At 40.5% G+C, this 125,813-nt stretch overlaps 3 protein-coding genes across 3 annotated transcripts; 2 read left to right on the top strand and 1 right to left on the bottom strand.

The window, feature by feature from the left end:
* Positions 1-1,937: 1,937 nt before the first annotated feature.
* On the bottom strand, positions 1,938-6,419 carry LOC108935334 (regulator of G-protein signaling 4-like). The gene is made up of 5 exons (XM_018753866.2): positions 6,251-6,419; positions 5,752-5,856; positions 4,965-5,026; positions 3,693-3,859; positions 1,938-3,475 (listed from the first exon to the last, which is right to left on the bottom strand). Exons 1-5 carry the CDS (start codon positions 6,292-6,294, stop codon positions 3,227-3,229), a joined length of 627 nt encoding a protein of 208 aa, XP_018609382.1. The 5' UTR covers positions 6,295-6,419; the 3' UTR covers positions 1,938-3,226.
* A 23,190-nt stretch (positions 6,420-29,609) lies between these two features.
* Positions 29,610-103,195, top strand: nos1apa (nitric oxide synthase 1 (neuronal) adaptor protein a). The gene is made up of 11 exons (XM_018754199.2): positions 29,610-30,112; positions 30,593-30,664; positions 64,885-64,977; positions 66,868-66,926; positions 80,465-80,573; positions 83,505-83,646; positions 84,295-84,449; positions 97,791-97,952; positions 100,659-100,824; positions 101,477-102,448; positions 102,645-103,195. The coding sequence occupies exons 1-10, from the start codon at positions 30,008-30,010 to the stop codon at positions 101,908-101,910; spliced, it is 1,497 nt and encodes a 498-aa protein (XP_018609715.2). The 5' UTR covers positions 29,610-30,007; the 3' UTR covers positions 101,911-102,448; positions 102,645-103,195.
* Positions 103,196-108,661: 5,466 nt separating this feature from the next.
* Positions 108,662-115,996, top strand: c6h1orf226 (chromosome 6 C1orf226 homolog). Its single transcript, XM_018754201.2, has 3 exons — positions 108,662-109,209; positions 109,464-109,800; positions 114,079-115,996. The coding sequence occupies exons 1-3, from the start codon at positions 109,179-109,181 to the stop codon at positions 114,593-114,595; spliced, it is 885 nt and encodes a 294-aa protein (XP_018609717.1). The 5' UTR covers positions 108,662-109,178; the 3' UTR covers positions 114,596-115,996.
* Positions 115,997-125,813: the final 9,817 nt, after the last annotated feature.

Raw genomic sequence — 125,813 nt, 5'->3', positions numbered from 1 at the left:
GATCTGAGGATCCCTGAGGATTTGCCTTTATGTGTAAAATTCAACAAAAAAAAAAGGGTAAACTGGCTTTTTGATGTTTTCAGGGCTCCACCCTAGAACCCACCTTAGTCCTTCTCTTTTCTTTGCTTCCTGCACTGTGAGATTCCCAGACACCTGTAACGTGACCCCAACCAACAGCAAACACACAGTCTTCCTGTGGTGGATACAGTTTACACAAGAACAAGGTGTTCTTGGCAGAATAGACACCGAGCGGGTCGGGACAATGGAAATGTCAGAGCCCGAAGAGAGGGAGCGAGGGAAGGGAGAAGAAACAGATGGACCCCGAGACACTGCAAACACAAACACTGTCAGAGAAAGTCTGCACACATTTATTAACCAGCCCAGAAACACTCCACACAACGTCATTAAGACTTCATACTCCTTTTTCCCACGGTCTAAATTTACCTTTTCACTGTACTATTTTTACTGGATAAACAGGATACACATTTTGCATACTTTGCATTGTTATGTATGGCCATTCTTTGCACTGGTATGTTTAGACAACATTATGTCACATTTGCTTATATAAATTGTTAAACACGGCAGAAACAGACAATGTCATTTAGTTTATCTGTGTAATTAAACTCATTTATTAGTGCTGTGTGTTCAAATACTTTTCACTTCATAAAAACCTATTAAGAAGAAATAGTCATTTTTGGCAATAATGGCAAATTTATTCTGGCACATTTTGAATTAAAGGATACTATTAAATGGATACCGAATCAGACTCATCATACCCCTGGATACATTTGACCATACTTGGTTTTAGACAGTTTGCAATGTCTGTTCAAAGAGTTAATTGAAATCACAGTTTGTTCAGTGAATTCAGTTAAGGACAAACCTACAATATTACTCGCACATTGTTTGAAGCCGCTTGTGCCGAACGGGGGGTGCAGCAAGCCGGAGACGAACCCGGCAATACAGGGTGCAGTGCTGTGGGGGGGGGGGCACCCAGGATACAACGCCAGTCCGTCGCAAGGCACCCCAAGCAGGACTCGAACCCCAGACCCACCAGAAAGCAAGACCCGGCCAAGTCTGCTGGGTCTTTTCTGTACTTTGATGGAATAGGCAGGCCTTTTTTCTATAGCTGAGCGATACTTATTTTGTTTTTATCATGTAATGAAAAATTATGAATACAAGAAATTTCCACCCATTCTCACCTCATTCCCAGTAACTCCTTTGCCTAGATATGCACTGGTTTGCCTTACTAATAGGACTTGGATAAAGAACACAGGGCCTACCATACAGCTTTATGTTTCATACACATCCAAGGAATGGAACTGAAGCTATTTCTTTGTGCTACAGAAGCCTATGAGCCTTCATTCCCAGCCACTTATTCTTTCAAATTGAAGTTCTATAGACTTCACTGGCTGTAGCTTCACTGCTCTCTTAGATGTGATGTGTATAAAGGCACTGCTCAAAAAGAGCTAGCACAGACCTATCTATAAGATGGCATGTCAGTAAGATTCCATGGTAGTACAATTTTTGAAAAACCTCTATAATTAGTCCTGCTTTGTTTCTATAAAGGAGTATGGATCATGACAGAAAAATCCACGTTAGCTCAGAAACACACATGATGTTACGGTAGGCATCGCATGCAACATAGTGGTGAAGTAGACAAACCAAACCACATTCAGAAAGAAATAAACTGCAAGCTGCAATTTTATATATACCTTATTTCTTTGTTTTAAACTAAAATAACACTTCTCATATTGACTGGCCCATTGCAGAATCCAAAGAGTTTTATTAAATATCATAGCATCATACCAAAAAAATTGCATAAACACTGGCATTTTTATTATCAATCCATGTATTTCAAAATGTAGAAAATAAAGTTAAATCCTATCAAACGCAAACGAAAGATGAATTATAAATATTAATGTATCCGTCTACCGCCAAGTTTTTATTTCAAATGGTAAATCATAGCAAAGTAAACTGATTATACATAGTATATCACAAGGTGTGTTAAGGAACACACAGCATATACATCTCTAGTGTTTACTTAAGTCAATGTGAGGTTGAAACCTCTACATAATTTGTCTTTTCTATAGTCAGATTTGATATGATAAATGAGACCTATGTGAATAACACTTGAAAGTGAACACGCAAAGAACAGCAGTAGAACATGCATATATTTAGAAATCGGTGACACTGATGTACAAAAGAGACATCTTACAATAGACAGCTTCAGAAGTGAAACTCCAGTTTGCCACCCCAGTTCACTGGTAATACAGCCTGGGGCGACACATGTCAGTATGACAAAGTAATTACATGAAATATGCATTGATTCCCCAGCGTGGTGTATTGACAGTCATTAGCTTACAGTTCACTGGAATAGGAGAACCCGGTGCTTTTGTCCTCCAACATCAGTTCCAGCAAATCACACACTCACTACAGCACGAAAGCCCCTCCTACAGTGCTAATGCTTCCACCTGTAAGAGCACAGCAGTCTCCTCACTCATTTTCCAATTCAGTGCATGTGAGCACAGTCCTGATGTTTACTGTAAACAAAGTTATTTAACGAAAGTCGCAATGGAAGAAGAGGTAGTTCTAGGTCAGTGTGCCCCTCTAATATGTTTTTTATTAGCTTTTAAATAACCTCCAGTAAATAAAATCACCAAAATGCAACCACAGTACTTCATGTTGCACACATAATACAAATAAATAAAAACTTCTCTATCAGTCTTACTGATTATGTACTTAAATAAAGCAGTGAAAGAGCATTCAGGCATAGTAATTATAAATATGTAAATATTAATAAGTGAAATAAATAGTTTTTTAGTCATACATCAAAATACAGCAATACAGTTTTGAGGCAACAATAATTATAAATATGTAAAATAAATTCTGCCTTCAGGTTTAGCATATGAACAAACCTCAAACTTGAAGTGGAAGTGAGCCTAATCTGTTCTGGACTAAGAGCAGTTCTAAGGAGCACAAGCACTGGATAGTGATCTGCGCTCCTCTTTTGCCAGCAATCCAATCAAGTGCGTTAGACCTATGAGGCTCTCGGGGAGAGAAGCCTTCTGCACCAGTAACATTGCTGGGATCTCCAGTCACATAGCCGTAAATGGTCCCGCCGTATCTCTGAAGTGCCCCGCTCATTCTACTTCTACTTTCTGCAGGTTTACCCCTTTACATCAGGCAGTTGAAGACACCCCAGGCTTGTTTTGGTCATGCAGAGACTCTAAGTGCACTGGGGTGGTATTGACCCCAAGTTGCTGGCAGTTCCCTTCTGCCTCTTTTCCAGCCCACAGGCCACACTGCTTCTAGGCTGCTCTGCTACGTCTAGGAACAGCTTGGAACTCAGAAAGCGTCTGTAAGAGTCCTTCTCCATCAGGGTGAAGATCTTCTTCTGGGCTTCATCAAAGCTGAACAGGTTGGGCTCCTTCAGGTTCCTTCTTGTCTCCTCTCTGGTAGCTGAGTCAAGGTTGACCTTAGGAGGATGATCATGTAAACAGATGTTTTAACCAGGTGACTTTGATTCTTTTTCAATAACTTATCAAACATTAAATTTTTGTATCATTTTCACAAGAAGTTAAAATGTTGCTTTGGTGACTTAAGCAACAAATTCAAAACATTAAATTAAAAATGGTGTATGATGGAGCTGTTTTGCATCCCTAGAAATAGCAACTTCGGGGTGGTATAAATACCTCTCGTGGAGAGTCAACATCAACATACTGGTCATAAATCATCTTGGCTTTGGTGGCAAGGTCTTCTTGTGATGTAGTTTTCTTATATTCCTCACATGCCATCCAGAACTCAATGTTCTCCTCACTAAATTCAGATTTCAGGAATGCAGAGAAAGCTATGAGACCAACTGAAAAACAGAAAAAAAGGAGAAAAAGTTAATTCGTCTACTTTTTCTGGTATAAAATTGTCATTGTTGCTATGTTTCCTAGAGTCATGAAACGTCCTGAACAACTCTATTCTTTCTGTTACTAAAGCAGAAAATGATCTTGGTACTGACTCTTCCAAAACATGCTTTTTAAAACACAGTGTAAACATGGAATCCACACGGAGCAATTTCTCGAAAATAGGCAATGGAGAATTTTTGTGGCACATTGTGTAAATCCAGTTTCCCGAAGAGAAAATTGCAATGACTTAGATATATTACTGGAAGTTACATTAGCTCATGTAATTAAGTGATCCCATGAGAGACATCTAGCTGAGAATGTAGAAAAAAAGGAAAATCTTCAAATGGAAACTTCTGTAAAACCTAAAGCCACAGAGAGCTGGAGGTCTGAATATTCTGGAGCTTTAGGCGGCAGTTTGCGTGCATGGGTGCATTTCCCTGTGGACGTGCCTAGGGCTGCTGCTGGACACGTACTGCACATCCCGAACACGAGCAAAGCCAAAGCACAGCGCTGTGAGAACCAGGACCAGTAGAAAACAGCCAAAATACAGCATTTTTACAACCGGAGGCCTTAGTGTGTGATGTCAGTAGCAGGAAAGGCCTGGAGTTGCTTTAGAGAACGTTCCAGAAACACCAAAAGGCTGTTCAGAATCAACAAATTTCCAGCTAATTCAATTAAAGCATAGAGCAAATTAAAACCTGAGAAATATGAATTCTTAAATGTGAAAACCTCTGTACCACAGCTGAACAGTACACCCGAAGAAATTATCTGAGTTTTACGCTTACATAAGTCATCTCTGATATTACATATTTGACATTGTAGAATTTGTCTTAGTTTCCAAGCTTCTGCAATCTGATCAAAATAAAATTATTTTCCAGTGAACATATACAAACCAGAAAACGAAAGAAAAATATTGCTCTGACCTACATAAGAGTTTAGTCAGAACTGAAAGCTTATTAAGCTGTTGTAAGATAACCTCCAAATAAATCACATAACAGAATGATGAGTATGGATAGTTTTGGAGTTAGCAAGATGTACAATTTTTATTAAATATTGTGCATTACTTACTGTTGTCATTCAGCAAGTTGCTCAAAGACTCCTTCCATTTTTTCACATCAGCTGGAGCCTCTCTATCAACAAAAAAAGGGTTTGTGTCAAAGAATTGTCTTGTCATCATTAATTTATACAGTGTGTTCTCTCACTCGAACCTGGTTTTCCAAAGCCTCATGCTGAAAAGACTTCAAGAAAAAAACTGTCTTTTGGATGTCAGCTTTCCAGTTTTGGAACATGTACAGTGCACACAAACCTTGCCCTGATTTCCCTTATCGAGGCTTTTTTTGTCCCCTGAGCCACCTGTTCATGTGTTTGAATATGACAAATGCCATTGACAGTTTATACTGACAGTTTACACTAAAAACCATCAAAGCTGGTCAGCCAGAGATTATAAAGCAATGATGGACTGGTTCTTCTACCCCACACAGAAATTTGTATTCTATTTTTTGCATTAAATTTGAAATGACATTTCCATGCCAAAAATGGAAAACAAAAAGAAATCTTCATGGTTTTTAGCTTATGAATCTATCCATCTATCTACCTATAATCCCAAATGAAACTCAACATTTTATCACACTTGGCAAAAGTAAATCTCATGGTATCTTAGAAACCTTGATGTAAAACTGTCAGTTTATGATAACCCACTTTTAGTTCGGCTTGCTTTGGTAAACCAGTCACAATAACCTTGAGGGACACATTTTAGGAGGGCCATCAAAAAACTAAAAAATGATTGTTATTTACATGAAGATGAATAAGCAAAATTTCTGTTAAAAACTAACTAACCCATTGGTTAACTTCTTACCTCTTCACCAAAGTGTCCCTGTCCTTACTGCTGACTGTTCCTTGGTCAGGGTGCAAGTCAGACTTATGAAGAAGGAACCCAATCCGATGTTTCATGTCTTTTGCACTAGAAAGACAGATACATACATGAGGAATATATACAGAATCGGAATTATACATTTTTAACAACCTTACGATCCGAAATTATACCTTCTTCATTGTCATTCTTGTGAAGTGTAACTTCAGTGGTAAAATCAAATAATTTAAAAAGATAAAATTATCCTAAATGTGGTAAAACTGACTACAAATTTAGTATCATGGGTTTTTAAATAAAAATATAAGCAGAATATTCCATCTTCCAGGAAAAGAATCATTTCAAAACACAACTACAGTACTTCTTCGCAAGAAAGATTCTCTGAATTGTTGGAAGGAATTCATCACTAAAATTGTCCACTTACAAAATACTGTTTGGAGCCTTTTGTAGGGTTTTAGAAGCAGATGAAAAAGACAAGTGCCCATACCTTTTCAAGCATGTTGCAGGTAGAGCCGAGAGCCCCTTACACATTTTGAGTCCGGGTCACTGATCCACAGGGGGAATGCGAGGCTTTGCTGGTGATGTTGGTGCAGTTGGTGCCGCTGGTACTAGTGCTGCAGTCAGTCTGTTGTAGGGTTGTTGAGCACTGGCAAGTGTCTCAGTGTCTAAGCAGAGTACCTTCTTCTCCGGGTGCTTTTATAGTGCAGGAGGGTTCAGAGCAGCCAGCGCAGCCAATCGCATCAGACTTGGCAAAGCGCTGCACTCGGCAACGATGTGTTAATACCAAACGCGTTATCTCTGACTAGTAATGTGCTAAAAGTAAACAAAGGCTATTTTTTTCCAGTAAATTATGTTTACATTTATTCATTTAGCATTTTCTCTAAAGTGACATACATCTCAGAGAAATACAATTTGTGTATTACATTAGGAATAAAGAAATTAAGGTTTATATATAATTTGGTGAATAAAAAAACAGTTACACACTTCAAAGACCATGCTAAAAGACTATTTTAGCATATTAAAAAATAAAGAAATTCTTGAATATTTGATTTGGCCGGGTCTCGCTCTCTGGCGGGTCTGGGGTTCGAGTCCTGCTTGGGGTGCCTTGCAATGGACTGGCGTCCCGTCCTGGGTGTGTCCCGTCCCGCTCCAGCCTTACGCCCTGTGTTGCTGGATTAGACTCCGGCTCTCCGCGACCCCGCTCGGGACAAGCGGCTTCAGCCAATGGGTGTGTGTGTGTGTGTGTGTGTGTGTGTCGAATATTTGACAATCACTCCAGGTAAACCATGAAATTAACAAACAAAAAAGTTTCACATTTTCACAGCCTGATGTAGACCTTTTAAACTGGTGACTTTCTTCTGTAGATGGTTGCAATACTTCTGTCTGATACTTCAATTGCATCTAAAAAACATTTTCTGCTAGGATACAGTTTATGCTCGCAGGTATCAGGCTCCTCTCAAGCAGGAGAGAAGTTTCTAGGAGCCTGTATCCTTAAGTGTAAATGCGGTTCCTTAGCTAGCAAAGTAAAGGTTGAAAGAACATTAGGGAGCTCCTGGACAGCTTTTATTATTTTGCTTCTAATGGATTAGCCCTGGCTTGTGCTGTATAATCTTTCTTGGTCTAATATGGTACTTACTTAAAAGCCAACAATCTGCCTTATTCATAAACATTGATATCTCTGTCCCGTCCTGGGTGTGTCCCCTCCGTCTCTAGCTTTGCGCCCTGTGTTGCCAGGTTAGGCTCTGGTTCACCATGACCCCGCTTGGATCAAGCAGTTTTAGACTGTGTGTGTGTGTGTGTGTGTGTGTGTGTGTGTGATATCTCTGTTTTGTAAATACATATTAAATCACGACAGTTATAGTTTATAGTTTATATATTCATATCCAGTACAGTTTGTATTTGCACATGCTTTTTCTGAAAAAATACAGCTACAAAGAAAGGACGTGCTTGCAGTTGTGATTAAACTGTATAAATATGGTGCTATTGTTTAATCTCAGGGGGGCGCGGTGGCGCAGTGGGTTGGACCAGGTCCCACTCTCCAGTGGGTCTGGGGTTCAAGTCCTGCTTGGGGTGCCTTGCGATGGACTGGCATCCCGTCCTGGGTGTGTCCCCTCCCCCTCCAGCCTTACGCCCTGTGTTGCCGGGTTAGGCTTCGGCTCTCTGCGACTCCGTTTGGGACAAGCGGTTCAGAAAATGTGTGTGTGTGTGTCTTTAATATCAGCTTTTATTTTTGTAACCTACCTGTTTGATTGTCTATTAGTAATTATGCATAATCTTGGTACCCCTTTAATATATGTCCTAATAGATTAATAGGTTCTATGCACTGGTATCCAAAACTTCTCCGGAGTATAATGTGTGGCTACGATGGGTTAACTTTGCTGGTGAAGGCTATATGTCACACTTACCAGCTGCGCAGTCACTGAATGCATCAATCCAGCTCTAGAGGACAGAGTTGTCATAAAACGCACGGTTTGTCTGACCAGAAGATAAAGGAAAGAGAGAAATTTGTAAGACTTAAGTAGAAAGTATGCAATCAAGAATAGAATATTTTTTTCTTGTAAGGCAATAATCTGTTGGCTGTTTGTACATTTTTAAAAAAAAGATTAAAAGGACTGTTGCCAAAATGAACACAGCCCAGTTATCTATATTTGGATAACTATATACAGATCAGAGTTTTATACAGAACAGAGAAGCAAACCAGCCAAGCAGCGTAAAAGCCAAGAAATTGAATCAAGCTGCTAATTAATCATTTTTTTCTAAACTCTGTATCTGGACTGGTATAATATTTTGATCAAAGTGTGCTGCCTCAGCATTGAGTATCTGCATTAAATCATGAAAAACAGAGTACTGATTCTCTGTGTGACAAAGCAGGTTTGTCCTAGTTAGAGGTCAGGAGGAAAATTACTCATTCTTTCCACAGTTAAGCTAAGTTAGTGGGTGCATACACTGACTTGGCTGTATTCTTTATATCATACACATACTCTCAACTCCCCCTGGTAGGTTTATTGTACATGTGTTATGTTGTGTTTCACTAATACATTACTTACCTGCTTTCAAGCCCAGTGGGCTAAAAAGGTTAAGGTGGCATTAAATACTACCTATTCTAGGGTAGCCCATGTTCAGTGGGATGGAAATTGGGAAAATTACTGGGAAAGTTTGTCATGAACTGGTTTTCAGTCATCATTGTATTTTATGAAGAGATATATATTTGGAAGTATCTAATGCAGTAGAACTGGTGGAAGATGAACTGTGGATACACACCAGAAGATTCAGAGGCAACAGTAGCCTGTTTCTTTATTGCATCCAGTTCAAGTTGCCTGCTCCTGATCTGTTTCTATCTCCAATATGCAGAGCTCTAGTTTTTTCAACTCAAGTGCACGCTGATGTGTTTTTTTCTACGCCTCCACCTGAATTCTGCCTAAACAAACCAAGGTGACTGCCAGACACGGAAGAAAAAAAGACCAAAAGACGACAACCGGGTTTTGACCTCAAACCCCGCCTCAGTCAAATCCACATCTGTCTGCTTCACATCCCGGTCCTCCAAAATCTCAGGGGAGCACACAACAGAGTTAACTTCCTCTGCCACTGCAGCATCAGACAACATTCATGACACAATCGCATTTTTTTCCACCAACTTCTCCAAGGCAGCAGCTAGTCACGTTTCAGCAACTGCCTCATAACAGGAATGTCAAAGTGAACCACTATTTTCAACAGATCATCTTTTCGGCATTTGTTATATTGTTCCAGGATAGGAGTATCCAGGAACATCTGTAAGTCAAACAAAGCCATCCTTTCTATGGCAAGCAACAAATTTACAAGAACACACACGCACCGACTTAACCACAACTCAAAGCACAACACCAGACAATTCACAAGAAATAACCAATACACAACAAATACCCAGTGTCCCAGTGTTCCCAACAAGACAACAGAGCACACAAACAGGAGTGTGTGTGGTGAAAGGACAGTTAATCAAAGTGTACAAAAATAAAGATCCAACACTCAAACCTTACATAAGTGGACAGGAAGCAAAAGGTAATCAAAAAGCAAAGAACAACCTAACTAACCCAACCCTTATACACAATCAACTTTCCAATGCCAACCGAAAAATAAAAAAGGAGTCAAAACCCAAAGCAAAGTCTTCCTCCACCTTCCTAACTACACTACTTCTACACTGTCTAAATAACAAAAATGAGCAAACATGTACAAGCAGTATAAAGATGTTGCAAACAAAGAAAGAAGCAATAATATCAAAGTACAAAAAAGAAGGTAAACAGAAAAACCAAGAGCACTATCAAAATCACACTATAACAGTTTTTTAATCAACAAGCAAGTTCCGCAATGGTCTCCAGGAAGTCTTCTGTCAGTATCTGGGAAGTTCTGCCTTTCCTGGTCCAGCAAATCAGGTCCATCACTCCTGGACTGACACTGATGGACAGCTGTGACTCCAAATCCACATCAATGGAGGGGAAAACCAAAATCAAAAACAAAATGAACACAATGAACATAAGTTGGAACGCATGAATATTTTATAATTGTGACTGTACTTCTAGCAACATCACTCACTGAAATACGGCCAGTTCCAGCTAATTTCGAGCAACAAGCTGCATGAATGGGTGTAAAATATACCTATGATAAAAGTATCCCATGAACCATTAACAAAGAACAACTGGTAATAGGGAGACAGTCTTGTTGCTCAAATCAGGGAACATTCTCTTTCAGAGCTGGACAGACAGAAGAACCAACTCAGAAGAAAGACCTAATAACACAGTAAGACGTTGTTGAAAAAAGATAAAGACTGGTACCATACTGCATGTTTATATTACAGGCTTTACCTCCTTTCAGCCTTACCATCACACATCTAGCTCTTCCATGTAGCATGATGCAAATTTAAACTTTATTTCAATGATGACAGGGGGTGCGGTGGCGCAGTGGGTTGGACCGCAGTCCTGCTCTCCGGTGGGTCTGGGGTTCGAGTCCCGCTTGGGGTGCCTTGCGACGGACTGGCGTCCCGTCCTGGGTGTGTCCCCTGCCCCTCCGGCCTTACGCCCTCTGTTACCGGGTAGGCTCCGGTTCCCCCGTGACCCCATATGGGATGAGCGGTTCTGAAAATGTGTGTGTGTGTGTGTGTGTGTGATGACAATCAATTTGAGGTTTACTATCAGCTTTCTGCTTCCTGCTGTCTCCATGAGTCCTACTCCCCATGAAGCATTGACACAGACACATTAACATCTACCTAGTGTGTGTTGCGCTTTGACTTATTACTGCTGCCATCGCAGCAGACATACACATTTGTATGGGTCAAAATCCCCAGTGTCTAACCCAGCAACTCTTCTTTCAGGGTAGCAATAAGAGATTATTCACATGCATTCCAAGTTCACAGCATTTATTTCCCACACAAAAACCAGCAAAGATAAATAAAGTCCAGTCTTTTCTGGTTTCCCTTGCACTTTTTTCTAGAACCACTTGGCACATCTCGTAAATAAGGACGTCCCACCAACAAAGATTTCTACGCTACTCCCTGGCTTTGCCAAGTGTCCATGCTGTTAACCGTTGACATGTACACTTTTGATGTAACTGGATGATGGAATGACATAGGTTTTGTGTCATCTGATGTCAGATCTCAGTATATTCTTAAAATACAACTGTAACAAAGATTGAATATGTTTAAATATTCATAAGTATGACTGGATGTTAAAGTCATGATTTACATTATAATGAAAATAAGCAGCCTTTTTCCACTTATACAGGCTTTTTTTCTTTTTCCCAGTGTTCATTTCAAAAGTTTGAATCACTTTCTACCACTCCTCCTAAGTTGTAGGTGTCCTGAAAATACATTAGGTGAGTCTCGATATTCTTCATTCTGCAGGTATGAAGTCAAGGCTAGAAATAGTCCATGGCCTTTCTGTTTCTGAATGTGGTAACTGTCAACTAGAACCGAGAGGTTTTTTACTTATAAGGATATCTTGATGCAAGTGTGGCTCGTACAACCAGATTTCCAGCACAGTCAGGCAAGCATTGATTTCCCAGAGATATTGACATAACATTTCATGCAAAACATGAACTCTTACACACTGGTATCCTGTGTGTGTGATAGGGTGATATACACGGAAATGAAATACTTCCTTTGTTTTAGTGTAGACCAAGTTTAACATTGTGAGGATCACTTACAGAAATGTAAATATTACCAAAAAAACTGACCCGTTCAAAACATTGTTATTTACGGCGCAATAAAACGTCACATTTGTGATATGAAACTGCTTGAGAGTTCTTGTCCTTCTGTTTCACCACCTAAATGAAAATCTCACTGAATGAGTATTATCAGTGATATTATGTGCTGTATTGCTCTCAAATAACATTGTAAGAAAAAAAACATAAAATGACAGTTCTGTTCTATTTTCCAGCTCCACTTAAATGATTGCCCTGTGTGGTGTTTTTGGAAAATGAGGAATTGCATTGTCACTTGGTTGTCTTCAGTTAAAAAAAACAAGGGGAAAATAAGTCTTAATACATATCTTTAATTTTTCTGAAGAGTTCTTAGAAAGTGCTTTTTATTTTTATCTGTGGTTTTAAAAAATTAACCAGTTAATGGAATTTGCTGTGATTTCACTATTACATCAATGGGTTAAATACTATCCTATTAACGCATTCACTTTTAATTGCATTTTTTCTTTCCTACTGGGAACTTGGCCCAGTGCAATCTCTGACAGTGGAAACATAAAATGACGGAGTGTTTGTTTTCAGAACACAAAGCTTCGACACCCGGAGGTGTTCGTGGATGTGGAGAAATATTTGAATTGCTAGCTGCAATTCTGTGTCCCTCCAGAAAGACAAAACAAACCATAAATTGTTCTATATCTGCTGTTACATACATGACTTTTTAATCTATTTAATAATCAGTCTATAAATCAGTCAGTTCCACTGAAAGTTGTGAAGAGTAATCACTAAAAAAATCAAGGTTATTATTCTTTGCCTTATGTCTCCTTCAGATTTCATGTATTGCATTTTCTTTTGTGTTTTGCTGTTAGGTTTAACCATTTGTTCTATATTCACTTCCTTAGTTTTGCAAGTTTAATATGGTTTCTACTATACACTTCTTCGCTTTACAAATGAATAGCTGTGCAATTTCTCACCTAGAGAAGATTCACTACAAAGAAACAAGTACGAGATGTGGCCAGTTGAGTCAATTGAGAGCCTATTTATGAATACCCCAGAGAATGTGAATTTGGAGAGGGGGTAGTGTGAGATCGGTGGGTCACTTCTTGTTAAATTTTTATTAGTTGTGTTTGCATTATATTTTTCCCCATTTAGCTGATGCCTTTATTCAAAGAAATACAATGTTAAGCTGCTTACAGTTATTTGTATATTTTTAGAGCATGATGTTTTTTACTGGGATAATTCAGGGTATGTACTTTGCTCAAGAGTACTACAGCAGGATGTGTGATTCAAACCTGTGTCCACAGGGAGCAGATCTAACCACTATGCTGCCAGTTTCTCCATGCTTTAAGTACTGCAAAGAAATTTCTTGTTCATTTTATTAATTTTAACCAAAGAGGTACTATGGATTCTATTCATATATCTACTGGAAGTTCACCCAGTATTAGCTGAATGTGTTACAGTGTTTGAAAGAAAGTTTAGTTATGTTCTTTTCAGCAGTACCATGGTACACCAATAAACAGTGAAATTCCATTAGTTAAAAATCTCTTTAAACATTGGAAAAACAATGTTTGAACTCTTATCAACTAAACTGAATACATTTTTTACTTTTAATTTCATTACCGGGGGGTGCGGTGGTGCAGTGGATTGGAGCGGGTCCTGCTCTCCAGTGGGTCTGGGGTTTGAGTCCTGCTTGGGGTGCCTTGTGAGGGACTGGCGTCCTGCCCTGGGTGTGTCCCCTCCCCCTCCAGCCTTACGTCCTGTGTTGCTGGGTTAAGCTCCAGCAACCCATGACCCCGTATGAGACAAGCAGTTTTGGACAATGTGTGTGTGTGTGTGGATACAAAAGTTCCAAGACCAGGTGAAATGATTTCCATTAAGTTCTGTTTTTCCAAAATGAGCAGGACATCCAGTTCTAATTGACTGTATTTCAGTTTTCCCCATCTAAATTTCCCACATTCAAGGTGCTTCCTCTCCTCACACCTCTCTTTTGTACTAGTTCCTGGAATCCTGCACTATTATTCATTCCTATTCCAGATTACAACTGTACTCAGAACTGCACAGATATTTACAGTATATAAATGGAGCTGCCGGTTGCTTATCATAAAGCCGCTTCTGTAATTTGTCATGAGGCTGCACATTGATAAGAGAAGGAAGTGACACATATCCATATACGTAACAGAAATACATGAACACATTTCCCCTTGGGTTAACTGAAAATTCAAGGTTTACTTACTGACTAAATGATTTTAAAAGCACATATAAGACATTATTAGTCAAAAGGCAATACGAAAGGGAGGCTTTTTTCACAAATTTCAATGAATTTGACTTAAACAGTGAAAAAAATATTGAACTTATAACTGGTACACGAGCAGTGTTTTTAACTGGACAAAAAAATGGCAAAATGTGAGATTCATCTATTTAAATGGACTTATCTGTTAGTTATCTGATAATCTTTAACCTCAGAATTTTTCAAACATTTCAACCTCAGAACATTTTCAAATTTTGCAAACATTTCATTTTTCAAAGCTATTAGTACGTAAAAGAAAAACAGCACAGATGTTTAAATGAACCTTCACTTGGCTTTAGAGACAGCCCAACAGAGGAGAGCAGTGTGTGCTGAGGGCTGTGATTGAAATCTGTCTTCATCAACACTATATGATGCAACATGTCATTCTCTGTCTTATTATGGCTATACACACAAATTTCAAGATCACTTCCAACATCATTCATAGAATTAGAGGTCTTTTTTGTGCTTTAAAAATATTACAAATATTAAACACTTTCTTTTATTTTCTTTATTCTATTCTCTATCCTCTATTCAATACATTAATTTTATTATGGGTGGCCACAAACATGACTTCAGAAGGGATGTGGTACCTTTTTCCCCAAGGATACCTTTGTGCAAATCAAGTTATCAGCCACATGTCACTGTGGCCCTGCTTTACCTCAATTTTGAGAACAAAGGCGGTCTGGCTAATTTAGTCAACTAGAGCAAACAATATTCATGAAATTTATCTTTATATCTTCAAATAGACACAAGATTTTCTTTAAATGAGCGGGAGGGAGTTTACAAATGTAATGAGATTCATAGTTGCATATACTCCAATGCTGATATAACTGAGTTCCGTTTCGCTGTTGATTTTCATATCTGAAGCAATTCAAGTAATTTTGCTGTCATGTTTTTACTGTAGGGGCAATTTTATTGATTCATTTTACTGACTGAGCAACTACTCAGTGTAGTTTCTTTTGAAAGGTTTGTTGATGAAAAGGTATGCTTTTTGTGGGATTTCTTTTGTCCATTGACCTTAACATTTCCGTAAGGTAAAATAACAGCAGTCTTTGAATTATTTACTGCAGCATTGCCATGATTTTCATTTATTGTTGCAAAGAAAGAAAATTAAATGTATTGCTTTTCAGGCAGGATATGCCAGAGACTAGTGCATCTGAGCAAATGAGCCTTTTCTAAAGTGTCATGTTCATGAGGCAAAAGAGAGGGAGTGTGTGCAGACGGGACGGTGCTCTCAGCAGCCGCGTTTGGTAGCAGTATTTCTGAACATGAGTGACTACGTGCTGTTTAGCACAGGCGTCCAGATCTGTATCAGGCCAGATGGCACTGAGCGGTTGGCTTTCTTGCTTTCATCTGTCACAAAGTGTTCTGGAGCACAATTTCAGCCCACCAGGTCCACACTCCCGCTAGCCACACCTGGTGATCACAGGCTTATCACAAGGCAGCACGCCTGGCCTTTGAAAACAAAAGGGCTCCAAATGTATTTTCAGTCAGAGGAGTATGGCTGTCAGTCGAAGGCCTTCTTGTTAACCCTACCTGTGAAATGGGTCAAGCATCTGGTACCCCAAGGCCCCACATTACCTTCAAAGACAGCAGTTTCCGGATATTTTTCCTCGGGAACCTTCCTTGTGTTCTGCTATTCAATCAAAGAGCAGAAAAATATTTTCCCCAGTTTAAGTCATGTTGGTTTCTGAGATGTTTTGAGCCTTAAGATAAGGCAGACGTAAGGGCCGAAATGACTGCACGTTTCCAGAAATGTCATTTTGACTATGTTTAATATGGAAATTCATTTTTACCTATTAAAGGTGAAAGGGGCTGTGGGGTCACTTTGGTGGTCCAGCACCTGGACGGTGCAAGAAGAGCATGCGTTCAATCCCAACTCGGTCTGCGAGGAGTTTGCACGTTCCCCCTGTGTTTGCGTGGGTTTTCCTCCCGTAGTCAAAAGACATCTGCGCGGTGCTGTGGCAACCTGACTAAACTTCCCCACTGGGATCAATAAAGTATTATCATAGATTTAGTTTTACTTGAAACCATTGAAAATATCAGGAGCAGTGATGTTTTCAAAACAAAAAAAGGGAATTGGTTGCATCTGGTTTATGTTATTTACAGTAAGCAGATGTTGTCAGCTGCAGAAAAAAGGACCTTAGTAATGCCATAGGAATGCAACTGGATGCTACCTGTTATGTTTTAAACTAGGGACTGATCACTAAACAGACATCAATGTTTACTGGCTACTGGCGACAGCAGTGGACAGAATGCCATCAGACACACTCATACACTAACACGTGGATATAAACAATGAGCAATTCAGAGTCACCAGCTCCCCTGAAACACACATCTTTGAACTCTGGGAGGAAATCCACACGAACACATGGAGAACATTAAAATTACACACAGACAGGTGGATTCATACTGGACTTGAATCCACATCCACAGACCAGGAGATACCTGCTGTGACTCTATATCACCCATGCTGCATGACAACTCCATCTATTTCAAATTATTTCCTGGACTAGATGACACAATGTGGTTGCTGGCTGTTTATATTACATTTATTTATTTAGCAGACACTTTTCTCCAAAGCGATTTCCAATGAACTCCATGTAGTGTTATCAGCCCACACACCTTATTCACCGTGGTGACTTACACTGCTAGATACACTACTTACAATGGGTCACTCATCCATACATCAGTGGAACACACACACACACTCTCTCTCTGTCACTCACACACTATGGGGGACCTGAACAGCATGTCTTTGGATTAATTAAGGAAAGATGTTTTACAGTGGAAACCTTTATAACACATGGTATAATAAAGGTACAATAGGAGCTGCTTCCAGTGAACTTACATTTAGATTTATTAAGCAGATGCTTTACTCCAAAGCAACTTCCAACGAACTCTATGTAGTGTCATCAGCCTAAACCTAGTTCACCATGGTGACTTACACTGCTGGATACACTTGATACACTACTTACACACTCTCTCTGTGTCACTCACACACTATGGGGGATCCTGAACAACATGTCTTTGGACTGTGGGAGGAAACCGGAGCACCCGGAGGAAAGCCACGCAGAAATGGGGAGAACATGCAAACTCCACACAGACTCAGTGGGGGTCGAACCCACGTCCTATCACACCACCGCTGTGCTGCTTTAATTAGGTGAAATTCATTCTCACATGATTTTCTGCTGCTTGTGTCTTTTTGTGCTGCAGTGCTGTTCTCTATGACAGCCACAGCCATCAGTGAAATGCAGGAAAACTTCATATAATGTTTCAATGGCACTATATGGTATTTTACTACATATTGCCAATGCGGCAGTACATTTCTATTTTTATAAAGAAAAAAACTTTTCAGTTCTTTCAGTTGCGATAGAGGATAACCCACATGGACAGTCAATAGCACATAAAAGTACAAAACTTAACAGAAGGCCATACAGTATGTGTAGTATATCTGTAGAGTACAACTAACGGTTACACATTACTGAACAGAGCTTACAGAGATTTGGTTTTTCTTTTCCATACTCTTTTTTTTGTTGTTGTTGTTTTAATGTTTTTCAGCACGTTACTGATGGTTATGTAAGTCTGTCTTTCTTTTACTGCTTGACGTCACTGGTTTACTTATTTCATTAATTTTTTACTTAAAAAATGTCTTGTTAACCTGGATACTTCTCATTTTCCCACTGTATATTTGCTTGACTCAAAGGCACTCTGTTATAGGTCACCTAAAATGCAAACTACTATTCAGCTCCATTAATCCATCAAATGTAGTCATTACAATATATCTGTTTTAATTTCACTATCTTTACCTTTTCTTTCTAATTGTGATCATGATAAAACTTTGTACATATATTCATCCATCTCTCATAATGCGGCATGGTGGCATTGGGTAATGCTGGTGCCTCACAACACCGGAATTGTGTATTTGAACAGGTTTGAATCTAGCTCCAGCTGTGTGGGGTTTGCATGTTCTCCCAATGGCATTGGCAAAACCACTTGTGTACCCTCCCTTTCCATGGAAGCTACAAGGGGTTACTGTGAGTCAAGTTCAACTTGATGGTCCTCACATTACCTAATCATCCACTGTATGCTCTTGGCCAGATGAAAGGTTCAGTTATGCTATGTTTCTTGCAACTGAACACGTACAGAGCTGCAAGTTTTATACATTTTCTAACCAATGCTTACAAGAGCAATGTGCTCCAACTGAATGACTATTTGTCTCCATGACAACCTGGTTTTCTTGACCTCTTAAATTAAAATCTTATATAAGAGATCTTAAATATAGTATTCGAGTGCAGCTCATAGACAGGAAGTCTGTGATCATTTTACAGTGTTTTTACCACTTTAATAGCCTCCTGTAATTTACAGGACAAGGTTCTCATATGCTGTATGTCAGGGGGATATCAGCGCCATCATAGAGTGGAGGAGCAGAAACATTGTCAATAACACACAACAGAGTTATACGCTAATATTAGGCTTGGCTGAACATTGCGAGTGGATGCGTCTTCATTCCTCTTGGTCACGAGGTGGAATCCACTTGTCTACCCAGCTGAAACTTTCAGAAAAGCATTTAATTTGATTTACTTCAGGAAGAGTACAAAACTATAAAAACTAGTTAGAATTATTTAAAATTGGAAGGTATTAAAGTTTTAGATAAACATGCCCATTAATTGTATACATTCATGACCATTGTTCTGACGAAATATTTGTGTGTTCTTCAGAAACAAAAATTGTACTGATTATCAGTTACAAAGATCATGACCAAGATCCAACATGTGCCAAACTGTTATTGGTGACTGGCACAGTAATGAAGATTTCTGAGCACAGATTGCAAGGCTACCTCTTCATTTTTAGTGGAGACTTAAGACAATAGAGAATATTTGTACAACTAAGCTGTTATAGGTAATGGAATGGCTTTAGGGACTATATATGATGCAACACTGGGAAAAAAAATTGATTTTGAAACAAATTAAAATATTTTTGACGACTTTTCAAAAAAAAAAATCTGACCTGTTCACTTCAGAAATGATCAGGTGTTCGGCTTTTCTAGCATTCTTCAACCATTTTCACCCTCAAACAGAAAGTGTTTGAGACATAAAAAAACGGATGAACGTGTCTTTCACCGCAAGAGAACGTCGGTGTTTTCATTCGTTCTTACGTTAGTGACCTTTGAATCGGGAGCTTACACGTTGAGCTATTGGAAAGCAATGGACAGACGTGCTCTGGCTGGTCTGTCTGCACAATGTCACCCAGTGACGCAAACGCGTTCAGTGATGCAAGTCTGGAAACTGTGAAAAAGCACGAAGAGGGTTATGCTGCATAAAAATCTGAACATTTAAAAACCATCAGACCTGTTTATATTTGCTAAGCATGCCATCAGACTATTCGCTTTGTGAAATTATTCATAATTATGTTTAAATGTTTAATATACTTATCTTGTCTATTAAGGCAGTTGTAGCAAATAATTTAAGATTATGTATTTAATATTCTGCCTGAACTAATTTCACCTTTTCGGAATTTTGAATGAGCTTAAATTTCTTTCTTAAGTTAAATGTTTTAAAATTTCCAAATATCTACAACATTAAATATATGTTACACAAGTGAAAGATATCACATCATTGTCACAATACAGACATGGAGGATGGGCAGGGAATGGATCCAAGTGCCAAGTTTTATTATAAGACCAGTGAAGTCATCGTAGGCAGTGTCTGAATCATGGTCAGATATGTGCAGGGTCAAAATTATGGAAGCAGATGTCAGAAGTGGTCGTGGACGAAGCCAGGGCGATACCTAGGTCTCAGAACAAGAGTAAGTGCAAAGCGTGGGTCTCAGGTGTGTATGCTCTTCCGAGGTTCTGCACCTTCGCGGTGGTGGCCCTCTCTTATTTATACAAGACCTAAACTCTGTTCTGGTGTGCTGAAAGTCTTTACATGACCAATAATGCATGCCTCTTCCCAAACCCAGAGGGAGCAGTGTCCATGGGAAAATGAATTGCAGAGATGTGACCTATACGTATGGAATAAAAGATGTAAAAAATTGTTATGTGGCTTCATTAATCATTTAAAAGTGCTTATAAATAGCAAATGTACCTTACTGATAGAAACTCTCAAAGTCACTACACACAGATCATCTGAAACTGCTCGTCCCAAGGGGGGGTCACGGGAGCCAGAGCCTAACCCGGCAACACAGGGCGTAAAGCTGGAGGAGGAGGGGACACACCCAGGACGGGACACCAGTCCACTGTAAGACACCCCAAGCAGGACTCAAACCCCAGGACCCGGTCAAACCAACTGCACCACTGCACCCCCTGAAAGTCACTATAAAACTAGAAATTAGAATTAGCACATTAGCTTGTTATTTGCTCTTTTTGATGAAATAAGCCACATGAGCATAACTAGACTTGGTATAAACGGGTTGGTTTTTACAATGCCATTTAAGCCAATAACAGCAAAATACCATGTGCACTTTACTTAAGGCTGCCAGCCACTTTTCAGACTGATCAGCACCAGCACCACTCCTTGCTGTATTATTTCTTGCAGTGATATTCTATTGCACTCATTCAGAATTCCTGACTGCTGCTGTAAATATTCTTCCAGTGTGTGCAAATAGGCAGGACTATACTGTCACCATGTGGCTTGACGCAGAAAATGTCAAGTAAGACCTAGACACCAGCCATCACTGCCGGAGACGTGTTACAAGTGAAACTGCACATTTTTGTTTAGCAACTTGGTCATGGTAAAAAATACCTTTTTCTTTTTGTGGGACAGCTGGTAGTGTAGTGGTTAGAGCTGCTGTGTTTAGATCCAAAGATTGCAGGTTCAAGCTTCACCTGTGGCTGTAATACCTTTGAGCAAGGTACTAACCCTGAATTTCTCCAGTAAAAATTACCCCCCTGTATAAATGGGTAGGTAGCTGTAACCTTAACATTGTAAGTTGCTTTGGAGAAAAGTGTCACATAAATGTAAGTAAGAAAAGTCTTTAGGGAGCCTAACATACTGGTATACAGAACACAATGATTTTCATGGAGCACTACATATGGTGCTCATATGATCTCAACATATGACTACATTGTCAATATGTTAGAATGCTGAATTTGTTAAGATGTCAGTAAAAATACGGACAACTTTACCTTAGTAAGACATGTAGGTTGTGTTTTTTCTTTGTTTTTAATTATTTTTTTCCTTTATTTTATGCGTTTGATTTCTTTTATAAATATTCAAAAGGATGTTAATGTTCATGCTTATTGTTAACGTTCATAGTCGATATCACACACACTTTCAGAAACACTTGTCCCCTACGGGGTCACGGGGAACCAGAGCCTACCCGGTGACACAGGGCATAAGGCCGGAGGGGGAGGGGACACACCCAGGACGGGACGCCAGTCCGTCGCAAGGCACCCCAAGCGGGACTCGAACCCCAGACCCACCGGAAAGCAGGACTGTGGCCCAACCCACTGCGCCACTGCACCCTAGTCGATATTGTTTTCTTGTAAATTGCACTTATAGTTCAACAAAGGGAGGTTAAGATCGATGCCAAGAGCAAACCTCTTTCTTTGGTTGTGTAATGATTACAAACACTAATAAGTGAACAGTTTGTCCTTGCAAATGTAATGAAGTGATATCTTATTAGATATTTTTTGGGGTATTATTTTAGTTTCTGAACCACATATTAACTTTTCTCACTTAAAATAATAGTGATTCATACGTTAATTTGCCAAAATTCTATTTATTTCCAACACAAACAAATGCACTACACTTATTAGTCGCAGCATAAATGTTGTTTTTAGTGTGTTAAAATCATTTTATCTGCATTGAGCAGTTCACCATATTCAGAGTGAAGAATTAGACGGAGTCTCGGTAGAAGGTTATTTGACTGAATACATCACAACAAAAAATGTGAAAAACATGAAAAACACAAGATATATGAAAAACATAAGATATACAGTCTCTGTTTTTAATTCATTTATTTCATCAGTTCTCCTAAGTCTTCCTTAAGTCCCTTGAAAAGTATTAAATAACAAATGTGCAGGAAGAGGAGCAAAGCACACTTTCACTCTCTATTGTTAACCACTTGTCCAAGTCAGGGTCAAGGTTGTCCAGAGCCTATACAAGAGGCACAGGGTGCCAGGTCACACACAGACTCACTGAAAGAGTAAAGCAAACCATGTACAGTTATTTTTAGGTGACTATTTCCCTCCCCTAAAGAAACTACAGAGGCAGTTCCATCGGCCTGAAACAAATGAAAACTAATGTAGCATCATTCATCTTGACGATGTATGGAAAGCCAAGCAATCCTAAGCTATACCACACACACTGTTCAGTGCTCCCCAAATCAGCTGGAAGTCATAAAATGACTTCACAGTAATTAACACATAATGTTACAAATTTGCAGTACATGCCTTGCTGCCGGCTCAGACGTGGTGCCAGATAGTAATTAATCATCGTCTGCTCCCTCACCGCATCTACAGTGGCTGGATGTCAATAGAGGACCATGGGTTGCAATCCGCAGAACATTTTGGCACCGCAAGACATCATTTATCAACAACCGGGCTGAACTATAACCTTCGTGCATTTATTAATTTTCAGTTTAACCTGGAAATGATATATAGATAGTGTTTTAATGATGACACAGAGTGCAGGATTCCACAGACCCAGAAATCAGGACTGGGCTGCCATAATGAATGGCACAGTTCAGGTACTATTTGTCCAAAATAAAATTCAAAGTGGATCTGGAATCTCAGTAGCGGTTCTCATTATCCTGGTTGATGCTGCGAGTACTCGCCCTGAATTTACATTAATTTGTTTATTCACGAGGGGGCGCAGTGGTGCAGTGGGTTGGACCAGGTCCTGCCCTCTAGTGGGTCTAGGGTTTGATTCCTGCTTGGGGTGCCTTGCGACGGACTGGCGTCCTGTCCTGGGTGTGTCCTCTCCCCCTCCAGCCTTTTGCCCTTTGTTGCTGGGTTAGTCTCTGGCTCCCAGCGACCCTGTATGGGACAAGTGGTTTCAGATGGTGTGTGTGTGTGTGTGTGTTTATTCACTTTGCAGGTTAAAATTAGAGAATTTATTTCATTTGTGGAGTATATGTCCCTCCCCAGACAGGATGCCAGTCTCTAATGAAGGCCACATTGCTGGATCCCACACCATACTGACAGCTTAAGGGACAAGAGCTTGTCATGTTTCCTCTGAAGGTTGTGGTCTGGCCAAGGAGGATTGCATTCTGACATTTTCTGCTTATTTTCTCCTCTGGGAATTTTGTTGGCAATACAATAATATTTTCAGACGGTAGTCAACCAGCAGTCATAGGTGCCAGCATGTACAATGAATTCATAATATTTGCAGGGATTGTGCTGTCAGCTAATGTTTTCAGACTTGTCTCAGTGTTGAGCATTATAAAATAAGTCAAACCTTTTGTCATTTTTCTGAAAAAAAAAAAAAAAAAAAACACAAGAAGCATAGATTTTGAAGTCAGTATTACTGAGCAATGGGGGTGTGGTGGCGCAGTGGGTTGGACCACAGTCCTGCTGTCTGGTGGGTCTGGGGTTCGAGTCCCGCTTGGGGTGCCTTGTGACAGACTGGCGTCCCGTCCTGGGTGTGTCCCCTCCCCCTCCAGCCTTACGCCCTGTGTTGCCGGGTAGGCTCCGGTTCCCCCGCGACCCCATATGGGACAAGCGGTTCTGAAAATGTGTGTGTATTACTGAGCAGAGGTCGTGAGGTGTGAGGTGTGTGAAACACTGGTAGTGCCATAGTCAGTTGTCATCATAGGGATCATGTTATATTTATGCTGTTGCCGAAAACGTACAAACTCAAGCCACTGCATGTAACGTGTCAAGGCAGTGGAAGCACGAACTGAAGCATCTGGTACCAACGTAAACATCCTCATGTTCATCACAGAGACCGAGGTGAAGCAGAGTCTGCCATTCTGCCCTGGGCAGGACCCAACAGTGCCCTTACAGTCACGTAATAAAGCAGCGTTTTTGCCATCCATGATCCATCAACACTTGTCCAGCTTTTTGTAAACCTTATGTAAAGCTCCTTTGGCCTTTCTGACACCACATTTGACAGAAATACAAAAGAAGGGCAAAAAAGATCATAAAAGACCACTCATACTGACATGGACCGTTTGCTCCCCTGCCATGTGGTAGACAGTACCACACCATATGGTCCAAAAACGCAAGGCACACGAACAGTTTCTTTCAACAGGCAATCAGGTATTGAACCGTAAATAATCACCCCACCCCTCAAATAAAGCGTTACTTCCATCTTCAAACAGTATTGCCTTGTTTGCACTTCATGTTTTATATTACCACTCATTTCATATTACATTGACACATATTTATTTAAAATAGCTCTACATATGTCTCAATGACTAAATCTCTACCTTATCCTAAGTACTTCACACTATGTACTCAGTGATATCTCAAAGATCAGTTGCCGGAGTTACCTTGTTTTGTGTGTATTTGCATTGCATCTTTGTAACTCATCTCTTTAGTCATATGTGTGAACTATGTTTACTGCTTGGTGAGGCAATATGCCGATTTATGTTCTATCTGAACCTGCACAAACCGTAACAGTGTCTGATGTACGCTAGTGCATATTGAAATGACACTAAGATTTTTGAAGGCTTTAAACCTCTGATATTTGGACATCTTAACTGGGGCAGTGTGTTTAGGGGTTGTGTTTGGCCCATGCGATGACTAGGCATGAGGTAGCAATGGGCGGTCTTACTGTTTTTGTTACACTTCTTGCCCATATTAACAAAAATAAACACAAGACAGAACAGTCTAAATAAGACATCATGTGGAATGAAATGGGCTTTCATCTAAAAAGCTACAAGGAAAAAAATTTACAAGGACGGAGATAAAAAGTAAAGCAACGACAAACACAAAGATTCAGCAAAATAATCAAAAACCAGTCTCAAAACTCAGGTCAGAATCTGTCACTGGTATTTGTATTCTCTGGTCTCAAATCTCCACCCACAAAAAGTTATCGTTTTCTTTCAAATGGCTTTTCACTGGGATAAATGGGCACGTCTGCTGCTTGTTCCAATGTCTCAGGTTCTCCTCAGGTACAGGAACAGTCTGAGAGATGGTCGTGTGACTTCAGTTCCTTCCTGTCACCTGGGGGAAGAGCACCCAGTCCCCATATAACCGCCAGCGGGGCCAAACGCTGCAGGAGCACCTGGACAGAGTTATGGCTGTTTGGAGAACCCAAGAGCCAGGACATTCACAAGAATAAAGGTATAATAGGAGCTGCTTCCAGTGGACTTACATTTATTAAGCAGATGCTTTTCTCCAAAGCAACTTCCAATGAACTCTATGTAGTGTTATCAGCCCAAACCTAGTTCACCAAGGTGATTTACACTGCTAGATACACTACTTACACTGGGTCACTCATCCACACATCAGTCAAACACACACTCTCTGTGTCACTCACACACTATGGGGGAACCTGAAGAGCATGTCTTTGGACTGTGGGAGGAAACCAGAGCACCCAGAGGAAACCCACACAGACATGGGAAGAACCCACATCCTCTCACACCACCCAGGAGCTGTGAGACAGTAGCACTACTCGCTGTGCCACCATGCCAACTTAGAGATCACAGGCTCAGATTCCACCTTCTGCTGTATGTGGCACCTTTGAGCACGGTACCTACCCTGAATTGCTCCAGTTAACATTCTTTTGCTATATAAATGGGTAAAACGGTGTAGCTCACTTTGGGGAGTAGCATCAGCTACATGTAAATGCATAAACTTGTTGTCTCAAAGCATGGTTCATTGGGAACAAAGCGTGAAGAGAGTGCAACCTAAATACAGTTAAATTAAAAGTGTGCATGTGCAGTAATGGATGCAATAGCACAAATGAGAGCTATATCCTGAAGCTGACATTTAACAATGAGTCATCTTGAACCAGATGTGCAGCACTGCAAGAGAAATGTAATTACTACCAATATCTACATATTCATTTATTCTTTTTTTAAAAATTACACTTATTGCCTACTGTCCTCTGTGTCACATATTACTGTACACGAGTTGACACTGACATATTTAAAAATCAAGACCAAAAATGTCACTTAGGGGATCAAGTAAATTTGTTTAGAAAGTATTCGAAATGCTTTTAAGCTCTTGCATACTGATGTTTGTCATAAAAACAGCTGAATTCATATTTGTTGCCGTGTAAAAAATGTTAGGTTCCAATCTAAATGTTTGAAGCAGAAATGCTTGCTGTAGTAAAAAGCTTTGGCACGCGATATCTAAACTTTAAACGTATACAAGCTATTTTTAAATGGTGCCGTTTTCTTCTGGTCAAAGAAAAAATGCAATTGCAAATAAAGCCCATATACAATATAATGTCTACAGGAATATTGGACAGTAGAGCTACCATGTTTCTAAAAGAAGATCAAAATGTATAACATTTTTGCACTGCTTACAGTATATTGTCTATACGGTTATCAGAGAGATGGCGCATTTGTGAAATGTGATTATTTTGTTTATTAATCATGTCTTTCTCAAGAATAAAAAATGTTTCTGAAATGTCATAAATTCATGTGTTTAAGAAAAGATTTGTCCTGTACAATGACTGGTTAAATATATGTACTTTTTGATATAACATTTGTGCCATCTCGATTTCAGTACAGGAATACTTGATTAAAGATGCATACATAATTTACATAAAATCTTGAGGGGAACATTTAATGCTTCTTCCTGTGTCATGAGCCTGTAAACACTTTGACTTCACCGGGAGGTAAATCTGATGTGTGCAGAAGCTTACTATACTCAGAAAGGTATCATTATTAATTTAAATGGAATGCTTCTGTTCTTGCTCTTTCAAAGTGCCATGGCGCTGTCTTACGGTTTTACTGCTGACCCATTGATATCCACCTACTGAATCTAGGTAGAGTATACTGCATTTAATGGTACAAAGAATTAACTTTAGCAATAGGGTAAAAGTGATGGAGGTATCTTTAGCATATCTGACAACCACATTTATGGGGTGGCATGGTGGAGCAATGGGTTATGGTGCTGCTTCACAGCAGCTCCTGAGCTGTGGGATTGGGCATGGGTGGCTCAGTCTGATGCAGGTTACATATTTGTCAATATGGGTTTCTTCCCACAGCCAAAAGATTTGTGTTTCTGGTGAACTGTTGGCTCTAAATTGCCGTTAACATGTGTATGTTTCAGTAACTGAATGTGTGTGATTGCCCTGAGATGGACTGGCATCTTGTCCAGGGTGCACTCTGCCTCGCACCCTATGATTCCAGGATAGGCTCTGAACCCCAATGACCCTCAGCTGGACAAGAGATTACTGATAATGGATGGATATTTACTTTTCTTCCTTTTTTAGAATTAATGCGCTTGCACTGGCATTTCAAAGGTGAATGTCAAGTCAAGGTCAAAGTCAAAGTCAACTTTGTCACTCCCTCAATATGTTTAGGACATACACAGGAGTGAAATAGTGTTTCTTCTGGACCACGGTGTGAACGTAGACAACACATACTATTGCTATTATAAAAATTTACAATAATATGCTACAAAAGTAAAAACACTTTGGGAATAAAGTGCAGTTCAGTAAATAGAAATTTAAACAGATTTTACAGGGGATGGTGCAAAACAAGTAAGGTTTTTTGTGCAATAACTGTTTTGTAGATATGAGCAGTACTGTGACCTAATATAGGTCCATATACAGTAGAATGTATTTAATAAATACAGCAGCCGTAGTTGGTATGAGCAGGGACTGAAGAGAGGTCTCAGCAGAAACTGCCATTGGCATAACAAAGACATTCTGTGCAGTCCATATTAAAAGTGGCTTGTGTCATTCCGGAAGGGGAGTGTGGGTGCGGAGGTCGAACGTGTGCCATTGTGAATGTAAAATACAGATAAGGATATTGGAGATGGCCATTTTCATCCAGAAAAACAGATAATGGAGTGCTCTTTGGGATGGAGCTGGCAATGTACAGCAGTAACCAACAAAGCAAACTGGGAATCAGTAGAAAGCCGGCTAAAGGCATTTTGTACCCTTTTCATTTCACCAGGGCTTACAAAAAAAGGAAAACATGAACATATTCGTTGGTGTTAATGGATTTGATTGGTGTTTATTGGTACTCTCTTGGTCTCCGCTGAATTGTGTCCCCTTTTGCTCGTCATGTAATGGTTAGCAGTCTACAGCATTACTCTGAAAGCGTGGAGGTGGACAGCTGTCATCTAATACGCCTGTACTCTGTTTTGGTGGGTTATATTAATTTTAGAGAGGCGAAAGTTTTGTTTGTGTTTTTTTGGCTGTCTCACCTGCCTGTGTGCCGCTGGTGTTTCACACCTGAGCCATCAATCCCGACAGATTTTTTTTGCTCCACGGCAGAAATGGTTTTTAATAATTATCACGTCATACACCATAAATTCTTCTGAAATGCTCCTTCCCGATATATGTACGGGAAGCAAGCGGATAATGGTTTCATGATTATTTTTTAGTTCTTCTTTTCATAGTCCAGCTATGCGACAACTATTTTTGCTGCTCAGTTTTTTTTTTTTTTTTCCCCTCTGGATACCTTCCTTTACAAAGCCCTATGCTATGCAGTAGTAAATTTACATTTACATTTATTCACTTAGACTTTTTTCTCCAAAGCGACTTCCAATGAACTCTGTGGTGTTATCCACCCACACACCTTATTCACCAAGGTGACTTACAACACTGCTAGATACATTGCTTGATTTTAAAATAAATAAGTAATAAATTTAAAATTTCCATAAAGTTTCCATCCTTTAAAATTGAATGAAAAACAATGCAGCATCCACTGTTCATCATGTTAACCTTTTTAAAGCTTGGTAGAAAATTTCCATAAGTTGTTTTGCTTTTCAGATAATTGTTGGCTGCTAGTGTTTCCTTGGTGTGTAGCATAGTGCTGCCGTTGAACATAAATTATACAGCATAGCTGTTTTTCTCACGACACTTTTTGATGAGACTTTTAATGACGTTGTGAACTTTTGTGTGTGTGTGTTTTTTTCTCGATTTAGGTTTATTTAAGATGCGGTTGTGCGGCTTTTATTTTTGTTGTTATTTACACATGAATTTGTAAGTTATTCTGCTTCAGGACTCTGGCACAAATAGTAACTGTCGCTTTTGCCAGAAATTCGATATTACGAATAGGAGCGTTCGGACGTCGAATAAAAACTCATGCGTTATTCTTTCCGGTTTTTTTCACAAGAAAACTGGGGACGGTGGACGAGTTGCGGAGAATGTTTCCCGCCTCGGTACCGCTAGGTGCCACACTACGCTTCCACGAGTTCAAAGTCAGTTAAAATCAATGAGGAAAAGCGAGGTGTTTCTCTCCGCCCACATATTGATGACGTAACTCCGATCCAATGAAAACAGGTGGAATTCCGCGATCCAGCCAATCACGCTCAGTTCCCGAATTGTCCAAGTCTGCTTCTCAGCCATGGCGCTGCGGTGAATTGGGAGAGGGAAGAAACAGAGGGAAAGAAACGTAACTGCGGCTTTCGTGTTTATTTCGGTTTGTTCGACAACAGAGCGGCAGGTCTTCTCAAGAATCCGGGGAATCTACGGACGTCACGCAGGGAAAAACCGCACTAACGAAGGTGAAACTGGCGCGCGTGTGGTTAGGCGGTGTGTTTTGTAACTTGCTGCTAAGTTGCGTCGCGTCCGTAACCTGCGGGATGGAGCCGCGCTGACCTTCTGGTGGAATCGCACATGCTGCACCACCGGAGCCCTCCGGGAGTTGCCTTTTCCCCCCCCACACCGCCCTAGAAGTTTCAAGTACCATTCGTAAGCGCCGGTCTTCGCGGACACCATGCCGGGGAAAACTAAATACAATTTAGTTGACGATGGGCACGACTTGAGGATTCCTTTGCACAACGAGGAAGCGTTCCAGCATGGGATTAATTTCGAGGCGAAGGTAACCCTTCTTCGTTCTTGTTCTTCCCCGGGTCTCACGCACTCTCTCTCACACACACACACACACACACACTGCTGCAGCGGTTTGCACAGACACCACCAGTACCACCGTCACTTCAGTAAAGCCGAGTTTGCGTCTTGTTCGAGACTGAGTCCCGTACGTCGACGACGTTACCCTCCTTTTCTTCTGTAGCTCAGTGGGTTACAAAGTCCACCTGTACTGTGTGTGTACGGCGGTACCTTTCTTCTCTTTAAAATTCTCTTCTAATAACTGCACACCTTAGCATTTCTTAAACTGGGCTCCTTTGATTTTTAAATCAGTGCAGTCCAACTAATAAATTGAACCCTCACTGAAACACTTTGTGACAAGTGGCCCAGGAGGGTTTTTTTTTTTTTTTTTTTTTTTTTTTTAAATTGAGGAGAGGGGGTAAATCTGCAAACACCCTACTCCCCCCTAGTGTGTTTTATTTTCTCCTGTTAGTACATAGGTAGCCTGGACGTGGCCCGACCGAACAGCAGAGTGGAGATCGTGGCGGCCATGAGGAGGATTCGGGTGAGTAAGTGAGCGAGTTGTCATCCCGCTGTGGGCGATGGCCGGAAAATCCAAAAGGACCAGGCCCGTGATCCCACTTCTGACACCAAAACTGATGCGTGGGGACGGGATTCCTGTCCGGATGGGGGTATTTGTCGTGTCTTCAGTGTGGAGCCCTGAGCTCCCTAGAGATGATGTCGTCGTCGTTCTTTAGCCGGCTCCATTGTCTAAGGTATTTTACTGGGTTTCCTTTAGCCAAGATTTACGAGAAAAGCATTGTCTCTGAGATGACGGGTGCCGGCTTGAGCGAAGTAGGTTGAACAGCATAGTGTGGTTTTTTTTTTTTTTTTTTTTCCCCCTTCCTTTTCCTCCCCCTAAACACTTTGGTGGAGAGAAGTTTTGCGAATAAAAAAAAAAATCCGGTGGCTACAGATAGCTTTGTTATGTTAGAAATTGTCATTCCCCTCTATGTATGAAGATTTACATTTACATTGGGTATGCCGTGTTTGTGTTGTACCTTTCCTTTTTATATTAATGTTAGTCTATCGGTAAACCTACATTCTGGATTTCTTTGGCTGAAATTTCCCTGATGACACAATGGTAACTTTTTAATATACTGCTGTCATATGTGAGTACTGACTTTGTCACATTTCCACAGTGCCATGCAACACATTTTTCTAGCAAATTGAGCGTTTATCCCTCATTTCTCTGGTTTACTTGGCACAATAAGTAGCCTAATTATACTACTTTCGTCCAAAATTCAGCACTGAAATAGGCATTTACTTCAAGCATAAATGACCGCTGTTTGACAGTTGCTAAGAAACTGAAGGTGGGTAATGACCCCTGTTTAGTATTCTTATGAGACTGTGCTTATGGTCAGGTTTGTGTAATGTTCTCCGTATGATCTGATGAGATGAGTCCGGCGTAATGCTGTGCATAATTCCCATTTTAATGTCTTCATCAGCAAGTAACTTAGTGCAAATTTAAAAGTTTTATGTGCTGTATAAAGCCAGGTTGACTAAGAACAGTGCTCTAGCTTACCATCTCTGTCCAATTACAGGCCTTCTCTTTGATCCGCCATGCACAAGGTCTTGCAGAAGCACTCGTTCAGACAGCTTGTCTCCGCAGTTCAGGCACAGAGCATCTTATTACAGGGCCTGATTTTCCCACAGAATATTGGCTCTTCTGTGAAAGGTGTGTTTTCACTTTCCGGTGAGTGAGAAAGATTGAGACTTGGATTTTTTCATTCCCTTCCGTTTTTGGTCTGCAAAAGCCTTTGTGGGGTTTTTGGGATTTTGGTTTCAGATGTTGATTGTGGACAATAATAATGTAACGTTAGACACGATGATGAGACGCTTGGAGAGCCCTTGTTGGTGGCCTATGCCCCCGGAGGGGTGGAAGGTGTTGATGATGATGAGATGTGATATTTGGCAGTTCAAAACAGAAACACGAACAGATAATGATTTGACACATGAAATAACTGTATTTGTGTTTCCTCTATTCTGTTTATTTCCCTCTGGGTCAGTCTACAGTTCCAGCCCTTCAGTACTTTACTAAGAGTGAAATAATGCTTCTTCCACTTTTGCTCTAGTACCCTTGAAAGGCACTTGCCCTGAACTGCTGCAGTACAAAATTGCCAGCTGTATAAAATGCATTAAATACTGTAAGTGGCTTCATGCAAGCATTGTGTAAGCATGAAATAATAAAATACTGATTTCATGCGTCTGAAATAATGTGAAAGTAGTGACTTTTAGTAATACTGGTAGACAAGTTTCTAGAAATAGAGGTTGAGTCTGGATAGAAAATGATCCAAAATATAAGGCAGGTATGACCACCTTTCTCATGGTGCATCAGCAGGTTTAAGCAAATACATTTTAATCAGTATGTGATTTATGCCTGAAACAGCAGAGGAAGGTGGCTTACTTTAAATTAATATACTTGTAAGAAGAAAACATAGTACTCATCGTGGCTCTGTAAGACAAGGCTTAGTCAGCCTTTTTGAGTGTAATTAGTAGGGTGTGAAGACACATTTTTAAGTTCTCGTGCTTAGATCCAAGCACCAAAGACACACTAAGCCAGGTTCCCCAGCAGACACAAGTCTTTTAAACATTTTGACACTCAGCTGGAACCTTAAACAAGTGTTTCCCTCCAAACTTTTTAAATTGTGTGCTGTTACACCTTAAAATTGGAAACCAGCAGAATGGTTTTCCACCTTTCACCCTCCAACACACATTGGCATTTCATGCAGAGCATTTTTGTTCAGCACCAATTTTTTCTCCCCAAAAATGAGACTTGCATTTTTCATTTACACAAGTAAACACTCTGAAGCTCCCAGTTTTATTCCAAACATGGAATTGAAGTCTGGGCTTTGGCAGGGACATTCCAGAATGCTAACCTTGTTTTTAACTTATTCTTTTGTAGTTTCAAAATGGGCAGGAGGTACAGTAATGGATAAGGAATCAGACTTGTAACTTGAAGGCTGCTGGTTTAAGTTTCGTTTCCTCCGTAGCTATACCCTTGAACATGACACTTATCCCCATTATCCGCTCCGCTCATTCCTGAAAATAGGATGAGTATCAATTAATATCAATAATTACTTCATCCATTTTTTTTATGTGGGGAAAAATTCAAATTCCTTCTCCAATGGGAAGCTTTTTCTTTAATTGTGACTGTGAAAGCTGCAAGCTTTTTTTTTTTTATTTTTAATTGCACATGCACTGTCGTAGCAAAGCACTTCTAAAAAGCTTTCTTGCCATTCTGATGGAATGGCGGTAAGAACACTGAATTTCCTTGAACTTTTACCTTCTACTCGAAACTGGAAATAAATGCAGAAATAAAGATTTATATTTGCTATATTTTATGGTTTGCTGGGCCTGTAGGGTAATGTAGAGCTTTTCACAGATTTTGTTTATAAAGCATCTAGTGTATATAAATAATTTCATAAACTTGCTGTAATAGTGTTTGCGAGCTGCTTGGCCAAGACAAAGGCTATACGTCACATTTAGATAAGCTAATTAGAAAATGAAAGTACAATGGTGTAAAAAAAGGATCCGAACACAAGCACTTGAGTATTTAAGTCAGACCATAGAGTTCCAGAATGCAACTGAGAGCATTGCTGCAGAGTTCCCACATGCAATGCATTTCACAGTTTCTCTCACATAGCTGTTTGGAACAATTTTCATATTGGGTCTTGGTTTGTCACAATATACTGGATGGTGCAGACCAGATAAATGGAAATCTGGACTTAATAACAAAAGGTGGTATTAATCTCAGACCACTCATGTTTTTAAAAAAAAAAAAAAAAAAAAAGGGAAAACTGCACCTAGGTATTTACATGGGAGTGTGTGGAATTGCCAGATAGTCAAATCAGACTGACAGCTTGCATAGTTTTCAAGGCCAACAGAAGAACAGAATGTGTTTCCACTTCTTCCATTCATGTCTGTGGGCTGCATACTCCACATACCTTCAGCAGAACTCAAACTCATGGCCACCATCAGTTCAGGAGTTGTAAGGCACTGACTCTACCAGTCATGCCACCCTGTTCTTGTGGAAATCTTTGTTTTGCCATGTTTTTGGTCGTTGGTCTTGTTAAAGTTGGAATCTTACTCTGAACACGCATCTTATGCTAGCAGAAACAGGTTTTCCTGCACAGTTTGCGTGTGTTTGGCTTTGTCCGTCTTTCCCTTGATGGCAACAAGTTTCATTCCTTTCAGGTGGCGAAATACCCCCCACCATATTTGAGGTCAGCTTTACTCTCATAAGAAAACAAAAAGTCTTCCTCCAGAAGGTCTTTTGAGCCTAGAACAAGGCTTCTGGAAAACCCCAAGTATGGCATAATTGTTGGTCCTTCTCCATGTTGGCTTTTATCTATGCGCTCTATCCGAAAATCCGAATCTGTGTAATGCGGAGGAGACCAGATGTGTGTTTCTATTTCAGCCGGTGAACTCTGCAACGGTGTCTGCGTTGCTACGTGTTTCTCGGTCACTTCGCTCATACTTGCCCTTCTCATCCGCTTGCTCGTTTCAGTGGAATGGCTTCAAGGTGGAATTGTTTGGTTGTCATTTTGCGGTGAAGTCGGCTGTGCTCAAACGAAAGTTTAAAGCTTCAACGTTCTCAAATTTTTGCTTCCTAGCAACTTCACTTTGAAATCCAGCAGGCAATTTTCGGTCTTTGTGACAGCACGACTGATCTGTTTCACTTATAAAACCCTCACAGTCAGTAACTTTTATTGTGCATTCAGGCAGTTTGGACAAAGGTGTGTTCTAAATCAGCACAGATAAACCATGTTTGCATTTTGGTACAGTTTAACACTCCTGTTATAATTTAGGCAATTAATACAAAAGGCAGAATATTTTTCAACTTATTGTTGAAAAATTACTAAAATTACTAAATTTTCAGCGTGTGTAATTATAAAATCATACTGTGTGTGTTTAACTTGTAGTGAAATGTACTACAGATTTATCATTCTGACAGGTTTGCTAATAATTTCCCACTTAGTGTGCGTATAGTAAGACTTTCTGAGAAATTGGTGTGTTTTGCAGTAGGCACTGGGTGAGTTTATACTTCTGTGTTCACTGATTTCCTGAAATATAATTCAAAGCAGCTTGTCTGCCTGCTGTGCCACAGAATGCCTCTGATTGACTGGTTTTTCAACGGGGGCAGAAAGGATTTTGGCTACCTATTCTACCCACACTTGGTGGCTTGTGTTCAAAATCCATCCTGGTGCATGGTAACTGCACACTTTTTGCCTCTGAAAGCTTTCCTGGTACAATTCCTTGAAGTAGCTCCTGGTGTTGAGCTGTCGCCTGCAGCTTATGGTTGCCTTTTAATGTCGGTCTCTTTCCGCAGGCTTGGGATTTGCTGCCGCAGCCAAATCCTTGTACATTTTTCACTCGAGCTGCGTGGCGGCTGAGCTTTGCACAGCCGGGGAGACCCGCTGCGCGTTGCTCCTGCTTCCACTTGCATCCCTCGTGCTTTCTTGCTCAGAATCCCTTTTGGATCCTTTTTGTCTTTACACCCACTTTAACAGGAAAGTTTTCAAGGAGGCGGCATCTGTACATATTTACATATATTGGCCGTTCAGTAAAACACTGTCATCTAGAGTAGCACCTGTTTTTCCCATTTGGAGCAGTGCAGCTTTTAGCGTTGGGTAAAGTACATGGCTCAAGGGTGCAAGAACTCTGGATTTAGACCAGCAAATGTTTGATCGTGCATCCTCTTCGCTGAGGACGAACCTGTCTGCAGAAATTTAAAATGTTTGTTTCCTGCTTTCATTCAGAGTACTTTATTCGTTGCCTATTTGTTGACGGTATGTTGTCATGTAGTAAAATAAGTGCATATATTCTGTTAGTTGTGGTCACAGGAATTGTTACCTTTCGCTTAGCAGTTGAGTTGTATCGGAAATGATTCCTCAGCTGAATTCAGAAGCCATGGCTTTTCATGATGGACTTCTAATTGGCCATTAATCGAAAAAGGTGTATAATATTCCCAGAGTAGCATTTGAGGAACAGTTGAAGTACATACTACAGGCCAAACGATTATACTTCTATACTGGATTTTTGTATGCACTTTTTCCCTTGTTCTTTTTGTCTGTTGTTTCTGCTGCTGATAATTATCAAATCAGCATATCACCATGGGGGATGAACTTCATGTTTACAAAAGTGGTGAACGCATGAAAATTGAAATTGCCTGATTAACCTGTTCCTCCTCACTTAGTCAGCTGTGTTAACAATACAGTAATTTTGTTCTTTTCACTTGCCACAGCCAACATTGTAAGTGCTGCCATGTGGCCCAAATGAACCTTTGAACCCAACTGATAACATGTACAAATATATTCCATCAGTTTTTTTTTTTTTAAACTTGGTCACTATGTATAAATCAGTTTGTAAATAGTGTAACAACTTCTTGCTCTGTAGAGTTTAACTGTACAGCGGATGGTAATCTGCATGGTAAATGTTTACTGTGTCTCCTGTTCCAGAAATATTGAAAAAGTCTGGTAATCCGCTTATTTGTAATTATAAAAAAAAGAATAAAATGCGTGCATTAATGAGAATGATGTGAATTGTAAAAGATGTGTTTAAGGTGGGCCAGTGCCGCTGTATTGGTTTCCGTGTACTCTAATGTGGAAACGAGACTAGACCCCCTGTACTCGCTTGGAACGGATTCCAGTGTTCCCGCGAAACACGTGGGGTCACTTTGTGTGGTCACCGGAGTAAGATGGTAGGATCATTCACACGCAGGCTTGGCTGAACACTCTTGGAAGTTTTCCCACAGGCTACACTGCCTCCTTTCTGTCTGCAGAGAGCTTCTCTTGAGTCCGAGCAAGAATATGTCCTTCACTCCACCAAGCACTTCTCTCACTCGTGGCTTTAACTGAGACTTTTGGCAGCATCGCCAGGACATATCCCCCTCTCTCGTCTGCTTTGCCATAGAAACTGAGATCTCTAAATCACGTTGTTAACTGGCACCCCCTTTCCCTTGCTTTTCATGTCGCTGCGTGGAGCCATCCATAAAGCATCAGTGGTGCATACGAAACAGGTTTATTTGCCGTTTGTCATCACAGTAATAGTGGAAGTCTCAGCCCTGCACCCAGCTATGAAAAATGATTTGATCCATTTCAATTAGTCTTAAGAACAATCAAGCCTCTATTTCCCCCCCAAAGATTAGATCCTGAATTCAAGTTAATTCAATTTAATTTTTTAAAGAGCTCTCAGCACAGAAGTAGAGTGACAGAGAGCGCTGAACAAGGTTGCTGTTAATCATACAGTATTACGTGCATAACAGATATAGAAAACAATTGAGTGTCAGCTGGCAGCAGTGGAGAGGAAAACAAAAGATTTTTCTACAAAGAAAGGAAGAAATAAACTGTGGTGGTAGTGTCTACCCACCTCTTCTGGGCTTCCTAGTATGGTGATAGGAGACCTGTGTGGATATGTCTGAAGCAGAAAGGACCGGTACAGCTGTCAGAACTGAGCTATAGATTATGGAAGCTAAAACCTGTTGGATTTCCACACACCACTGAAAAACAGTACCTGATATTCAAACCTAAAGTTAAATTTTGTGGTCAACAGTATCAAACATTGCACTTGCATCCAACGACATAATAAAGGTAATTCCTGCATCAGATGAAAGTAAAATACCATTCACAGCATGGATTATTGCCATTTCTCTGCTTTGATCAGGGCAGAAGCCATAGTAAAATTTTCAGATATATTGTTTTAATTGAGGTCGTATTAAATTTTGCAGAACTAATTTTTTAACAAATGGCAAGTTTGAAATCGGCCTGTAGTAAATGGGTCCGTTCCGGTCTAGAACCTGGGTTTTTTTTTTTTAATTTTCAATTTTAAAAACAGGTCTGAACACCACCACATAGTAAAGTATTAATATTAACTATTGTTTCCTTGGTATGAATTAAGGCAAATGATGTTCCCTGTGGTAATTACAAATTAAGCATGGCACAAACTCCATAGTTATAGAAGTAGTAACTGGATATGAGCCTGTATTTCCTTCAGAGGGTTTTTATTTCGAATAATGGTCATGTTAAGATTGCCGTTTGTATTGACCCTGCGGCTAGGCTATTTCCATTGTACTCCCTTTGCTATTGTGGACAGTATACTGTTTTTCAGTTAAAAATAAATCTTCTCTTTTCTGTGCAAGTAAGCAAGTCTGCTACCTGCCAGTCTTTTTTTTTAAATTCCAGCATAGTTTGGATTGAACAGTGTGAACACTTTCTTTTAAATCAGATGTTCAAAAAAGTGGGGAGGGGAATTTACAAGCCTTTTTAGGTGGACAACGGTAAAATAATGCACGTGAGAATTTTTTGCATGCCACAAAAAATACACGGCACTCCTGCAGATGTATTGTTTCTTTTAATAGCACAGTTGCTAAGATTAAATTAATCTGTTCACATTTTGAACAGTCAGCTGTGCAAGGGTTACGGTTTCCTACCATTCTTTAGCCAAGATATTTTCTGCTTCTTTAGTTTATTAAATTTTCCACCTGTAAAGGCTGTATTGAGATGTTTATCTGTTTATTTTCGGTCCATTGTATTACCTTGCCGGTGTAATTTCCTCAAAAGATCTCACTAAAAGATGGGTTACTATTATTGTGTTGATAGTTTGGCGGTTTTTAAACACACAGTATGGGGCATAACTGTGATCAGTGGAAAAATAAGATGAGCTTGTCCACATCATGAAAAGTTTAAAAAAAAAAAAAAAAAAACTTTACAGTTTCACTGTTGCAAGGTCCTGTGTTCTTGTGTGTGTGTGTGTGTGTGTGTGTGCGCGTGCGCGCGCTGTTGGTCTTCCTATACACACAGAGAAAACAGGGTTTGACCAATTGTCTTCGCGAGACTGCACGACCAGCCAGGGTGACTTCAAATGACCATTGAAAAATAAGTAGACGTTATGAACTTGATAATTTGAGAAGACCTTGCTTGAACAAAAAGCATTGTGTTCTTTGTGTTGGACTGTGGGTATTGTTCCAGATAAAGTGCAACACACTGTACTATATTAATTTTTCAGTCATTTGCAGTATTACAGTACGCAAGTCTTGCTGAAGGGAACATTTTAAGTCTGTGTTGAAAAAAAACACATCCGCCTTAAGTGAAAGAGGCCTTTTATGTAAGCAGCAGACTGAGATATGCTTCCCCTTGTATTGTCACAGTGGAACTTTTACAGGGTGTCCTGCCCCTCTCCCTCTTTTGCTGCCGTTATGTAAAGGGCACATGGTGCCATTTAGACCCGAAATGATTAAAAGACATCTCAGTAGGCTGACGCAGTCCCCAGTTAAAGGGAAGTCAGGCTCCACTGCTGTTGCGCTCATTTGAGTAGCGTCAGCATGGTGTTTGTTGCTGCCTGGGGTTATGATGAAACGGGACCTCCCGCCCACGTCCTGTAGGTTACCCAGAGAGCCACGCTCCACATGTGGTTAAGGCACAAGGGTTAGATATTTTTCACATGTGCACATGAAGAAATTGGAGGGGGGAGAAAGAAAAAAAAAACTGTTTCCATGTTTCCTGAAGCAGTGATTTTTTTTAAATTTTTTTTTGAGACTTTTCTTTTTATTCATTCCATATTTTTTACTGTGCAAATTTTAAAATAATTTATCTGGCAACATTCTTCAAAATAACCTACGATGTTAAATCTGTATTAAGCCACATAGTTATTTACCTGGGTAATTTTTACTGTATTAAGTCAGGGAAAGTATCTTGATCAAAAGAAGTGGGGATTTGAACCCCTGTCCTTCAGACACTACAGCCACAACACTAACCACTACATCAGTTAGTGCCCTATAATTAAAGCACTAAACAGTAATTGGTAACTTAATAATTACTGTTAATAATTGTAAACCAGTATCCTATCTGTTAAGTGGGGTACAATGCATAATTTGCTTTTATAATTCAGGGCTTAATGGTCCTCATGTACAGGTATTAGTAGGATCCAGTCTGCCAAGTTGCCAAGCGGACAGCCTAATGTTGTCATTTCATTTACTTGAGAGCTCAAACTGTGCCATTCTGTGTCGAACTCGGTGTCAAGTGACTTTTGGTAATGAAATCCTCCATGAGGTCCGCCCAAGTCCAGACCCTGTAATGGAGCAGATCGGATTGACCCAGCAACCTTTTCGGATCTCGACCACTTCAGTTGGTCAGGTCACGGAGTGGGCACTAAGCGGAGGAACTCAGGCAAAGTGCAGCCAGGCTGCCTCTAAGAGACAGACTGCGAGATTTATTTACTTTAATCTTCCATAAGGCCAACATAACATCCTTCATTTCCGCACCACCGGGATCTTACCGATTCAGGTTAATGACTGCCGGGATAGAAAGGCATTATAATACACGTTTGGCTCTGTAGGGCCGCGTGATCACTAGAGCGACACCCATCCAGCTGGCCAGTGATGAGTGATAAAGTACTTCATTACCATCTATACACCTATTACCATTCATATGCTCTATGCTTGAGGTATAAATTTGACACCTGGAGAGCTTAGGTACATGGATAAGAAATGTATTCATTCTAAGAGAAGCCCTTTTTTTCTTTATTCATATGTGAAACTTCCTCCATAGATATGAATTATGGCGACTAGCTGGTTGACTGATCACCACCAGAAAAATCTCTCCTGGTTTGACCTAGTCTGTCTGCTAGCTAAGTTATGTTTTGTTCCAGGCAGAATAATTTTTTTTTTCTTTCTTCTCCCTTTAACCTTCCCTGTCTGCTGGTTATTGTTCCCTTTATAGTTTTCTACCTCCTTGTGAATTACTTTGTTTAAAAGCACTTTTTGTCTGGTGTAGTCCTTTTCGACAATCTGCAGTTCATTCACTGGTGGGTTCTCTTTTTTTGGACAGATATTAGGGGTAGTAATACTTTTTGAAAATTTTAATGAAGTGGAATATTGGTCTTCAGTATTCTCTTGCATGAATATTTGAATATTTTGGAAGCGACCAGGTTGATTTTGTATTAATGGCACATTTCAGCATTCCTGTGCTGCAAAGCCATAGCTGATGTTCACTTTTGTTTATTGTAGCTCTTACCAAATTACACTTGGCAAGCTAAATATGAGCATTTGTGGGGAGATGTGAATTTTTATTTATTTTTTTGGTCACTCACCTGCATGAGGTCTGCTAATACATATTATTGATGTTTTATCTACCATTGAATATTTTAATTGAGCTGTATTATCTTTTGCAAATCTAGCCCATCTGCTTTATATGCACTCAGGCTTTTTGTTATTTAGCTTCCTTTGTCGTCATGGAAACTCCTTAGGAGGAATTTCACTTGCTGGCACAGATAATGTTGCAAGTTTTCAGTTGATACATTTACACAAAGCCTTGTAAAATTTTCATATGTGGTTAAACTGCATATCACTGTATAATGTATGAACCCGTTTAAGAATCCAAACAATATTTTTCCCTCTTGGTTCTGAAGAATTTAATTCTGTTTGCTGATGTTTTAGGTTTTTATCAGTACCTTGTGTCTGTGTTGTCAGAGACTGTCTATTATCAGCTGTTCCTGCACATAATGTTTACTGCTTCTACTGCTGGGCAACTTTTTGGAATTCCATTAATATTCTAACTGCGTTGATTAAATTCTTTTATGAAAATAATGCCTGTGCACATAATTCTGTATTACACAAGGAACTCAGTGTATTGTTCTGCCCTTTTTTCCTGTAATGCCTTATTTTGATGCTTTTTAACAGTACCTCACAATCCTTGTCTTGATGCTCATTGTTTGTCTGAGAACGACTTTCATGTGACCTCATAAAGGGGGAGAATTAGAATGGCTCTAATCAGTCTTTTTACTCAAGCATACAGAATGACTCCGTTGGAGTGTGGAGCTGTGATTGAAAGAACCACAGGTATTATAAAAACAAGGGAGGATAACGACAGTGGAATTTTTTTTGCGGGGGGGGGCTTTCTTCTCTAGTAGAAGTCCATATTGTAGTATTTACTGTTAAAGACCTTTGACATGGAAGATTTGAAATGTCAGCAGCACAAGGCTACCATGTTCTTTGTGCCGGTTACTTAGTTTTGCTATGAGGATTTCCATTAGGGGTGCAAACTCCCCAAAGGAAGGAAATGGAGAACAATGACACAGCATCACTACACACTGGAATGCAGCGCTGCAGTGTATGTGTGTTGCTCAAAGCTGCGTGAGGTGTAAATATATCCCACAGACCAGGAAGGAAACAAACCTGAATGTACTGACAAGATATGGTTTTATAATTAAATCGCTGGAGAAATCCCTATTCAGACATCCCACATCCGTTATCCTCTCAGATAAAAACATTTATGATCACATGAAAATTCCCCTCATTAGAAATGATCATCATAGAGGGAATATTTGGTTTTGTGTATTTGGCACGTGGCAAACAGATTATCTGAAATTATGATGATTTTTGTTCTGGACTAATGATTCCACCGTAATTAATGCTTTGCAGGTAGTGTACGCTTCAACACAGCTGGCTAATGTAGCTTGATAGTTAACTGTGTTTTGGTATTTAGTTCTGCCAGTTGTGGAAAAGTTTTCCTTGCTAGTAATTTCAGTAACTTTGCTTTGGCTGGGTAATATATCTTGCTTGTTGTGTTTACATTTATTCAGCAGGCACTCGTATCCTGTTTCTTGTGGACTCTTATCTTTAGCAACGCACGCACGCTGACTGAAACCACTTGTCCCAAGCGGGGTTACTGTGAACCAGAGCCTAACCTGGCAACAAAGGGCGTAAGGCTGTAGGGGGAGGGGACACACCCAGGGCGGGATGCCAGTCCGTCGCAAGGCACCCCAGGCGGGACTCAAACCCCAGACCCACCAGAGAGCAGGCCCAGGCCAAACCCGCTGTGAAAATTTAGTTGATATTCTACTAGGGGATAACTTACAATGAGTATTGAACTTATATTCTCCAGTCCCTGCTTGCCTTAGGGAGGAAATCCATATGAACATGCAAACTCCACACAGATTAGGCTGGATTTGATCCTGTGCTGAAATCACAGCTCAGGAGCTGTCCAGTGCTAGCACTAACCACCATACGACTATTGGAAACCAGTGTTTCAGTCACTGAAGAACAAAAGTTACTTGCAATCTCTAGTGCTGTGTGTATGTGGGACTGCTGTGTGATGATTCAGGAGACAAGGAAGATGCGCAGCTCTGCCTTTGTGCCGCAGCATCATTATATGCCCCCTTGGCCTGGAGTTTTATCATTGTGGAAAACATCGTTCTCAACAAGAAAGAAAAGTTGCGTCATACAATAAAGATAATTAACGTTTCCACTCCAAGAGATTAGATACCCTCAAAGTTCTTTTTTTAAGGAGCTGGAAATGTTTTCTTGGATAAGAACCACATTTTCCACATCCCTGAACTGTGATCTTGGTGAAGGAGTTTTATTAGCCAGATGCCTGTCTTCAGTTGTGTGCTTGAAGTTTTTGTTCTTGAAGCATAATGGGTTAACTACGTAGTGTGCTTACATCATAATGCAAGATGTTTCAGTTGTGAGGAGAAAGTTTTGTCTTAGTCCTCTCATTAGGTCATAACCATGAAATAGTAATCCAAAAATCTCTTCAAGCCATAAGTACCTTCTATTTTGCCCATAAAGGAAAAGGATGTATTTTACGCTCATTTTATTAGATACGTTATAGTGTATTATGGTATTTATCATATCATATGGTATTTCATTCTCCATGACAGGGTAACGAATTCGGCCATCCAGGAGGAACTCGGAGTAGAGCTGCTACTCCTCCACACTGAGAGGGGCCAGTTGAGGTGGTTTAGGTGTCTGGAAAGGATGCCCCCCTGGGCACCTCCGGTTGGAGGTATACCAGGTCCGGCCAACCTCAGCCTGGGACCCGCTGGAGAGATTATATCGCATAGTTGGCCTGGGAGTGCCTGGGGATCCCCCGGGTTGAGTTTGAGGAAGTCGAGGGATGGGAATGTGTGGGCTTCTCTCTTCTCCCCGTTGACACCGCGAACCTAGAAGGACTAAGTGGCCGAGAAGATGGATGGATGGATGGTATTTATCAGCAATAAAGTCACCTGATCTACTGACAGCAATATAGGAGAATAGTTTGTTTATTAATTAATGAGTTGTTGATTCAGATCGTGGCTCACTCTCTCTTACATGAAGCTACAGCTCAAAGTACTTGGCACAAGTAGTCACTTGGTATCCCACAGAAGTAGTGACTAATGTCACAATGTGAAGGCCAGGCAACACTCATAAATATCATTCCATTTCATTTCACTTACGGCCCTTTTCATCTGTTGTGAAATAAAAAATCCGTATCATGTTTCGGTTGTTTCTAAGCTGTTATATGCTTTTTATTCCGTTTGTGTTTTGTACATGCAGTGCTGGAAATGAGTGTCCTTCACAAGGCGTTCACTTAACAAGTTTGCCTGGGAAATGAGCCCACTTCTTTGCACAGATGTAGGACACTTTCGCTTGCTTTGCTTTCCCTCTTCACTCCAAGTGTTTTTCTGGTACTGCACAGTGTAAGTTAAAAGGGGAAAGAAATATTTTCCACATCTGGACTCTTATCTGCTCACGTGTCAATACTGTTAGTCCGTCATGGGGAAAAATGCACCAAAATCTGCACAGATTTACTGTCTAATTAACAGTGGTGAAAGTGTCAACATTAACTTCTCAGATTCTCTTAAATGTCGAAGATGAATTCATGTCTGTCCAGTACAAGGTGGATGGTGTGTCGTTTCATTTCAGGCTCACAGCAAGTGGGAAGAAGCAGCATCTTTTCTATTAATCTCCCGTAGGGAAGTAAACAAAGTAATGGCTAGAGTGAGACCCATTGAAGGAATAGGTCATTATAGATGTTGTATCTAGTTTTCAGTAATATTGACCATGGTACCGGGTAACTTCTTTTAAGGTTTTTTATGTTCAGATCAAAACGTTCTGTAAATTTTTTTCAGTTTTTTTCCTGATAGTGGTTGTCATCCATATAACATTGCTTCTTGAATTTAGAAACTAAAATAAGAATTATGATATCTCAGTAATGAAATGATCTATTAGAAAACTAGTGCTAAGCCTTTTATCACAGTAGCAATGGAAAGCAGCAGGGTGTGTTTTGGTTTTTGATGTTGAATGGATTGGTGACGCTTTTTGATGTTGAATAGATTGTAGGAAAAAGTGGATGGTAGCTTAAGCTTTTTAAAGTACGTTTTGTACACGCAGCACAGATAAAAATGGTCTGTATCGACACATTGAGAAGAGTCGCTGAGAGCCCACATTAATGACAAAGTTAAACTTCCCCTTTAAATGTTCAAAAATATAGTTGACACGGTGTAAACCATACATAATTTGGGCGGAAAGCAGTTGTCTGCTAGTGAGAAGTTATGAAAGCACCGCAAATCTCTCCTGTGGAAAGGTAGCAGGTACTACTGATGCAATAGGGCATAAGGATTTTTGTGGTAATTGCAAAGTTTATACAGCTGAAGTATTGAAATAATTTTAATATACAGCTACCGGTTGAAAAAAATCAATGCATCCTCATGCTCAGGAGTGCTTAATTTGCTGTATTATTTCTACTGAACTTTTCTATATAATGTTTCCAAGATGAAACTTTTTTTACACTGTGCTGATGCATACTGATACCATTTAATGTTGTCTCATCTGTGAACCAATGACCTTTAAGTGCTTCTCCAATATCTGTTTGTTGCCCATATCTGAACAAAGGTTAGAGTGTCACTGCCTGCTCCCATAGCGGAGTGTTGCATCTGCATATAGATTTCATGACTGATGTCCTTTAATCCTTTTATTCTTCTGTTGAATATTCATGGATTCAGAATCAGAAGGTCTCTAAACCAAATGACATTCCTGGTGTATTTTCCATTTCTTTGCATAGATGAATGTTTTCAGTCATTGGTCAGGGTGTCAGAGTCCGTGTAGCTTAGGTTCGATGTTGGCAAAACAACAAAATACTGTCCTCATCCCTTAATGCAAATGTATAAAATGAAAAAGATTAGTTTTTTTGTTCCCCCCCCAGATAAATGAATTCAGTTTCACTTGAGCTATGCTATGCTTTTATATCTTGGTTTCATCAATACTCTGCAATAATTAGCTGCCACTGTATGAGACCATGCCACTGCCTAAGGATATCTTCGCTTTTAATCGAAGTCACCATTTTGCCAGTTCCTTCCGTGGGAATTGAGGGCATCGGTGACTGGTTTTTACATTGTGAATACTGCCACCGGAGTACGCAGTGCATGCTGATGTGTTTTGGTTCCTCCGTTGTACCGTGTTGTATTTGTAAACAGCATAAACTTGGATTATCCTACTGGCTATCTGTCAATAGGAAAGGAGCCCTTCTGCTGCCCCAGGCACGTCGGCCTCTGCGCAGAATCCTCAAGTGAGCAAAGCTGAAGGTCAGGCTGAGATTCGTAAGCATTTTTTCCCTGGCAGCAGCTCTAAACAATGCATAGCTGTGTTTACAACTGCTTTGTGAATTTAATCTTCCCTGTGTGTAGCGCGGAACCTCTTGATCGAGGTTTCGATTTTCAATATTTTCTATCCAAAATTTTGTAGGAATCTGCTCAATCTGCTGTGTCGTAACATTGTATTCAAAGTTAGTGGGAAGGAGGTTGTCCGTGACTCCTGGCAAATAATACTCTGCTCTGCATTGGTGGGGATAATTGACCTAAACACACCGAGTCACTATAAAGAGCTGCTCCTCATTAGTCTCTCTCTCAGAAGATTGGTTTGAAGCTTAATGTCAGATGTGTGCCAAATGTTTCTCACCATGTTTATTATGCAAGTGCTCCACAACTGTGCTTCCCATCCTAGATTGTAACACAGGAGCGAGTGTGTCTGTTCCAAGAAGGGTTCACCTCTTCCAAGAAGGGTTCGCCTCTTCCGGTTGTCATTTTCACCCCTTCTGTGTCTTTCTAGGATCACTCATTAGGTAATTGTCTCTGATAAGCATTTTTTCCTCCAAAATAAGGTTGTTGCTTTATTGTCACATATGCAGTACAGTGAAATTTTGTGTGGCAACAACCCTCAGTGCTTTTGATGCTGAGCATATGGTGTGGCCATAAATGCACCTTTAATAGTAATTGCAGCTGTTTACTTTTTTGAATGTCAATTTTAGTGGCATAATTGCATTTACATTTATTTATCAGATGCTTTTTAAAGCAACTTCCAATGAACTCTATGTAGTGTCATCAACCCACACACCTTATTCACCAAGGTGACTTACACTGCTAGATACACTACTTACAATAGGTCACTCATGCATACATCAGTGAAACACACTCTCTCTGTGTCACTCACACACTATGGGGGAACCTGAACAGCATGTCTTTGGATTAATTAAGGAAAGATGTTTTACAGTGGAAACCTTTATACACATGGTACACATGGCCTGCTAGGAACTGACAGGCGCATTCTAAATGTCCAGTCCACGCCACAGCATCTGATTTGCTGTGTTCACATATGAGATCTAGTGCCAGCAGTTGAGCGAGTAACTACCCCATACATGCTGTACTTTTAAAAGACAATTTCAGCGTTCACAGTATCTTTGCTCTGCTCAGTGAGATCAGACACTGCTGTTGATTCAGTGGGATATAAATGTGGCCGTCGGTGTGTTTCCGAGTCTAGGCTTCCTAAACACATTATAAGTTATAAGGATTTATTGTGATGGAGCAATACTGATGTTTTGTTATACAATTGAGCTTATTGTTTTTTCATGCTTGAAAAATGTCATTTGCTTCAGGTCCTTTTCAAAATACTTGCCTTCAAAAGAGAGTGGAATGTTCCCATTAATAGTATAATTAAATTAATCACTTTGTCCTCGTTCATTTAATTGGTAAAGTGGGTGTCACTAACATCACGTATTATAACGGCAGTTTTTAGTTGTTAGGTGGTTTAGTTGTTTAGCCATTTTCACTGACGTAATCTAGTGCAGTGCTGCTGTCAAAAGGCAGCTGTCCCTGCAGCTTAACCATGAGTGTGACGGTGTGACTGAAAGGCAAGGGTTGTGGAGGCAAGCAATCCAAGGTTTGGAAGGTCTCAATGCCAAAGTGACAGTGTTGGACACCTTGCTTCCACCTGCCTGCCCTCTCCCTACCTTGTTTTACTGATCAGATACACTGCACACGATGTTCCACATCAACAGCATCTGCTTGGACACTCTTGCTTGTATTAAAGGCCTCTGTAGGGGACAGCAGGTAGTTTAGGGATTAGAGCTGCTGCCTTTGGACCCAAAAGTTGCCTTTTTGAATCCCACCTCCAGCTGTAGTACCCTTGAGCAAGGTATGTTCCCTAAATTGCTCCAGTAAAATTGCCCAGCTGTATAAATGGGTAAATAATTGTAAGTAGCTTAACATTGTAAGTTGCTTTGGAGGAAAAACATCAGCTAAGTGAATAAATGTAAATGTGAACTGGGGAGAGCTGCTCATGAAGTGCTAAAGCAGAGGAACATGTCTATCGTCTTTCTCTTTTAAATTCTGAAGCATCCTCATACTTATCGCTTTGCTGGAACATCTGCTTGTTTTAATGAGTTATGATTCAGCTGTATCTCAATTCTTCCAGTTTTCACAAACTGCACTTTGTGTTCAGAGTTTTTCTGTTGCCAGTATAATTTCAGGCTGGTAATAAAATTCGCTCAGCTTTGTTTTCAATTCTTTTTGTTTTTGTACAACCAAAAATTTCCTGTATATACTTTTTGAAAAGGAAAATTATTTAAAATTATAAATTTTTTTTTCTTTAGCATCAGTTTAGGGAAATGAAACTTTGTAATCACTCACTGAAATATGTCATTGCTGCTTAGGAATAGCATGTCATTTATTGTAAATAAGTAGTTCACGTTACGCACGTCCTTTGATTATTTTGTGATATGTAGGATCTCAGTTGTGAAGAGCCTCTTCCTGAACAAAAGTGTGTGTGGCCAGGCCCACCCTGGGCAGGACAGTCACACCCACTTATTCACTTCCCACATAGACACACAAACGCACGCATGCACGTGCTCAGGCTGGTTTAGAGGCACCGATTTGCCTAAAACACGTCTTTGGCTTTGTGAGCAAACCAGAGCACCCTCATGAACACTGGTATAATGTGCAAGCTGCACACAGACTGAGTGGGATTCAAACCCATGTTTGAATCCACAGCCTGGGAGCTGTGAGGAACCATCTCTACATCTTTAGCCTTGAGTACATGACTGATTCTAAAGGAAGTCAAATTAAAATTGTACGTATTTCATGAACAGGTCCTGTGTGTCATTTACATTTATTCATTTGTGTGACACTTTTCTCCAAGGGGGCTTAGTTTTAAGCTACTTGGTTATTTACCCATTTTTACATCCTGGTAATTTCATTGATGCAATTTAGGGTAAGTACTTTTTTTAAGGGTACTACAGCCGGAGGTGAGATTTGAACCTGCAACGTTCAGGTCCGAAGACAGTAGAGCTAACCGCTATGCTACCAGTGGTCCCGTTTGCCATTTGACAAGGACATTCGTGACACTGCTTTGTGCAGTACTTCTCCCTTTTAGTTTAAATGTTGTGTTTTATACAACAAATCTAGAAGTTCTGCTTAGTTTTTATACGTCATATACTGTACAAATAGATGGGAAGTTGATTTTAATCGACTCTTTGTCCTGTTTTTCATTTCCCTCACGTTCATTGTCTGTCTCTTAGCCAATTCCCAGTTCACTCCTGGTTAATGGGAAATGTTTGGTACCAGACAGAGTGCAGGGTTCTTTCTCTTGGTCCTGTCAGTCAAGTGTGTTTAAAGGGAGCTGAGTAGTTGATTCGTTCAGAAAGTTAGGTAATTTTACTGGAGCAATTTATGGTTAGTACCTTGCTCCTGGGTACTACAGCTGGAGGTGGGATTCAAGCCTGCCACCTTTTGGGTCAAAAGGCAGCAGCTCTGACCATGCACTATCAGCTGTCCCTTCATTACACTCATTACAATGAGTTACAGTGCAGCGCTGTGTATGGAGTTTCCATGGGTTTCCTCCTACACTTTCAGGTGTTTCAGGTGAATCGGTAAAGCTAAATTACACTTTGCGTGCGTGAATGAGTGCGTGGGATCGGCCTGCAGCAGTCTGGCATCTCTGTCTCAGTGCTTCCAGGATAGGTGCGAGACCACCACGACCCTGATCTCCGCACAAGCGACTATTGATAATGGAAGGGTGTGCTATTCCTGTGTGATATTAGCTCTCGTAGGTGCCTTTTCATGCTAAAATGTTGTGCGGTAACTTGTTCAGTCATGGATTTTGACATTTCAAGGCAACTTAAACTAGTAATCTGTTCCACAACTTCGAAGAACCCTAACATTCACAGATGAGAGGAAAAGTTTTATTTATTTATTTATTTATTTATTTATTTATTTTTTCCTTTCATATGTTCAGACTTTGCTTTGACGTGATCTATGAAGAGATTGTATATCTGGTCCTTTTTTAATTATACAGCTGTCTGTTTTTTTATTAGCTGTGAAGGTTAAAACATGCTGTCATTTAAACTTGGTGCAGGGTCATTGATCATCTAGAGTGACGTTAATTTTCATCTGGTAAGATCTAGACTATTATATATTTATATACACATGTGTTGTCTGATATGAAATACAATAAATATAAAGGATAAAAATTTATTAGAGCAAAGGCTTTTCCTTTTGAGTATTACTCCTTCCCCCAGATTTTCCTCTGCATCATCATCACACCAGTCCTGTTTCATTTCATTTCATGGTGGTTTTTTTTTTTTTTTCGTTTTGTTTTTTAAATAGTGTAAATAATTCTGTGGTGTTTCATCTGGGGCATTAGAATTATACTGCCACATGGACTGAATTTGAATAACATTGTCTCAAATCTAGTAATTTTAAATATTTGCATAGTGCCCTTCAGATTGTCTTAAGGCACTTAATGGTACAGATAACATACAGAGATGTGCATTAGTTACAGCCTGTCTTTGACTTTCTCAAAAAGTCAAAAGACAGCAGAGTTGAATAAAACTCCCTAGTTTGGTTTTTTTTTTTTTTTAAAAAAAAAAAAAATGAAACTAAGGGGTTAAAGGCATCTAGCTGCCCAGCCCTCATAGGCTTACAAGCATATATCTTGAGCAGTCCAAACACCTTGTCTTGTCTTGTCAGCATTTGTTAGCAGTTGTTTTGTGTTATAATTGTTAGACGTTTAAGCTCAAGTAACTGCAAGTACATGTGGTCCTTGGCTTTTGGCAGGGTTCTGTTCTGACAACCCCATCATAAGTCAACTTTGCCATAGCTTGAAAATCCTCTTACATCTTTTTGGTTAATATAATACAATCAACCATAAAAAATGCACAAATGCTGTGTCGTGTAATGGAACTGTATTTTTTCACCAATTTCCTATTTTTCATGTTAAAATAACACTAATGTAATATAAATACCGAAATTATTTTCATGCCATTACTTTCACTTTCATTTCTAAATGTCTTGTTTTCTCTCTTCATCACCACCAGAGCACTCACTTTTATGCCTGCTGCCATTTTAAATTTAAAAAGTACCTTGAAGGGAATTTGAAACGAAAAGCCCTGTAAAGAAAATGCAATTTCTGCTAGACACCCGTACAATGAAATTTACGTTGCTCTGCAGCAGTATGGCCAGCCATTGTCTTTGCCCAGCAGACTCGTTATAATTCCAGGACTCCCTGCATCTGTCTCAGCAGGTGATAACCCCCTCCCCCTTTATTTATTTTTTTTTCCCCTCTTTTCTCAACCAGTGTGCTAATTTGCACAGTCCCTCACCTGTTTCTACCTGGTTTCTACCCTCCTTTGGTTCTTCTTTACAACCCCATTGCTGGCATGTGCGTCAAGGACATTTTATATAAAAGCATGCAAATGTCAAGGTGCGTGTTTATTAAATGACTTTGGGGGATTTATTTCATAGCTTCACTAGCTGGTAAAGCACCCTGCAAAGAAAACAGAGGAGCATATTAATCACCTGCGAAAGGACATCGTATGGGTAGAGAAAAGCAATTTAATAGATTGTGGTGTTCCGTTGGTTTTAAATGGTTCACTCATTTAGCCAATGCCTTCCTTCAAAGTCACTTAGTGTAAAGTTCCTTACAGTGGTTTACCTGTTGATACTGCTGGGTAATTTTTACTGAAGTAGTTTATGGGCAGTACCTTTCTCAAGGATACTACAGCAATAGGTAGGATTCAAACCTGTGACCTCTGTATGCAGCTGTAACCAGTGTGCTACCCACTGTCCCTCATGGTCCAACAAAAACATGAAAGAAGTCATACTATGTGTCTTGAGTACTGTGGAAAATCCTTAAAGGCATCTCGGACAAACTTATGTAAATCATGTTTTAGCACCAAATGAACCTGGTATTGTCAAGCTGTGGAAGTACAGGTATGGTTCACATTTTGTTGTGTTTCTGAATTGCACACTGTAGCAACATATCTTTAAATTCATATTTTATTCACACCCTGTCCTGAACCCCATCCTTTTACCTGGCTTATGTGAGACCTACAGAAAAAAATTAAATGGGCTCAAGCCTAAAACCTGTTAGTATGACAAGTTGACAGCTCTAAATTGTGTTTGCACTTTACATGTCTGTCAGACGTTTTCCCATGATATGAGGATTTTTATTACGGTCCTCTTACGACATACTGATTTCTTTTGATATTGGACATCTATGACAGACTAAGCTGTCCCAGTGTGACCACTTACAGACCCTCCTAAAAACTCTTGACCATTCTCATCACATTGGCAACACGAGCACAACATTGTGTTTGTGGGTGCACACACACACACACACACGGTATTGGGCCATGTTACTACTATTAACAGATAGTTATTCCATTATTCAGTGTTTCCAGTAAAGGAAGATGCTTTGTTCCTGCAGTTTTGCCCAACTACCCCTTTGGCCAATTGGTTGTTGTTGTTGTTGTTTCCTCACCGTCAAGCAGAAGCAAGGGGTTTGGGCTGGCTTTATAGGCATCGTGGGAAGTGCCCACCTTTCCTGGGGAAAATATCATTGTGGCAGGGGTGTTCAAATATGTTGGAAATTTGGAAGACAACAGGAATTCTGGTCAAGATGCATCTATGAGAAAGGGTTGATTCTTCTTATTTAGCGTTGGCTGGTATCCATAGCACACAAATCCATATTAACATGCATAATAATCATAACGTGATGCATCTTATCAAATTTCATAAGTGTCTACTTTGTCTTGTTAATATTTCCACAGAACTTCAGATTTTTGTACTTAAATACCTTCCCATTTAAAAATATGGTTGAGGATTAAATCCAGAACTCTTCCGTTTAAATTAATTACACGCAGGGTATAAGACAGTTTTGAGAAATTAAGCTGCAGAATATGCATTTTAAAAATGTTGAGCAAAAACTGTTAAATCCTACCTTATGTTAAGCAGCTACATTTTTGAGAAGCTTATCAGTGTATTCAAGTTTTATATCAGTCAGCGATGTGGAAATGGCCAAGTGAGGATAGCGCTTATGGGTCTCTTGCTGATGAAATTTATTTTGTGCTGCTTTCAGTAAAATTCCCATGCTGTAGTTAGTGTGTGTACTATATATAGTATACTTATTGTTGTTAGTATGTCATGCAAAACAAAGTACATAGTTCAGTTGAAGGTTATGCTTTTATATTTGCCTGCTGGCATATATTTCCATAGGATTGGCTGGAACCAGCATGTGCCAAACAGCACTGACAGATGGAGAGCTTAGAAGACATTGTTCATAAGTGGTGAATCTGACATAATGATATAAAGTGTCCAGCACATGGTGAGAAATTAATTGCTTTCCAGGTCTTCTAAAAGAGAAAGTGACATTTTGAATGTTAGATGACGTCATCGGACATTTACCTGACATTTGATTATAATGGATACAAAAGCTGGGTCGTCTTTGTGCTGTGGGTTGAAAGTCACCAACGCTAACCTGTCCATTGGTAAGAAGCCATTTTTAGTTGTAAAGATCACCCTGCAAATTGAAAATTGTAACTTCACTGGGCTCTCAGTCTTGACACTAATACCTTAAAATGTCCGAATTTCCCTTCTGTCCCTTCCTTATGGAAATATATATGTAGAGTAGTTGCTGGTATTAATCAGCACATATAGAGTTAATCAGCCGATTTATTCATTAACTCATAACTTAAAATGTAATATATGCATAAATGACCATAAATTGAAGAATACGTTTCAGTTTATTTTTGTCAAGCGCCCTTCTCAACAAAGTGAGTGCTGAGCAATCAAACAAATTGAAACTAATTTTTTTTTTTTTTTTTTTTTTTTTTTTTAACTATAGAACTGTTTTAAATGGAGTTGCTTTGGAGGAGGCGGGGGAACCCAATCCTCTGTAATATAATTGCAGCCAGGAGTAAAATTGTTCGCTGTTGAATAAAGTAAATAGTTAGGGAGGTTCATGAGCTGGTCTCAACAGGTATGCTGTTGTACTGGAGGGCAGACCAGGTTGACAAAGACCTCAAGTGCATCTTATTTCTCGGAAACCTTCAGTATACAGTGCTGAAGCACACTTCCGTATGGTAGGTTCCGTATGGCTCCACAGACCTTTTTTCCCCCGTCAGGTTTTCTGCAGCGGTGTGTCCTCCAGCTCCAAGATGATATAGTATATGGGCAGTGTGTTTCCCACATCTGCCACCCTTTGAAAATAGAAGCGTCTATTAAAATGGGAAGAGTCACATTATGGCACAGAGGAGATGTTATCTGTGTGTTTTGGATCAATAAGGACTGGAAAGACCTTTGCGTTTGGCATACCGTGGTTGGACAATGCACCTGCAGCCACTGGTGAGCCGTCAGCCATAAGAAGTTGCATTGCAGAACAAACTGATTTAGGGGGGAAGAAACAAGCAAGGATAAGTAAGAGTTCTGTTCTTAATTTGAAATTTTATGTTGTGTTCTTAGACTGCTTTTTTTTTAACTGTATACTAAATTAGTTTTTATTAAAAATATTCTTGTGTAATAAAAGGGTTTAGTGGGTGTATAGCATGCAAATGGACATGAGTCATGTGTCCTTTTTTCTGTTTTTTGAAGTACATTTTAAGGAAATGTTATTACTATGTCTTAGCACAAGGCCTGGAGTATTGCGAACGCATACAGAAGCCACTAGAATGTCAGCTGCATTTCCACTGCACCTTTTCAACACCTTTTTAATTTGTACCTCTGAAGTGCATCCCTTATCTGCAGACACTAAAGGGAAACATTGCGTTTGCCCGCGCTGGGATATTTGCGCACGCGTATCAGTGGAGACAGGCTCTGTGCTGGTCCCGTTCGCGCAACATGAGGTTGATTTCCATTACTGCAGGGAGGTGCGTTGCTCGAGCAGAAGGACTTCCGTTAATCTGCATTAATTTCCATTCGGTTCTTATTCTCAAGTGCAGCACAAGTGTTAAAATGGCAAAAATCCAGAGCAGTTGGCTGCACCCGTCTGGATATTGACGCTGGTCGTTTGGCTTTCCCTGAACACGGCAGGTTGTACAGTAAATACCCCTGAGAGTAATGGAGCTTGTCATACATTTGTCTCTCTCGCTGCTGAAGCGGCTGGATTTGGAGGTGGTTTCCTTCCTTCGAAGTTTGAAAGGAAATCGTAGATGATACCTTGAATGATGGCTTGTGTCGAGGACAAAGGAGGACCTCGTTTCGGCCTTAGAAAGGGCGGTACAGTATCTCTGTGTGTAAAATCCGAGAAGCTTTGGGAGAGATGCAAAACGTACCTGCAATTTGCAGTGATAGATCAGTTCTTTTAGAAATAAGCACTCAATGTAATTCTTTTCTAGGGAAATGGGTTACAAAAAAGAAAACTGGAAAACTAGCTGCAAAGAAGCTTTGAGTAAATTTGTGCGAGTTGAAATCCTTTGCTCACATGCCCAAATTGAGGAATATACTGCACTACTTGGTACTTAATTCATTAAAAGGTTGTAAATTATCTGTTGGATAGCACATCCCCAAAACAGTTTTGTCTCTAAGGAACATTTTGTCTCAAAGGTTTGAAAATGATCATGATTAATATACATTGTGGCTTTGGTCCAAGGAGCTTTAAATAAAAATCATTGCTGAGTGAATCACCTTATTACCAGTACATAATGTAGCACCTTGAGCCAGTTTCATTTTCTGATGATGACATGGTAAATTTTCATTGTGTCATAAGCTGCTCTCTCTGCAGGAGATAATGGGCCTTTTGTGTCATTGAATTGAAACATTTGAGCCTCGTCCATCTATCTGCCGGGTGCCCCCAGTGCTTGTGCCTTTACAGCAAATTCAGTAGCTCCAGATGATGAGCCTGATGTTGATGATGTTGTTGATGAGCCTGGCTGGTAGTGGGCAGGGACAGCTGGGTGTTGTGGGCCTTGATCGGGGCCTTCCAGGTTGCTTCTGAAGTATAAAGAGAGAAAGGAGGTTTCCCGACCTCCTCCTGAACCTGCGTTCCTCAAGCCAACCTGTCGTGCCTCCTCTCCAGCGTGGTGGCATTCCTCCTGCGGTGTGGCCATGCTGAGCTGATGAAGTGCTGGGTTAATGTCCCAGAGGTCTTGTTACTACTTGAGAGGGTAGTGAAGTTTTATTAAAGGTCGAGGCTATGCCACTTTCATTTATTTCTTTCTTTCTTTTAAGTGCTTGGTCGTATTTTGACTCGCCTTGTCTGCTGTCCTTGCAGCAGTTCAAAACATCCCTGAAGTCAAGCATATTTCACACTGAAAATGCCATATTGATCAGCAGCTTAAAGATATGCATTATTAATGCAGTTTTTCTTCAGAACGTTTTGTGTTTGAGGTGGGGCAAGAACCCTAGATAAATGTTCTTCAGATGTAGGATAAATCAACAGTTATGGCCCTCGTGATTTAGATGAATCTGTTTTGCATGCTTTCTTTGTTCTCCACCAGAATGAATCCACTTAATATTAACTGTAACAGGAAGGTTTATTCTCAGGTGGACAATAATCATTTTCACACAGTTAATGTTAAGTTTCAAATAAGTTTAAAAAAATCTTTTTTTTTGAGAAAGTATTGGGATATACTGTAGAAATTTACAATTTTTTTTCTTTTCAGTTTTGACTGTATATTCCATTCTTTACAAATTATATCCCAGGATTTATCTATTATTCATTAATTTCTTGTTTTGCACATATGGTAATGGAAGTTCTTTAGTATATCTAGCTTTGCTACTCCAACTGCATCTGTTGAAAAGAAAAGAGGGGAAAAAAAAAAACATGGTTCAAAATTACCGTTCATAAATTTTCTTGCCTAAATAAATAGGTTTGGAAGAATATCTGGACAATACTCCTGAGTCACTATGGAAACATCTAATTCTATAGTCTGACCAGTATCCATGGACACCAAACGTATTAGAATAATAACTTAGAACACAAGAGCCCTACTCTGGAGGCGAAAAAAATCCCTTGAGAAAAACACATCCACTCTTACGTTTTACTTACTTTGAGCCATTGGGAATAATTTCAAGAACAAGAAAGGTGTTTGTGATTGTTTTTCACATAGTCTGGAAGAAGGTTAATTTTTCTTTGAAATGACAATATAAATATGTTTCAGAAAGCGACATTTACAGGAAATCTTGCACCTTTGTCACAAGTCTGTCACAAGGCACCCCCAAGCAGGACTTGAACCCCAGACCCACCAGAAAGCAGGACCTCCCTGCGCCACCGTGCCCCCTGCCCTAATACCTCTTAAGTGTTTAGTATTGCATTTCTCTAGATTTTCAGCTTCTTTCTAAAAAAAAAAAAAAAAAAAAAAACTGTATTGAAATATCTTCACACATGTTACTTGCACTTCTGTTTTATTTCTAAAAAAAATTCCTGTCTAGCTGTTAGTAGCCAATGAAACACACCAAAACAGTACAGGAGTGTGGAACTGTCTTTGCTTAGCTGCCTTCCACTGTATTTACAGCTCATGTCTGGTGTCTGTTAATATCCAGTGAAGAACAAGATGATGAACACTACATGTTTATGGGATGATTTGGTCAACAGTCTGCATTAACTTTGAGTTAATGAAGACAATGTGGTTTTATTTTCAGTCAGCTTGAAATACTTTTAATTTCAATGTAGGTAAAAGTTAAGAAAATGTTGAAAGAAGTCATTTTTCTTGTTTGATTGTATTTTTATCTAAAACTTTTACAGAACCTGATGGTAAATAATCAGAGGAAATCTGTATTACTAAACATTTGATTGTCTAGATTATTCAAATTCCTCAGCTTTGCAGTCGAATTCATTTTGAAATTAGTTTTTTAAATTGTATTTCCTTTGCTTAACTAATGTATAAAATCAATTTGTACTAGAAATAATGCAACTCCCATGTAGTGAATTAGCTGATATACGACACTAAAGCACAGTCATATATAATGAGAGAGTGACAAAAATTCAACCTGCTTCCACAGTGTTTACAGCTCATGCCTGGTGCTTGTGCCTTTTTGAGAAATGTTAAAATCTGTGATTTTGTGTAAGTACAAGAGTTTGGCAGTTGCAATGACTCTAGCGAGATGTTCTGTACCTTGGAAACGAGTGGAAATCATAATGAAGTTTGCTTATTGTAGCTAAATCTGGGGTTTTCGCTGACTGAGGCTGCAAATATATCAAGGGACATGTTTTTAATGGGTTTTACCAGTGACTCTTTCTCTAAAGCGTCTTACAATGTTAAGGTACACCTGGAGCTGATGTAAGGCAGGCAGAGGGGTGCAAACTTTCATGGCATGTTGAGTCCATGTTGTAACAAGTTGCCGATTTTGACGAAGGTTGAGCAATGTTTAACTCCAGTTTGCTGCCGAGAGAAGATTAACGTTTGTAAAATTAACCGTCTACATACGCGTGTCAGCGAAAATAAATGATGTCGCAGTGTACACACTTCATATTACCAATGACACTGAATAAAGTTCAGTTCAACAATTCTTTTTATTGATGATCCACAATGTAATGAACTAGTTTCCACATGTGATGAGTTCTATAAGATTAAATGCACTTCGTCACAAATTACTTCATCACAGAAATTCCATAAGAAAAACACTCATGTCGATATGGAAATGACTAAATAGGATTTAACAAAGTTGATTTATATGAGTATGTGAACTAAACTTACTGATTACCTTGTAGTTTCAAAACTGAGTCTATGATGGACTGTTTTCTTGTGTTTTTTTGGGGGGGGAAGCATAAATTTCAATGATGCATTTTAGGTGTAGGATGTGAATCCAGTCCACATTTTCAGACTCTAGATGTTGAAGTGCAGTATCCACACCTGTTGGAGTCTCAGTCACTTTAGGTGGTGGAGGAGCTGGGGCGTCATCTTCATCAATGCTTTCATGAACTTCAGTTGGGACTTGAAGACCTCATGTTTTTTTCTGCAATGGTCTCATCCTCTGAACGTTCATACGTCGGACATCCGTCATCTATATTTTGTACATTACGTTCACAGTCACATCTTTGTCACAGCTGCAAAGCATTTTTCAATGAGTCAAAGTGGTATTGTTTTGTAGCAAGATAGCGGGCAGCACGGTGGCACAACGAATGCCTGTGTGGAGTTTACATGTTCTTTTCGTGTCTGTGTGGGTTTCCTTCGGGTGCTCTGGTTTCCTCCCACAGTCCAAAGACATGCTGTTCAGGTTCACCCATAGTGTGTGAGTGACACAGAGAGAGTGTGTTTCACTGATATATGGATAAGTGACCCATTGTAAGTGGTGTATCTAGCAGTGTAAATCACCTTGGTGAATAATGTATGGACTGATAACATTACATAGAGTTCATTGGAAGTCGCTTCGGAGAAAAGGAACTAAATTTCTCTTTCTATATAAAGAAATATAGCGAAGCTAAATCAGAAGATCGGCAAAAACAGAAGGGGTTTAGCAACATTGACGGTTTTTGCAAATTAGTTTTCCAACATGCGAGCAAATTAAAGCTGTAGTGCTCTGGAGCAAGAGAGCAAAACTACTCCAACAGATTACGGAAATAAAAGGCTTTACAACATGAGTGACAAACGCAACATAGATCTGCTAGGCACCATTCAAAAGGTTTTTCACAAAATGTCAACATTTTTTATTTTTTGCCATGAGTCTGTTGTACCAATCGCTATATTGCATAACTTTACCTTTCAACTTCAGGAAATGTTTTTTGGGAACCATGCAGATGCGAAACACGTGGAAAAGAATTGATTCGAAAAAATGTGGGATCCAAGCTCTAGCCGCTTATATTGGGTCTACAGCATACTTGCAATTATTTATCTAATTAAACGGCTGGGTAATTTTACTGGAGCAATTTAGGGTAAGTACCTTGCTCAAGGGTACTACAGCTTGAGATGGGATTCAAACCTGCAACCTTTGGGTCTAAAGGCAGCAGCTCTAACCACTACACTACCAGCTGTCCTCCTAAGGATAAAAGAGACTTTGGAGTTAACAGAGCAGGTTTCTGGTCCCAAACATCTTAATATGTTAAGGAGTTGGTCCACACCTTCAGAGCCACACTATTCTTGCTGATGTCACGATGTGTCAGTGGGCTCCTTTATACCTGAAAGAGCAGGTAACATGATTAGCTGAGAAAGTTAAGAGTTTAGGGTTAGCGAAAGGGTCTCGGGGATTAGAACTGCTGACTCTGCCCATTAATCATATTGATTGCAACGCCTTTTTGGTAGTCTTAAGTGTAGCTGGTAGACATTCGATGCGATTACACCTGCCTTTATTCAGAGATCAGTGTCCGTCCTCTGCACAGCTGTTTTATAGCGCAGTTTTCAGTTGAAGGCTGAATGTCATCCTTATTTTTAACCTGTGCAGATGCACACTTTACATCTGCACTTCTGCGTGTTTCTCCTAATCTGTTAACAGGATGTCAGCTTTTGATGAAGTGGTCCTCGGTTTCTTGCATTTGAATGTGCCAGTTTTCTTGGCATAAAGCCTCAAGCTTTATATAAACCTAATGCAATTACTTCTGCTCCAGTATATATCGGCATCTGTCACATTCAGCCCCATGAAGTTTCACTGCTGTGCAGGTTTAGTCCTGTTAGATATCTTGCAGTTTTTTGCTGAAGGTAGTTCGCTCTTATTCCAGTTGCAGAGATTTTATGAGCAACTGAAATTTTGTGCATTAAATTCAGTTTACAAACTGCTTACCCCACAATTACAAGAAACTGCTTATGGGCAAAAAAATTAAGGTGGAAAGTGCTCCCTCTCCATGCTGAGGAATACAGAGTTAAATCAAAGCCACCCCTGCAAACCCTAAATGAGATATTTGTTTCACCCGTTTCCTTTAGGTCTATTTTTTTCATTTCATTTTAAACACTTGGTAATGTATAGCGCCAATGTTTTCTTCTAATAATTGTAATGATTACCGCTGTTTTTCTTCTGAATCGTATGTGGTGTGTGCCATGTGGGAGGGAGCCCATGCCTCAGACGCTAGGTTGTAATCATCCTGACAACTGTTTAGCCATCGAAAAAAAGGCTGTAAATGAAAGGGGAAGCTGAAGTAACTTTTCATTTTATGATGCATATTTGTGTTTATATATGAATACACCTCTTAGCTTTTCAGTCATGTTGAGAATGACAGCCATAGTCCAAGGGACATAAATATTTTTTATTTTTTTTTTTCCCCATCTGTAATTGTTCAGATATTTCACATGCTGTCACAAATTCTTTCAGCTGTTTTGGATTCATGAGGGGACTCAATGTCGTTGTTTTAATTAAACAGCAGGAGTAATCTAATATGTTAATGTGCTTGCCTGGGGGTAGCAATCCCCTGTACGGTTACTGTTGACATTTTTATCTGCACGATCCTGTGGTTCGGATGTACTTTTGGGTCCGCATTATAATGCTATGGTGCTGAGTGTCGCGCTTGGAATCCAAGGGAAGTGGGAAATGTTCAGTCTCTCTCGATTAAAGACTAACAATTTTGTCTGTTCTCTTGAGTCTTTTTCGCAGTAGACGGGAAGTCTTCGGGGAAGATCATTAAGAAATGAAGTGATGAAAAATGCAGCAGCAGGCTTATAGCAGGAGTAATAGATTTTTAAAATCCGTTTCTCCATACACCCTTCATGAGCGCAGGAGGGAGAGCTGGCGCATTGTAAGAAATGGAGCTGCCTCTCTCCGTAGGGCTTTTCTTACTGGGCTACCACTGCGCGCGTGCATCGTAACTTCGGCGGAGCTGCGTTTTCACAACCCTGAGAACAAACTTGTTCTCCGTCCTCCTCTTTTCGTTGCGGGCTAATTGTTATAGGCATCTCTAATGGCTTTATTTTGACCCCGAGGGTTCTCTTCTCGGTGAAAGCCTGTTATTGGGATGCACGGTGTGTTTGGCTCCTCATCTCTTCAAAGCTTTGTGTACCTTGGCTTAGCGATGCCTGTTAGCAATGGGCCCGTTGCCAGAGAGAGATTTCACTTCCCTTCGCTCCATCCTTCGTGCTTATCCTCACGCCCGCCCGGCACGACACAAACGTCGAATCTGAGATAAATATTTTTAAAAGGTACTAGGTTAAGAGAACACCTGGGAACAGAGAGGTCCAGCAGGCCCGTTGGCAAATTTAATATCCGCAGAATATGAAATGATTAATAATGGTTATTATGGCAATTATTTCTTTTTGCCGTCATCGTTGGCTCTCCGCGCCGCTTCCCTGCAAAGTCTGGCCAGATGTCATGCAGTGGTTTTGTTAAGCTCTGAGCTAAAGACATCCCCTTACAAAGGCTTATACCCGGTACGTTGCCCACGGCAGTGACTCTCCGGTTCGGGTCCCCGCTGCGGCACGTCAGAGCAGGCGGCAGGTGTCCACATGAACCCAATTAGGACCAAGGCAAACAGGAACTCATTATGGCACATCGTGGGAAGACACGAAGGGCAGTAATCCAGTGCTATGATCCTGAAGTGCCATACCAGTGGAAGCGCAACGTTTACCACTGTGGAACTTTTGGTTGCATAAACGCGTAGGTAATATTACTTTTACGAAAAATCTGCGCGTGTGGTTTTCTGTAGACAAACATATAGCGTGTATGCGATACATGTTTCATGAGCTTGTGGGGGTGGGCTGTAAACAGGGACAAAACGGGTGAATCTTTCTTGCTTGGTGGCAGAACGTGTCTTGTTCTTCAGCACCTCTCTTGTTTCATCCCCACCCCTCACACAACACAAACCAGCAAAGTCACATTCTCGCATGCGCCGTCTCTCTGGCGGCTTCTTGTTTACTTGTACTTTGATTCCGTTCGGCAGCTGGTCGCGGCTCTCCGTCGGCTTGCAGCGGAAACCTCTGATGTCTGATTTTCACGGTTAGGGGTGCCTTGCAAATTCCTTCCAAACAAACCCGTTCTGCCTTCAGTAAGCTGACTTGCAAAGCAGCGAACGTCCCCAAGTGCACCTTTGTTCCTCATTCCTCCTGGCTGGCTTCCCTCTTCTAGCCACCGGTTGCGGCACGTGTCCGGTCCACAGCTGCGAAAGGAGACCAAAGGGCCCCACGGTGCACACGTACCTGTAAATGCAATCGGCCCCGGCAGCCTGATACGTCACCTCAACAAACCTGAGAAGGTTCCCACAACCTTACTTCTGTCCTGCTCAGACCTCAGCATCACTGGCCTGCTGTGGTCTGTGGTGGAAGTACCACCTTGCTTGCAAAGCCTTCAGAACTTGCACCTATTAACATTTCTTGGGTACAATGGATAGCTGGTATTGCGGTGGTTAGAGCTGCTGCCTTTGAACTCGAAGGTTGCTGCTACAAATCTCACCTACTGCTATAGTACCCTAGAGCAAGGTACTTGCCCTAAATCGTCATAGTAAAATTGCCCATCTCTATAAATGAGCGAATAATTGTAACTATCTTAACACTGTAAATTACTTTGGAAGAAAGTGTCAGCTAAATGAATAAATCTAAAAAGGTAGGTGTTCCTTATTTGACATATGTTGTGCAGCAAAGGTTTGCTTGTTATATAGTTGTCTTTGAATGTATGTGCTGTTTCCGTAGTCTCATAACTTCTTACTATTCCCCCCCGACTGGTTGTATAGCCTGTAAGTGATCTGCAGTTGCAGTGATGTGCCTGTAACCAAAAGAGTGACTTGACTGTCCAGTTTACATAGTTCATATCTTTCTGGATACTGCAGTTGCTCAGAGTAAAGAAAATGTCAGTGTCAAGATAAAAGCATCAGTACAGGAGGTGTTTCTACTTGTGGTTGTCATGGCACTGGTTGCATGGAGTGTGGTGGTGGTAGTTGATCTCTTTGGTCTGTGAAAGGTAGCAATGTTTATGCTGGAGGTTGTTATGGTACTTTCTACTTAGATTCTTGACAGCGGTTCTGTGTGGTTTCCCGGTAGTAGTGACGGTGAATCGGTGTATAACACTCATTATTCAGTACCTTCAAAAGTGTTTGTTTGTTTTTTTTTTTTTTTTTAAACATTTACTCACTTAGCAGATGCTTTTCTCCAAAACAACTTATAATGGATACCATGTAATGTTATGAGCCCGCACACTTTATTCACCATGGTGACTTACACTGCCAGATACACTACTTACAGTGGGTCACTCATCCATACATCAGTGGAACACACTCTCTGTGTCACTCACACACTATGGGGGAACCTGAAGAGCATGTCTTTGGACTGTGGGAGGAAACCAGAGCACCCGGAGGAAACCCACGCAGACACGGGGAGAACATGCAAACTCCACACAGACTGAGCGGGGAATCGAACTAACGTTCTCTCGCACCACCCGGGCGCTGAGACAGCAGCGCTACTCGCTGTGCCACCGTGCCGCCCGTTTGTTTTTTCCCTCCATGCCGATGCTTCCTAACCAGGCCCTTATGCAATTCTGTGGTTTTGCTAATAGTTTTTCCCTTTCATTTTTCAGTATGAATTCAAGGTGAAGAACATCAAAAAGAAGAAGGTCAACATCATTGTGTCAGTGGATGGAGTGAAAGTGGTCCTGAGAAAAAAGAAAAAGGTGACTACACTTCTATGATTTTCATTTGCTTGTAACTAGCGATCTGCCACTTGATCAGGTCAAACACATTATCCAGTACTTATCACAGTTGTGTGCAGCTCATTGGCGGTAAGATCCTGGCTCTTTATGAATCCATCTTCAGTATCCACCAGATAGAAGGCTGGCACCTTTACGGTGATTAACGTTGACAGGTGTTTGCCCCTGGAATTATTGTCCTACATTAAGGGAGACTGCCATGTTTATTTAGACCCCCAAGAGTTAGTTAACAGAAGGGGAAAAGCTGACACTCTATTGCATGCAATAATTATGGTATTAACCTCCAAATAACTGCTCTAGTGCCATGTTATCACAGTGGCGCAAAAGTGGTTTAAAGATTTTAACCATTAATTTCCACCTCAGTGATTTGCTTTTCTCTTCAAATAATGGACACATGGAGTTATTCGCTACGGCTGTGGTGATTTTGGTTTGTCCGTGTTTTACAGTAATTACACTTTGAAACTAGCAGAACAGACCTTATGTAAGCATCTTTGTTTGTCTTAAAAATAGCATAGTCCATGAGGAGGGAGGGGGAAAAAATCTTTTGTTGGCCCAAAGGTAGTAATTACAAAAGGGAGCCAAGCAACTGGAAAGACTGCATCGTCTAATATGGAACACATCCCTCTACCTTTTGTCCCGGCTTTATATGGTCTTGGGTTCCATGTTCTAGGCAGTCTGGTCTGTAGCACCAGTAGGTGTTTTAAATCCAGAAAATCTGTTTCACTGATCAAGGGGAAGACTAGCACCAGACTTGGCAGAAGGCCAGCAAACAGACCGTAATTAACTGACCGTTATTAACTGACCGTTGTAGAAATATAGAAAAATCACAAGGGCAGACAATATGTCTGGAGCTCTGAATAATACATAAGATAGCAAGAGCTTAATGTTGTTTACAGAACAACTCTAGTTTTTTAATTGAAATTAATTCCAGGTACTGTTTAAGTGATTAAAACTCTCCTTTTCCCTAGTGGACTAGAGCATTTCGTTAGACCCTGGTAGAAAACCTTATACAGACTAAATCTGGCTTGGCTTTATTAAAGCAACACTTGAGGTTTATGTTTATCTTGGTTTGGTTCATCATAGTTTGCACACGAATGGCATTTTTACCCCTTTGTTTCAAAGATAACAGTTTCGGCTTTACTGTATTAATTGTTTTTATTAGAAATATATTAGATTTGTCTGTGGGCTGTTTACAGTCTGTAGCAGTAATCAGATACCGGCCACAGGAATAGCTTCTGGGTTTACATTGGAGAATTAATGTTTGCAGTCATAAATAACATGGCACGGAAGACCCGGAAATCAATAGAACAAATAATTCTAAGTGCTGTCCTGTTCCCATTTGTGTTGTGTCATTTGATCGGACTTAACCAAGTAGTGAGCATGCCATCTTGACAGGATAACACTTCAAGATGGGATGTGATTAAGGCCTAAAATCAATATAGTCAGGTCAATTGGCACAAAATTTAGTTGTACCACTTCTACTTTTCACGTGCTTTTATCTAAAGTAAATTGCATAGCGTACCATTGTACTGTGTACATCCATCCATTGTCAAGAACCGCTTGTCCCAAGGGGGGTTGCGGTGAGCCAGAGCCTTGCACGGCGCAGGGGCCACCCAGGATGGGGACACCACTCCATTGCAAGGCACCCCAGGCAGGGCTTTAACCCCAGACCCACCACACAGCAGGCCCCGACCAAACTGCTGCGCCGTCACACGCCGCGTATTAAATACTGCTTTTTACTTTTTTTTTTTTTTTTTTAAACTAAGTTTGATTTAAACACTTAAATCCTTTCATGATTTCCATTTTTTTGGAAGGTGAGTAATGCCTTTCCCTCTTTATTATGCGTGTCCACAGAAAAAAGAGTGGACGTGGGATGAGAGCAAGATGATGGTGATGCAGGACCCAATTTACAGGTAGGTTTGTGATTCTGTATTCCGTACGTCTGTATGACTGACAGGCATTTTCAGCATCTCTGCAGCAGAGTTTTTCATTGTTTTATTTGTGGTCTCAGCCATTAAGAAGTTGAATGATTGATTTTCTAAACAAATCTGTCTGAGCAGAAGGAAAATTGTGATTTCTCATTAGACGAGCGTCTTATATCTCACTGGGTGAGTTTGGAAAAGGGTGTCTAAACTGAAGGAAATATGTGGGTGCTTCTCTTGTAGTGTGCTGTATTAATTGCATTTACATTTATTCATTTAGATGATGCTTTTCTCCAAAGCAACTTACAATGTTAAGGTACTTCCAAGTATTTACCCATTTATACAGCTGGGTCATTTTACTGGAACAATTTAGGGTAATTACCTTGCTCAAGGGTCCTACAGACAGAGGTGAGCCTCAAACCTGTGACTTTTGGGTCTCAAGGCAACAGTTCTAACCGCTTCACTACCAGCTGCCCCATACACACACATTTGTGTATGCCTGCCCACAAATTCTCAAAGGCAAAGTTGGTACTGATGATTAGTTGAGAGTTTCTTGTTGTACAAAAGATTTCTCTGAATATATCATTTTAACAGGCGGATTGACATTCGTGTATTGTTTGGCATATGAATCCTACAGATATTTAATTGTAGCTTTTAATAAATTAACCATTAAATCTGATGAACTGTCAAGATAGGTAATCTGATTACAAGAGCAAATGAAGAAATTCAGATGGACCCACTAGTGCTAAAAATATTTTCTTCATTGCTTGTTGAATTCTTGGAGCAAGGTGATTATCGAGAAGGAATTTTTTTTTTTTTTTTTTTTTTTTTTTTTTTTTTTTTTTTTTTTTTAAGAAAAGGATTTCCTTTCTATTTGTTAAGCCAAGGAAATGGGCAAGGAATCGTCTGATGTGTAGACGACTGCCGCACAGCAATCTCTTATCCACCCTCCCTGTAGCTTGTTGTTCGTGGGATTCAGAAGATGAAGAATGTTTGGAGCAGGAAACTGATTACTTTTCACTGATAGGAATATTTGTCTTAAGGGTCACATTCTAAAAACAGCTGTAAGCCACAAATTGAAGCTGGCTCATGTATTTACAGACCATCGACAGTGCCCACCAATTTAGTTGCCATCTGTTTGAAATGCATAACCAGCCGTGTGGAAATGCGTCTCTCTCTGTACTAACAATTGTTAGTTGGAATGCAAATACATTGTGAAAGGTGTAAACCAGTGTTAGGAAAACCGCAGCGCTGCATTCTGCACCTTTCGGGCTTGCCTTTAACTAAGCTTTTAAATTTCACCTTTACACATCAACTGACGTGACCTGCTGTCCAAATAAATTGTTAATTAAGCAAAGAACTAACAAAGTGAAAATTGTGCCCTTTGGAATTGCCTACCCTACTTAAAATAATTTATTCCTGCTTGCAGTTAATTGTAATTCAAAAAAAATTGACACTCACTTTGGCTATTGTACTTAGATTTTGCTGTCAGGTTGGTTTGAAGAATGACTGGAGCTGTTTCACAAAAACTTTATTTACATGGTGTGTTTGAGACAGAAGCTCTCATCAATACTACAGATCTTGATCTCTGATTAGTATTAATAGTTTTGCTAATGAATGGACTGATGAACAATTTCCTGCTTAATTGCTTGAATCCTGGCTTGCGATGATTTGTTTCATTGTCTATTCAGTCTGCACGTGTGATTTCCACACTTGCTTATTGATCAAAGCCCACTTATAGAAAGCTAAATTGCTTAATGCAAACCCTTTCTAGCCACTGAATGTATTTACATGTTTAACAAATTTTCCCTCTGTTCATGTTCTGGAATGAACAATACTATAGGGTATCATACCTCTGATTTAATTTGCTAGAATTGCATTCAGTGTGCATTCTTGGTCTGAAGGTATTTGGCTGAAAATATATGAGCAGCACAAAACTTTAAGGGGCTCAGAAGGTCGGTTCCCCTTACTTCTCAATGTATGGATACAGCTGTACAACATATTTATTTTCATAGCAGCTGGAAGCATTTTGGAAAATTATTATTAATGTGTCAAACAACTTTCCTTCTATTAAGGCCATATGATTGTGCATTTACTGCTTTTATTGTTTATAAACATCAGTGCTGATTTGTTATTCTGACCATATGATTTTCCCCTTTGTTCTGTCTCTGTATATGCAGTAACCCATTCATCTGGTATGAGCACAGGATAAATGGGAGACCACCTCCGTTGTGTATTAATGCATGCTCATTCTGCCGTATTTACTTTAATCTGCAAAGGCAATAGCAAGGCTTCTTTGAAAATGTGTTCATAAATAACGATAATACCCTTTTTATTAGTGTCTGCCTGCCTCTTGGAGCCCTAAATGAAACACATGAAATCAGGTTCCTGCCATACTGTAGTAAATACATTATTTTCCCTTGTGTACATCTTTATCTTTTTTTTTTTTTTTTTTTAAAGATAAACATGGAACTATTCTGTGAAGTCACACACATGAATTTTGTCTGATTTAATGTTCCTGAATTCTGTCAGCAGTGAGTTCTCACAACGGTGTGTTTGCTCAATGAAAGACTCTCAACTGGGAAGTGCTTATGGGGGGTTTTTCAGTGTCTGAACGGTGTAATTGCCTTGATGTTAACAGAAAAGGACATAATTCTTGCTCTTGCTGTCAAAGCCCTTGTGATTAAGAAACAAACAAATGCAGCATTCAAGACAGCTGTTCCTTATGCCTGACCTGCAGACTGCCTCAAGCCAGCAGCTCCTTTGCGTATGAACGATTGTTGGGATTGAGGTTGACCCCTGCTGTACAACGCGATAAGTTTGGCGATAGTAGACTTTACTTGAAAGAAGCATCAGGTGGCTCGAGCCACTCGCTATCTTTATAAAGTAAGGAAACTGGTTGCAGCACTCATTATTCTGTATGTGGCCCAGAGTTACCTCGGCTCCAAAAAAGCTTAAGAACACCGAATTCAGCGGAATAAGACATTACCTGCATCCTGTAGCAATCACGAAATGATTTCTAACTCGCAAGGCCCTCTGCTGACAGAACCCATTTTTTCTGTAAGCCGTGCAAAGAAAAGTGTGAACAATGCAGCCTCTCTTCGGCGGCATCCACAGTAGAAGAGAGCACTTCTTTGGTTCGGACTGAAGAAAAGCTGTAGTAGGCTCTCATAGTGGCTTCATGAAGATTGAATCCTGCTGTGCGTAGTTTGTGGATCTTTCTGGGATGTAGGGTTATGTTACTACTGCAAGAGACTATCTGCAGGCATGCATGCTACTGGCAAAAGGTGTCACAGTGACTTTTAGAACTATCTAGAGGATTATTAATTAAATTGATTTGATTAATTAAAGCTTGAAAGCCATGAGTGCTGTTGAAAAAAATTGAAACAAATAAATCAAATTGCCTTGTTGGATTTTTTTTTTTTATTTTTTTGGTGCAAGATAGGCTTGTAAATATTGAGATACACCTAACAAGATGCAGGTACTATTCACGGTGCTGATATATTTGTATTTTGGTTTAAACAGCATACTGCAATGTAGGTGCTGGGCCATGATGCTGGCTTGGTTATTTAAGAGTTTCTAAGAAGAGAAAAACAGTGCAGTGTTCCAGATGTTTGGTGAATGGCGTCAGACTGTGACTTGAATGAAACCGCAACAGACTTGTGGTACAAGTGTGACTTTTCAGCTTCTGCTGAGAAACTGGCAGCTACGAGATGCATATTGGCAATAGTTTCACCCTGACATTTTCATCAGGAGTTAACTACAATCATCAGGTGGTTGTCAGTATGTGTCTGACACAGCCTCACTGTGCTACCCTGTCTTTTATCTGAAGGCAAATCGATGTATAACCTTATGTGTTCCATTCACCTGTCTTCGTATCTGCATTGCTAGGGGGAGGCAAGCGCGGCATCCTTAGATCCCACGTGGTTTTTTTTTTGCCCTTTTTCTCCACACTTTTCTGTTTTCTCCTCTCAACCTCCCAGTGGTTTACAGTTAATGTTGATTTGCATTGCACTTTGCTTGTCCTTCACTAGTTTTTCCTTATGTCGTTGCTTTGACAAATGTGTGAAGGGCTTTCTGGCAAACCCTGCAAAGAGCTTTTTATTAAAAAATAAATGGAGTTGAATTGACCAATCAAACATTGCAAACAGTAAGATTGAGAGCATGCAGTTTTTAATTTAGGGATGGTCTTAAATAGTGTGGTTTTTATTTTGGAAGATGAAGTGGACCGTGGAAAGCTGAAAAGTGGTGTGCCTTTTTTTTAAGTCCATGCCAACTGTACAGTAAATATACAAGTATAAATTATATGGGATGACAGTCTGTGTCCATCTTTCTCAAGCAGAGTGGAGGAGAAACCTTCAGATGACCTTGCTGCCTTTCTGAAACACTGATACACCGATCAGGTGTCAGCAGAATGAGCTAGGGTAGAAGGGCTGGGTGATTAAACTGCTGACACATAGATGGAGATAGATAGAAATACATAGAAAAAGTTGTAAGCCAGTATATGTTGCTAGTTGTGTCCAGAGAAAATTAGATGCCATTTATGTTTTATTGAGTCCAGTGCTATCTGTGGTTCAATGATGAATAAAAGGGGTTAAGCAAAGGATGCAGGTGAACAATGTGACCCTTGTTTGCTCTCTAAGTGGGGAAGTGAGTAGCAATAGTGGTTAGAGGTGCCACCTTGCACTCTAAGGACACGTGTTTGAATCTTACCTCCTGTTGTCCTAACCTTGATCAAGACACTTACTCTACACTTCAAAAAAATTACCCAGGTGTATAAATGGGTAAATAATTGTAAGGCGCTCAAACACTAAGTCACTTCACAGAAAAATATCAGCTAAATAGCAATGTGATGTTGATACATATTTAGCTTTATGCTTTTTTTTAATTTAATTTCAGACACAGTTCGTCCACTTTCTTTAATAAAAGTTGGATAACTAAAATCCCAATAGAGCAGTGGTTTTGTCTTTGTATATTTGGCTTTTTCTCTTCTCCTCTTTAATTCATTGCTTGCTTCCTTGGCTAAATGTCAGCCTGTACCTGAAGCCTGTGAAAAATGTCCAGATGCTATCACAGAAGAACTATAAAAGATATTTCTAATGAATTGTTTGCTCTGGGGCTCCTGCTTGTGTGTGATTACAACAAGGCTGTTCTCTCAGTGGATGGCAAAATCACCATGGTGCCGCTCTGGACAGGGATTTGCTGGATTTGTGTTTGTGGACAAGGAGCGAGGCTGCTGATGGCTCAGCCTCGGGCGTTAAATGCTCTTTAGGAGACCCCGGAGTTTGCCGTTACCCCCAACTATTCCCCTTGAACGTCTGAAAGCAGGAAAAAGCCAGCTCTGGTCCAGTGTGCATGACCTGATAAGTACCGGCTCAGCTGGAGGTGGAGTTTTAATATAGCAATCTTCAAAAAGCTGTACAGCTTTTAGCTGGAAAATACCCTGTCTGGCATGACAAATGGATTGTATGGTGAGATGGCCGTTCGAACCAGAAGTGCTGTCAGTGTAAAAAGAGCCCATCTAAATGAAAGGGAAGACTCGCATCATATGAATACTGTAAGGAAAACCTTTCTCTTGTAGTTCTGAAGACACTTCCTCCACATCTCCAACTGATGCAAAGATTTCCCCTCAATCTCCTCATGTCAAAGGCCACATGCACTTCATGGTAACAGGGCTGTTTTTGAAGATCTTCTCACTAATTCTGTCTTAAATGTGCCAACATAGCGTACACATCTTCATGACCTCTGAGAAGAAAGGACAGGCACAAGTGAAATGAATAATCCACCAGAAACAGCAAGAATAATAGTGGTGACGTGGGAATCTTTGTTCATGTGTAATTGTACAGGTACCCATTTTCGTTCACTCAAGCAAGAAGAGAAGAGGAGATAAGATTAAAAACAGTAGGTCCAGCTAGGAAAGGCATTTTTGGCGAGAGTCCTGGTGCTTATTTATACTCACATTTGGCTATGGCTGATGAAGTTAAAAGATTGTGACAGCTCTGTGCAACTTCTGCACGTGTCAGTTAGAGAAATCAGTCTTCAGGGAAGTCTTTAGCTAATTACTAACAGTGAACAAGAAAAATGGAAGATGAGAATTACATGATTCCGCAGGACGCATGTGGTTAGAAACTTTTTAGAATGCGTCTTAGATGATGCCGTCACATTCTGCATCTCTTTCTGGATTGGTTTGTATAGAGATTAGCTGTTGATATAGCTGTGTTTGCACCTACTGGTACATAAAAAATACTCCACAGTTGGGTGTGCATTTGTAATAATTGTGCCATTTTTTTTGCAGGAGGTTGATGAAGAAAGCTTAACCCATTTCTCTAAGAAAGTGTTGAATATTTTGAAAACTCTCCACCTGAGCTAAGAGCCATTCTTCAGTGTGTCATTGCAATCTGAGGTGCCTAGTCTGGGAAGACTGATAATGCCAAACTGATGGATAGTTCCCCCCCCCCCCTCCTTCCTCCGCTTTGTGTCGCTGCTTTGATATCATTTTCAGTAAAATATTGGAAAAGGTACATGAATGAAATAAAACTACAAGGCTTATGTCATGGTTAATCTTTTGTTATCAATTTGAATGAGCCTTGGTGACATTCTTGTCTTAAGGCAGAAAAAAATTCAAAACCCAGGTCTTTTTGACTGTTTAAAATTGGGGGGGAAACCTGAAGAGAACTTTTATATTCAGATGCTGTGGGAGTTGCTGGAGTTCAGGGAAAAGAACTATAGGTTATCATTTCGGTGTTCTAGTGTGAGTGAATAATTTGCGAGTTCGCGAGAATTATCTTCTACTTCGAAACCAGATCTATCAGGACATGATTTATTCCATAACTTCCAAATTCTACAAAATTTACATCTTACCACTTGAAGCCTGTTTGTGTTTATGACCTGACCTAACAGAAAAACTTGTGGTATTTTGATGTGCGCTACAGAACGATTTTGCCTCTTTCTCCTCCCTACCATACCTTTTTTTTTTTTTTATGCCAGTCTGTGTTTAAAATTCAGCATGATATTTCTAGCCTGCCTTCAGCTGTCATGAATGGTTGTTGATCGTATGGACTGGGACGACCAAGCCTGTCGTGAAAGCAGGGGTAATAAAAGCCATCAATATTTCATTGGCTGTGGGGTGCAGTTTTCCAGCGTGGGCCATGAGCTGTGAAGTGGAGGGACACCACTTCTGAGATTTAAGCGCAACCAGCATCTCTTTCTACATTATATTAATTAAATTGTCCCTTAGCTTATGCTTTTTTGTTTTCACTAGAGCAATTCAAGGTAAGTGCCTGGCAGAAGGGTACTACAGCAGAAGCAGGAACGGGGACTTCATTAGGAGACCTTGTTTTTAAATTTAACTGCTTCGCTGTCTGGTCTTCCTCAAGTTTCATCATGGATTTAAGAGTAAATAATGTTGGGAAACAGTGAGGAAACCACGTCCGTGGTTTGTTTTAACATATCACGCACTTGCCTGAAACGTATTTCCTTTCCTGTGTAGATCTGGTTGCCTTTGTTATAAAGTGTCATCTCGGTTTGCACAAGTTTTTTTTTTTTTTTTTTTTTTTTCTTCTTTTTTTTCTCCCCAGATTTCTGATTTTTATCAAAATCAGTCTTTCTTCCTTCTCTCAAAAATTTTGTGTTCTTGTGCCATTGCAGATACCATGAATTTGTGTGTTTTTTCCGCTCTTGGTAACCATTAGTTTTCAGCTGTAAAAGTAGTTTTCAGCTGTAAAAGTAGTTTTCAGCTGTAAAAGTAGTTTTCTTATTCTCTTTGTAAGTAGTTTCCTTCTTTCACACATGTCTTTAGGTTGCAAACACAAAGAGAACATGCATACTCTACACAACCTGAGCCACATTTGAATTTACACAAATGTGTAGCTATGACACGGTGAACCATCAGCAATGTCTGTTGCACAACTGACCTGGTAATTACATCCATCCATCCAGTTTCAATAACTGCAGTAATACTCCTGAGCAGGATTGCGGTGAACTGGAGCCTATCCTGAAAGCATTGCATCCAAGGCTAGAGGGCGGGTACGCTCTGTACGGGACACCTGTCCATTGCAGGGTAGCCATACACACACTCACCCATTCATGCACTGTGTGGGCAATTTAGTGTGGTAATACTATGTTATTCTTAGACTACTTGGTACTTCATTGGAACAGTTCAGCTGACATTGTTTCCGTGATTTCTGAATTTGTTGTATGAACTTTTTATACTTTGATATGTTAAATGCTGCGAGGTAGCTTGGAAAGGGTGCCATACTGAAACTGGTAAAATTCTTGTGAAATGCTTATCTCAGATTTTTTCTTGAATCATTTTATTCAGAGTCATTACCCTTTCATTCTACCGTGGTATTGACAGAGTGAGTATTTTCTCTTGGTTTGACAGTGTTGATGAATTAACAGGAGATAAAATCTCTTAATTGCCATGATACATCATATCCTCCTCAAACCCTCTTCTCAGTGTTCTGGGCTGGACAGGAAGGTCGCTGCATCAGCAAAAGGAAGTGTGTTTCACTCTGTCGAAGGTACTCCCTGTTCCTAGTTCTGAGCACCTGAAATTTCCCCACAGTGAGTCATGCTCAAGCTCTCCAGCCTCGCCCTGTGCGTCAACGACCGTGGTACAATGAAACACACTGTAGTATGGACACGCATCCTTGAGCCTGCAGCGATCTTTACACACACAGTTCAAATTGCATTACACAAAGTACAACTACACACTGCTGCAAATTCACTGTAATCAGGAATTAGTTATTACAGTCCATTAATGAGTAGGCAGCCAACTTTAACTTTTTTTTTTTTTTAAACCTGGAAGAGAGGGGCTGAGAGCTTTATGTCTCAGAGACTGACCTTGTGAAGCTTTGTTCGGTATTCATTTGACAGGTAATGAAAAAATTATTCAAGTGACATTAAATAAAACTGAACTGGCTTCAAACTTCAGAATTTGAACATTGCATAATCTCTTTATATTCATAATGATGGGATACTTTTTAAAACTTTGACATTTATTTAGCAGACGCTTTGCTCTAAAGCAACTTCCAATGAACTCTATGTAGTGTTATCAGCCCACACACCTTATTTACTAAGATGACTTACACTGCTAGATACACTACTTACACTGGGTCACTTGTCCATACATCAGTGGAACGAACACTCTCTCTCTCTCTCTCTCTCTCTCTCTCTCTCTCTCTCTCTCTCTCTCTCTCTCTCTCTCTCTCTCTCTCTCTCTCTCTCTCTCTCTCTCTCTCTCTCTCTCTCTCTCTCTCTCTCTCTCTCTCTCTCTCTCACATATACACTATTGGTGAACCTGAACCACATGTCTTTGGACTGTGGGAGGAAACCAGAACACCTGGAGGAAATCCACACAGACATGGGGAGAACATGCAGACTCCACACAGACTGAGCAGAGATCGAACCCATGTCCTGCTACTCGCTGTGCCACCATGCCATTTCATTTCCATTTTTCCAATGTCTTAGAGGTATTTTGTTAAATGCTAAATTAACAGAGCTTCCTAACACATTCACACGCTATACACCACCCAGAGAGGAAACTCTCGTTCTAAGAGTAAAGTGTGGAAGGAGCTGAATGAGTGCAGGCAGATACCCATGGAGCATTCCAAGGTAATTAATGAAGGGAAAATACCATGCTGTGTTATAACCGTCTATCTCGCTAGTTGTGTCCACCTGTACTTCATCTGTCTGTCATTTTATACAACTGAAGCTCTAAAATGCAAGTAAAATGACTGTTCAAACTGCAGATAAAAATGTGCGTCTGGGGATTATAACCCTAATGTGGTTATCATTACACTTTTGTCACATAGAACTACCTTAAATTTGTTCAAGGTACATGCAGTAGGCTACAATTTTCTTTGCAAAAGTAAGAAATGACTGGTAATGAATAGAGAGATGATCCTTTGTTTCTTGAAGAAAAAAAATCCTCCTTTGCTGTCACCTCGGGCTCAATTTTCTTCAAATTTTTTGAAGATTTTTCCGAATAGTCCTTTTCTGATTTTAATGTCAGCATGCACTCCTGGTGGCCTGTTAATTGGTTTGCTTGGTGTTTCTTAATGTGAATATTTGTACTCAACATGATGTAACCTGCAGAACTATTGAATGTTTGCAGTCCACTCATTCACTGACTATAAGTACCTGTTTGTCCAAGTCAGAGTCGTAGCGGTCCAAAGTCTATCTTGGATACGTATATGTGGTGTTACGCAAGTGAGGGTACACCCTTGATGGGAGATGAGTCCATCACACATTCACATACTAAGGGCAATTTAGAGTCACCGGTTAACCTGAAACAACTTTGCACAGTGGGAGGGAACTGGAGCTGGCTGAGGAAACCCATGTGAGCACATCGTAAGTATGTTCAAATACATTGTTCTCTTGCAGTTTTTACCCCCTGCTTGACAAAAAAAAAAAAAAAAAGTACTTCTGTGAAATCAAAAAATTGTGATCTTAAATTCAGCTGTGAATGAATAGCTTCCATACCATGTAGTTCATAAAAAGCCAGTTCTGAGACAGATAGCCAATGTCAAGTTTAAATTTTAATACCACCATCCCAATATATGGAAGCAGTTTGTTTTTCCAGACTCTCTATAACACTGAAGTCTGTATGCAGTACTACATAACAATTAAAAAGGGGCTGTTATCCTTCACAAAATTATAACGTAACACTTATAAATTAACTAATTAACACAAAATACCTAAATAACATGAACGTTTGACCTGTTAACCCCCTCCCCAATTAGTGCAGTTCAGCATGCCACATTTGATGTTCATGGCAGAGATTTTTTTTTTCTTTCAAATTTTTAGAAATACCTTGGGTAAGGTGAGGCCTAAGAAAAAAAAATCCTCATCTAGCTTCCTTAGCACATTGCAACAATTATGAAAATAACTATAAGAAACTAAATCAACCTGTAGCAAATATTGTTGTATCCTCACCATTGTGTACAGGAAGGATGACCAGCACTGGTATGAGAAGCCTGGGGAGGCTTGAAAGGAAAAATGGAACAGGATTAGACTGAAAGCAGAGAGAATTTTTTTATATTTTATTTTAAATTTTTTAAAAAAATGACTAGATTGGGGCATCATTGTGATGGTGTAGTGGTTGTAGATACTGCCTTTGGTGTTAGAGGTCTCAGGTTCAGAAGTCACTTTGGAGAAAAGCATCAGCTAAATTAATAAATACTGATTGTACTGATTTCTAAATCCAAGTATACTTACACCTAGCCATGTGCTCACATGTCCCATGTATCAGTTGTCTTCATCAATAAAAGCAAGATTAGTCGTACCTAAAGGGAAACTGATACCATTCAACGTTGTCCAGTAAAGTAAAAATCCATGTAACAGGTGTCATCCTAAGTGACTGGGGATGCGTGTTGTTATATATGTTGTTAGAGCATCTGTAATTAACTTACTACCCATATGTACTACCCTTCTTCTTCTGCTGGTGACGTTTCCTTCATTCCTTCTCTTAATAACGCGAACCCTCCCTGCAGGGTTCCTGTGTGGTCCTACTGTCAACCTGAATGCTGTAGAGCCCAACTCTGCAATAACAAGGGAAATGTTGGCTGAATAATAGCTGATCTTTGTCTCTCTTGATCCTTGTGGGAGTTCTCTGTAGCCTTGTTGGCCGCCAAGACCACTGAATGTATTATTTATACTTTGCTCTGTATTTGTCACTTAATCATACAAAGACCCTGAAGGGAACATTAATCTTTTGACTGCAGTATAGATTCAGAATAAGCAATACATTCCCAACTTTTCTACTGTTTCACTTTGACCCTTATGCTTTTCTCTATTAATATTCCTTTAGCACTAAATCCCCCTTGTTTTAATTTATTGTCCTGGACTCTCTCTCTTCCTGCAACCTCCTGTACTGGACTTTTTTTTCTTTTTTTTTTTTTAAAAAGCCTTTCCCTCTTGTTGTTTTCGACCTGAGCAGGGATTTCTGTATATGAGTCCAATTAAAGGAGGGCGCAAATTAAACTTTATTAGATTACCAGATAGAGCTGATTGTACATGGTGGTGCTTATTAACTGGCAGACTAATTTACATTTAGTCTTTGCATCTTCCTCAGATCTCTACCAGAAAAAAAACACTCTGCTTTATCATTCACTGTCGGAAAAAGCTACCTTCGTTACGACGCCTTCTTCAGCTAACTATGCATGGGTCACAGAGCCAAAAACTGGTGCAAATTAAACCAAGAAAATGTTATTCAGCCTCAGAGTATCTTGTCAGCTTGATAAAAGTTAGAAATAGTTGGCTGAAAAAAATATGCATTCCTCATTACCTGAATGTTTCATTTATGATGGCCCGCAGAGCACTTTCATAAGGCTTCATTTTCCTCCTACACTTTGACTTGTGACATATTTATGAAGTTTCTCACTTAGAATCACCCTCAACTCCACATATGATTCAAGGTTTAACTTTTTCTGGACATTTCCAGAATACTAACTTTCCACTGACCCCAACAAGCCAGTGCTTTGTAGAGAGGCCTTTGGCAGCGATTAAAACTTTTATTCTTTGTGAATGTGTATGCACTTTGAATGTCTACATTTTATATTTTTTGCCCATTCCTCCATGCAAATGTGCTCCATCTTTGCAGAGTTAAATGGAAATTGAAAGCAGACAGGAATTTTCAGGTTGTATGGCTTTTTTAATGGGATCCAAGTCTGTTCTTCAGCTGGACCATTTCAGAATACTGACTCTGGTTTTTGTCTTTGTCTTGTTAGAACATGAATCTTAATGCCAAACGCAAATATCTTGCCAACTGAAGCAGGTTTTCCTGTAGTGTTTGGGTGTATTCGACTCCATCTATCTTGTCCTTGAAGTCAACATCCATTCTCTCCCGCTGAAAAATACCCCCTCAGCATGATATTGTCATCACCACACTTGAGCTCAACTTTACTCTCATAAGATCTTTGGAAAAAGTCTCGGAGTCTGTCAGAACTTCTGGGAAAGCTCCAGACATGACTTCACAGTGGCTATGTCTGAGGGTGGGTCTAGCCACTCACTCAAAGAGGCAAGACCTGTGTAGTTAAAGACTGTTGATCTTTGATTTCCATTTCACCCAGTAAGTGTTGCAACTTCATGACAGCATAGTTAATCTACTGTTTCACACCTCGAAGTGTCAGTAATGTTTATTTTATACTTGTACTATTTAACACAAGCGGATTCCACATCAGCAGAGAATACCCTTGTTTATATTTTTGTGTGATTGCTCAAGAAAACACACAAGCCTGGCACAATTTAGAATTTTATCATTCATACGAGGTGAATCAATTAATTATCAGGTTTTTAATATATTTGAGGAAATGCCTAAATGTGTTTTCTTTTTTAAAATGATGGTGTTACATAGAAAATGATTATTTTGTTTTTAATTTGACCTTCCAGCACTGCAAAATGTGAAATAGATCAAAGTGATATTTATTGGTACAGTGTTAAGTAAAGAGGCAATACTTCTTTACCCATTCCATTTTTCTGTTGCTGTTATCATGACCAAGTTAAAATCTACTTCTTTTTATTTACAGGATATTCTATGTCTCTCATGACTCCCAGGACCTCAAAATCTTCAGTTACATAGCAAGAGATGGGCAGAGCAATGTGTTCCGCTGTAATGTCTTCAAATCAAAGAAGAAGGTGAGAGCTGTTAAACGGTCTTGGGTACCATTCAGTTCTGCGAGATTAGGTGGTGGTAGCTGGAGGAAAAGATATCTCCTCTGGTACACATCGTGTGTGGGTCCCTCACTCTGTCTCCTGCATTCAATTCATTTTCAGTTCAATTCATTCAAGCATGCATGTATACCTCACCTCCATATTGTGTGCATGTTATCCCAAGGGGCTTCACACAGGAACCTAAAATGAGTTTATGCAATTCTTCCATTAACCTGAAATGCTATTAAATTAAATTAAATCTAAAGGACTTTTTTAAATCTCCGGGGCACTGATACTAGGCCGAATTATAGTGGAAAAGAAGAAAAGTTTGATGTCTGTTTTTCTATTAATACACCAATTCTCTAGCTCTTTTTTATAACTTCCATTATATTCCAATACATGCACCACGCTTGTGTTCAACTGAAACTGCATTCATTAATCCTCTCTGAACATTCTAATTGATATGAAAAGTCCTTCCATGCTAGAATGAAGATATGAATAGCAGTGAGTTTTGCTACAGAATGTCTTTTCATTACTGAGCCAGCCTTTAAAAAAATTTTTTTTTTTTAAGTCCTTTTACACCCTTAAACTGAATTCCTCAATTCAATTTTCTTTAGACTACTGAGTCTACTCCTAGGAAGAAAAAAATGGAATTAATTCCAATTTCCTTATCTGTGTGTTAAATGAGTGTAACCTCGGGAAATCAATAATAATGTTAAAACTAGAGTGGAGGAGAGGCCATCTGAATTTTGATGACTTCAAAGTGACACGGGCTTCATTTAAAGGACAGTGAAGGAGAGCAGAAGATGCCACCAAATTTACAGCAGGGGTTGTCCCACATCCCCCCCTCCAGGCATAGAGCTAACAGCCCCATAGAGGGGAGCCTGTTTTTATTGTATCAGCTTAGATTGTGTGCTCTTGTAGGCATAGCAACACGGCTGCACCGTTCAATTTTGAACTGCTTGCAGATATGTTCAGTTTTGAACAAAACAATCTCCTTATCTGCTTTTTGAATTTTTTTTTATTTTTTTTATTTTTTTAAGTTCTTTTAACAGAAGTCTGCATACCATGTTGGTCTCTGGGACAATGGCTTGGGTGTAGCTTTGCACGACCCTGTACTGAATGCTGAAATGGCACTTATTCTCCTTTTCTTCTCCTCCTTCAGCTACTTGCTGTTGAATTTCGAAGCTCTTCATTAGTATCTTTTTTCAATCAACATTTTCCCTTCTCACTGCAAGTAAAATAATTCCTTATGAATTCCTTATGATTTGAACTGCAACTTTTTGATCACAGGGCTTAAAGCCTTTACATAAGCCAGCCATACACATTAAGCCATTAGTTTTTTCATCATAAATCTTGAAATCTGTGTAGTCCATTTTCTTAATAAAAAAAGGAAATGGTATAGCATTACAGTAAAATTGGTTGAGGACAGTACTAGTCACACAGCTGTCATCATCATCATCATCCTTGTGCAATGCTGGCTGACACATAGGGAGTGTGCAGTTTGGATTCCAGCCCTAATTTAGCGCTCTTTCATTTCCATCATGGCACTTTAATAGGCCCACTGAAGGCTGTTCTCCTGTCTTTCTGGCCCATGGCCCAGTCATTGTCTTCAGGGTTTAAACTCTGTAAGCTTAATGCACATTTAAAAGCTGTCTGGAAAATTAGAGGCAAGTAACAGTCCACAGTTGATATATACTTATTTGATATATCTTGGTTCCGTACCTAGGAGCTAGTTACTGAAAAACAGAAAAGCAATTATGCAATTTAATACACAATATAATGGATAGTGGTTCTCATTTATTCCTTTCAGAGCAAATGATACATGTCATCAGCTCATATTGATTGTGCCTTGTGAATGTGTTTTTTTGGGGACCAGTCTGTCTTAGGGGAATTCATTTTTAGGAATTGCTCAGTGTGGGTAGTTCTTCCGTGATGGAGTGTCCCCTGAGAAACGTAACAGCATTCATTTCACTGGAAATTACACAGTGGCTTTGCTAATTTTCCTCTTATAAATTGCATTATAGGACGTTCATTGCTCACAAAATATGTTTGTTTAAAGAAATCACTAGTTGACAGATGTGGTTTTGTTGTATTTTTATTTATTCATTAGGGGGCCTTGTGTCTGTCTAGAAAACATAATTTTAATAATAATGGGGATTCTTGTAGATTACTTCTAATAGAAGTAGGACAGAAAAGAGTCCAGGAAAAAAAAATGCAAAGCACGAAAGCATTTAAAGCTCAAGATCATGCACTTGAAAGTTAAATTCCTTGTGACATGCCATAGTGGAGAAGCAGTGATTCAATTCTTTCAGACCACCCTTTATTTCTCAGCAGATCTCTTCGCGTAACACACATGACTGCTTGTAAATAAAGAGCAACATCATCAGTTTGCAGCCCTAGTCTTGAAGCGTTCTTTGGCTCTCACCCTTGCTTCTAGCACTGAGAAGGTGATTACCATCATTAAACTGATTTGCAGCCACACAGAGAATGCTTGGTATGAATACTACTTGTATATTATATTTAATACAGTCTGGCCTGAAGTACAGGATTTATACTATGTGATTTAGATTAACCAAGTTAATCCCATTTCAGGGTAACCAAGTGAAGAAATAATTAACTGTAAATAAAATGCCTTTGTAATAACTGGAGGCCCAAAGTTACAGCAACAAAGGAAAGTTAAAACTCTGGAAAGTAAATGCCACTGAACTCCATCTGTGAAAGCATATGGTTTTGTTGAGAACTTGGCTCCATTACAGAGAGAGAACTCAAGCAACACACTAAGCCCATCTGTCCTGCAGCGTGAATGTATTAAGATGATGCACACCTGGCTCACATGGGCTTTTAGTGCCTGCTCATGCTGTGCTGAGATTGGCTGACAAGCGGCACCCCTTCCCTGTCCTCCACAAACCCCAGAGCCAGGCCATGCGCATCGTGCGGACAGTGGGCCAGGCCTTTGAGGTGTGCCACAAGCTGAGTCTGCAGCACACACAGCAGAGTGCTGATGGCCAGGAGGATGGTGACAGCGAGAAGACCAGCAACAACTCTGGTATCCCAGGTAATAGGGTGACCAGTTTGGGTTTACCTGGCTCAGCATCGTGCTTGCTCAAAGAAGTCTCTCTATGGTCCTTGCAGTAGAAGCATCTTGCTGAATCACATACAGAAAGTCAGCTGTGGTATTTCCCAAATGCAGTGTGCTGCCCAGTAAAAAGGGCAGTACACACCCTGTCAGTCACTGGACTTTTATGCGGTAGTTTTGTGAGTTTTTCTTCAGTTTGAAACTTGTTTCAGTGTAATATTCAACAGGATTTGACTCATCCACTCAGCTCCCCGTTGTAAGAATTCCTCTGCAGTTTGGACAAGCTCTAAGCTTCCATGCCCCTTTTACAAACCCCATGCAGCACATGTCCGTACCTCTGCATTTATTTGACAAAACTTTGCTGCTGTTGGCTCCACAGTGTACATGAAGTACAGGCAAGGCATTTATTTGAAGGGACAGTTATTTCTGCAGGGGGCAGTTGCCTAGAAAACTGCTGGAAGGAGGCAATTTGTCTGTGGCTTATGCATGTACGTTCCAGGTCTGTGGGTTGTATAAACTGGTAGGTATTTGGGTCAGTCCTTTATTTCTCCTTCCATGTTCATATTCTAGCTGTTTTCTGGGGCTCTGTAGGTAATGTGTTTTATGGCAAGGATTCCATGCTTTCAGCTCGACAGCTGACTGGTGCAGAGAAGACTGCAGCGGAGGAGACGGACATCGACGCCGAGGAAATCCCAGTGCCAGACAATACTGTCGACGAGATCAACCGTGGTGTCACTGACCTGGATGCCGCCAAGGAGGAAGACAATGGTCCTGAGACAAAGGTATCCCCCTTACAGATGGGCAGGGGTGTCTAGCCAGACAGCAAACATGACTAAATAAGTATCTTTTAAAATAAACGATCAACCCATTCATCTCTTAAGTTTTAAACAGAGTAGATCCTTTTCTTAGCAAAACCGGGGAAGGGCGAGGATGTGGGCAAGGGAAGGAAAATTAAGTCACATTTTGTTAGTGATGTTGTGAAAACTCATCTTTATTGGATTTAAACGATTAAATCACCACACCAGGGCAACAGTTTTCATGTCCAGGCCTCCCACCCAAAAGGGTTTGCAGGTTTTTGTTCCAGCTGAGCTTTTAATTAGTGGTCCTTCATTGGGTTTCTTTAATATTGAAAATGCACATAGTCCTATATAATTACATGGGGGCAGAAATATACAAATAGGTGACTGGGCATCCTGCTTACCGCTTTAAATCCAAATAAGTGTCTTCAGTATATCCTCCTACCTGCCCCATAGCTAAGTAGTACATTTGTTAATATAGCACAGAGCTTGGTAGGACTGTGTTGGTCCTTCCAGAACACGTAACACCGTTGTATTTTGATTTGTTTCACATAATTTTTGAGACAGTTCTCTATGACACACATGTATTTTCTTGCAGCCTGTGTCCCTCAGGGCCAACAAACACAACACTACATTTGAAGTCAATCAGTCAATAGATTATTTGGTGTACCTTCATTTCCAAAGGATTTCTCCTTTGACAGCTTCCTTGACAGTAGCAGTTGCAATAATTACACTTCCCTTGTATATCAATTACAGATTTAAGGTTTATTTTTGAAACCCTGCTTTTTTCTCTCTCGATAACGATTTTTCCCACTAGTTTTAAAATCCACTCAAAGCTTCTGAATAAGTGATGTACATTGACCTCAGTATGGAGGATGCTGGACTCTCAGCCAAATAATACCCAGCTGCCTTAGGCAGTTTTTCTAAAAACACACTTAAATCTACAAATATAGTCCTTTACCATAAATCTTTGTACAAAGTGAAATATCAGTAATATTCAAATTTATCAATAGTTACTAAGAGAAGGAGGGGCCCAGTGGTGCCGTGGGTTTGGCTGGATCGTGTTCTCTGGTGTATCTGGGGTTCAAGTCCTGCTTGGTGTTTCTTGTGATGGACTGGCGTCCCGTCCTGGGTGTGTCCCCTCCCCCTCCAGTTTTGCACCCTGTGTTGCCAGGTTAGGCTCTAGTTCACCGCGACCCCACTTGGGACATGCGGTTTCAGTCTGTCTGTGTGTGTGCGTGCGTGCGTGTGTGCGCGCACTAAGAGAAGCAAAGAAACCCATGCTCAGTGCATTGAGTTATGTCAAAGTAGGGCAGTTCAGTTGAATCATAATTACATGTCATTTGGCTGTAGATGGTTCTTTTAAATACTGAGGGACCAGCTTGGTCTCTGCAGCTTGATGGATGAAAAAACCTTGATAGATAAAAACAGACCTTTCCATAAGGATTAAATACTGTCTGTCAAACAGATGATAACTCATTGAGAGGTGAGATAATGTCTACATAGTAAGCTCTGGGGGAGCACACTGTTATGATTTGTGTACCACCAGGACCTATGCTAGGCACTCTCTCATTTTAAGTACACAATCTTGAATGTTTGTTTATATAGACACATTCATAGACAACATAGAGATGGATACAGCTCCTAAGCAAATTCTGAGGCTCTGTATAAAGTTACGAACTGTGCAAAGTGGTAAATTCAATTTAAACACGTCAAATTAAGGTGTGCAAATAAAAATTAGCATCACTGTTATGAAATGGGCAGCTCCGCACAAAGGCCAGTTACATATAAAACGGTTTAGGGGGTTTATGTGGTCGGACCCCTCTTATCTTCAAGGAATTCTAAAGAGGCAGTAAAAAAGGTTAGTAGGATGTACAGATTTATTATTTATAGATTTAGACATCTCAAAGTGCTCAGAGATAAAAAGGTGCCATAATTAACCTATAAAGCAACCGTTCACTTGTCGATGACTTTGTACAGTTATGATCACCACACCTCAGAAAGGGCATTTTAGCCTTGGAAAGAACTAATGATCCCTGGGCTAACAATGTTCCTAGAAGCAGAATTGCTTATGAAGCTGGATCTATTTCATGTGCATAAAAATGGCAGATGGCATGACTTGATGGAAGCATTTTAAATTCTTAATGGTGTACATATATCATACCCAAAAGCTGAAAAACCATGAAAAAGAAGAGAAGTTTGATGTTTAAACTTTTGAACAGCTTTTCATATATATGTGTGTGTGTGTGTGTGTATATAGAGTCACGTGAAAAAGAAAGTACACCTTCTTTGAATTCTATAATTTTACGTATCAGGACATAATAAAAAAAATCATCTGGTCCTTAGCAGGTCTTAAATCAGGTAAATACAATCTCAGATGAACAACACATGACGAGGCAGGAGACAGGAGATGCAGTCGCCCGTAGCTGTGGGCTTTTATTTGCCTAGACAGCGGAGAAGGACGGAGATGGGAAAGGGGGAGCAGGGAACAGGTAGAGAAAGGTTTCGTGCTGGCTGGGAGAGTCGGGTCGATCAAGACGTGGGCATCATGTCAGGGAGCCGGTCTGCGGTCGTCTCGGTCTGGTTCTTCTCCTCGGTCTCTTCTCTCTACTGCTGGGCACCGGGGAAGAAATAGGGGATGAAATCAGCCCCAGCTGTGGCTGCTTTAACCCCATCTCCGCCCCCTCCCCAGGCGGCCTCGGCGTGCTACAATGACATATTACATCCTGTCGTGATTTATTTAACAAAAATAAAGCCAAAATCGAGAAGCCATGTGTGAAAAAATAAGTACATCTTATGATTCAATAGCTTGTAAAACCACCTTTAGCAACAATAACTTGAAGTAATCGTTTTCTGTATAACTTTATCAGTCTCTCACATCGTTGTGGAGGAATTTTGGCCCACTCTGCTTTACAACTTTGCTTCAGTTCATTGAGGTTTGCGGGCAATTGTTTATGCACAGCTCTCTTAAGGTCCCGCCACACCATTTCAATCGGGTTGAGGTCTGGACTTTGACTGGACCATTGCAACACCTTGATTCTTTTCTTTTTCAGCCATTCTGTTGTAGATTTCCTGGTGTGCTTCGGATCATTGTCCTGTTGCATGACCCAATTTCGGCCAAGCTTTAGCTGTCAGACAAATGGCCTCACATTTGACTCTAGAATACTTTGGTATACAGAGGAGTTTATGGTCAACTCAATGACTGCAAGGTGCCTAGGTCCTGTAGCTGCAAAACAAGCCCAAATCATCACTCCTCCACCACTCTGCTTGACAGTTGGTATGAGGTGTTTGTGCTGATATGCTATGTTTGGTTTTTGCCAAATGTGGCGCTGTGCATTATGGCCAAACATCTTCACTTTGGTATCGTCTACCAAAGGACATTGTTCCAGAAGTCTTGTGGTTTGTGCAGATGCAACTTTGCAAACCTAAACTGTACTTCCATGTTCTTTTGAGAGAGAAGAGGCTTTCTCCTGGCAACCCTTCCAAACAAACCATACTTGTTCAGTCTTTTTCTGATTGTACTGTCATGAACTTTAACATTTAACATGCTAATTGAGGCCTGTAGAGTCTGAGATGTAACTCTTGGGTTTTTTGCAATTTCTCTGAGCATTGCGTGGTCTGAGCTTGGGGTGAATTTGCTGGGACGTCCACTCCTGGGAAGATTGGCAACTGTCTTGAATGTTTTCTACTTGTGAATAATCTTCCTCACTGTAGAATGATGGATTTCAAATTGTTTGGAAATGGCCTTTATAACCCTTCCCAGATTGATAGGCAGCAACAATTGCTTCTCTAAGATCATTGCTGGATGTCGTTCCTCCTTGGCATTGTGTTACCACACATCTGAATGCTCCAGACCAGCAAACTGCCAAAACTTCTGCTTTTATAGAGGTGGTCACACTTGCTGATGATCAGTTAATCAGGGGCATTTGATTAGCAGCACCTGCTACTTACCCTCTTAATTCCTATGGAAGCAGTAAGGGTGTACTTAGTTTTTCACGCATGGCTTCTCGATTTTGGCTTTATTTTTGTTAAATAAATCATGACACGGTGTAATATGTCATGTGTTGTTCATCTGAGGTTGTATTTACCTGATTTAAGACCTGCTAAGGACCAGATGATTTTGTTTTTTTTACCATGTCCTGATAAGTAAAACCATAGAGTTCAGAGAGGGTGCACCTTCCTTTTCACATGATTTTATACACACACACACACACACACACACATCAATATACAAGGTCAGTGAGTCACAAGTACATTGCATGACAGGATTTTATGGTGTGTCTGGAGAGCTAGTTTTCTTCTGTTATACTAAATGGCAACTCCATCACCTGTCATATATTTCTCTTTTGCAGGTAATAAAAAAAACTTAGTGGTTAATTTCAATTTATCTACATTGCCTTTGTTGGTATTATAGTCATAAAACATCTTAAATTAATTCATTGGTATTGGTAGTCATGTATAACATTACTACTAAATTTTGAACCGTCGCTGTAACATGATGTCATCTGGCAGCTAGCTAGCAACTTTATCGAACTTGCTAAATATATTACCTAATCCAGCTACCATAGCAACTGGCCACCAAATTCTCATTAAATACATTTTTACAACAATCTTTAACTTTCCTCTTAAAATATAATTTGATGGATTTTACAAGTTTCTTGCATTTTTATATGTTTTAGTAAATTCACCCTGGTTCCAATAGATTACTTATTTATTGCAGTATTTTCTGTAGAAAATATAAACAAACTGATTCTCTTGGTCACCAGTGGTGTAGGATACTTCTAGATTACCGCTAAGTGATAGTTATTGGCATCACTCTTTGATGTAACTTTTCCTCGCTTGTACAAAGAGCTTATTACAGCTCTGATGCGCTTCCCTTGGGGGGAAATTGGAATGTGGAATGAACTGAATGGCTATCTGATGCAGGCCAAATCTGTGGATTCATGTTAAGGAGAAATGGATGAAACAGGTAAATGCCTTATGTATTATACACTCATCCCAGATAAAAGCAGTACATGTGCTTTAGTTACCTTTGGTCAATTAAGACTATGTCATTTTGACACTTGCTGCCCACACCAATACACTTTAAACAAATAGAAGGTGGGGCGTTTTTTCTTTTGAAAGCTGCTGAATGATTTTTAGGAATGTTATAGCATTCACATGAAACCGAGCTCCAAGTGATTCTAAACGGAAGAGTACCAGGGTCTAGAGAACCATTGTTGGCAGCAAACGTACATTATTTTGCTTGACACACAGACATTGCTGTGTTGGTCATTCCAGCTGTTGTTGTGGGGTAACATTGAAGGTTAGGGTTATGTTTTCCTCAGGTTCTTTACAACCATGAAGTGCTTCTTCAGCCAGGATGAAGTGAGTACAGAGGAGGACTTTGTTTGAGGATTTGGCATGTCTGACGAGAAGTCAAACTTGGCTGGTTGGCAGTCCTCCAATCGGAGACATTAGGCTGGCTGAATTCAGTAAAGACACCTGTGTGACAGATGGAGGGAAAATTGGATGTATTTCCCTTGTATGAATGGCCTGGAAAGAAGCCGAAGGAATCTAACATAAATAATTCAGTGTACACCTTTCCTGCTCTGTACTGGAAAAAGTCAGCACCATTTCCCAGTGCGACATTAATTAAACTGTTGCCCTTCAACTCCAGGACATATGCAGTGTTTTCTGCTTGCAGTTATTGGTACTAGCATCTCATTTTTTCCTAAAAATTTTGTTTTACACCCTGTTTGCATAAAATGAGCTTGTCTGAACAAATAATTAGGGCTAGGCAGAGCATTTGTTATAAAGATTAATTAAGAATGCCGTAGAACCATGGGAGTAATTTAATCTTGATATCTGCCCTGCAGCATGAGGTACATTCAGGTATAGATTTTTTTTAAAAAAAAAGATGGATTTCAAATGTTAATTTGAAAAATTTTGAAGTCAATTGTTGACAGTTGACAGGTTTGTTATTGAAATAAATGAGTCCTGATTCCAAGTAAGTATGGATACAGTATTCTTGGTCTGGTGGTCATTGTCGGTTTTTGGTACTCTGGTGGGAAATGGCCCATTTTAATATGGCAAAAGGTGCATCTTTTGACAAAGTCATCTGCCTTTCTTACTTTAAAAGATTGCATGGCCGTATGGTGCACAATTTTTGTGGAGCATATTCTCTCAACTAGCATTTGCATTCAGAAGTTTCCTTGCTGGAGCAGGATGCAAAGTGCTAAACTTTCCTGACACTCACTGTGATTAATTTTTGCCAAAAATACTTGTTAGCATGTTATCCTCCAAAAAGCCGAACATGAAAAGTGTAGAAGTGGCATTGCTCTGATATAGCGCTTTGAAGTTTTAGAGAGAAATGAAGATAACAGGATATAAAAAAGAGAAACTCCACTGTCTTTGGCATATGTGTCAGAAGAGACCTTCAGTTCTGTTCAGTTTCATATGTATGGTTTCTTCATTGAAACGATCAGCATTTCAGCTTTAACATTTTCTGATGTGCTGGTGCTGAGGTTGTTTAAAGTAATCTGTAAAGAAAACAAAAATCCATTGGAACCTTCTAAAGTAATATTATGGCTTTTTCAGATCCAGTGCATAAGTAACAGATTGTAGTGTACTTTAAGTTATAGTGACAAACAGACCATGCTTCCAGTTATAAGGGTGTACTGGACACAGTGGAATTCCTTGTACCATGTAGTATGTTCTTGGTTTACGTGCTAGCTTCCCACTGATATGTTGTATTACAGAAAAGCTGCACTTGTGCCCTTTTTTCTTCAGAATTAGCTCACTAGAATCGTACCCTATGCATGGTAAACAGAGTAAATGGACGTCCTCATTGCTCAGCAGGTAAATAACTGTTCAGGAAATGGGAAGAATGGAACTTTTGTCTTGTGGCATAGATTGGCATTTGAAATAGAGCAGTTATTTCAAGAATGAAATGTAATAATATATTACCTGGGGTGCATTGTTATGGTGACATTTAATGCTGGTTATTTAATGTGAAAGAGGCTTTATGAATTGAGCTTGCATATTTTACCATTATTATGGAATTAGCTGGTGTAGTTATTTTTAGGATTTTGTCATTTAATATCACTAATTCTCACAAACAAAACTTTTATTCTCACCCCAAAAAATTTATTTTCCCCAGTAATGTTTTCTCAGTGTTACCTGGATCTTTGTTAGGGAAATTAAGTGGTTTGTATTGTCTTGTTTGGATTTTTCTTTTTCTCCTTGAATTCCTCCTATTTGGGTTTTTTTTTTTTGTTTGTTTGTTGCAATGCTTTGTGTCAAATGATTTGTGTGTTTAGTGTGCCGTTTCCAATTAAGTAAGCTGTCTAAAGCCATGGCTGCAAGTGTTTCACTTTTTTAATTTCGCACTGGACCTCCCTGTGAAGTCATGCTCTCCAAATTCAAACCGCTCTCTGAATCTGAAATCTCCGACCTCCTGATATCACACAGAGCCACCACCTGCCCGCTTGATCCGATCCCATCGTCACTCCTACGGAACATCTCCTCGCAACTCTCCACCTTCATCTCTAAGATCATCAACTCCTTTCTCTTCTCTGGCTGTTTCCCAGCTGCCTTCAAAACTGCTCTCATTTCACCTCTTGTAAAGAAACCCTCCCTGGATCCCAACTTGTTTCAAAACTACAGATGAGTCTCCCTCCTCCTCTTCCTATGTAAAACTCTGGGGCATCCTGTGAACAACTATCTGAATTCCTCACCTGGAACCATCTCATCGATGGTTATCAGTCTGGTTTCAAAGTTGGTCACTCCACGGAGACGGCCCTTCTGCCGGTGGCTGATGCTCTCCAGTCAGCTGGAGCCGCCTCTCTCTCCTAGGTTCTCATCCTCCTCGATCTGTCTGCAGCATTCAACACTGTCAACCACCGGATTCTACTCTCCTCTCTTAGCTTGGGATCAAAGGTGCAGCACTACGATGGTTTGAGTCCTACCTATCTGACAGATCCTATCAAGTGGTCTGGCGAAGCTCCAGTTCTTCTCCTCTGCCTTTCTCAACTGGTATCCCACAGGGCTCGGTACTGGGTCCTCTGCTCTTCTCGATCTGCACCTCCTCCCTCGGCACGGTCATAACCTCCCATGGATTCAAATAGCACTGCTATGCTGATGATATCCAGCTCTTCCTCTCCTTTCCACCTGGAGAATCAAACATTTCTGCACACATTGCTGCCTGCCTTTCAGACATCTCTCTTTGGATGTCTGATCACCACCTCCAACTCAACCTCTCCAAAACAGAGGTTCTTCTCCTCCCAGCTGGCCTGTTCTCCTGTCACAATCTACCGATCAAACTGGACAACTCACTCATTCTGCCTACCTCCTTGGCTCAGAGTCTGGGAGTGACGATTGACTCAAGTCTGTCTCTCAGCACATCAAAGCCACAGCCCGAACCGGCAGATACATCCTGCATAACATCCACAGGATACCTCACAACTGACTCTGCCCAACTACTTGTCCAGGCCATGGTGACATCCTGTCTGGACTACTGCAACTCTCTCTTGTGTGGCCTTCCTGCTGCTGCCATGAAACTGCTGCTGCCCGAGTTGTTTCACTTGCCAAAGTGTTCCCATGTATCTCCTCTACTCATTCTCTGCACTGGCTTCCTATAGTTGCTCGGATCAAATTCAAGACCCTGGTTATTGGCAACAAATGCATCAATAGAACTGCTCCCAGCTATTTACAAGACTTGATAAACCGCTATACCCCAGCCAGACCCCTTCGCTCGTCTACTTCTGCTCGCTTGGTGGTCCCGCACACGAAAAGTAAAGCGCGGAGGTTCTTGGTTCTGGCTCCATTGTGGTGGAATGACCTCCCCCCATCACTTACAACTGCTGAAACTGTCTTCGTTCAAGAAGGGTCTGAAAACTCACCTTTTCCGAACTTACTTCGCCCATGATCTCTCAAGCTCATGTATTACGAAAATGTTCATGCACTGTGACTTTATGATCATACCCAGATAAGCATTTACACAGCCACTACTCCTGTATTGTATGTAAATGTTTGTGTACCTTTTAAAAAAAGAATTTGTAGGAACGTGATCAGGATTCATCTATCCTGAGTTTTTTGCACCTACTCATTGTGATGATCATCAATGCATCAAGTGGAAAGAAACAAAAACTTAGTTTACTTAATCACATGTATGCAACTATGTCCCTCTTTCTCGTAATGTAATGCACAAATTGCATTTTATCTGAGATGTACGTCGCTTTGGAGAAAAGCATCTGCTAAATGAATAAATATAAATTTAATTTATTTTGTTTTTCTGTGTTGCTTTTGCATGGCTGTCACAGATGAAAAAGGTGTTCTTGCCAGAGGGCTTGGAGGACAAAGGGGCCAAAAGTTTTTAAAAAAGAAAAAAGTACCCTCCAACAAGATACCCGCTCCACTTTGACACTCCATCCAAAGCTCAAATATCAGTTTTAGAGACCTTTTGTTTGCTATTGCTGGAAAGGAAAAGGGGACAGTTGGAAGTGAATCTGCAAGCTCATTGTTTCAAAGGTTCTGCTCTCTCCTGATGTACTCATCTCCTGTCTTTCATGTACATGGTAAATACAACTGTCTGTGGGAGAATGGCAGATCTTACCGTTCATGGCTGAGAAAATAGGTTTTTTTATGCTGTTGAACTTCCCTGCATCAAATTTCCATGGTTTTTCAAAATATTATTGGATTTCACTGTTCTGTTAATGGTGTAAATGCTAAGGTTTCATGAATAAATCATTTGAAATTTGATGTAGATTCTGGGAGGTCAAAAATGAGTGTATCAAAATGTGGCATCTGAAAACATCCTTGTTTTTTGAACTGCTTATCCTAATCCTGCAATGTTGGTAAGTCTTGTCATTTCCTTAAGCAAAACCAAGCAAAATTCTAATGCAAGGCACTCCCACAGGATGAATGCATTCTATGCAGTAATTTATTTAGTATGTAGCTGTGAAAGATGTTCAAGAAGGAAAAGCCAATGAAAAAATGTTATTCTGAAGACAATCTCAGAGACGCAGCAATGAATACCTGTGTAATGAATAACCAAGTAACTCGTCTTGGTTCTGTTCATGTTTAGTCTTTGCTCAACTGAACTGAAAGTGTCAGCAGATCCCATTTGAACATCTTTATTGACATTATTGTCATTTGAGTACCATTTCAGTTATTGATTCTTGAGAATCACACACACATACACACACACACATTTTCAGAACCGCTTGTCCCATACGGGGTCACGGGGAACCGGAGCCTACCCGGCAACACAGGGCGTAAGGCCGGAGGGGGAGGGGACATACCCAGGACGGGTCTTGAGAATCAAATTATGATAAATGTTTTTTCTCCATCTTCTCAGAGAAATATTATTCCTTGGGTTTAAACTATTTGGGTAGGTTTGGTAGAATGATATTGTAGAGAAGTCCTGGCTTATGTTACAGAACGTGTTGAGTTACCTCACGTACACCTGAGGACAGCCAAACAGTATGCCTACCCTAGTAACTATAGCCCGAAACATGCTGCAGACTGGTAAGCTGCCCCTGGTCTTTGTCTTTGTATATAAAAAAAAAAAAAACCACTGCCCGTGCTGCTCAGGGAGTCACTCTGCTGAGTCGTCTCCTAACATGCTCTGCTTGCCACTGTTGTACTCACCAAAGGATAAAGGCGAAGCTGCATTAAATCTGAGACATGTGCAACATTCTTCCGCAGTATGATTGTATCTATCATTTTGAGTGTCGGGAATTCATCATGACTGCTCTGTGGGCCTTTGTCCACTTAATGCATCATAATGTGTAAAGCCTAGCTCAGATGGAAATATCATTTTAATAGGTAAAAACAGCCCACAATTTCTGTACTGTCCTGGAGGACTACGTTGGTAGTCAGTGATGTAATGTAATTTTTCAGTATGTGTGCGTATAATACACAGTAATGATTATAAAGAAGATAGGACTGCCATAATTGATCTTTCCTGATTTAATTCCCCTGTGCTCTTGTGTTTTCTTTATTATTGTCAGAAGCTTGCATTTTCACTGGGAAAATTCTCTACTGAATTTTTTGGCAAAAAATCACTGCCAGTGAAAAGATGATGCCAGAGTAATGCATTTGAGACATTTGCTATAAACAATTGTACCACAACACAGAACAGTCCAGAACATGAAGGTGTCTGAAAAGGAAGCCAAGTTCCCATTCAGTAAACGAGAGGCTTGAACAACTGAGCAGCGGATGCTGGAGAGGTATTGAGGACTAGGTGCTCATGTCTCTTCTGTTACATGTTTTGATTGTAGCATTGAATAACAACATCAAAATAAGGTTGAAAATTTCAGTCTTGCACTATATTCAGTGATGTACAAAACTCACTCAGTTCCCTTCATTCTGCAATGACAGAGCTTGCATTGTTTGGAAGATGAGGTTGCTCATGGAATGTCTTCTGCTTTGAGCTGACTCTGTCGATACATATGAACTAGTTGTCCCTCTCATCTCCCTCTTGGGAATTTGTTGAAATGGACATGAGTATGGTAAATGTTTCAGCTTCTGTTACATACCACAAGTGGGCCTTGGATAAGCAGCAGGTTTACAGTGTGTTTCAGTCAGCTTTCGATTTGTTTCAGCTTGATGTTTCCCTCAGTCTTTTCAAATGGCTGGGTCCTGCCTAATTATTAACTTTTTTATTATCATCATCATCATCAACAACAATAATAATAATTCAACACCAGCTAAACTTTTAAGTTAAGTGAATATGTCTTGGCATATCTGTTGTACTCCGTTTTGCTGAAGTACAAGAAAGTGCATTCAGTCAGACTTGTAGTCAGACAGTTGACATTTGAGGAACTAGATCTGGGCTTCTTTTGAGCCATTTAAAAGCCACTGTCAATTTAATGCAGATGAGGTGCACAGAAGAACGTGCCATGTAGACTGGCAATGTAGGTGGTGTGTATAGGATCCTTCTCTGCATCGCTGCTTAGACAAACATCTGCTGTTTAGTACACATCCAGCTAAGCAGCATTAGCATTCAGGGGAGGGCCCTGCTTTGTTTTGTTCTGATGCACACATTTTATTAAAGACTCTGAGCTCTTCTGTGGATGTTGATATTGGGTCCTTTGTTAATGCAGCATAACATGGAGAACAAACAGCTTAAGGCAAATGTAGTTAGTCTCCGCACTCCTGCTTGTTTGAAATCGGATCATATACAGACTAATTTTTTATTCTTTTTCTTTCTCCAAACAGTCCAGGTCTCTGAATGCTCCAGCTTGAAAATACCATGCAGGTGCCTTTGTTCATCCACAAGTTGGTTCTTGTTATGGGATTAGCATCCTTCACAGATTGGGCACGAACTGAAACTGAAAATGCTCCTCAGCTACTATTAGATGTTCTGCCAAAAGTGCTGAAATATGTGGACAAATAAGGTTCAAGTTGTTGACATTTCCAGAACTGGGGGTGGCAGTTTAGCAGAGTTGGACTAATTTCTGTTGGAGAGAATGAAGGTGTACGGATTGCAGTCACTCTTTCCTTGGTCTTGCAGCAACGCTTATCACACATCAGGCTGAACCTGGAATAAATGGAGTTGACGGAACGAAACTGTGCCCACTGTTCAATAACGCTGCCTGCGCAAGCAGCACTGGACGAGGTCAATATCTGTCCGCCAACATTTCCATATTTTCAGCTCAGCTCGGGGAGAGGAATAACCCAGCCGTGCAGCAGGAGCATTACCAATTTGTCACTGCAGAGTCATCTGATCCGCGCAGTCCCGCTGTTGATCCCACCCTAAAGTATTTACCATGTACTCAGAGACCAGAGGCTTCCTTAATTAATGGCTCACAGTTCGCCCTCCTTCAGCTTAGCCTCTGACTCTGCTTTTACACTTCGGGTTTGTAACATTCATCTTTCAGATGCAATCAGTAAGGAGGAGTGCCCATTTGGCATGCTTAGTTTTGTGACACAGTTTTATTATTGTTTTCAGCAAATGATGCATGTGGTTTTGCTATATCTTGTAGGAATTTGATTACACACACACACTGGCTGAAACCGCTTGTCCCGAGAGGGGTCACGGCGAGCCGGAGCCTAACCCCCCAACACAGGGCACAAGGCTGGAGGGGGAAGGGACACACCCAGGACGGGACGTCAGGCCATCACAAGGCACCCCAAGCAGGACTCGAACCCCAGTCAAACCCCCTGCGCCCCACATGTGAAAATAATGACTAGTGCTAATTTAAGACTCCATTCTAGCGATTTCTGTGGGAAGGGTTAACATTGACCCACACTTGTTGCTGCAGTTGGCCTATCACCTCTCAGCTGTCTGACTGGTCTGCAGTTGCACCCTTGAATTAACTGTACCTCCTGTTTTCTCAGACCCTGGAGGATGCAAGCATACTGTTGTCCACCCCCAGGATGCTCCTGCCAGCATCCAGCCAGCTGCCAGCTAGTGCCCCCCTATCTGTGCACCACCAGATTCAGCTCCTCCAGCAGCAGCTACAGCAGCAGCAACAACAGACGCAGGTGGCCGTGGCTCAGGTAAGGAACTTCATTGAGCCAAATTTCCAGAAGGCTCCGGTTTCTCAAGAAAAAATTGACAGTTGACAAAATATTTTTCTTAATACGTTTGAAAAGCATTTTATTTCATTATGGGCTAATTTGTTTATATGACACTGCTCCAAAGTAGTCATTTTAAATTATACAGTGCGGTTTACTGAAGCAATTTAGGAGTATTATTTTTCTCTAGGGTCCTACACCAGGACCCCTCTGGTCCGGTAATCATGTTCATCCCCCTAGCCACCATGCTACCTGCTGCCTTACTGTATAGACACAAGGATATGTATAGCTAAGCGATCACGTAAAGTGCAAAGTCTGGGAAAGGTTATGGCTGAACTGATAGAATTTCGAAAGTGTTGCATCTGGGCACATTTCAGGTCACATTTGCCCGGCGCTGACAGACACTAACACAGTAGACACTGAAACCGTGTGATGTCCAGTTCAGCTCAGGTTCTAACTCCTGTCACATTCCAAGCAACCAACAGCCTGAGGTGCCAGGTTGATGCGAGTTCTGTTGCAGAACCCGCTAATGCACAGCAACAGGTTCTACTGGACCGCACTCCTGCTGACCACATATGGTTCTTCCCAGCACCCCTCTGCCTACCAGCATAGTGGTTAGAGTTGCTGCCTTTAAAGCTAAAGGTTGCAGGTTTGATCACCACCTCCAGCTATAGTACCCTTGAACAAGGTACTTACCCTAAAATTGCTCTAGTAAAATTACCCAGCTGTATAAATGGGTAAATCATTGTAACCTTTACAATGTAAGTTGCTTTGGAGAAAAGCATCTGCTAAATAAATAAATGTAAAGATATCTATATCCCCATTAGCTCATTAGGAAGGATCCTGGGATTTTTTGTACTCTGGTACTTCTCAGAAATTCTCCTGCTGTAGTTTGACAAACAAGAAAAGATCATGCTCATTTATTTTGACATGTTTTGTGACTCTTCAGGATCTCTAATAAAATATTTTTCTTTAGAATACAAAACACTGTTTTTAAGCGTGTCTTTAATATTCAAAGTGGTGTAATGGAGGGGACATAAGAATAGTTTATAGCTGAAGGGCAAATGATTAAAAAAACAGTGAGAGGCCCATAGAAATGTTGCGGAGGGAGACCTGAGACCGCGCTCTCAGTATTCAGTTCACCAACTCACTCACCACCCACTCACCTTCCTCTGCATACGCATGTTTACCTCTGGGAGACTGCAGCAGATACTCTTATCTCACCAGCTTCAACCATGCAGGTTTGATTTACGATTGCGGTTTCGCTTTGGGATCGGGGTGGAGAAGTGGGTTTGTCGTCCAAATGTACAACTCCCTGTACCGATTGAGCTTGGTTTGTTGAGCTGCAGCAAGACTGAGGTTGAAGAAGACAATTACTGACAGCACCTCCGGGCACTTCTGAGCAAACCATATACCAATTTACTCCCTGGCCTTCATGTCTCACTTTCTTGGAGGAAAAGGGAGCTTTTTGAACTGCGGTATCAAAGCAGCTTCCATGATTGATCATTATTTATTTATCATTCCTCCTTACACAGAGTGAAAACTACCATTTCACCATTTCAAAGACAAAGCGGTGTGGTCATAAAGGGATGTCATTAAAAGAAAAAAAACTACAAGCAGCAGGGGAAAGATTAATAAAGCTAACGGTATAATCTCATAGCGTGGTTGCTACAGAGTGGTAATTATATAGCAGTAAAGTGGCAGTTCACTGCATATTTCTACAAGGTTATTAATATATAATTTGTTTTTCATTGTCACTGATGAAAAACAGCTTGAGGTTGTTGTACAAGGAGTCGTTATATTGTTTTTAATGCAAGTTAGTAATTCTACATCTTTCAAATAGCTAGGAGAGAAATCTGTCTTAACTAGCTTTTCCCAGCCTAAATGTCTGAATATTTCTCCGATTGAGCTAATATACTTGAAATGATATACTCCATAAAATGTTTAGTAACTATGATGATCAAACATTTTTTTGTCGCATACGGAGTCCAACGAATGTTTTAATGCGCAAACTGCTTGGTAACCCTTAATAATAATGGCTTGTAGTTAATTCTAGAACTTTGATGGTTGATTCGTATTTGAAAATGTTCACATCAGCTACTGTGCTTTCCTTTTATTCCCGTCGTTATATGGCTGTAAAGTGATAAAACAGGGTAAAGTGATCTATGAAACCTCTCTGTTAGGCAAAAACCTTTTGTAAGGAGGTTGCCAATTTCTTTAAGGGGGGAAAACATCAGTTCGCAGATAAACTATCAGCTACAGTTGATCAGAATACCAAAATAGGGAACATGTGTGGCTGTCCTGACTTTTGCATCTTTGTCAAGACTGTAAAAAGGCATTAGTGTTGTTTTCTATATTAATTTACTCCTTGTCCTCTTTAAATACAGAAAGCATGGATTCTTGTGTAAAGTCAGCATTAAAAGCCTAAAGTAAAGCTGCTAACAGCTGTGTTGAAGAAGACTCCTGGATCTAAAGACTGAATTCCCTTTAGCTTACTGAACTATAAGGTTTCGGTCCTTTCGTGTGTTCCATTTTTTTCATGTGCACGTCTCACATTTGTACGTCTTCAATAATTTGTGTCTGCTGTGGAGCAAACGTGAGTTGCGTTTCCATCCCTAGCAGGACCAGGAAGTCGAGGTTTCTCAGCAGTGTCGATTCAGTCCTCTGTGTGTTCCTGGTGTCCCACAGGTTCACCTGCTTAAGGACCAGCTCTCGGCGGAGGCGGCGGCACGGATCGAGGCCCAGGCCCGTGTTCACCAGCTGCTGCTCCAGAACAAGGACCTGCTGCAGCACGTCTCCCTGCTGGTGAAGCAAATCCAGGAGCTGGAGCTCAAGCTCTCTGGTCACAGCTCAAGTGAGTGGCTCCTTCACCGCAGTTTGCATTTTGACTCCTTCACCTCCCGCGAGGCATGGTTAAACCTGCTTTAAGAGTATCCAGTGAAGGACAGGGCAGCATGTAAGGTAGGGGTTAGAGCTGCAGCCCTGCACATGAGGGACCCAGGTTTGAATCTCCTCTCCTACCAAAGCATTTTTGAGCGAGTTATTTAACCCCGTATTGTTCCAATAAAAATTACCTGCCTATATAAATGGTTAAATAATTGTAAATAGCTTAACGCTGTCAGTTGTGCTGAAGAAAAGCATAACCTAAGTAAAGAAATGTGAGTTTAAAGAACTGTATCAAACCTGGAGTCTGCGATAACTTGATTTTGTTAGCATTCAGCTAGACATGATAAACTGTAATTAGTTTATACCTCAGCAGAATTTATAATTAACAGTGAATCCAGAGTTTACCCTAAAAGTTGCTCCGGTTCCCAAAGGAAAATTTATCTTTAAAGCTGCACATGAAAGATCAGTTTGCATTACTTTGAGATATTTTTACTTGCAGTAAAAGCAATCAGCCCCAGATTTTTAGTGTGCGTCTCATGACTGTGTGCTCTGTGAGGCTTTTGATTCAAGGAACTGTACAAAAGACCAACAAATGTCTGTTCCTCTTCTGCACGTAACAGTGGGGTCACAAGACAGTCTGCTGGAAATCACCTTCCGTGCTAACGTTCCCCCCGTCCTATGCGACCCGTCCACGCCCAAGCCCGAGGAGGTGGTCCTGCCGCAGCTCAACGATGGCACACAGCTCTCCCAGCCCCTGAGCAGTCCACTAGGTACGGACAGCTGCCTGGTAAAGCTTGAATGTTTCCGCTTCCTTCCGGGACCCCCCCAGCAGGACCGGGGTCAGGGGCCCATCGTGGCCTCCCAGGACGAGTTCCTTGGCAGCCTGGAGTTCCTGAAATTCCGGGAGTCCGGCATCGCTTCCGAGTACGAGTCCAACACGGACGAGAGCGATGACCGAGACAGCTGGGGCCACGATGAAAGCACCCTTCGGCTCTTCAACGTGCTGAACAAGGCAGCGCCGTCTGACAGCCTGGAGGATGAGATTGCTGTGTAGTCCCTCGGTCCCAGCACGGTACCCTGTACTAAACCCACCACCTAGCGAAAACACCTGTGACGTTCAGTGTCGTCTCTGATATCTGCTGCTTCTCCTCTTGCCTCAGTCTTCATTTCCAGGACAGTCACTTTGTAAGTTGCTGTAGATCATGTGGAACACGACTCAAGAGTTACCTAAAGTACTCCCTAAGCTGGATTCCCTGAAACATCTCATCTGTAGAGCGCCACCGAAGGAGCAGGAATCAGGGAAGCAAGGAATTAACAAGGATGTCTCTAGCACTGTGTAGATGCACACTTTCCACAGATGTTTATGTTTATGTACAAACATGAGCTTCACTACCTTGTATTCAGTCCCTGTGGGCATAGCTCTCAAAGTTTCTTAAACACAGACCATTTTATAGATCATCAGTTACCTTTATAACTATAAATGCTTATGTTTTGTGTGTTGTTACTGCCAGCCAAAGGTTAACGGTTCTCTCCTTCCTCCTGTGTTCTGTAGCTTATTTGAGCATGGCAAGTTAATATTTACCAATAACTTCGTAAGTATTGATATTGGTTGACCCAGTTTCACTGTGCTCATGAAAAGCTAACCAGCTAGTCCCAAAAAACTGAGACAGCCTGTGATGCTTATTTGACTTGTCTTTGCCGTTTCTTACTTGTGACCTGAGCTGAATTGTTAACAGATGCTCATCCTGAAGTGGTGAATTATTCATACTCTTTCTCTGTGTCATTCAGTCCCAAAGCCCTACAGGACAGGAGCTTGCGCACTAGTTCCAGAGGAACATTAGTCTGACCTCTTCAAAAAGAATATAAGAGATCCTCATCTTCATTCTTGCCCCCTTTTTTGGGGTGTGCAGTATATCTCTTCTCTGTGTTACCCTCTTCCTCATCGGTTGCCTTCTTGACGGTAGGCCATTTTTCGTGTGCTGCGCCACATTGACCGTACCCAGTTTATATTTAATTGCAAGACCAGGATTGTTGGAGATTGAGTCAGCCCAGCACAACGTAGAGGAGTCTGGGAGGTCGGGTGCACGCAGCCCCGAGGTACAGGGAAGCAAAAGGCATCACAATCACTCAGCGTGCTAATGAGGTATTCGCAGCCAGCTCTGCAGGCCGGCGCCGCAGGGCTTTGGCCGACGCACAGATGGTCAGTCTGCTGCTGCAGCTTTGCCCTAAAGATCGTCCTGTGCCAGTCTCCAGCCGCGGTTTTTTCACTACACATAGTTCTCGTGTTTGGTTACATGCTTACGTGTTTCGTTCTAAATCTGTTGCCCGGCATTATGAATCACCGCATTCGTTGTTTGAATATTATCCATCACTGATGTCTGACTCCTGACAGGACATAGTTCTGCTGCTCCAATATTTGCTCATTTAATTATCATCATTTTGGTATTTGATATGTGAAGTGTAAAAGCTACAGTGCTTTAAATGGTCTTTTACATTTAGTATAGACTATATTTGTGGCATTTTTTTTTTTTTTCGGTCAGAGTAAACCATAATGATCATTAATTAGTAATTAGCATAATGGAATAGGTATCTATGAAAACTAACAGTTTGTCGCGCATGGAGATTGAATCCTAATCCTATTCACTTAACTTGCATTCTCTGGGTCTGAAGCCTGTGGTCTAGCTGATGAATAGCTCCTCCCCCCCCCTTCAAGGGCAGTATTTTGATTCTCAGCCATAAGCTAAAAACTAATTTTTACAATTCTAAACTGAATCAAAACAAGAAAAAAAATGTATATATGGTTTCTTGAGATAATAGCAAAAATACTATATGGGCCATATGACTTAATTCTCTGCGTTTGCAAAACTTTCCTCTGGGCTGTGTTTGCTGTGTTCAGAGAGAGAACTTTTTCAGTTCTTTTCCACAGCTGGATCTCTACAGCAAAAGTGAGATATTCAATGCTGAGCTCTAATCACAAGCCTCGTGGTCAACGCATGTGGTAGAACCACTTAATTACCTAATCAGAGCTTCATAAATTCCTCAAAAACCGGAACTCCTGTCAGCGTTGCGGTCATGCAGATTTGGATATGTTTTTCAGTGACAGAAAACCTTCAAAAGCCGTTCGCTGTTTGCACCGCGGTGGGAATATACATTGAGAAAATTTACAAAGCTGCATCGGCGCTCATGTTAACAACCATCGATACCAAAAGGCTACTGTTGCCTTCAGAAGTTTTTGGATCATAATTGAAATCTTATGAATTCTGACCCTTATCTACAGAGTGCCACCACTGTTTAGAGATATCGTTGCTGCATGAATACTGATCCTAAGACTCACCCATGCCTTCCTAAATTAGCCTTTCAAAGCATCAAGCCCCCAATAAGCATTTTCAGTTTTCACTTATCTGGTGGGATCTGATGCACCGAAATTGTCATTTAATTTAAAGGTCAGACAACACAATTAAATATCGTTCTCCTAATTTAATCATGATACTTAGCAATAAACAATCAGCCATCATTTCTGGCCCCCCTGTAGATGATGTCTGTTGTGCCATGATTACCCAGTTTAAGGTTTGTTTGATACAGCTGACCGCTTTGTTCTGAGCTCACAGCCACCACCCACAAGTGAAGAAGGGAATTCAGACTCTGTTGGTTCTCTAACCTTTAAGGGAGTTTTACCATGACTTTGAGCGCTCGGAAAAGTAGAATCGATAAACGTTTAGTCAAGATGACTGCTTTTGTATAAACTCCACGCCCAATCCAAGCAAACATGAACATTTTTTCCTTGTTCTCTAATGACAAAGGCTTAGATCTGTATTGATCAGTTGTGCCATGACACTGCTATGCGTTGAATGAAGATGTGCACTGAATCGTGCTGAAGGACATGTTATCTGGGGTTTCTCTATAGGGCTTGGTTTGAGTATCTTTCAGTTAATTTTCTTCCAGACCTGTAGAAACAACATCATTTAGTCTGTCATGACTTATTTCAGATCTTACTTTCTCCCCTGCTCTGGAGTCACTCTATATGTTCATGACATTATTAAGTCATGAATGCTTGTGGGAGTCCAGGTACACCAACGCAAGAGAGATTGGTTTCGTTGGCAGTCGCATTGCTTTGGTTGCAGCCTGGTATTTTATTCTTTATTATGCAGTCACATCTGAGCCCAAAACTGGATCCAGCCTGGCAGATTCTGAAATGTATTTTCAATTTGGCTCCAAAAACATATATCGTAGGACTGGCACAATATACCGTGCCCCAGCTGTGACACAGAAGAGCAGGCAGCTGATGGTGAATCTCCAGATTAAATATTGATTGCAGCGCTTTGATAGTGATGGAGAAGAAAAGGATAAATAGAGCTGCTTCATCTAACCCCCCTTTTCCGTCCCACGATGTCTTCATTCCGCGAGTTCGTGTCATGGTGTCCCTCACACAGTCACGTGCTTGAAATGACAAGCAGAGTCTACAAGGAGTACGTTTCGTTATAAAGTTCGAACATCCGAGCTACTGCAAGCAGCTTTCCCCAAAGAGACCTTTTCAAACTGTACTTTTCTTGCTGGAAATGTCATTGAAATGAAGTCTTCAGTGCAATTAAGGAAACGAGGAATAACCAGACACTTGGTTTTCTTTTAAAGCTGGTGAAATATGTTTTGGAATACATCCTCCAATAAGGTGATTCAGTGACACAGTAGCCAGAGGACACTAAGCCAGCTTTATATCTAGATTAAAAGTTTGCAGTTGCGATAGAAGAATAAAACAGATCAAAAGTCACACCTTTAACTAATACTCCTTGGATGGTGCTAACAAAATCTTTTATTGAAATAACTTGAAACATTTGACCTGTGAAAATCAAGGTAAAATGGTTAATACCGAAGAGGATTTGAAAAACACCTTGATGCATGCTGCAAAATACACTTTTAAGAAGGGTACTTGGCGTAACAGAACATATACAGTTGGAACTGGCCTTTTGTGTAACCTGGATTTGGCTGAGATTGAGAAAATACTTTGAATTGCTCAAACCTCGTCACCATTAATGATTTATGGGCAAATACCCAAAGTCATTGTGAAATATTTATGTGTGCCCCAGTAGTTTGCAGCCCTGGTTGCTGTCCAGTGGGCCTGGAAGGCAGCGCTGCTCCAGTTTGTCCTGTGAAATGAAGTGAGAGAAAGTGGGCTTTGCCACTAAAACCTCCTCTGGTCCTCAGGTTACACGCAAGATTTTGATTCGGGTGCTTTATGTATTATTTATAGATTTATTTATGGCTGTTTTGGATAACTGAGTGATGGTAGGCAAACTTTGAATCTGGATTAAAGCACAGCAATTTTCACTTAGATTCTAGGTCACTATGACAACTGTTTGGTCATTCTGCTATTTGACTGAATTGGAGATGACATGCTTGCAAAATGAAGAACCTCCCTTCTATCAGTTTTAACCTTTTTTCACACCAGCGCTATGTCTGATAGATTAGTTTCAGCTATTTTCATGTACTTTTTAAGACATTCCGTTGTATTAAACATTTCTTCATTCTCCTGTTCCATATCATGCATTTGGGGTAATTATTCTTGACACCATTGATGTGCTATAAAGCAAATGCCTCAAAACTAGATGGAAGAGTAATTAGCAGGAGCAATGATGCACTTTTCAGATAAAGGACTTCTGGCAATGCAGATGTGTGCTGTATTGCCTCGGAGTTTATTTATCAGATCGTCTCTAAATGTTTTATGCCTTGAATACATCGTCTTTTCCAGCTCTGCATTTTTTGGGAAATATTTTAATGATAATTAGCACTTTACTTTGAGGTTTCATTTTCAATTGTCCAGTATATTTTTTTTGCCTTCTCTATCAGGCTGCTGGGGAATATTGTTTCTTACCATCAGAATTAAAAAAAAAAAAAAAAGAAAAGATTCCTCTTAGTTTCTTATTTTGTTTTCATTTATATGCTCACGCTTTGTGTTGTATGGGAGGCCTCAGCTTTCAGAAAGAAAATAGAAATGTGAGAAGGAAGCAGTGTAACAAAGCAGAATGTGCCAAACCCAGTGTCTGCAGCTCCTGGCTAATTGACTTAACGTGCAAGTCATTTATTTCAAGTGATGCCAAGCAGGCAGTGGTTCGCTGCTCCTTGTGCTCTCGTATCTGAAAGAGCGCAGGGTAGCGCAGCCTCCTGTGATCGAACAGCTCAGTTCGAAGTCTGTGGCTCAGCTCTGCATTTGTGGCATTGCCTCTAAAGGCATTCACCTTCCTGCAGCTCATCACGTCACGTTTTTATTGCCTTGCGTGTGTACTGCAAAAATGTGCCCCAAAGGGTGTCCTCCTGTGATATACCTTGAAGTATGAAAATTCCCTAGAGTGTAAGTGCACTTACTCTGTGTGTTGTCACTGACCTTGCATTTACCAAATAAAAATGTGTTTTTTTTTTTTTTTTTTTTTTTTTTTTTTAACACTTTGTTTCCTTGGCTACTTCTGTGAAAACATCCTTGTTGTCAAAAAGCAACTCCACTTACCCAGGTGTAATTTTTTTTTGTTATTTTAGGGTAGGATAACAGAAGCCTAACATTTTCAGCGAATGACAGGTTAAAAAGAGCAAGCTACCTTTTGCTGCTCTTTTGTAAGGAAGCTGCTGTAGGTGGTAAAGGTGATGGCTTTTTTGTGTGTAGAATGACACTGGTGTTTAATGGAACGTGTTTAGCGTGTGCTTTGTGTGGTGCTCCTCTTGCGGAATGTTACAAGAACGCTCACGTGACGAAAGAGCTTTTTTTTTTTTCCTGGTCTGCCCTAGAGCTGCGCCTTGTCCTTGGCATGTTGCATGGAGCGTAAACTAAGGTCCTCCGTTTGTAGAAGCGCCCGACGAGTTCTCTGTGGAAACCGTGAGCCCGTGATGAATGGCCGAAGCCGGCGCGTTCTTTGCCACGCAGTTTGACACTCTCGATCGCTCACTCGGATAAAGACGTTTCCCTCGAAATCCCGAGCCACAGAACACATCAATCCATGTTGGGCATGATCTGGGGGGGGGGGATTAGTCACACTTCTTTCTTGCTGTTTTGTGAGCAAGTGGATGGCAGAACACGAGGCATTAAAACATTACGCACCTTCCCCGAGATGAATGGGAAATAATTCCCTAATGCACTGGCTGACAGCATGGCTTGTGATATATAGTAACGCGGTGTGCGTTCAGCTGATTGGCAAAATCGACACCGAAAGAAGCGCAGATAGCTTTTCGTTATCGTGGTAGCTGAGGTGTAGCAACGAGTTTATCGGTCTTAGAAGATGAGCCTTTAATTGGTGTGTGCCAACTCTTTAAAATATCACATATCTGTCTTCATTACTGTCAACCAACTGTAACCTGCCCTGGGTTCAAGAGGAGGGGGGAAAAATGCAGCCGCCTTTGGGAGCAGTAAGTAATGATGCGCATGGCCCTTAATGTCAGATGAAGGCTGTGTTCGTCGCTTACATTTAAATGCTAATTTCTCTACCAGCTTCTCGCTGCTGTTTGCCAGGCATTGCTGTGAAACCAAATGTTTGCCCAGAATTAAATTTTACTTCATTCTGTCCAATATTTTTAGTGCAATGTGTGCACGGTCACATTTTACTTTGATTTTCAGTTCATGTAATATTTTCTGTCCCTTCGGTCATTAAATTGTGGTTTTCCTTGAAAAGATCTTATGGTCTTTTGAAATGTCATTGCAGTTCAGTCTCTCCTGGAGTGGACTTTTTATTAAGTCATACTTAAGTTGTGTGCCAGGAATGTTTGAGAGCTTCATGTCACGTTGTCCGGAATTGACTAGTGGATGTGAGTGAATTCACTTTTATGAATCTGTTTGATTGTTTCAGAATTGATTTTAATGCTAAAGGTTAAAGTTGTGCGTTTATACAATCGGACGTAATTGACGTATCCTCTGAGAAGCTTCCGCCTTTGAACAAGACTTCATCTTTCGATGTTTTTTAATGATGTGGTGCTCATTGAAAGGAAAACATTTTTAAAAAGTATATAAACATGAGCATCAGATGGTATCTGGCAGTCTAGTGGCTGCTTTTTGGCTGCTTTTATTTATCTGTCTCACATTCAAAATTAAATGTTTAGTTTGTAAATTAACATTTTTAATGAGAACAGTGTAATTAAGACCAAGCAAAACTGTAATATGAGCTCCAATTACACGTGCAACCAAAACACTAATGACCGTTTTGACAGATGAGCGGCCCCTTGTGACTGTACAAATGCTAATGGAAAATTGCAGTTAGGCAGAGTTTACAGGTCTTTCGAATGTTTGTGAAAGTAACCTATTTCATGCAGTTTCATTTACGTAAAAAATTATTTTTATATCCCATCTAAATGCTTTCCGAGAAACTATTGTCCTCACAAGGTAAGCGTGTTTGTGTAGTGTGTTTGATGTTTGGAATGTGCTTGCATTGTTGCTTTCTTGCTTTCATAAGTGTGTATTGTTCAGTTGTGAGGATTTTGTTGGATATATATTGCTTGCTTTTCTTAATTTTAATTCTCAAGTGTGTTGTAAGTTTTATTGCTGATTTTATTTGTTGGTACAATACAATGGACTTCTACTCAAACTCGTCTTTGATACGGTAGATACTCAGGGTTGCGTTTGCCTCTGTTTTACAGTTGACCAAAGCATATTTGAGAACTCCAGCACGGCTCATCAGCCGAAGTTCCAGAATTCCAGGTCAACGGCACCACTGAGCCGGCGCTCGGCAACTTCCCCGTCCAGCCCGGCGGTCCCTGCAGATGTTTCTGGTGCCGGGATGCTGAGGACAGGAAGCAGTCAGCACCTGAAGAATGCCCTCAACCTGGGCAAGGCTATGGGGGCAAAGGTCAACGACCTTCTGCGGCGCAAAGACCCCAGTAGCCTGGGAGATGTCGGCGTGACGGAAGTTAACAAGATTGCAGGCGCAGCATGGGCGTGCATGGACCGTGATACTCTCAGCATCATGGGCAGCAGGTAACACAGACCATACATCAGCTATAAGACACTTGAAATGAGCCCATAACATGCAGGGACACACACTCTGTGGTTCATGAATGGTTGCGTGCCGCGGACTAATCGAGGGGTTTATTGATTTTGGTAAAGTGAAATAAAAAGGCAACAGAACACAGTGCACTTGCAGTGGCTGCATCATTTATATTTGACATTTCAGTTTCTGTTGAGAAGCTTTTCATGGTACTGCATTCAGGAGCACTGTGTGTTTAAGACTTTTTCTTTTTTAAAATATAAACTGACGTAATATTGAAATAGAAAATGAAATAGAAGATACTTCATAAAAATTGTTTTAGTCATTGCATTGCAAAGTTTTTAATTTTTGATATCAGATCTGATAAGATTTGGTATCATTCAAAGTTTTAATTAGAAAACAACGTTATATTTCTAGTTCTTACAATTATGCAGTGAAATTAGCAGTATTTTTGTAGTGTTTTAGAGGCTAGATAATGTTTTTTAATAGTGGTGTTTCTAACGTTAGTTTTGTAGCAGTAATTAAAGTGTGGTGTTAGCTGTTTGCCTCCGGCAGTTAATCTCGTTTTCTCCTTTTTCACATAAGATGTTGCTACTACAAACTTTTCATGACATCCTTTAGCACAAAAGCTACTGTTACAAGCTGACACGTGTTACCACCATGTAAATCTGTGTATAGATTAATATAATTTCTCCGTGATTACTCTGCAACGGACTGGCATCAGCTCTATGGTGTAACACCCCCCGCCCGGCTTGCTCACCATTCTTCTGGGATAGGCTCCGGATCACCGCAGTCCTGCACAGAAAAAAGTCTACTTGTTCGAGTCCACCAAGGGAGGCCACCGCTACTATGTTGACACCATTGTCCATATTGTGCGCCATGTTCATGCGTCCAAAACATACCGAAGTTGTCTCTGGTAACTGAATTGAGCACTATTACAATCATCAAAGACTCAAGTTTCTACTACAACAATAACCTGATAAATCTCCTCGTTCTGCTCTTCCATCCTGCTTCAATTTCTCCTTGGACCTCAGGAAATGCCAGTGTGCTGTAAAGAAGACTAACTCCATCCTGGCCAGTGCCTTCTATTTCTTGCTTGACCTTGTGGCTCTCACCAAGACATTGATCACCATTGAAAATACAGCCACACCTACAATCCTCCCTATTCCTTCTCGCAAACCTTTTGCCTCTGGCAAGGATGGAGGCACAGGCCTGCTCATCTCTCCCCAGTGAATTATTATGCTCTCCCTCCACTGTCCTAGTCTGTACTTGTTTGAATTCTATAGTGTCTCTGTTACTGCCCACCTCAGTCTTAGTAGTCATTCTCTGTCACCCTCATGGGCCCCTGGCTCCTTCCTAGATGACCGTACTCTGCTTATCCTCCTGGGTGACTTCAACTTGCATGTCAAGGACATGCCACTCTTGCATTTATTCATTTAGTATACACGTTGCCAAAGCAGCTTCCAGCTAACACTGTGTAGTAGTTAGCCACACCTTTTTTCATCAGAGGTCACTTACAATGCTTGATACACAACCTACGGCAAGTCACTCATCTATACACCTGTGGAATACAGTCTATCTCACACACACACATGCACTAAGGGCAAATTAGGCTGTGGGAGGACACCGGAGCACATGGAGGAAACCAATGCAAACTCCACAGAGACTGAGCAGGGATTGAACTCTCATCTCATATCACTGAGTTGCTGTGAGAACTTGTCTTCTCTAGGAACTGTGATTTTCCAGGCTCTGTTACTGTGCTTCATGTTTCTGATCATTTCTTTTGTCCCATTTCAACTTTCCATCACCATTAATGCCCCCTCCTACCTCTGCACTCTGTCACATTCCACCAGAAGTCCCAGCCTCCCTCTCCCATGTCATTGTAACCTCCCTGCCGTCCACAATTCTGACTTGTCCCCGGATGACACCACCAATTCTTTCAACTCTATCCTCCTCTTTCAACTCTCACTGTTCTTTAATTTCCAGATGAGCACACCCTAAATCCAACCCATTGTTATCAGATTTACTCCATGCTTGCAGAACCAGACTCCACACTGCTGAATGGAAATGGCAGAAATCTAAAAGTCTCACAGACTTAGTAGTTTAATAAGGAGCTCCTTGTGTCCATTCAGTCTACTGTTTTATTTATAAAAACTATTTTCTTCCTGAGCAAACGGCAGTCTGCAGCTAATAATCCCTACAAATTCATCTGACTTCTTTTAAGGAAACCCTCTTTGGACCCAAACTCACTCTAGAATTACAGGCCAGTTTCTCTTCTACCTTCCTATAAAATTCTCTGAATCATGCAGCATATAACCAGTTACCATAATACCCTGCCCAGAATGATCTCCTTGACAGTTATTAGTCTAGATAGTCTAGATTATGCATCTATTCCCATGAAACTGCTATCCTTGCAGCGTCAGAATTTCTCCAGTCAGCTAGAGTAGCCTCCCTCTCCTCAGTCCTCTTGCTATTCCCTCTCTGCAGCGTTTAACCTTCTCAACCGCCAGATCCTGCTTTCTTCTCTCGGGCACCTCGGAATCAAAGGAACACATTGAAATGGTTTGAGTCTTACCTATGAGCTAGATCTTATCGCTTCACCTCAGTCTTTCTCAGCTGGTGTTCTGCAGGGCTCTATGTTAGGTCCCTTTATAAATTCTCTGTCTTTCATAAGAAAACCATAACCCGGTCTTGCATATGTCCCGTGTGCTATGTAAATTTATTAATTTTTCAGACGCTTTTCTCCAAAGCGATGTACATCTCAGAGAAAAATATGATGTGTGCATGACATCAGCAGAAGGAGAGATTTGGATGCAGACACGAGATTCTAGAGTAACATCTGCAGGATCTGGCCTTACCTCACGAAGCAGGATTTCCACATTACAAAGGCATTAGCCGTGTTATAGTGTTTCTGACTAATTTTGCAGTACGCTAATTTGGGACACTTTTGTGCAAGTGTACATGACTGTGCATAAATATTCCATCTCACGAGTTTCTCTTCAAAAAAATTATTCAGCAAATCAGCCCTTTCAGAAAGAATGTGTAGCCATAAATTGCATTTATTTTACTGTGACTCATCATTTGTCAGTCTTTTTATAAACTTGTCACTGCAGAAATGACTCAACGTTTGTGAATGTGATGGGGCCGAAGGTAGTATAAAAGCTAAAGTAGATGATGTTTAATACAATGTTCTTTTCTGTCAGTCTTTAAAATGATTATGTTCAAAGTAAGCAGCACAGAAAGTGGGACTTTGTAGCACATATGTGATGTGTATATTGTATCTGATATTTCCAGATACGACTGAGTATTGAATTATAGGGATTACTGTCATGCAGCTTAAACAGATGGGAGACAGTCTGTTAGATGGTTTATAAAGTGGGTAGGTGGTTTATTGTCGACCACAAGTAATATGGAAAAAGCAGCTAACGTGTGATATTTTAAAGAGGAGAAAACAAACCCCATAAATTCCTCTTTGCATTTTCCAAAACGTAAAGGTTGAAAAAGACAGTTTCACATTGGGCAAGTGAATCGTGTTTTGGCTAATCTCAGTGTCACCACCTATCAATAAACTGTCTCGAAGAAAGAAACACACAAAATAAATAATCCATTAGTGACAAGTTAATCACTTGTGGTTCCATGCTGTCACGAGCGATCCCAGCAAGAGGCTCGACAGAACAATGAACCATAAGCACACGCACCGAACAGTTTGCGACAGCGGTGTCCTCTTTTAACTTTGGAGTTGGGAATTGATTATTACTCACAATTAGCCTCGCTATGTTTTCCAACGATCTTCTTTATAATCAAGGAGCTGAGACCTCCAGGCCTTCATTGCCTGCCCATTCATTCTTGGAGGTAGTGTTGGAGGTAGTGTTTTCATAACAGCCCTTTCTGCTCTTTACTCTGCGTGGAATAAAAGACTGGATGTCAGATTAATTTCCAGCCCTTAACAAATAACGCACCATCTTAACTCCACATTGTAATTTAGGCCCATTAAATAAAGAGGAAAGAATGTGAGCAGGGGCCTAAATGCTGTGATCCTTGCAGTCCTTAGAATGTTATATGTGAAGCATTATGCATTGCTATTCTTCTTTTCTGTCAGGTTCCTCCGTATGTGAATAAATAATTCATACAATTCGATGATATTCAAAAAGATTTTCATGCTCTTAAAAATTTGTGAGTATAATTGAAATGTAAAATTTAGCACAATTTTTTCCAACTTTTAGCATTTATTTTGCCCCCTTTTTTTTTTTTTTTTTGTTCTTTTTCAGCCTCTTTGGCCAGGATTCTTTCCCACGACTGAACCCACCCCCTCCCACCAGTAAGAAGCGCCTCCCTCGCGCTCTAAAGACCACGCAAGACATGATGATCTCCTCTGACCCTGTTGTGGCCACGCCTGAAATATCCGACTCTTGCATTTCTTCACCTGAAGAGGTTCCCCTGTTCCGGAAGGATGGATGCACAGACCCACAGGAAGGAGGGAAAAAAGGGGTGGAAAGAGGTGCTGGTCTCAGTGAGATCAAAGCAGAGAAGGACAGTGCCGCCAATTTAGACAAACCAGCAGAGATCGGCAAAGCCGAACCATCCCAGCTTCAGCTCTCCGTGCCTGACCTGATCCACAAGGATCACCTGGACCCTCCACAGAAACCTGGATGCCAGCAGGTCAGGATGGCATCCACCCCCTGCTCAGGGAAACCAGGCTGCCGCATCAGCTTGAGCGATAGTGACTTGGAGAAGAACTCTGAAGAAACTGAAGAGCCTCACCCAGACCTGTTATCGTTTGAGTAGCTTCTAAAAGCTTCTGGAGAAGTCTCTCTTACCCTTGTCTCCAGCCTTGCCCTTTTGGCTGTCCATTGTATTTGTCTGTTAAGACTGAGGCATGCGGGGTTAATCACCAGCTGTTTGAAAGATATTGTCAAATCTAAGTGCAGCGAGTGCATGGAGATCTTCTTGATCAAGGGTTAGATGTTTAGCACAATATGACCTTTCTGTTGAATTGTATATAAAGTAGTTTATTTTAGGGAGAAAAATCAGTTTCTCAAAACAAAGTTACCTGGAGAAAGCCTTCATCAAAAGTGTCTCCAGTAATGGAACTGAACACGGCTGCATTTTTTATAACATTTTCCAACTTTGATCAAAAGGATGCCTAGGGGTAGCTGGTATTATCAAAATGCCGAAGCTGACGGCTGAGGAAAAAAGGGCTCCCCTTATGAAAGAGCGTTACCTTTTTTTGTATTTTTTTGCAGAAATGATTTTTATACTTGCTTGGTCTCAAAGTGACCAGCTTTAAAATGCTTAAAGTGTATTTTTTTTTTCCAATATACTTAAGTGTTATAATAATGAAGTATAATTTGAAAAGTGTATAGAATGTAAACTTGGAGCAAACAAAGAGTAAGTATCGTGTGTTCTCAAATTAGCCCATTTAGAGTTTACTGGCACGAATATGTTTGCATCCTTGGTAGCTCATTAAAGTACCTACTGAGTGATTTTTTTTTTTTTTTTTTTCCCCCCCCCCTTTTTTTTACCAGGGCTTTTAGCTTTTCTGTTTGTCTATGTCTTCTAAGAGAAATGTTTTGTGCATTCCATTTCATTTAAGAACAGTAACATAAGTTTTTACAAACAGTTAGAAAATATTGCTCTTTTGAGAGACAGCAGCTTATTCCCTTTAGTGCACATCAGTGTATCAGCACGCGTTAACCTAAAACTGTTGTCATCTCACTGTGTGTTGACTGTTGCCTGACAGAGGGTCCTTGAAACCATGAACAAATGCTGCTGTTGGGTTTATCGGGACGATGCCGAGCTCCCTTTCCGGAGCGTCCGTCACGGCCCGTCTGTCAGGACGGCTCTGAGCTCGGCTCGGGGAACTGTGGAATTGCTGCAACTCGGCACTGCTTCTCACCTCATGAATGTACAGGTAGTGCAGCAGCCTCCCCTCCGAGAGCCTTTCTTCACAGATGGTGTCACTATTTGCGTCTGGGGATTTTCGTTTATTCACAAGTTACTGTTGCAAATAGCCGTGCAATAGAACAGTGGTTCTCATATACCGCTGTGCTTTTTTTTCCTTTTTCTTTTTTTGCAGCCAAATCAGTTAATTAATTGTGTTACATTGAATGAATTTCACAGCTCAAATATTAAACCAAACGTTAATTTCACTACTTTTTTTTAATACTGAATTTGAGAATCTGAAAAGATCTTTTTTTTTCCTCTTTGACAATAAGTAATGGTGTTTGTTCTTTAATGTGTTTACAGCTATGAAATATTTAATTGTTCTCAGCCTTTCAACAAAGTTAAGCCCTGGATTGATCAGTTTACAACGTTTCAGAAAAGATCAAGCGATTTGAAACATTGTGCGGTTAAGTATTTCTCGCACAAATTTGCCTGGTATAGTCTTGTGCCAGCGTGACATCTCATTCATTCAATCTGCAGCTCAGTGAAAAGTAATTAAATAATAGATTGGCTGCAAGAAAATCCAACTCATGCAGCGGTGCGAGAGAACCACTGGGGTAAAACAAGAAACATGAATGAGCTACTAATGGGGAAAAACTTAGTTCTCTGGGTTTTTGCTTTTTTTTTTGTAGCTTGGTTTAAGATGTCTTGACAGTTTGTATATGTGACAAACTAAAAATCTGTGATCTGAACACATGACATGATTATTCTTGTATTTCTTGCTTCAAAATCATCTGCATTCCTGTTTGATTGTTATTAACCAGGCTAAACAAAAACAAAGTGGCAAAATGGTGCATTGCTTAATGAATATTTTGCAAGCATATCTGATTATTGAGAGTACTGCTAAAGTGAAAATGTTTTATTTTTTGTAACATCTGTGTGCTTTCAGCCTGTTTGCAGGCAGTATAGCATGACTGTTTACTGTGGGAGACCTGTTTGCTTTGTACATTGTTTTAGCTGTTCACTTTACATATTTCAGAGTCTGATATAAAGCAGTCATGAAATTATTTTCTAGAAAGACTTTTTTCACGGAAGATATATAATTATATATAGTTTACCAGACTGACATATAATATTAAGAACTGTAATTTGTAACTGTAATGTCTAACATTTCAGAGCCATTGCCTTAATGAAGAAGTCATTGTACTGCCAGTCAGTTGGCTCATAAAGTCTGTTGTCAGAAAGAGAAATCGTTGTCTCTTGTTTTTGTCCGGAAGTGCAATGCAGCTGCGAAGCACATAGCGTCACAGAGTCTCTCTCAATGCAGTATGGCAACGTGTGTCATGGCTTTTGTGCTGATTTACCGGGGAAAATGTTAAGATGTTACCATTACGGTGGATGTCTGGTTTGCGTTAAACCAATTATGAGCCAGCCGACGTGAAGTGTTCCAGGGGAACGTGGACTGTGTCCATCGAGGAGGAGATGCACGGGACAGCCCACCATTTCAACCACACACACACACACACACACAGTGATCATTTGTCCTGAACACTCCACCTGCATGTATCTACAAAGCAGATGGATAACTTTCCATCTGTAATCCATTTTGTTTTAAGTAAATCAGTATGCTCTTCTAAATTAAATCTATTTTTTGTTTAAGTTGTTCAAGAAACTCTTCAGTGAATACAAAAAAACCTCAACTAAAATTACTCATGCCTGAGGGAAGAATTTGAACATTTTTTTCAATTCCGGGGAAACTGTTGTTTTCCTATAACTATTGTGACCATTTATCGACTTCGCTGTCATTCCTGTTCCTGACAAGCGCGGTGGGAACATCATTATGACAACTATGACATGAATCATAACCAAGAAGCGTTTCTATTTACATCATATACTCCTACATGGTGCCTTCGCTGTGACACATACAAACCACAATGCAACCGCTCCGTTTTTTTGATGCATTTTTTGTGTCGTTTTTTTCTCCGCTGGAGAAGTCAAGTTTAACCAGCCGTGACGTTCGTGACACCCATGAACACAACGTCCCACTTCTGCGGAATTGCTCGGGAAGTGCATTTTGACATTTCCAAAGCCGACCGTCTCGAGTACGTAAATGTGTTTGATTGCGCTGGCTCCAGCCTCCCGCGGTGATTCTCCACGCGGCGTCGGTGTGTCCGCTGTTGTGTTCGTCAGCCTGCCGCTTCTTCATTTTGCCGATTGTGGGAAAGAGAGGCAGCATCCCGATTTTCCAGATGAATTAGCGCAAGCTTATGTCAAGATAAATGACTGACTGAAATTAAATGGCCTTTTCCCTCATTTCTCCATCCATCCGTCTTCATGGTTGGAAAACCAAGAGTTTGCACAAGGAGGTAAACATGTTACTCATCAGACAGGGGTGTGCGGAATTACACATTTAATCGGCAACGGAAGTGCCTTTTTGTCTTACAGCCCAATTATTCGGATTTCACGGTAAAATTCCAACCAGTTCTTTCGAAATGGTTTAATGTGAAATAAACCGCTGCTTCAAACTGAGATCATGTAAAATGAAATCTTTCGAAGAAATCGGATTGTTCTGTTGTATCTGCCGTATTTAATACACTGATGAAAAGTACAAGGCAATTGGCTTCAGTAGAGATGGATGAATTCTGATAATCGGTGACCTGAATGACTTTGTCGAGAAATCCGGATTAGTTGCGGGAAGTGAGGAGGACTTGTCTAATAGGGTTTATTTTATCAGTAGATGAGGAATTAGTCCCAGCGGTGCTGCTGGGTCAGCTCACTGTTCTCCCAGGGACATCTCCTGCCACCTTAACCCTTCATTTCATCGTTTTTCGCTCGCGGCCGCCTCATAAGAGCGACACCAGAGATGATATTGAAATTGTTGCTGTCGCACCTTTGTTCAGGCGTCTCATGCGCTCTCCTGTTGTTAGGTTTGCAGTTCAAGAGTCATAATAAACATAGTGGTACCCATATTGACCCATAGTCAAAAAGTAAAGTGTCAAGAAAGTTGAATTTCTCTTTGGAAATAAAATATTACAAATAGTCCTTAATTGATTGAGGAGAAAAAGGTTACCACACATGATCGTTTCCACTGGAAAAGACGACCTGCCCCACAGACGACTGTTAAGGTTCCATTTATGTTAAAAGCAAGATGAGTTCGCAGTACTCTCCCAATGAAACATTAATGATGATTGGCGACTGCTTCAACCCCCCCCCCCCCCCCCCCCCCCCCAGTGTACCATAGTGAACAGCTATATTTACTCCATTTATCTGACCCCCACTCCACCACTCCCCTTTCTAAGGAACATCTGACCCACATCAGGTCCAGCGGCACCTCAGAGTGATTGTACATGCAGGTCAGGCACACAAACCGTTCATAATTCAAATCTCTGTTTCTGGGGACCAGGTTGCTGTACCGCGGTTCTGCAAACGGAGAATCACAAACTCCATGATGAATATTTAGGGTTCGACTTGAATGATTTACCATACATTGTGTTCCTTCATGTTACAGTTTGGCAACAAATGTGTGTTGGTTAAGGGAAAGCGCACCATGAAAAATAATACATCGCACGACAGTAAAAGCATACATAAAATCGGTTGATTAAATACATACGAAAATTAATGCTTGTATATTAATTTTCAATTGAATTCTTGATTGATTGCATCTCATATTTTTACTTGTATTATCACTTTTCTTGCAGCATTTTTACTTTGGGTTTCGCTGCTTCTGCAAGCACTGGATGTAAACAACATTAATTGGTCGTTAACCGATGGGCTGGACCTCATTTGTCATGAATCCCACCACTGCCCCACCCTCCACAGGTGTAAGAGACTGTTTTGCTGGTTATTGGCCAGGTTCACCTGTTCTCTGGAGTGCTTTGGTGCACATATGATTATATAAAATGTAGGGTTTATATAAGTACAGCTTTCAAATGTGATCATTTATATATTTTGGTATACAGTGAGGGGATAAGCGGTTTCAGACAGTGTGCATGTTTGTTTTAGGTCATATTTATGCAGAAATAGAGAAAATTCTAAAGGGTTCACAAACTTTCAAGCAGCACTGCAAATGTTGGGAATCTCCCAGTTACTCCAGGAGGCAGCAGAGCTGTTGGAGAGCAGACATCAGAGCTGGTTTGTACTCTCCATGCTGCTTTGTGTCATTGAGGTTTGATCAAACGCTATCAAGCCTAGAGGACTTTTTTCTCAGCTACACCACAGGTGTGAGGATGCGATCACATCTCAGCTATAGCACCACAGTCCACCTCTGGCCACTTGATGGTCCCACTCAGGACAGTTCCAGAAGCAAAAGTCCATCACTTTGCAGTTTTACCCCAGTGTGGTGTAATGAACTCTCTCTCAGAGCTGCTGAAAGGTCACAGATCTCACCTGATTCAGACCCATAACCTCTGCTGAACACCTACGTGAAATTTTTCAAACATGTCTGCCATGATTATCTGTGTATTTGAATGTCGCTTCTAAATGCATTTAGGTTAGTAACGTGCCAAACGAACTGTGCTTCCTGTGTCTTTATCTAAAGACACTTGTTTACGCTGAGTTGTGATGTATGTTTCGAGTAAATAAAACGTTCAAATAAGACTATGTGCGACTGTCAAGATCTCCAGCTGCCAGATGTTCCTCTAGTCGTGGGGTTCTAGGCCTTAAGTTCATAGACCCTTTGGGGATCGTAAATCGCAGGCTTGCTTTGGAAAAAAACAGTCCTAATAAATAAAGAAGGGAAAATGAAATAAAAACGTTACTGGGCTATTGCAATATATGACATGAATTCAATGTGAAAGTAATGAAGTTTCAGTGAAACAAATGGTGTGCAGTATATTCTCAATTTATGTGTGGACGTTTCTCTGAGGGGCTCCTTGAGATTCATAAAGGGGTCCATGGCCTAGAGGTGGTTAACAATCTCTGCTCTTGTTCATATGAGAAGTAAATAAATTGATTAATGTGCAATTTATTAATAAATTACTTTAATTTGCATCTTCGTAATCTCTTACTGCATTGATTTGATTTAGTAATTGATTCTTTTCTGCGCTGCACAGGGATTTAATCTATTGTCTGTTTTGCGTTGTTTCTTTTTGAATTTGTTTGTTTAGTAATTAATGGTTTACTCTGCTTTTTAAGTGGCACTCCTCAGCCTTCATAGAAAGCTGAGCATTATTTTCCCGCACAGTGGTGTGAGAAATTGCCGCCTGAGATGACACTGGTGTCTCCTGGCACCCTGGGAGGGGCAGGTAAGGTCTCGTTCTTACAGTGAAAGTGAGCTGCATGGTGCTGGAAAACAGATTTCCAGATATTATCGCTGCTCGCTGCCTGCAATTCTTATCAATGTTGCTTCCCTGGAGGGAAAAGAGAGCAGATTAGTTTGGTGCAGCGATGAATATTTGTATTTTCTCCTCCCAGATGAGCAGGATTAAAGGAAGGCCTGCACTGCTGCTCAGGTGAGGGTGGAATGAAGGTACTGAAGCTGAACTGAAACCCTCCCCAAGAAGTTAGCCCACAAAGACGCCTCGTACAAGTTCAGACGTGGAAATTGTCTACACTCCGGTCAGGGCTGTGGGTTTGAAATGTACCACAAGCCCTTTGGAAGGCCGCACCTCCGTGCTATTTTTGTTCTACTCCTTGCAATGACCACGGTGAAAATGGCACAGTTAAAGATCGATGGAACATCACGCCAAAGAGGGCTTCTCAGTTTCTCCCTGGTGGTAAGGCGGACTTCACCTGTGAGACTGAATGTTGCATCTCCGGTGCTGAAGTTCTTAAAGCCCATGTTCTGCTGATAACCCTGAAGGTAAGATGCAATGTATCTTGCATCTTTCATTAAATATCAGTTTTATGTACCTCCACATTCTTAAAAAAAAAAAAAGCTTAATTTATGGATGTGTGTTGTGGATCCTGTGTTTCCAGTGAGAATCTGATGACACAGATCATTGTACAAATTACAGGGAGGTGACTCCAAGATTGCAAGTGTGCAATCAGGTCTTATTTTTAACCTTGTTTTTTCTTGTCATGCAGTGTTACAGTCAAGCACTTCATACAGATGACTCAATGCGTTCTGAGAAGAAAGTTTACCAGGAGGCAGCTCTCGGCAAATGGATATCTGTCCTCCGTTTCTACAGCCTGAGGAGTGTGTGGGAGATGTTTCTGACCACCAGTGTCAGTCTGATGATGCTAAGAGTCACTGTAGAGTGAGTCCAGCATCAGCTGTGTTCCAGTGCCCCGTTGTGTTGGAGCTAAAGAAGAATCAACTGGAGAGAATGGGGGTGTTTTTGTTCAATAATGGTGTAGCAACTTGAAGGTCTCTCAAATTCTCAAAGGCCCTAACCGAGTAAGAACCTAGCCTGTATGTTCCACCTGTGCTGAAGCCACCCCACCACTGGGTGAAGAAATGTTATATAAAGATAAAAATTCAGTGTTTTAATTTGGAATCTTTTAAAAAGAACAAAATATTGCTGTAGAAATTGTTGATTTCATTTTCTTACATTATATTCAGTTTTTCTGCCAAGTAAGTACCTTGAGTGATTTAGTATATGAGTTTTTCAAGATGTTATGGTTGACATCCCCTGGTGTCAGTAATCCAGATGTTGTGATAAATAGTGAATATGTATCAGTACAAATTTAAAATGATCCTGTAGGAAACAAAGCTTAAAATCTGAAAAACAAAAGCCAGTCCAGCATTGCTTCAGTCTTGATTCCAAGTCCTTGCACTCTCCATACCGCGGTATGTACAGGAATCACTGCAGGAATACAAACTGAATGACACAGTTAATTGCTGATTAGCTCCACCAGTGGAACAGAGAGGTGAAAAGCAATAGCAACAGCCCCTAGTATGTGCATGTAATTGCCCAGCAATGGACTGGCCCCTTGTCCAAGGCGTACCATTCCTCATGGCGTATGCTTCCAAGGTAGGTTCCGGACCACTGTGACCTTGAAAATGGGTGGCTTACTAGCATGGCTTTAAAGTAAGGAGTGCATATAATATATATAGTAATAATCCTACAGCCTACACTCTTATGGTCCTGTACCCCTGCTCATGACTTAGGTGCAAAGGATGTTGATCATAGTCAAGGATTCATAATTAGTGGAACATAAGAAGGGATTGTTCTTCCAGAGAATGATTCCTATTGACAAAGATGCCTCTGCTAGTCACTGCACAGAAATGCTGGTAATTGGCAATAACTGGCATTATTTCTCCATAGGTGGGTGGATTTAATAGCTCCAGGGTGAGTTGGTTGGAGAATGTCAGCTGGCTGGCACAGAGGTACCGCTGACAGACCTGTCAGGAACCTGCAGCGTGCTGCTTGCCAGTGCCGAGAGTCGGGCGTTCCTTCAGCCAGCGTTCCATCTCCCGTAGAGAGCGTCTGATCCGCGGTGTGTAAAGAGAGCAACCCACTTGACGGGCGCACAGCAGCACAGGCAGTATCCATGCCCTCGGGGTATTCATGCTGAACCCATTCTGCCAAAGGAAGCTAAGCCACACACTGCAGTTAAAAGATTACATTAAGTGGATCATCAGAAAAGACTTTTTCAAACTAGAAGTTTTTGTCAAGTTAGCAGCAATTGCAGTACATGCTCCAAGCCAGCGAAGTCAACTATAAATTTGTGTGTCTGCGTACAAGGGCTCAACAACCTAAAGTAATGAAAAAGTTAATTACAAGGCAGGAAGCTGTAGTAATATATTCTACATAAGGCTGAAATTGTGCTGCCATCAAGTGAAATTACTGTGACATGACAATGTATTTAATAGTTTTTAAAAATGAACATTATGGAATAACACAGCACTTCTTGAAGAAAAATTTCACAGATGATGGTCCACTAACAAGTAAAAGGCTGTGGATTTTCCAGGATTAGACAAAAAGTCATGTATTGGATTAGAGTATAATGGTTCTGGTGACTTTATTACTTGAACAGGCTTTAATATGAAATAAATAAATTGAAATGGCACTGAAATGCTTGACTTTGACAGTAATTTTATTATTGATGCCAACTTTAGCCTGCGTATGGAACATTGGACAAATGTGTAATTTTTTCCCCCTACAAAATCAGTCATGTTTAATTTGACAATGCATCTGCACCTATTGTTGGGTGTATTTGAGATTATTCACTTGCATCAAGTGGGGAGGCCACACCTTAATTTGACTACACATTTTATGGAAATATCCTGTAAAAAGCCTTAAATTTTATATTACACATGTCACATTAGAACAGGATTTGTAACATGAGGAAAAAAAATCAACACAACTTCAAATATTGTAAAAAAAAAAAATAAAATTTTTTAATTCAGCTATGCAAACAGCAACACTTCATATTCCAGTTAAGGTTTTGTGACTGTAAAACTGAATGCTCTTTTTAATATAACCACTACATACAAAGTGTAATGTGCTATTTATTTAACTGGGAGCACTTCCCAAAAAAAGGGTTGCACTGGAGTCTGCATGTAGTTGTTTTCACATCAATCAGCCAGGCTTCCACAAGATTCATTTAGACAAAAGTTGCAACATGGCAGCATGTTTCGGTCAAACTCACAGCATTTATTTCTCTGCATTCACATACATGTAGGAATAAAATAAACATCATAAAAAATAGTACTGTGATTGTCTGAATATGAGGAAAGGGAAATCACCCACCCTAAAAAGCATCAGCAGCATACATTGAAAAAATTAACAAGCAAATATCAATTTTCAAGGAATGGATATTTTCTAATATATTCCCTTCAGAAATGGAGAGTGCAAAACAATATTTGTTGAGCCCTCAACTTTCAGAAAAACTAAGAGACGCAAACAAACCTGTCCTCACAGACAGTGAGATATAGAGGGTGATCCATATTACTATAGACGGCATCTAACCGTGGTAACAGCAAAGCCAGTGCCACTGTTGTGATGTGGCTTTCCTCACTGCAGTTGTGCTTATATATTTGCGAAAAGTACAGTTCACAAGATGGACAATTGCTAGGAGAAAGAAATGAGAAAATGAAAGCTGAACCTATCCTGTCGTCATTAATTGTTTGAACGTCAATATTAATTACTAATACACTTCCATACTTCATTTTGCAAGTGACTAAATTAACTTACAAACAAATCAGCTGTCCATCTCATGCTTCTAAGCAGAGGACTCAATCCACACTGCCAGCCTGACCAGGTTAAAATAACACAAACACTTTATCTTGAAATGCTCACTCAAAAAACACACTCTGATAAAAGTTCATTAAAACTCATTAACTGCCACAAAATGTGTTATCGCAGAACCTAGAACTTCTGCCTCTTGCTAAGACACTTCCTTCTACAAAAGTTATATCAAACTTAAAACTACAGCCAAGGACCGTCTTCAGTCCTCTAAAGGAAAAATCCAGTGAAAGTCAACACCTAACTGCTATACTCACCCTGAAATGACGTTTTACAAGGTTACACACACAACCCACAACAAGGCGTGCATATATATATATTCATTAACTAACCTGAAGGGGCAAAGAAAATGACCTCATTTGCCTCAAGTGCTTCATTTTCTTGGAATTTAATAAATATGTATGAGAACTTGTGTACTTTGTAATTCTCATAGGACGCTTTGGTCTATACATCTTAATAAGGTTCTTGGGTAAGACTTTTATGACGGTGCACAACACAGATCAGCTTTATTTAGTAAGTTAACAGAGTGTGTGTATGTGTGTATATGTATATATATCTATCTATATACAGTATATATGTCCTTGATCGAATCGGGATGCCAACACACCAGGCTTTAGGCTGTTGGATGAGAGCTGTGGTAGAAACGCCTTTTTTCAAGAGTCACTAAACACACACTTCACAGCTAGAACCTCTCAGCATTAAGTGTCTGTCAAAGTCGTGTCTGACACCGTCATCTTAAAATATGTAATGTTCAGTAACTAGCTGAAACTTGTCACTTGTTTTATTTATCTGGCACCTTTCTCCAAGGCAACTTTCTATGTAGGCTTCTATACGTCATACTACTATTACTACCTACTTCACATTATAAATACATACACACACACACCATCTGAACCGCTTGTCCCATACGGGGTTGCGGGGAGCCGGAGCCTACCCCGGCAACACAGGGCGTAAGGCCGGAGGAGGGAGGGGACACACCCAGGACGGGA

Source organism: Scleropages formosus, chromosome 9 (assembly GCF_900964775.1).
Source record: "Scleropages formosus chromosome 9, fSclFor1.1, whole genome shotgun sequence".
Classification (NCBI taxonomy): domain Eukaryota; kingdom Metazoa; phylum Chordata; class Actinopteri; order Osteoglossiformes; family Osteoglossidae; genus Scleropages; species Scleropages formosus.
Note: the sequence above shows the minus strand (reverse complement) of the source record. Positions and strands in the feature narration are given on the sequence as shown.

Coding starts and splice junctions, on each gene's coding strand:
- LOC108935334 (XM_018753866.2), bottom strand. CDS start 6,294: ATGTGTAAGGGGCTCTCGGCTCTACCTGCAACATGCTTGAAAAG. Junction 5,027..5,751: donor AGGGACACTTTGGTGAAGAG/GTAAGAAGTTAA, acceptor TTTTGTTGATAG/AGAGGCTCCAGCTGATGTGA. Junction 3,860..4,964: donor CAACTTGCTGAATGACAACA/GTAAGTAATGCA, acceptor TCTGTTTTTCAG/TTGGTCTCATAGCTTTCTCT.
- nos1apa (XM_018754199.2), top strand. CDS start 30,008: ATGCCGGGGAAAACTAAATACAATTTAGTTGACGATGGGCACGACTTG. Junction 30,665..64,884: donor CGGCCATGAGGAGGATTCGG/GTGAGTAAGTGA, acceptor TTCATTTTTCAG/TATGAATTCAAGGTGAAGAA. Junction 66,927..80,464: donor ATGCAGGACCCAATTTACAG/GTAGGTTTGTGA, acceptor TTTTATTTACAG/GATATTCTATGTCTCTCATG.
- c6h1orf226 (XM_018754201.2), top strand. CDS start 109,179: ATGCTTTCCGAGAAACTATTGTCCTCACAAG. Junction 109,210..109,463: donor GAAACTATTGTCCTCACAAG/GTAAGCGTGTTT, acceptor TCTGTTTTACAG/TTGACCAAAGCATATTTGAG. Junction 109,801..114,078: donor CTCAGCATCATGGGCAGCAG/GTAACACAGACC, acceptor GTTCTTTTTCAG/CCTCTTTGGCCAGGATTCTT.